The 144,179-nt window shown below is 42.3% G+C and overlaps 5 protein-coding genes across 11 annotated transcripts; 2 read left to right on the top strand and 3 right to left on the bottom strand.

Moving 5' to 3' along the window:
- Positions 1-11,580: 11,580 nt before the first annotated feature.
- MTHFS (methenyltetrahydrofolate synthetase) lies at positions 11,581-32,514 on the bottom strand (the record flags this gene model as incomplete). Its single annotated transcript, XM_080626490.1, has 3 exons — positions 11,581-11,804; positions 28,667-28,931; positions 32,374-32,514. 3 exons carry the CDS (start codon positions 32,512-32,514, stop codon positions 11,581-11,583), a joined length of 630 nt encoding a protein of 209 aa, XP_080482616.1.
- Positions 32,515-35,663: 3,149 nt separating this feature from the next.
- On the bottom strand, positions 35,664-37,681 carry BCL2A1 (BCL2 related protein A1; the record flags this gene model as incomplete). The annotated part of the gene is made up of 2 exons (XM_080626451.1): positions 35,664-35,791; positions 37,262-37,681. The coding sequence occupies 2 exons, from the start codon at positions 37,679-37,681 to the stop codon at positions 35,687-35,689; spliced, it is 525 nt and encodes a 174-aa protein (XP_080482577.1). The 3' UTR covers positions 35,664-35,686.
- Positions 37,682-65,251: 27,570 nt separating this feature from the next.
- ZFAND6 (zinc finger AN1-type containing 6) lies at positions 65,252-102,175 on the top strand. Of its 7 annotated transcripts, XM_080626736.1 has the most exons (8): positions 65,252-65,337; positions 68,226-68,319; positions 71,159-71,205; positions 90,559-90,728; positions 91,990-92,107; positions 94,171-94,271; positions 100,426-100,539; positions 101,135-102,175. In XM_080626736.1, exons 4-8 carry the CDS (start codon positions 90,578-90,580, stop codon positions 101,281-101,283), a joined length of 633 nt encoding a protein of 210 aa, XP_080482862.1. In that variant the 5' UTR covers positions 65,252-65,337; positions 68,226-68,319; positions 71,159-71,205; positions 90,559-90,577; the 3' UTR covers positions 101,284-102,175. The 7 variants fall into 7 exon arrangements, with proteins under 7 accessions (XP_080482862.1, XP_080482860.1, XP_080482859.1 ...); XM_080626734.1 differs by lacking the exon at positions 71,159-71,205 and having other exon boundaries at positions 65,253-65,271; XM_080626733.1 differs by lacking the exon at positions 71,159-71,205 and having other exon boundaries at positions 65,255-65,337.
- A 3,117-nt stretch (positions 102,176-105,292) lies between these two features.
- On the top strand, positions 105,293-121,319 carry FAH (fumarylacetoacetate hydrolase; the record flags this gene model as incomplete). Its single annotated transcript, XM_080626731.1, has 14 exons — positions 105,293-105,373; positions 107,712-107,822; positions 108,429-108,550; positions 109,586-109,635; positions 111,405-111,495; positions 112,027-112,124; positions 112,384-112,436; positions 113,971-114,070; positions 114,756-114,886; positions 115,630-115,705; positions 116,296-116,342; positions 117,150-117,251; positions 118,221-118,338; positions 121,240-121,319. 14 exons carry the CDS (start codon positions 105,293-105,295, stop codon positions 121,317-121,319), a joined length of 1,260 nt encoding a protein of 419 aa, XP_080482857.1.
- A 9,048-nt stretch (positions 121,320-130,367) lies between these two features.
- On the bottom strand, positions 130,368-130,547 carry CTXND1 (cortexin domain containing 1; the record flags this gene model as incomplete). Its single annotated transcript, XM_080626239.1, has 1 exon — positions 130,368-130,547. The coding sequence occupies one exon, from the start codon at positions 130,545-130,547 to the stop codon at positions 130,368-130,370; it is 180 nt and encodes a 59-aa protein (XP_080482365.1).
- Between the last annotated feature and the right edge of the window lie 13,632 nt (positions 130,548-144,179).

Here is a 144,179-nt window from a genome sequence, read left to right as displayed (position 1 = left end):
TAGCAATATTGGTTTTATTTGGAAAAAAGTGGAATCTGTCTTGGTGTCAGAGCCAGGCTGAGGCAGCCGTAATGTGGATGAGGGTTACACACAGGGACAAAACCTTCATGTTATGCAATGAGGACCACAAACCCATCCTTGGCTAGATGTGCTGGAGGAACATCACTAAAAGGATGCATAGGGACACATGACCTTTTAGATGAGCAAAAATAAGCAGAAGTCCTTTATAAAAAGCAGGAGGCACAAGACAAACACAGCCCCAGGCTGCCCACACCACCTTGCCAGTGACTCGGCACTGAAACTGAGCCTCTCCTAGACCAGATAGTGTAGTCTCCTGTGACTCATCCCAACCCACCCACTTCCTATAGGAAAGGGCAGCAGTGTTGGTTTGCCACTGCTGACCTAGGCTGAACCAGACCTGGGAGTGAGCAGGTCTTCATCTCTGCAGGGCATGGGCAATATGAGGCTGCTGCAATGGCCAGCCAGGGGCTCATTAGCTAATAGTAATAAGCTAATAAATAATAGTAATTGACTAATTAGCTAACAAGTAATCTAGAGCACTGCAGCCCCTGTCAGGTCCCTGGCTGCAGTGAGAGGGTATGGATCCAGATCTCTATGGATTGACAGCAATGTCCTTGATCTTTTTTGCTGTATAAATAAGCAAACAAATCACATACACACACTTTCCTTCAGAAAATGAATGGGAATTTTCCACACATGGCCAAGGACCAACCCTCTGCTCAAAGTTTCCTCCCGTGCATGTCCCTTGGACTCCTACATAATATAGGGTCCTGCTCCATCCTCTGCTTGCATTTCTGAATCTCCTCTGCCAGGCTCTGCTGCCATAAAGCAGCTGCTAGTGCTAAGTTACTTTCTGCACCAGTGGCCTTCTCATGAGCAACATGGATCTTTCTTTCCTTAGCAACTGAAGATGCAGTGTCTGACTTCAGTCAATTGATTTTGATGGGGATCATATCCACTTGCACAGCGAGGAATTGAATGTGCTGTGAGTGTCTCAGTCCCTGAATGAACAATTGTACTAACAGCAAGGATGCAGAGGCAACAGATTTCAGGCTGTTGCAGGTAGCAGTAACAGTCAATCGCCTGCATTAAATGACTGTGTTACAGTAAATCCTCTGCCCAGCCTCTTTGGAGTCAAAGCAGCAGCTCATTTCTTGATGAAACTCAGCTGGCCTTTAGTTTCCCATGGGAACGCGTTGCGTGGTAACTTGGTAATCCATGATCAAAATGAAGGAACACAACCTTGGCAAAGCAAGTGCTTTTAGTTGCAAATTCCCCCAGTGCCTGCTTGTTGTTCTGCACTTTTGTTCTGATGCATTCTAAACCCCAAACTGCTTTTGCTGGGTGTATATTTCTGTAGTGGCTTGACCTCTCAGCCAAGACCTCATTCCTGTTGCAAAGCTGCAGCACAGGAGCTATGAAGGGATTGCCTGGGCACAGCCACATCCCAGCTGATCAAGAACTTGGCTGTGAGTCTTTTACTTTGCTGTGATGGGTTTCTGGACACTTTTAACCCTAAAATCACAGTGGATGCAACCAGGAGGCTCTATGAACAGGGTATTCAGTTGGGTTCCCTCTTCTCCGTTCCTCACCAGCACTGTGGCTTTTTCCTCCCTGGTGCAGGAGGAGCAAATATATTACCCACCACGGCAAATGGCAGACAAATAAACACAAATGCTTTTCAGGCCCTGATGAGTCGGGCACGTCTCTCCCCAGAGAATAATCTCCCAGAAATTGACACATAACACTGAAAGACAAATGGGACTGAGAAGGCCTCTCAGATTTAATAGCCTCCATGAATTACACTGACTTTCATCTACATGGACTGTCACTCTTTCCATTAAAGAGTGACTGTCATCAGTAATCCATTTTAAGATTTATAGATGTGGTGATTTATAGACTCACTGTTCTTATCTGCTTTTTCCCCCCATGCACCTCCATGGGTCCCCAAAAGGTGGGATTCTATCCAAAACCTCCGCCCTGTATCTGAAAATATAAACCTGTGATGGGATGGCAGGCTTTTGAATTGGATGCCAACAAAAATAATAATGCTGATAAGGATAGCAAGGATGATAACGTCGGGGGGAAGAGGGAGGAATGATGACAAGGACAAGAAAGGATAAAAGATGAGCAGGAGAAAATAAAAGAGGGATAATCCAGGTTTTAATTTATTTTTCATAAATTCTCACTCTATAAATTTCATCATTTCCTGAAAGAAAGAAAATAATTAGGTTACCTTTCTTCTTTGGTCATTTTTTACTTAAGAGAAAAAACCCTTGCATCTTTGAAGTGAATATATTCAGATCCAGCTTTTGCATCCAGGAAGGCCACTTTACGATGCTGACAATAAAGAATATACTCAGGTGGGAGTATACTGACATTACAAAGTCTTTTCAAACACCTAGAGGAATTTTAGTATAAATGAGCCTCAAGCTACCTGCTTTGCATATTTTTATATGATTCTAGTGCAGTTGCACAGTTTGTTCTGATAGTAATTGAATACCCATATGTGGATTAATACCTCCAGCGCAAAAGAATGTGAAAATGTTCATGCTGCTTCAAACCAGTCTGTTTGCATGTGCAACTTGATACCGGGTAAAATTGCAAATACTTACGTGACTTAGAAATCAAAGTGCTATTCAAAAGCTTCTAACTCATTCCGAGGCCGATTTTGGGATGTGTATGTAAGAAACAGATCTACTTATCCTCACTCCATCATTCTGTGTATTACGCTGACAGCAGGTAGTGCTCGAGGCAACTCTACAAAGGTAGCATAGGGCAAAATTCCTTTGGTAACCTTTAAAATCTCTCTTCCTGCTAAGTACTGCTTGGTCTATTTCTACACGCTTGTCTGTAAGGGCAACGAGGACAAATCTTTTTCTTAGTTTTGTTGCTGTATTAAAGAAAGCTGCTATATTTGGTGAGCTACCAAGGAAAATGCTTTGGTACACCTGCCTATGGTGTAAATCAATGCGAGTCTGTATGTTATCCATGTATATTAAAAATAGGGCTCTCTTCCCATATGGAAATTCGCTTAAAGAATAGTGAACTGTGGGGACCGAATGTGTAATGCATTCTAATTAGCATCCTCTTAATCACAGCTATTACCACAGGCTATCGTCATATTGAAAGCTGTGCCGTGCTGATCCTTTAAAACATGCACATGTGACAGCTATCAAAGTAATTATCAGCACAAATTTAGCTTTCTATTTGTATTTTCTAGCTCCAGACACAGAGCAACTTTAGTGGTGGATTAATTTTGCTGTGCTCTTGGGGATGCTCTAGCTTTCAGTAGGATAAAGTTAATTTTCTTCCTAGTAGCTGGTACAGTGCTGTGTCTTGGTTTCGGTCTGAGGATGATGTTGACCACACACTGATCTTTTCAGTTGTTACTGAGTAGTGTTTATACTAAGCCAAGGAGTTTTCAGCTTCTCAGGCCCTGCCAGCAAGAAGGCTGGAGGGGCACAGGAATATTGGAGAGGACACAGCCAGGACAGCTGACCCCAGCTGCCCAAAGGGATATTCCATAGTGTATGATGCCATGTTCAGTGTATAAACTGGGAGGGAAGCTGGCTGGGGGCTAATGCTTGGGAACTACCTGGGCATTGGCTGGCAAGTGGTGAGAATTGCATTGTTCTTTGCTTGTTTTGTATGTTCTAATTCTTTTATCATTATTTATTATCATCATTATTATTTCCTTCCTTTTCTGTTCCATTTAAACTGCCTTTATTTCAACCCATGAGTTTTCTTGCTTTTACTCTTCCAATTCTCTCCCCCATCCCACCTGGGGGAAGGGAATGTGAGTGAACGGCTGCATGGGGCTCAGTTGCCAGCTGGGGTTAAATCATGACAAGGATTCATTTTAAATCAATCCTATTCAAGTTCTTCAGCAGATAGGGTTACGACCCATGAAGTCAAGAGCTGGCTTCCTGCACTCGTGTGTTACACAGGATGGTAACCACGAAGCCAAAGCTATTACTCTCCTCCTTGAACAAATAGTTTCCTAAATAAGTGCCTGGGCTCATTGCCTTTAATAATCCCTTGGCTCAGTGTCATTAATATGCCTGCGTTTTTCTCCCAACAGCATTGTTCTCTTGCAAAACAGTTTCTGTACTGGGTCTTTTATGTTTTGCATGTAACAACAGCTATTTGAGAAATAAAAGTCAAAGGGCAGAACCGTAAATGATGGGAGTTCCATGTGCTTACACTGCTCTTGTCCCATCTTTAAGGTGACGCTGAACAGGGGTAATTTCATGGAGTAACAGCATTGCAGAGACCCTGCAAAGAAGTGGGATGCTCAGCTGCAGTCAGATTCTTTCTCTCTGGGAAGTTCGTTGTGGTAGTTTGAGCCCCAAGGGTATGTTTGTGTTGTTCCATGGGCTGCCTAAGAAAATGGGAAAATAGTGTAGAGCTTGCTCACCCCTCCATCACTCCTCCTGCATCAGAAAGAGGGCTATCTGCAGTGGCCACCTCCTTCTCCTCTTCTCTTCCTGCTGCTTTTCCTTCTCCTTCTCTTCCTTCTCCTCCTCCTCTACCTGAAGACTGTTTGAAAGTGCACAGACTGGCAGTTAGGACATCTTCCCAAACCCACTAATCTTGCAGATCCAGGAAGAAAGGAGACATTGTACCTGGAAGCACAGAAGTCTGCAGCTGCTCCAAAGGCTCTGTCCAGGCCAGCCAGCTCCTGAATGACCTGCAACATGAGGAGCTCCCCACTGGCCACCCCATTGTGCTGGTAAGGCAGTCATACACCGTTGGTGTTCACCACTTGGATCTGCAGCAGCAGAAGAGGCTTGAGCAATACTTTGGCAAATGGCCTTTATCGTTCCCCATCTCACTTGCTCCAAATGCCCCAAATTTCCAGAGACCCAGGGGAGAGGGATGCACACAGGAGACAGCAGCCTGTATGCCCACATGAGAGCTTGCAGAAGAGCGTGTGTGATTAGTTATTAAATACATCTGCAAACAAAGCAGATGATTGCAAATGCTGTTTTGCAGCCTCCTGGCAGCAGTCGCCATGCTCATTGGGAGCAATGCAGCATCAGACAGTGGCAGAGCCCAACACTCATGTTTACACACACATCCTCCCTACTTTAGGTAGTGATTTAGAGATCAGAGGAAGGATTTGACAGTTTAATATTTAAACAATTTGTTTCATGTTTAGACTATCATGTTAATGATCTGTGTGTCACAACAATAATCAAGTGGAGTGGAAACTCGCTTGCAATTAGGCACTTCTCCTGTCACAGCAATACAGCCTATCAGGCCCATGGATTCTAATTTTAGCCAAATGCTTGCTTTAAAATCTTATTTACATTCTGTTTTCCCCCTCCCTCTTCAGTCCACAAATACTTGTGATCCCCATGGCTCTGTATATAAAGGCTCTGGATTGACAGGAGATGAGTCTGTGACGGCTCCTGATGCAGAGCCGGTCCCTTCCCTCCTCCCTGGCCATTACAGCTCCTTGTTCCACTGCACAATGCCCAGACAGCTGCAGTCCTCTCCCTGCTGTCTCAAGAGAAAACCATTTCATTTCTGTGTGCCACACTTTCATACCCCTCATGGCTTCTATCCACGCACCATACAGGATCCTACAAATGTTGAAGGAGGACTCTGTTATTCCAAAAATGTGGGTACCTATCAGGGAAAACAGGCAAAGTCATAAAATTACATCTGCAGGCTGTGTTTGAACTATTCAGGTGGTGAGAAAATAGCCTGACAGGTCCTGCTGCTACTCCACAGCCCTTATGGAAAACCAGATTTAAGCCTCTTGCACTAAAATACCCTCCTCTTGCCTCTTTATTGTCCCTCTTTAATAATCTGCATTGTGCTGGTACTAATCCCAGCCAGAGGCCTGTTGTGCTAGAGACTGTGCTTACAAAGGCAAGACCAGTGCCCTGAAGAGCTTTAAACCTCGCTTTAATTTTAGTGCAAATTATGTAAAACAAAGCGCTAGCAGCACTTCAACAAACGGGGTAATTTCTTCAGGAATTTGTTTTATGTTGAAAAATGGAGTTGGGACTCTCTTTGTTTAAACAAAAACCTCACCACCACCAGTAGCTTTTACCAACAGTAACCTGCATCATTTTTACAACAGCAGAGAGTTTTTGACTGATTGCCCTGTGTATATCAAGTCTCAGCTCTGCTGTGGTGGTGATGTGAGTAACATCCACAGCAACACACTGCCTGCACCTCTTCAACATCTTTATTAATGATGTACAGCCAAGCCCCTGCTGCTCGCTGGTGCTTAGCACCAGATTTATGGCTAACTTCCCAGGCTAGTCCCACTACTCTTAATTTATTATATACATAGTTCATACATGTGTTCATACATGAGCATTTCATGTTAGGGAGACGGCAGAGCACTCGGTAGCACTACAGCAGATGAAGTCTATCAAAGTCCTACTGGTTTAGGAAGCCAAAGTCTCGGGGAAGCAAGTCTTTCCCAGCTAACAAGCTGTGAAGTGGCTTTTTTAGCCTCTGCAAAGTGTTTATCACAGTTGTAAAAGAGCAGTTTGCATCTGGCCACTGACTCTTGCAAGGTGTCCCAAGGAGGGTGACACAAAACTGCAATGCAGTTCAAGGGAAGCTCACCCATGGGCAAGGCAACAATAGCAAAGGCCCTGCGCATTTTATCTGCAATTGCATTTTCCAGCTGTATCCAGAATGAAAAAGTCATACATATTTTAATATGGCCTAATAACAATCACTCTATGAATCTATGATTCTGTTGAATAGCAAATGATCCTTCCCAGTATCTTTTTTTCAGCCATTCTTACATAATTTCTTTATTAGTAATTTGTTGTTGAATTTGACACGGTGATAACAAAAGGCTACAGAAAAGTATCCAGCTTTATTATAGTCTACAGTACTTTTCCATAAAGGTTAATATGGACCCAACACTCCTAATAATTAAATGGCAATACCTCTGCTGAGAATATTCAAACCTTAGAGTTCTGCCCTTCCAAGAACAATCCTTTGTTTTATGTTTATGTTCTACTCCACTCTTCCGTGGTTTTTCCTGTCAACAAGCTACATTTTCAGAAATTTAGGGTTATTTTCTCTTTCTTCCCCAAGTACTGCTGGACACACTGTGGTAGAACAGAAACTAAAATCTACTGATCAAGACAGCTCTAAAGCTGTCAACATATTTTGTTCCCTAACTATTATATCCAAATAATCTCAAAAGTATTGTAGTCTTCTCTTGGAGTTGATAAGCCATTTAATGTATTATTCTGGTGACAGACAAGCTGGCGTTTGCTACAAGCATTTTTATGATTCAGTAGCTTTCAGAGAGACTAGAAAACCAAGCAGCAGATTTACACTACAACGAAATAAAAGCAGAGATCTCATCTGCCTGATGAATGACTAAAGCAGCTTTCATCTGCAGATTTTCAGCTAGTTTGCCTGAAGGTGGAGAACTTACTGTTTAGGATGTGATAATGGTACCCGCAGGCTATAATCAAGCGGAGTATGTTGAAGAATGTACATATGCAGGGGGTACTGTTAACTCTGGGATTGTTTCCATCTAAGCAAGACATACAAGGTTTAAAAGAAAAAGGGAGAGACAAGGAAAAGAGCAACGCTGTATGCATCTATTTGGGCTGACAAGCACATATGCATGGCTGGCTGCTCTGCTCAGTCAGTTGGCTCTTTGGTAAGGATGCCACAGCAGATGTGACTTCTTTCAGAAAGAAATAAAAGCAAGGACAACCGCAACTGAAACCACCTTTACATACAGAAAATCAGAGATCACACCAGCTGTCCTTCAGCAAAGGCCAAATCCAGGGGGCAACTTCGGTTGCAGACACTTAAGCCATGTTTCTTGTGGGAAGGCAAGCACATTAGGTTTCACCCATGCATTCAAAAGGACACAGCCTGCCTCTCATCCCACCTTCCACTGAGGGTTAATCAGGCTGGTTAGAGCTAAAATGCCATAGGTGGCGTGAGAACAATAGAAAATACATACCACCCCAGTATCCTCTTATTGTGCCTCTCCATCACCTCTAATCTTTCATCTCCGCCTGCCAGGACTTAATCTGTACCCTACCAAAACCCCCTCAAAAGCCAGTTCGTCCCACTACAAAACAAATGACCATGAGGATGTGAGGCACTGTCAGCTCTGGACTACAAAGTGGACAAACCCAGTGACTGCATGGACATTTTGGTGCTTTCCACATGATTTTTAACCATGAGTAATGCCAGCTTCTGAAGCTTTGTCCTGTATTTGACGCTTGCTCGCAGTCTTATACTGCTTAGCTGTGAACATGATTTTAACAAAGCCATTTCAACCTCTTAGTTAATTTGTTTCTGAGGTCTTTCTCTTTCAGAATGTGCAATTAAACTAAAAAAGCCTGGAAAAGCCCCTTATAGTAAATAATTTACAAGTTCCTCCCTGGGGACATTTTTTAATTATAACTCCACTGGTCAGATCGTAGTGAATACTTGGAGATAGCATGCTAAGATCCTGGAACATAATTAACTTACTCCTTCGGTAATGCTGTTTTTCTTTAGACTATCCATTTCTTATGCAGGGCAGGCAGATTTGTTTATAAACAAAGTAGAGATTGATAGACGCTTTGTCATGAGAACAGCACTAATGGCGTTCACTGCAGCAGACAGGGGCACGTCCATCTGAGGAGAGATGATACTATTTTGAAGCAATCGTTACAGATCCTACACTGACAACCCAGCATGGACAGATAGAAGGAAGCAGCCAGGCAGCCCCAGTGCATCTCCTTCTTGGCAGCCTGCCTTGCTTCTCAAGTGCCATTTTATGCATAGCAAACGTAAATAATCCTGATGCACCTACAAACCCCTAACCTCTGTGCTTCAGAACCACTGCTATGTGGTATCAAACTGACAGTGATTTCATGTTATGTGGCAAAGAGAAAAACCCTGAGTGACAGCAGCAAGGTTGGGGATGTCAAGTGAAAGCTGTCACTTTTATTTAGCTCCATGATTCTCAAGACAATATACATAAATACTGTCTTACTATCCCCATCAGCCAAATGTTAAGAGCTTTCTGTGTCAGCCAGGGTCCTGCAGCTCCCCCAGAATGGCCGATGAGCCTGCCATGGTCTTCTCCTGAACCAGGAGAGGATTGCAAGGAACAAAGTGCCACCTCCTCTTGTTACCAATGATACAGTACCGTAAATAGTTTCCTCATCCTTTCCCATTGCAGCTGTAGCTGAAAGGGCAGTTTGGAGTGAAAGCGAGACAGAATGGTTCCACAATGTATTGAAATGTGGTCTATGACATAGGAGGCTTGGGGACACTCATTGCCTCAAGTCCTGAAAGCCTGCAAAGCTTGCTTGCTTTTCCTATACCAATTAGTTCCAGCAACTTCAGTGAGCCCACAAGGACAAAGTTTGGTGCCTGAATGTGGCTGTGCTGGACAGGGGCCTGTATTATGCATCCAAACTCTTGCTTTTTACTTTTTCCTCCTATTTTGAACTTCCACACAATGAAACATTGACCTTGTCTCTCCCTAAGCACTTTGGTTTCGTACAGCTGTTAATGCTGGCTCTGAAGCCTCTTCATCATATCCTGGACTCTCTGTACACAGTTATTCACCTGGTTTCATCTGTAGTGAAATACGTATGAGTGAAGCTAGTGGGTAAGCTCAGGCAGCAAGATCAAAAGCTAATCCAAAGGGCTACAAAGTGTTGTGACTACGCTCGTATCTAACTGACCAAAGAAGAATAACAACAATCAAAAAACCCTCTTATACAAAGAATACCTCAGAAAAGCAAAGCCACAAGGCGCAGAGGTTTTGGATAAAAAGTTTGCTTTCATGGTAGCTATTTGATTTATGAGGCACGAGGCATGCTAATAAAACACAGTTAAAAAACCACCAGTATTTAGCTTAAAACCAAACATCATGGCTTCCCCTCAGCTTGAACAAAGCAGCAAGAGGTCATCAGCTACTTCTTATGTTGTTATGCTGACATGGCCTCTTAATTTTGTGCCTAAAGTAGAAGTGGAGCAGCGTTCATGCAGTCAGGCTTAGTGTTACATTATCCAAAAACATATAAACATGCCCCAGGATCCCAGATAAATGTCCATGGTTAAATCTTGACACCACTAAAAGCACCCACTGGTTTTGGTGGGGTGGAAGCAAGTAGCTTGTTGAATGGGGCTGGACTTAATATCTGCATTTAAAACATTTATCAGATTTAGAATCCAGGTTTCCAGTGTGAAAAATAGTGGCTTCAGTGTAGCTCTGTTGATGGCCATGGCAGGCTGTGCCATATGGCATAGTGCTGAGCCTAATGTGATAGGTGATCAACCTAGACACAGGTCTGCCACACACAAAGACTGAGATGAAGAGGTTCATATGTACTGTAGGCATAGTTTGCTCACAAAAGCACTTATTGTTGAGGAAGTCTTCAGGTCATTCTGCTCCACAGCTGGTCCTGGAGGATTCATGGATTTTTTAATGATGACACAGAGTTGTTTGGTGAAAATAAACACACTGACTTATTGATAGAAGGAGGAGTTACACATGTACGGAAAAAGTGAAATTGCATTGGAAAGGGAACACAAAATGTGACAGTTTGATTGATCCTGATTGTGAGAGATTGATCCTGAGAGTGAGCTTTTTCAGAGGAAAACTCACCATCTTCTTCCCAATTTCCAGGATAGTCTGGAGAATGCCCAACTTCCCACCCAAAAACTTACTCAATCCATAAAATGTGTTCTCTGCAATTCTTAGCATCTATTTATCCTTTAATATAGTACCCATAGTTCACACAATGTTTTGGATGTTATTAATAACCTGTGTACAAAACTAAAGAACTTAGAGTAATTTGAAATATTATTTTACAAAAAAATAGCTGTTTTTTCTCCAGACGGAGAGCTCACTGACTGCATTTTAGACTACATAGCAATCTTGTATTTGGATAAAGGAAAGAACCATACACCAAAGCAACAGACATGAACCTTTTTTCATTAACAGATACTCCTTTATTTTAAGACAACTTCTTAATACTTCTTTATTTTAAGACAGCAAGGGGCCAAGTAAGCAGTCAAAGTTATTGTCCACACTAAAATCAATTAAGGCTTTCTTCCAATCACCATTTTTTGTCCAGTTTACTATAGGACTTTTCTGGCAGTTTCTTGTTTTGCTCATGGATGCACATAAGACCTAAGTACTAAGAACTTTTACCATAGTAAGTATCTAATTCTAGACTGGATCAAGAACTGTCATTAGCAGACAGTTCACCTTTAAACTGGAATAATAAAACTGATAAGTATCGAGTAATTTGTTCCTCAAAAGTATGATGAGAAAAAATGGTCCTTACTGTAATAAACAGTCACACATTCTCATTTCTATTGATTCTAGAATAAGAATTACACCAGATACTTACTAATTAGAAGCAAATCAATGCAATTCTCACTACTATTACCACATTTACAGTTTTGTTTTGTTTTTCTTTTGCTCAGTAGCGTATTCATTGCTCCCAAAATCATCTACATGACTATTAAAAAGTAATGACTGATGGATCTGACGTCTTTCATTGGTCGGTCTGGAACTGGGTTGAAATCAAGATACATTCAACAGTGTTCATAAAGGATTTCATCTACTTGGATGTCATTTTCTGCAACAGGCACTGATTCACAAATCTGCTCCCGAAAAGCCAAGGCAATCGTGTAAGGCTTTCCACTGGGATGTTTCATACATCTTTCAAGGTAAGTGTCATAATATCCTTTCCCTCTTCCCAATCTGTTGCCTTTTTTGTCAAACCCAAGGCCCGGCATGAAGATAAGGTCAAGACCTCCTGTAGAAAAATGAAATAAACATTAGTAGAGGCACTGTGGGTTTCCTGATGGCTCGACTACATCCACATAACTTCAGACGTTTGCAAAAATGCAAGCTTTGTGTTTTGCAAAATCTCTCTTTGATCAGATGAAAAATACTAAATATTAAATCTGAATACTAAACCTGTAAATTTACATTTTTATCTATCAATTGCATACTAGATCAGCTGCAAAATAATTAGACCTTGAAAAGCTTGAAGGGAAAAAACCTACATTATAACAAATATATTTTATCATTTTAACCTCACATTTCCAAATACTAATGATTATGACTTTAAATCCAGGCAGAGACTGAACTCGGGGAAATTAAATGCAGGAAGAATCAGAAAATCAAATGAATTTCAACGTCAGACACAGAAATAGGAAAGGAAAAGAATAAAAAGAACACACATAACAGAGACCATCTTCTTGACACAACTGTAAGATGTCATGAACCTTCACCCAACCTCCCAAAACCAAAGAGCCCTGAATGCAATATATTCTGAAAGTGGATATTGGCCCTCTTGTATCAAGATCAAGATTTGAAGAATTGTCTCTTTGTGGTGTCAGGCTCTTCTTCTCCCAAAGGACTTCCTTCCTGAGCCTCCAGCAATTTTTACTGTTGCTCCAGCAGCACACACAGGCATTCTGCTTGCCTGTCCCGGATATCCCTCCTTCAGGAGGGACATATGGGTTCCCTAAGACCCTTCTGAGATTGCACTTGACTGGAACTCAAAATCAGTTAAAAAACTGAAACAAGATGCATAAACCGGTAATCATCTGGACAAAACAGACCTGACCTGCTGGCGAAACCGAAAGTCCCCACCAACCAGCTCCACATAAAAAGGTAAGATTAGCTAAGCCCTTTTTTCTTGCTTTGTTATACTCTGTGAATGGATGTGGATTAGCATCATGCCAGGTAGCCAGCTACAATTTGCGCTCAGCTGCCCACTTGTTTCAGGATTTGATTCACATCACTTCCAGGTAGGCAAAAGAAACTGGCTGCAACCACCAGGCATGGAGGCAGCCAGCCTGCAGATTCCCCCATTCCTTATGCAAGGCTTGTTCATTTAATGTGAGAAGTCTTACAAGGACATCCTCTAAACAAATGAGCTTGGCTAGCCTGGTGCTGACCCAGGAACATCTCACTTACTAGTTTCACAATGTAAAGAAAGTCTTTCATTACTTGCTGCTGTAGCAGATAGACACTTAAGGAGAGAAGGGCAGGAACGGTAGTGGAAAGCCAGTGCAGATTAAAACACAGCTGACATGAGTCTGGAAAGAAAGCAAATGCTGTGTCTCAGTCCACTGCTTCTTCCTTCTTACAGGAACAGTACTTAGCCTTGAGCCGTTTTTTATAACTAGCTTCTGCTCCTTCACCAGGGCTAAGATGTGTCAAGTGCTTCTTCACTTTTCCTACGTCCAAACCTATTCTCTCCTGCCGTTTTGGATTTGAAGAGCCACTGATGTGAACACTCATCATGACCTGTTGACTTAAACAGAACATTGATATAAAATACGCAAGGCAACATGGTGTGAAATGTTTAGAGAAGATCAGTCTTGCAAATCTGGTATCATACAGCTAAGGAACATGGCTTTTTTAAAGAGGTCAGGGGAGTAAGAAGAGCGAATTAGCCAAAGGGCAGACCACAGAATATTACTGGTTGAAATAAAAAGGAGTCTTAGTGTTTTACCACATTTTTGACTCATAGGACAGAGAAATGGCAAATGGCAAAGGGGAAAAGAGGCATGAGGACAGAAGTATGGTTTGATTTGGCAATAGATGCCATTTTTACGGTAATCACTATGTACATCATGTTGGATGCAAAATGTCACATCTCAGTTTGCAAGTAAAAAAATGTATTTGCCAATTGCCAGGCCTATGGGCTAGGAACTAGAAACTAGCATCTAGATCATATTAGCACACCATTAGCGTTAATTAGCATTAATTAGAAGGGCAAATCCTCCTCAAGTTACTCCTATGCTCAGTATTTATCCTCTCCATAATCTGCCACAATCAGTTTTGTGTAGGTAGTCAGGTGGCCCAGAAACCAGTATGTACCAAACACTTAACAAAGCACGGAAAGAAACATGTTCTGCCTTATACTTTTTATGAGCTGTTTTCGCTCCATAAGACTCATGGCAAAAACCAGGAAACATTTGCAGTCACTACTGCTGGCAGGTGAGAATGCACACAAGGGGCAAAGCTGCAGCCCAAAGGTGCCATTTCTCCGTATATTTTGTATCACAGACAGGAAAAAGACAAGTCAGGAGAAGCACTAAGAAAAGAGGGAATTTGCAGGAACTGTGGAGGGAAGAAAGATATTTTCTACACAGTTTAACTGATAGCACAGGCACACTTGAGTGAATTTAGATATATTAAAGCACTGTGTTTTCTTCTGGGTTCTCTGGAGAAACTGTATTTTAATGAGTCAGCTCCTCTATAATCATGGGGGTTTTATGCTGAGCAACTCAAACAAGCTTGTACAAATCTCACTATGAAAAATTATGCTCCAAACACTGTAATAGTTACCCTTTTATTTTTCTCCTGCTGGAGCACTGCAATAGTGACTGCCTTTGCTCTGACTCACAACACACTGTCTGATATCCATGCAACTCACACCACACAAGATTTAAGTAAAATGCCAAGCAAGACTTTCAGTAGAAAAATGACACAGCTACTCTGCAAGGAGCCCAAGGGCAGTTCAAGCATCATTAGCCCAAATCCTACCCCAGGATCAAAGAATCATAGAATGGTTAGGGTTGGGATCGGAATGAAAGATAGAGAGCTGCATGGAGAGAACTCTTTCTCGTCACATAACTTGGGGAGCAACAAAACCTCTGTGGTGCCTGCGGCAGAGCGGGGGAAGAGCTGTCACAGGATGAGAGGTGACAGACACACAGATGAGACCAAGATTGCACACGCAGATGAGACCGAGATTGCAGACACATAAAATTACGACCAGCAATGAGAGTACATCAACAGGATGGCAGGTGAGGGTAATAACATCTTATCCATTTTGGCATAGGGCCCTTATGCTCCCAGGCCCTTTCAGCCCTGCAGGACCACTGGTTGCCACTCAGGATGCCCTGCAAGCTTGCTCTGTTCTCTCATCCTGCTCCCTGTGCTCTCACAGACCGCTGTGTGAAATGACATCCTTGTGCCTCAGAGGACAGAGCAGGTACTTGGGCACCAAACACCACATCAGTTTTTACTGTCTCATAAAACATGCTGAGGGAGGTCTCACATTTGCTACTTCTATCCCTCTCCTTGTAATGTCTGCTGTCCCCCACGTCTCTGTAGTTGTTAGCTAGTGGTTCTTGTAACCCTGAGGCTCCTGTGACTACAGGAGCCCAGGAAGGCACACCCACAGTCAGGAGGTAATCTGTGCTTCTCTTGGAATACTTGCTTGCGGTCTGCAAATTGCTAAAGGCTAAAAACACTGTCTCAAGCAACAATTTATTATCCAGCTTCTATGTAGAGAATATCAATGCTTCTTACACACTTTACAGCTTCAGAACTTGCTACGTACAGGCACACTCTTCACTGAATTACGTACGTCTACATAGACATACCTTATGTTACACAGAAGTGAAATGACTTGCCCAAGGACTCAGGAAACACAAGATGCAGATGTGGAAACTGCACGTCCCCTGACTTAACCAGCAGACCAAAACATCAGCATCCCCTCTCTGGTGTTTTAAATAGGAATAGACGGTTTCGCTTCCTCTAGGCAGCTGCAGTGAACCTCCTCAGTCTGGCAGTGCATTTCTCATTACCTTCCATGATGATATCAGGTTTGATTTGTTCCCCAGGGAAGGATTTTCTCCTTGCACCTCATTACCGCTCTTCTCCTTAATCTGATGTTCCTATTTGAAATGCCAGCCGGCATTTTAAGAAGTGTTCTTGACAATGGTTAATTATAGAAGAGTCCATCAAACTGCACAGATACAGGTCATGTAAAGACTGCTGGAGACTCATCCTGCTCTCAGAAGGAGCAGACAGCATGGCCCCTGTCCTCCCAGGTTGGAAGGCACTCCACCAGCCCACTGCCACCCGCATGTGGGGTCACCCGTCTTTCCCTGCACAGCTAGACAGTCCTAATGGAAGATGAACCTGAAATACTTCGTCATGCCAGCTTCTCATCCCTCACTGCCACTTGCTTGTGACTGCCTGTGACCCATCAAAGTGGGAGCTAGGACTCTTTTGATCCTTGCCTGCCAAGCACTTACAAGAGGATGAGACAGAGGCCGAGCTGCAGCAACTCCTGTGTCCCTCTAAAGAACAGCAATGTGCTCATAAAAATCGTGCTTGCAGCACAGACACCTCCTGAGCTCAAGCCTACAAGAGGTCGACAGCAATCAGCTCTGTATGGCATTGCTGCTGCTTCTCACAGCAGCAGCAGTCTGAGCTTCTCCCTGAAGCACAGAAGTTTGTGCATCGTTTACTCCATCACCACAAGGATGACCTGATCCTTCCAGCCTGGTACCCTGGGCAAGAATGAGGTTTTCAGCAGTCAGGTTTCTTCCACACACAGCTTGCTCTGCATCTGCTTTGCTTGGATGTCAATATTACATAAGGTGCAGGACCAGAAGAACCAGGGCAAGAACAACTTTCTGTTTAAAGGAAAGGAGTGTGTATGCTGTTATGCACAACATAAACAATGACAGATAAGCCTACATGCAACTGCAGAGGTGACAAGTATTTGAAAGCTGTTCATTTACAAGGAATAGAAGCTTGCTTTGATCCTTTTCTGATCCTAGCAAGGACCACAGTGGAGAAAAAAATAAAGCCTTTTGCAGGAAAACCTTTTCAGAATGAAAAGGGTGCAGTAACCATCATCTGCATCTGCATTTGCTGCATCTCAGTAGAGAGTTAAAAAATAACTCAACCACTTGATTCTATCAGTCTTGGTGATATGCGGGGTATGAGCCAATGAGTTTAAATAACTTGGAAAGTTCTCATTAAGACAGAGTTGTTACTGTAATTTTAATTACTGTCAGCACCAGCATAGTTAGGCCTCTTGGGTAGGTGTTAACTCCTCAATATGTACTCTGTAGGGCACAGATCATCATCTTGTTCTGTATTTACGAAGCACCTAACAACTGTGGTCTGGGTTAATCACCAGATCTCAGGGAAAACAACTCCACAGAAGTAAATATTTGAATTATGCTGCAGCAAAACAAATCCTTGCCCTTTATGACTAGTGCAAAGCCTTCTCCCTGGAATGCCCTGCGTGCCCTCATGCCACTCCTGAGGTTGCTAACAGCTTGGTTTTTCCTTCCAGATAAAAATGTTCTGCCCTTTGGAAAAAACCTGCCCTTGGTTTCAAGCACAACATCTCTGCTATTACACAGTTGCCTTGGTATAAGGTCAAAAAGGCAAATGTCAGATCTGTTCACTGCAGGCCTAATCCAGACCCTGTTGAGGTGTGTGGTTCCTGGAAGGGCTGGGATTGCTTCCAGAGGAAACCAGCTCCTTATCCTGACTAAGCCCTGGGTAAGCCAGATACTGTTATATCCCAATCAAATAAGCAAGGAGACAAAAACATTACCCTTTGCTTCAATTCGTAAGCATTTGAAAAAAAGTCATTAATCCAAAACCAATTATGGAAATTCCAGTAACACCGGGGATGGCAGACATAAACAGTTACACTGCTTAACTTTACCCCAACCAGTCTGCTAAAATGTAAATGCAATCCCTTAAACAGAAAGGAAACTCTTTTAAACAAATCCCTAAACAGAAAGGAATCTGATAATTCCCATTTGCTCACACGATATGGCCTTTGAAAATCAGCATCAGAAGCTCAGCATGAATTCTCATCTCCTAGGAAACCTAAGATACAACATAAATGATCAGATCCTTAGTTACCTTAAATCAGCATTGCCCCATTGACTCCCCTCTGCACCAACCTACATGAAAAATATCCCGAGTTACTGACACAAGTTTGAGAAAAAGAAATTCTTTTATCTTGTAGATATTTGTTGGTGGTTGTTCATCAACAGCTGTCCTCTGGTGACCACTCTGTAGTCTTCTTATGATTCCAAAGAGTTACTTAGCAGTACTAAAAGCTGTGTTTCAGATTAGGTTGAAAACCCAGCTCATTTTAAACTGTAGTCAGTAGCTTTTCCTCCAGCTGTTTCCTTTTGTCCAACAGCCCTGTAAGAACAACATTAACTGTGCAGTACCACATCACTTCAGCAGGACTCACTGTTTTCTAACTATTCCTAGACAACTCCTGCTTTAGAGGGAGAGCCAGAGTGATGCTCACTTTTTACCCAGCACACACTAGCCAGGCACAGGAATGAAAAACCAAAGTATCACATCCAAATCTCACAGGCTGCATCAATGCTCTCCTGCTACAGGGCACATGGTGATGCCCTTAAGGCTAATGCTCACCTCATCCAGGGAGGAATGCTTTTAACACCTGGGGCAACCACTTGCTTTATTTTCATTCCTATCTGTGTATGGGAATTGCAGGCACCAGGAAGGTTTTGTGTCCTTTTGTCTTCTAAAAAGCTCTTTACCCACATCCATGCCCACCCATAAACCACCCATCTACCTTTTACATACATATAGATGCCAAGCAATCTTCTCTGCAGCCCCTGTGCTCAGGTAACTGGCTCACAAGCATGACTGAGACAGCTTCTGTTACTACTTCAGTAAAATATTTTGCAGAAAATAGAATCATCAGCAGAATCTACAAACAAACACTGAGCAACTCAGCGTTTATCTATCTACTCATCCATGTCAGTGCTTTGTGTCAGCATGAAACATTGGTCTCCATAGTTCACAGTTGCCCTTCTGAACTACAGCATAATAAAATATTTACACTTCCCCCGAGAAGCTACATGATAGCCATCAGCCATACAGGTTTAAAACAACCAAGTGGCAGCCACTGTCCTGCTATTAAACTGCAAAACACACTAATAAAGCCGCTTGATCATCTCCTGTGCTACTAAGCTGTGATCGAGCAAATACCCTTCTGTTTTGAATTCATTTAGAACAAAATCTTACACACTTAGCGCCAATGCATTTGAAAGGGTGAGTGCACTGCACAGCATCAGCTGCAGCATGTCAGCCCTGCATAAACGAACCTATCCCGATCCACAAACAAATATCCTTTCACATATCATCAGGGAAGCTACTTGCTGAGGCTAAGACTTGTGTTTAAATCTAGCTGGTTTCACATTGTGGGATGTGTGCGAGGAGGCTATAACCATTGCACTCATCTCCCCTGAGGTTTAAGTTAGCTGAGGTCTAGTGTCTCATTTTTAGAATTTGCCAAATGTCTCCCTAAAAGAAAATTTGAACACGTACTTTTCTATTTCACTATTATTCATCAAGTCTGTGTAAGCCCCATAAATAAACCGTAACCACTCAATGCCACCTACAAAAATGTCTGGTTTTGCAAGTTCTGGTTTTGCAAATTCAGCAGCAATTCAATTCAAAAGGAAAGAATTACTTAGAAATGTTTTAGTTATTAGTCTGAGAAAAACGACTTATCTGCTCCTGATATTCAGATGTGCGAGCAGAGTTAGAACAGTCCGATTGGGAAAACATGGGCAATGAAAAATGTCTCGTTCAAAGGCTTGCACCTAGGTTCTCCTGTGATTTTAAACCACCAAAATACTCTGAAACAAGATGTACCAAGGAGCAATTCCAAAGAGAGGACAAAGGGCATTAGAGCCACTTCACAGCACATCAACACATCTTGTTAAATCAGTAAACGCTGACTGCAAATCTGCTCCTTTAGAGAGACTCTCAAGGCATTGGTGCTTGAACTCTTTATGTTGGAATTGTCCTAACACTGTTGCAGCCTAAAATACAAGGATCCTTGTGTAACTTTCTGTGGTTTTACACTGCATCCTTTAAGATCTCACCAGCTACACTTCCCATAGTATTTATCTGAGCACTTACTTATATATTTCCACTCCATACACGTGCATGTGCACTACTTCATCTCTTCATTTCTTCTTGGTCCTCTTTTGCATGCTGCTGTCTCGATATTTTTAAACCAAAATATGACAGAAGTGAATCATTTGGGGATTTTTTCAGTAAATGCATCACTATCAGCATTTCCAATGCCCTTTGACTCACTCAGCAGATAGTTTATCGTAAGATGCACAGGATTGCTTGTGAAATATAAATGATTAAGGCATCAACTTCTTTGTCAGTGCATAAACCTGACTCCTGTAGGGAGTTACGCTGCTTGACAGGAACATTAGGCATGTTTACAGGGAGGGTTTATTGAACATGCAGAGTGAGCTGGTTTGGAGGTGAGGGCACCTTCACTGTTAGTGTCAAACATGTTAACACAACAGCTGAGAAATCCTGCTTCTTCCATCATTAGATTTTAATCTTTTTAAGCTTGCACAGCTGATAAAAACCAACTCTCCCTGCAGTTCTCCACGTCCTTCACTCCAACTGCTGATTTTTTGGAGATATTAGGCTGGAGCACTTGTTCTCCTGTGTGTGTGAGTACAATGCCTGGATGAGATTTTAACTACAGGATTAAATTACACCAATGCTCCATAGTAAATGTATGGAATACTGACACCTGCCGGCAAAGGGCTGTATGTCACTCCTGGACAGGAATTTGCCCTCCATCTACAGCCCAAAACCTGATTCCCATCTCAAATGCACAGCAGCCAAAACAGGCAGAAACTGAGTCCAGTTATGATGCCAGATATAAAGACCAAGAGCTATCCTTACATCGTGAAACAGCAGCACGAGTCTCCTGCTGCCTGAAAGCCAGTGTGAGAACCACGTTCTCAGTCAGGTCCAAGGAATTTCCCACTGTACAGAGGAAATGACAGTGTATTTTGAATCTCAGCAAAGACAGCAGGGATTAACTGTGCCAGGAAGAGAAATCTCTTGTAGCTGGAAAAGTGCTGACCTGATTTAATAGCCCACTAAGCTGGCAGAAAACCAATCCCAGGAAAAATAAAGAAAATAGTGATTTTGTGCCAGATGCATGAGCTGAATATGCTCAGCAGCGACTACTGGAGATGGCTCCGGGGTTGGGAGGATGAGGAAAGCACAGAGCTGCATACAAGCATCAGGACTGTCCCTTCTGGCACCAGCAGGGCTCATCAAACTGCACCTTCAATCCACATAACCCTACACAGGAAAAAGCTTCCTCTCGTTCTTCGAGTTGTCCAGGTTATGTGCACAAAGGCACTGGGATGACCTTGGTGCAGCTCTTCCCTTCCAAAAATGAAAATAAAGGGGGACAAAAATGTTTGCTTGGATTAATTACTGCAGCCAGAGACACTTGCACGTTTGCATTTCCCCTATATGAGCTTGTTGTACAGACTCATGCCACACTCCAGAAATTAACCCAACCTCTTGCTTTTGACAGACTCCTGTCTCTAGGAAACCGTATGAAGAAAATGACAGTGCTACTCTTCATACTCACTGTAGCAAAATTAGCCCTCTTTGAAACAAAACACTTGAGAATCACTTGCAGCAGATTTATAGTCCTTGCCTATGTCGCTCTCACTTCTCTTTAAACTTAAATTGATTACAGCAGAAGTAATCTTTTTAGTTGTTTTGCTAAGTGCAAAGGGAATGTTTTCTGCAAGAAGGCAAACATGGATGTGACACTTAAGATGATTACAAGGAAAAGCACTCTTTAAAAGCCTTAATGAACTTTACGAAAGCAAAGAGCTGTAGTGTTCCTGAGCCCTCCAGGTTCACTGCAGGATAACCTGGCACAGGCGGTATTCAAATTAAAACATGCTGTGTTCACAGTTTAGTCTGCACCAAGGTAGTTCAGGACATAAGACACTAAAGGGCATTACAAAGTGATGCCACATGAAAACATTGACTTCTGCATTTCAGAGCATTTTTTAAAAGCCTTTCAAAGAAAGAGACTCTGTGTCATCGTGCCATAGCTGCCACTGAGCAGCAGCACTGGGAGAAGCTCAGCCAAAAGCCTCTGCATTCACCTAGCAAATTGGGTGCTGATTGCTGTGAAGCTGTTTCAGAGAGTTGTGGAAGCTGGTGCAGACATCAAGGAGAAGGGCAGACACCAGCTGCAGTGGAGAACAATCCCAGTGCTGGTGATGGAGTCCTATGTCTTTCAACTGAAGGCTGGGATGCAGAAAAGCCCTGAGGGACACTTGTTGTCACAGCTGGGTCCAACACCTGAAATACTTAATTTCCAAGCAAGCATTTTCCAACTCTACCTGTTACAGAACATGCTAGGCAGAATAATGTGAAATTATTTTATGGATCTTTAACACTGGAACAGGCATTTTTGTAATGATGCATCATTAGGGGATACCTGTGTGGAAACCAGTAGAAATTACCTGCCCGGTGAGCTGATTTGAAAAGCAGTGTTATGGTATATACAGAAAGAATTAACATCTACAGTGCCACTACGTATATTTCACAGTATCTCTTTACCTGGCATAACATTTTCCCTCGGGCATCTTTTGTCCAAAACAACATCAGAGAGATTGCAAAAGAAAAGAAAAGAAAGAGCAATGGCTGGGACTACAGATCTAGAAAAGCTTCTAAAAGAGAATAAAAAACCAGACAAAGTTTGAGAGAAAAAAATACAGTAGATATAATATAGCTTTAACTGAACAATGAATAATGGAAAGAAATCAAACATCCTTATTTACTATTCATCATAGAAGAATGAGGTATCACTTGAACAGAAAGCAGCAGATTTATAATGAATACAAGGAACACACAGTATTTCACACACTGTAGGAACATAATATAATATTAACATAATTAGGAACATAATATTTCACATTGCAACTAACTAACCGGTGCAGCTCACAGCTGTCAGAAGGCAGCGGAGCCAAGGGCTCAGTACAAGTAAAATGAGATGCTTAGAGCAATGCTCAGAATGCCCGCAGGTAAAGAGAAACCAAAACCTGTCTGTAAGGAGATGAGCCAGCGACTGTAGCTGCAGAGGTGGGAAGGAATTTCAGGTATTGCTACAAGTTGTGAGATCTCCTGACTTGTAAAACACATGACACTGGGTTGCATATCCAGTGCTTTGATCCTGCACTGTGTGAGAGGAAGCATACTCTTAACAAAAAGCCTCATCACCAGGATGTCAGTGCCTCCCTTGCACTGAATTTGTTCTCCTTTGCATATCAAAATACTATGGCTCATTGTCCTCAAGCAGAAGTTCATTCCAAACTTTAAACCATTTCATTAAAAAATAAATTACATTAGGAGCTAGGCCTTGATTTTCAATTTTGTTTCATGCCATGCTCTCAGGTTTTCTTTTTTATGAACAGCGTAAAAAGATTTTAAATTATAATCTATCCCTTGACATATTTAGTGCTGTAAGTTTTAATCAAGTTTCTCAGAGGAATAGAAAACCTAATACTGCCCTCAATCACTTTACAATCTTGTTTGAGGTACTTTTGTTTTTTTTCCTAAGCAGTAATGTTTAACATCTCCACTTTTCTCACACCCATGTTTCATTACATCCAGATACATTCTGATCTGCACAGATCTCATTTAAATATTCTGTTACCCCTGAGCATTATTTACAACACGTCTTTTTTCAGAATGATTAGCATCATTCTGTATGGTCCCATTGTGCCTTCATGGACAGCTACACAACATCTAATGGAGCTGAAGCAGCATATTACAACTTCTCTGTGCTTCAAGACCCAATATTTTCTCTTCACACTGTTTTTTATTTCCAAACTCTAATGTGTCTCATTTTTCAAACCCTCCCATTTCTGGTGCATCTTTTTTTGGGCAGGTGGAGCAGGGGCAACCCATTATCTTTCTTTACATCCCACTTTATTTCACAGCTGTAAATTAAACCTATTCCTCTTAAGACTGCACTGCCACCACTTCAGTCACACTCCTAAAGAACTGTGCTAAAATTTGGAATAATGAAGACTGCTGGCATCACAAGGCCATCAGTCCTAGCAGCAAATACAGCCTCTTTGAATGTATGAATAAATAGCAGGAGTTTAAAGATGGATGAAAAAGAGCTTCTGCAGACTCAAATGTTTCTGCAGGGCAAATCCCAATGGCTAAGTTTAAAACAGGGCTAATGGTCACTTATACTACTTCACGTTGTTTCAAACTGTAGCCTAGAGGTAGCCAGCATTTTCCTTGCAAGAGGATCACACTTCCCAGCATAAATAGCCTTTATAAACCAAATACAATCTATGCAAGTAAGCTGTCCCTGCCTATTTCTGCCGTATGTTGTAATTTATGCTACAGCAAGTCTCAAAGTGTTCTGGAAGTTATAAAGGGCAGAAAGATGTAACTATCCCCAATCTTAAAAGTTAATATTCAAAAGGTTACATGAAAATGAAGCTGCAAGAGGTTGCTGCTAGACATACATTAGTATTTCCTCACTTTGTCTGAAATCCGCATCTTATTGCTAATTGTAGATGTAAAGCACAGATTATCTAGTTAATATTTCAGTAATTATCCTCAAGGTACAACACAAATATTGTGATCAGCCACCAAAGTTTCCAGTACTGAAAATGCCAGGAGTCTCCAAACTAAATTACAAGTAGAGCTCTTGATACCTGCATTTCTGGAAGCAAAAATACATTAAGCTTTAGCAGAGTAGTAGAGATTATTCAACATACCCCATTAAACTATTTAACAGTGAAGGAGCTTTTCTGCGCCAATGAAAAAGAGAAAGAAGCCAGCACAGTGGGGAAGGAAATGAGTAAATTGGGATGGGGAATCTTGCATGCCTGGAAGTGGACAAGTGAAAGAAAACGAAAGCACATGATCTCCTCCCTTTTAGCAGGGGCAAGTTATTTTTGTTGGCCACAAAATGACAGGCTAGGACTGAGAGTAGGAGGAAATGGGGAACATGGTCAGAAAGTCCACAGAAGGATACTTGGAGTGGGAGATTCAGACAGGATGGGCAAAGAGCAGAGGGATGGAAAGGGGCATGTGAGGTCAGAGAAGTTAAGCTGGGAAACAGGGTGTAGCCCAAGGATGGGGCAAGTCTGAGAAATGATCATTTCAGAGGGAACAGAGAAGAAACCATAATGTTCAGAAAAACAAGCAAAAGAGTCTGTGTTCAGTGGGAGCAGATCCTTTGCTCAACTCAGGCTGGAACCAGGATCCTGAGCCTCTGCTGCTTCTCCATCAGCAAATGCTGGTTAATATCTTTAAGTCATTGAACACTGTAGTGATGAAGAGCCCATACAGAAATGAAGAACTGTCTCAGTACCAAAGATTGAATAACGTATGGTAGTAAAGGCCTGCAGCTCTAACTTGAATAGAGGGAAAGCAAATGACTGAGCACATACTTGTTAGCAGCATTCATTAACAGCAAGCAGTATTCATCTCTTGAACCTTTGAAACAGCCTGTATCACTGCATTTGGGTTCATCTTTGAATGAGGCCAGAACTGACGGGCAAGGACTATGTAATAATGTACTTAAAGGCCAGGGCAGAATTTACACAGATAAAGAGGCTTATTTAAGTCTGTACACATAATGCCATTTGTTGCATTTCTTAGGAGAGTGGCTCACAATCCATTAGAGTAACCAGATCCAGTGCCAAAATTTCTAATAGCTCTTTATTTTTCAGCTAAGGAAAGATATCAAGGCCAAACCCCCTCTCCCCATTAGCTAGGTGAATGTTTTAAAAGTTGTCTGTAATTCACTATACACCTTCAACCACTCAGTAGTTCAGTTATGAACATTTATGTGTAATATTTGCTCAGGTCCAAGACTTCCAGCTGAAATTCTTCAGTTCAAAGTTGGCCACCAGCTGTCCCTTCGAAGAAACCACCTCCAAGAATTTTACCATATGGAAGTAACTCAATCCAGTCTGTTTTTATTGAGTCCCGGCTTTTTGCCCATAGTTCTCAGAGCAGGCTTAAGTAATAATAAATGTCATTACAAGTTAGGAAACCTATGTCCAGCCCGCTGAATCACACCGCCTCCCTAAACAACATTGAAATTAGAACTGCTCGGGAAATGTCCTTTTAAAGTTCTGTAGGAGTCATGATAAAAAGCAAACAGGGAGCATGGTTTTATCTTGTTTACTCCTTCCAAAGTTGCGCAAGGTATTTATACTCCTGTAAACAATTGCTGCAACCCACCTGAAATTCATTGAAAGTATTACCTGGGGCAAAACTTGGTACCACTGCACATTTACACTTATGATGGGCAATGATACAGATGGGAATTGGTACCTACTAAGAAAATGTACCACTGGCTTGCTCCAGAAGTTCTCTAAATCTTTCAGTAGGTGTAGCTGGAAATGAACCAAGTCATGCACCTACATACACCCCTATTCCAAACAAAATATCTGAACTTCTTCCACCTTTGCTCTTTTACTGTGTCCATTTAGCCTAATTTTCACACAAGGATTACTGTCAGCCGTGCGCAGTAGAGAAGGTAACAGACTTTCTACTACTAAAACTGCAGAGATCTTTGTTTATGCCAACAAGGTGTTGTGTGGCATACTGCCAAGATGAAAATGGGTAAACCCTGATCCGACAGAAAATGGGCTGTCTTCAAAAGGAGGGTCTATTCAAAAGGAGGGGTTCAAATCTATTAGACACTGCTTGAGCACTACCAAAGACTGGGAAACTCTATGCAAAAATTATACCTACTCTAATATTTGAGCTATTCTTCACAATAACTATGCCTGAAGTTTTAAGGACTGTGTGAATTTAAGTTTTCTGTCATGCAAAATGAATACGCTCAGAAATGACATGACTTATTTATGTACCTGCAGGGTATTTCTTGGAAATTACATAGCAACTTATGCCAGCGATGGGAACATTACTAATGTAACACCATGTTATCTCCTTATAACAATGTAAATGCCTCAGATCACCACAGTATTTGATAACATCACAGAGATAAATGTTTCATCTATGCATAATGCCAAGAATGGAGGATGGATGTAGCAGCAAGGCAATTTGCATTCCTGCAAATGTACCTAAGTTCAAAAAATATAGTAACTGACATAAAAAATACAGCAAAAGGAATGTAAAGACACACTGAGATGTAGTATGTGTTTCTGTGGGAACAAAATCTGATTATGCAATAGTGAAACAAATCTAAACTTACTCTCTAGTCTACAAAAACTGTCCTATGATAAAGAACCAAGGTCTGACTTCCAATCCAAACCGAATTATTCCTAAGTTACTGAGCACAAACTGAAAATGAGCTTCAGGAAGAACAAGTTCGATGTGGACATACACCAGTTGTTACAACTGCTGTCTTGGCATCTCTCTGTTGACTGCAGTAGCTTTTTTGGCACTGTTCTCTGCCCATAACCATATCCTGGTGCAGACAATGGAACAGCAACTCCAGGACTAGTCAGGTACCAAAGCTTGCTCTTGCCTTCCCCCATCATCTTCACTGCCTGGCACCTGGGCCATCCCCAACACATACATCTCAGTGCATTCTATACCAGGTAGTAATTTCTTCCATCATACCTAAAACTGTTGTGTGTTTATTCTGTGATCTCTGCAACAGACTTGTTTAATTCAATGAACAGCAGTGCATCAGTAGCAGAAAAGCTTGTCCCAAGTGCCTGAGCCCTGGACATTTTAAGGCTTACCTTCAAAAGCCTCTACATTCCACCAATACACACACATTTTTGACAAAAATTAGGAAAACAAGCTACAGTGCTAAATATTAAACGTAAAGAAGGACGATTGTGTGAAGCACTGAAATACCTTGCTAGCTAACATGTCAACACAGAAAGGATTCTAATATAGGAAAGAGGTATAGATTGAAAATAAAAGAGAAACAAAGGCAGTTATGTGCTCTGGGAAAAAGTACATTGGCATCCTGAAGCAAATAGAAACCCAAGTTCAACCAGCCAGAGTCATATAAATGTTATGTTCCTCTACCAAGCATTAAAAAGCTGTATGTCTGTGAGGTGTGGAAGCTGTCTGCATGGTTAATTTCCATCCAGAGAAAATTTTCCCAGACTGTTTCAAGCTCAAATTCGACATGAGTTTTCCATTAATGACATTAAACATTTCTTCAGATGTTTCAGGAAGATATTAATGTCTTCACAAAAACAATGCAAATATTGAATGCAGACACGGAAGAAACAAGTTTGTTCACAAGTTTGTAGAAGTTCGGGAATTTTAGGCTAAGAAAGAGAGAGGTTATTTTGGGACTAAAAGATACATGCCACTAGCTAGATCTAAACCAACCTTACTTTTCAACCCTATGAAGAATCCAGTGTCTGAGAAAGCATTCTAAAATCAAAATGTGAGAGAATAATGATGGGAAAGATTTGCAATATTCATCCAGGCCTACAAGAAAGTCCTTTTATTTTCAGACAAAGGTCTCAGTCTGGAGAGGTGTTCTGCATGGGCAGGCTCCATATCAGCACTGTGATTCATCCATGCAACGCAATTTTAAGGATCAAAGATTTCAGAGGATTCTCATGTCAGCCTACAGGCATCATCTGAAAAGTTCCCCACATTTCAGGCAGCGCAAACTAAAGTTCTCAGAGTGCATCCTAAAACTCTGAATCCCTGTGACTTTCACTGGCAGCCTAAGCCACTCTTGGCAAGCCCGTGTTCTTCATGAGCCTCTGTGTTACGCTTGCTGAGACTATGCTGAGTCGGACCAAGTAGCTGGATTTATCTGGAAGGTTGAGTTTTTTTCAGTTGGATCAGGTGTGCAGTCTTGTTCCTGTCCTGCTGACATATCACAGGGGTGGCACAGGATAGAGAAAAACAGGCAAGAGAAACAAGCATCTGCTTACATTGACTTAAGCACCTCTACAACATACAGAACGAAAGTGCAGCATCTCATTTCACTCCATCAGATTATTTCCTACTGGCCTCCAGGCTACTCCTGCTCAACAACCCCACAATAAGGAAGAAAACACTCACCACCAGCAAGAGCTTCCTCTCTTGCACTGTCATCATCACTAGGTTGAAGAATATTCCAGGATGTCAAAGTAAGTGATGAAATGTCTTCAGCTGATGATAACTTCAGCATGTCCATGTGATTGCTGTGAGGCTTGTAACGTGGGATGAAACACTCCTTGCCTTGCTTAAAAATGTTCTTAATGATTTCTTCTGTCTGGATTTCATCTGGCATGCTTAGGAAGATTGCAATTCTTTTGGATTCTTGGTACTTGGGATGGCAAATCACCTACATGGGAAATTGGGGCAATTCGTCATGAAAAGCTTACAAAAAGAACTCTTACTTTAATTAAACACACAATGGGAGCAAAATATACACTGAAAAGGGTAGAGATACAAACTACAGTGCATCATAAAAAGAAGAAATTTACTTTGTTTCCTACTCCAACACTTTCACTGTCAGCAAAATGAAAAGAGGTTGAGTTTTTGCACCTAGTGAATGGAACATTGTAACACAGGTTTGGGCCAGCAAAAAGCAATTTAGGAGGCAATCTCCTGATCCTTTTAATGTTTGTGCCATACAGTGCAGACATCCTTAAATGCCCAACATCCCTGGAGCAAGATACAGCAGGTCAGAGCTGCAAGCTTATGCAAGACACAAGATTTTTGCATTCCTTTTCTTCCACCCTTTTTACAAGCTGCATCTCCCATTCGGGCTCAGGTAGAATGAAAAGTGCATCAATGATAATAACTCAAAAGAAAATTAGCATCAGAGCAGATGACTGCAGAGCACAAAATCTTCCAAGGCCAGGTCCCTCCTTCTTTCTTTTAACCTGAAACGCCTTCCCTACAGCAAGTTTAAATATATGACTTCAAACATCACCAGCTTCTAATGGGGGATCTTATTACCGCACATTTTTCAGAGCTTGAAGGAAAAATGGCCTTGCCATTTTTTGATTTTCATGAGGCTCTCTGTGCTGAGCTTATAAAAGAGTGAATATGGGAAGGAAAACAAAAACCACGTATATGGTGAAAAAGTGTTAGTACACCTATACCTCATTATCTGTCTATCCCATTCCAGTGTGAATTCCACATTAAAATTTAAGAGCAGATTTCTAAACTTTTGTCTTCTCATTCTCTAGTACCATACATAGTTTGCTACTTACATCTGGTCAAAACAAATACAAATGTGTCCTTTCTCATTTAAATGTGATTTATTTTTACTCTACACACTTGCAAAAATCTGTCCAAAATATCAGATAATAGAGAAACTGTGCTTTTCTGTGGGAGAGAGAGCACCAAATCCTCTGCTCTGTGTTTGTGTAACTGCAGGGTAACTTGTTCTTGTGAGCTTTAGCCTTTGCCCTGGCCCTGGCCTGACGGATAAATAATTGCCCTTATCCAAGTTGAGATATGCTTATCACTCCTTTTTTCCCTTTCTTTCCAGCACAGCAGTGGAAAGAGCAAGCAAAACATTCAGAAGATGGATATATTTTTGTAAGGCCAAAAAACCCCCCAAACCCTACTGCAGACCAAATTATGGTAATATGTTGCTGCTTGGCCACAGAAACGTCTTCACAATTCAAACCCGTATTTTACTTGCTTTTGTAATTTGACCAACATTACACACGGATTTTTCCACATAAGTGATTAAGCTTTTAAACAACAGAATTTCCATGGTAGCTTTTGTTAGGAAGAACGACTATTTAGTCAAATTGCAGACACCAGACAGTGCCTGTGATTCAGGTTGTTGAGGGCCTCCAGAGCTGAATCTTCTCATGGTTTTGGAGAAGAGAGAATCTGAGACATGAAACTCTCCTCTTTCAAAGTGGTGCTCTGTGCTGTGGGCCCCGCACAGGTCCAATCTGCTCTGACACGTCCAGCAACACATCAACTATGCCGTATAGAAGAAAAATGAGGTTGAAGATGTCAAACCACAATGAGGATTTGAAGATGCTGAAGATGTCAAACCACACACAATTTCGGATGTTTTCAGAACTGTGAAGAAGAAGCTGCTATGACTCGGAGCATTTTCTGAGAAGGCTGAAAGACTTTCCACTAAGCCCTTTGCTTACCACCTGATGGCTATTTTTGCAGAATCAGAGCATGCAAACAGCATGACTTTAATCATAAACATTAGAAAAGAATAATCATCCAGAAGCTAATTAAATACCAGTAGCTGGGTCAGCCCATGAAACTGTTTCACTTTGAATTTAAAGATCACTTTGAGATGAGATTTTATGACTAAAAATACTGTTCAGGTGTTATAAAATAACCTGCTCACTTTTATTAGCTGCAAGCAGTGATATATGTTATAAAGCTACATTTTCAGCCTTATAGCATTCCAAATAGTATTTTAGCACTTTCAATAAATTCTTCCTGTCTGCTGTACTACCCCCCTATAGAAGAAGCTGACTACTTTCTGCCATTTGCACACCACCCCTTGGTCTCAAGCAAGCTCAGGACTTTCAATTTGTGTCAGATTATTAAAATGGCAAGATAACACCAATTTATATGTCATATTTTCTGGTGCATTCTTTTAAGCAAAACAAAAGCTGTATCTTTCAGTGTGCTCTCACAAGCAGAAACGTGCTCTGTTGCTGAGTTTAGATGAAGGCTAAGGGCTCCTAAAACCTGGTACTACATGGGCTAGGTGCTTATGAAGTTGTCAGAGGACTCTGCAGTTTTGAAGAGGATGCATGCAAGTATTTTCTCAAAAAATTGACAGATTTTAGTCTAGGATGTTTAATTACCAAAATGCAGAAAAATGATATGACATTACATATATATAGTTAAAAAAAAAGCATTCCCAACGACAAAGAAAGGGTTTCATGAACTCCTGTTAAGCTTCCTATGACCTGAAGTTTCTGTGCAGCCACATCCCAGTCATTAAGTGGCTACACATTAGTATTAAGTGAAGTCTATAAAATGATTTGTGATCCTCTGGCAGGAAAATAACAATACAAATGTAGATCATCTAGAAACACCCGCTGGTGCTGAAAAAATGTAGAAATAAGGACTGTGCTCTAGGACATGCAGTGCCTGCATAACAACATTTTATTGTGTTTATTAAAATGATAAAATACATCTATATAAAAACTTTGTGATCCAAAAGCAAACAGGGCTTTTCAAAAGAACATGCCAACACCACGCTGTGCTAGGATTCCAATTAGGTAAACTCTGCTTGGTATCTTTTAAAGTATAAGAATTACGTTAGAAATAAAACTGCATGGGAGAAATACCACAGAAAGATACAGAACGGGAACGACAGCCAGGTACACAAGATATGGTTGTTTTAAATGGAAATAGTCGCTAAATATTCATCTGTATTGCCAGGAGCTGGCCACAAAGCTACGCACCCACCGGGAACCCACAAGAACCCCGCTGCTGGGGGGTTTATGGCAGAACTCGCCCCCCGCTTTACAAACACCCCATGCTTCCACTCGGTGATGGCTGTCACCAAAGCCACCATCCCCGGGCCCCGGCGCTCATTAAGAGCGTTGAAGGGAGCAAGACGCGGCCGAGGCGGTGCTCCCCGCCTCGCACGGGCCCGGAAAGGCCGGGCAGCACTCGAGGAGCTCGGCGGGAGCCCTGAATCACCGCCTCGGTCCCTACAGCCGCCTGGAAAGTCCCAGCCGGGATTCCCCAAGCTGGGCCGGGCCCGGCACCTCGGCGCTCCCCCCGCCGCCCCCGGACCTCTCTTCCTGGAAGCCGGGCGCGCTCCCACCCACCTCGCGAGCGAGCAGGCGGGACTGGCGCTGCTTCTCCGCCGCGCCCAGCCCCCGCAGCCGCTGCCGCAGCTCCCCGCGCAGCGCCCGCTTAGCGGCCCGCAGCGCCGCCGCCATCTCGCCGCCTTCCACCGGCCGCTCCATGCGCCGAGGGAGCCCGGCCTCAGCGGCGGCCTCGCCCTCCCGGGGGCGGCCCGCTGCCAGGGCCGGGTGTCAGCCGGAGCAGGGCCGCTGCTGGGAGGCCTGGGTGGCCGCAATGTCCCGTCCCCCTGAAGGGAGTTGGAGGCCACCTTGGTGCTGCCAACCTCCTGGCGAGGCCTTTCGTCATTGTTTGGTCTGGTGAAGGTTACGAAGACTCTTCCCCCTTCGGAATTTTGCTGTAAAAAGGGAAATACGTGTTGGTGGGATATTCTACCACCATCTACCAAACGGTTTCGTTTCCCTGCTGTATTGGCCTATCCATGAGGGAGGTGGTGTGAATGAAGTGCTGTGCCTGTGGAGTTGTGTCCAGAGGGAGACACTGGAGGCCGATTTTTGGGATGTTTAGTGATCCATTTTAAGTGCAGAAAGGGATGTTTCTAGAACAGCAGTTGCTTTCATAAAACTATTCTTCATGGCATTTGGTGACATCTGAATTTAGCTCCTGTGAGCATTAAAGAAGACATCAGCTGACCCACTCTGTGGCTCTTTGACCTTACCTTCTGCTCTAGAAACAGCACTGTATTGTTCAGTACCTGACCACTGCAAGGATCACTTAAGCAGTGGTGCCCCAGGACCTGGAACATTGCTCAATGCCTCATATAGATAACTTCATGACAGTTAACAAAGTGTATCTGTACTATTTTATAAGACTTAGATAATAGCAGTGTTATTTTCAGATGTTCTGTTACGTTTAGAATCTGGGTAGTATTTCTTATTACTGCTTTTCCTGCCTTTAAATGCAGAGCAAATGGAGGTCTTGTTATGGTGAAGATAACCTGGAGCCCATCAGGCCATCAGTGATCCAGGCTTCTTTGATTTAAACCCAGGCCTTACCATGAAGGCAAGTTCTAAAAGGATTGCATCAACTGCATTTTGAAAAGGCTAGGTTAGCTTTTTATATTTAATTAAAAAATTGTACTCTCCAGTATAAAATATAGTAGCTTAGTGTAAAAGGAAGTGAATGTGGTATTAATAGACTGGTGTTAGCCACTACAGTGTATGCTTACAGTAGTGCACAGAAAGGAACTTAGTAAGAATTACTGTTCTTATCACGAAGACTTAGACTGCAAATAAATAAATATATGTCAAAGTATATTTTAAAATGTCATTCCTGACAGGAACTTCCATAGGTATTCTGGAAGTGGGCATTTTCCTTTAGCTGCCCCTTGCCCTCAGGATAATGCTGTCTTTTTTTCAACAGCAAGAAAATTCTCAGAAGTCCTGCTGAGTATCTTTCTTGTTTTCATTGGGGAGGGAGAGAGAGAGGGAAAAGGGAAGGAAAAAGGAGAGGGAGAGGGAAGAGGGAAAAGGGAAGGGAAAAGGAGAGGAAGAGGGATGGGGAGAGGGAGAGGGAAAGGAAAAGGAAGAGGGAAAGGAAAAGGGAGAGGGAGAGAGCAATACAGGTTCTGTCAAATGTTAACATCTCTTTGTGTTCTGTAGCTAAACCCTAAAGTTAGACTTTAGAATCACACAACAGCCCAGGTTTGAGGGGGTCTTGAAAGATCATCTGGTCCAACCTTTCATGGGAAAGGCAGCCTAGATTAAATTAGATGTTTATTCAGTCCCATTTTGAAAGCCTCCAGTGATGGTGATTCTGCCAAATTCCTGAGGAGTTTTTTCCATAAATGATTGTTCTTACTGTACAGAATTTCTTATGTCGAGATGAAAGATGGAGAACCCATTGCCAAGAGGATGAATGATGGAGAATCCATTACCAGAAGGATGAATGATGAAGAACTCATTACTAGAAGAAGGCTGCTTCATTCTCCTGGTACCATAAAACCTCAATTGTCTAGAGGATTTGTCTTAGAGAATAATGCTGTTGTGTGCCACAAGCAACCACTGCCTCAGTTTGGTTCATCTCCTAGCATGTCTACAAAAGGGTGTTTAGACCCAGCCTTAGTTCCCTAATATAGGAGTCACTTACAGCTAAAGAAAACCCTCCTAGAACGAATTCTTGAAGAACTACTATTTAACCTTTGAAAGCAAATGGAATTTGACTCAAAACAGTAGTTGCCCCAGACTACAAAAGCCTGGAAGTCCTGCTCCTGAATTTGCTGAGTTGCAGCAAATCCCAAAAAAACAATTGCTGTCATCAGAGCAGATCCAGTTCATTTATTTTCCTGCAAAATATCTGTTTCTTATACAAGCTCTGAGATAAATAAGTACTACAGAAAATGAACATCTTGACATCCTTGGACTTCAGGTCAAACCCATATACTACTTGGATTCTCTAGTAGTACTGTGATAGGTTTTCTAGGAGTCACCTTACTCAGGTAGATCTTTTCCCATCCTCCAATTTTTCTGGAAGAAATGAGACCAATCATAAGATTTTCAAATAGATATTTTAATGTATTTTTCAAAAATATTAGTGTATTTACATAAATTTCTCATTTAAAAATATCTTCTACTTGCCTATTTTAAAACACCTGGTTAAAAAAAGTTCAGCCAGATGATTACATTACATAGATTTGAAAGAACATTGACTGTAGATACGAGCAATTAAAAAGTACAACAAAGAAACATATGTCATTGTGTTAACACTTAGTGCACATTTTTAAGTCGCTGACTTCTACAAATTGTTCTTCCCATAAAAACTGCTTAGTCTGTGTCAGTAACTTGCACCCACTTTTACACTGGAATTTGCATTTCCTTTTTCCACACAGAATCATCCCCCCCCCCCCCTTTTGCTTATACAAAGGTTGCAATAAAATGCATTACAGTAGTATTTCATTTACAAAGCAAATGACATTAAAACTTGTTTCTTAACCCATTGGATTGTATTTTAGTAAAACAATGTCCTTTCATGGAGGTGCAGCAGAGATTCCAAGAGCTGTTTGGATATGGAAAATGATCTCTCTTTCGAAGCAGTCCTGCCTGGAAAGGTTGAGTTGAATTGCTGCATGATGCTGTGTCAATTCCTCTTTGGAAGGATCTCATCCTCAAGTTTGGCAATTAGGATAGTATGTTAAACATTGTATTTAGTAAAAATAAATACAAATAAGTTAATAAAGTAGGGCAGAAAATTATATTCTTATTGATATTGCTTGGAGGAAAGCTTAGCAATGAAGCTTGTGGCAATATCTAGATTACACGATTGATAGGTCAGTTTGTTTCAGTAGTACTCTCTGAACAAGGTAAAAACAGCTATGAACATGGCTGTAATTTTGGAGAAAGACAGTCGTGATCTTCTTTCAAACTTCATTAGGAAGCCATTTTCCTATGGAAAGGAACATGCAGACTTAGGGATAGCTTAACAACAACATTAAGCTAGGAAAAACACACCACTCTACTGATACCAGGTGCACAGAGTGCAACACCATTCTGCATAGAGGGACAGGTTTTCAGAGCTCTACCTCCAAAAGATGAATAGGGCTTTAAAAACAGTAGCTGAAAATAGCTGCACCTTGCTGAATGTTTGTTTTATTTCCAAGTCAAGACTGTGCCCTGCCTGTGTAAATAGAAAATGAATGTGAACTGCATCATCTAGGCCCACATCTTCAAGGGAGATAGAAGTACTATGTTTCTGATGTAGTAATATACTTGTAAGTATCTTCCTTTAAGACTCCTTATTCTACTGTGATGAGACAGTATAATATTATGGAATGTTTCCAGGAGCTGATACTTCTCTTAAATAAAATTGACTCTATTTCAAAGAGATGCAGAGAGAAGCCTTTACAGTAAATCTGATGCATCAGGGGTCCACTATCACCTTTTTTTTAATACTGCTACCAAACAGAGAAGGGTCAAAACAAGCAAAAAGAAAAAAGGAAAAGCAAGACACTAGAAAATAAATGAGGGGAAAAGTAATAACAGATAAGAATTGAAAGAGAAGTGGGACGAGAGGGGGTGGAAAGAGAAAGTGACATTTACGTATAGAGAAAGGAAAAAAGTACCAGGGAAATAACTGATAATGATGTCACTGATTCTCAGCTTCCCCTAACTTCAAATGAAAACAAAATATTGGCGTGATGAAACTCAGCAAAGCAAAAGGGACCTCTCCTCCACTGCCAGAAGGGAATTTCAGCAGCTTGGCAAAATAATCCACATATTGACAAATGCTTTCCTCAGCACTAACTGTTGGTAAATGGAAGATGTGGGATTATCTCAGTCCGGACAGAAAAGATTCAACCTTGATTGCACTTACCTGTAAATTTGTGTAAGGAAAACTTTTTTTGGGGATTAAATAATGGCTTTACAAAAGTACTGAGTTCACCTGTGAGGATCACACATGTATTCTTCCCTTACCTTGAACTCCAGTAGTTTTGGAGCAGCTCCTCTATGGAAGAAGAGCTGCTGCACTAACCTTAGGGTACCACTTAAGTTTAGATTTAGTAATGGAAATTTTCATGCCATGCAGGCATTAACCTGCTTTGAGCAGGAGGCTGGATCAGATGATTTCCTAAGGTCCCTTTCAACCCGAGTTACCATATGAGTCAAGACTAACTAGGATTTTGCTGTTACAGGTACAGAATGTGCCATTTTAAAAAGAAAGTTGCCTTTTAGCATTGTTCTGTTTAAAGCAGAAGCAAAGCTTTAACTGTATGTCTCAGGAAGACATTCCAGTCATCAAATGTTAAAATCACCAAATAAAACCTTAAAAATGGTTTTGATGGTGTCTGTAACAGTAGTTTCCCTTAATGAAACAAAATCTCCTAATATAGATTTTAGTGGAAAATGAGAAACCTACCCAGCCACCGTTTGCATCTATCCATTCGGCTTTATTGTTTATTATGTACTCTGTGATGAAATAAGAAATCTGCTCCTTTTCCTCTCCAGTCAGCTGAACTCCATGCTCTTGAAGCTTCTTAGTGAGAAGACCTCCAAATGTAAATATGGTCATAATTCGTCCCCAGTTAGTATTTCCATCAGCAAATTTTTCTTCCATGACACCATTGAATATTCTCTTGGCAACAGCTACAGAGGTAATGTCAATTCTGTCCAGGAATGGTCTGAGAGCCTCCTCGGTTTGATCTTGCAGTGAAGATGCAATGTTTCGCAAGACATGAGCAACTCTGGTTTGGGCTGGTCCAAGATGTGACTCCTGAAGCACATATTGCAGATAATCTTGAGCTAAGTAATAAACGTAGTAGAAGTCAGCAGTTTCCATTTAGAAAGAAATGCAGAGGGCAGTGCACCAGTCTTGATCAGGGTCAGCAATGAGCATCCACAAGACATGCACACAGCTTTGTATCATCTGGTTTTGATGGAGTTTTTATTTGACTTAACAGTAGTGTGGGTTGTGGAATATGTCACAGAGGAAATGAAAGAAAAAGTGTGTGCTCAAGGGGAGGAACATGTCTTCCTGATAGATTTATTAGTTCTCTAAATAGATCGGCTTTTACCATATTCTTTAGCAACATAAATTGGCATTTCCTAGGGACTTTTGCTATGCAACACTAGCAAAAGTTCGGCATTTAGCATACAGAATTCTGAGAATGGTGTATGTTAGCAAAGGTTTGCCATTTGGCTTGAAAAAACATACTTAAAAAGTGTATGCTGTAGGAGCATGCTGCCCCCCTGCCCCCCATCCCTATCTTCTCTTACCCATATCTCTTCATTGCCAGGGGTTAAAGCTGCAATCTGTATTGCAGTTTAATGGGTTATTTCTGGTTCACAACTTTTTGAAGATACTGGTAGATATTTCCAATAGCATGGAAGAATGGATAAACTTTCTTCAGCATTCAGGGAGCTTTATATAACTTCAAAAAGTGATACAAATATGGATGGAAAAAAGGGGAAAGCCAGCTTTATAGCATTATCTCCTGTTCCAGACTTTCCCACACTCTCTCAGCGAGTACTCTTCAAGATTTGAATGGGTAGCTTTGAAGATTACCCCCCCACCCTCAGGAGTTCTGCTGTAAAAAACAGTTATGAAAGACAATGCTAATGCAGTCAGCTTGTCAGAACATGAGCTGGAAAATATGGGGCCAAGGTAGTGATGTGTGATACCATTTGAGTCTTTCTTGGCAGGTAACAAGTATGATACCTACAACAACTGCTCTTCAATTAACATTTTCAAGCAGTTATTTTGGAGGGAAGGGGCAGAGGTATCCAGCCCACTTTTTCCTTACAGATTTCTCCTGAGGCAGCCTGATGTTGCTAAAGGGTCAGGATGTATCTGTAGAGGACCTCAACCCACTGCAAAGGGTTGCTTAGAGCAAGCTGATATGCTTTGCTCATGCTGGTGTCAGTATGGTGTTAACCCTAGCTAGCCCCCCCGCCCCATGCCCCAAAAGGGTATGCTGCTGCTCTAACATCACAGTTTTGCAGAAAACCCTTGAACAGACCAGGGTAGTTTCCAGTTCCTTCTCAGGGGTTTTCGGTGTGTGGTGAGTGACTCAATGACACAGGAGTCTTCCATGCACAGTGGGGTTTGAAACCTCAAGCTGTCACCAGCATAGCACAGACATCAATCACTTCAGCAATGCTGGAAACTGCTTCCTTCACTTTGTCTTGGAAGCAAAGAAAGAGGTTGCTTGGTGCTGTGTTCACCTTTGGGTTTAGGAGGGCAGTGTGAGCTGGAAAAACTCATCTTAGATGGTATCTTCAGGAGAGAATGCGATGCTAGGACTGGGAATGGGCTCTCCCCTCCTCCATACACATGCACATTCTCCCCAAGCTTGTTTTCAGAGTTCAGAGGTGTCCTCTGTCCAACACCTGCAGCTGCTGCTTTGGCAGAGCTGAGGCTGGCTTTGCCTTTGTTATGTTCAGTGATTTCAGCAAACTGCCAACTTTTTATGGGGAATGCAAATGAAAAAATAAAATAAGGATGTGATAGTCTTTAACTCTTTCCAACTCAGCTAAATCTGGGCTGAAATTTCTAGGGCAGAAGGAAGGCATCGTTCTACCGAGACCCCTTCCCTCCTGTCAGATGCCTGCTGCAAACAGAGCTGAGAAAGGTACTTGAGGAAATAAATCACAAGCATCCTTTTTCTGTGTAGCACAGCCTGTGAAGTTACAGATCACACCTGACTTAATAATTGATTAATGAAAAACTTTTGTATTCTTTGTGAATATAATAGTTGAATATGAGAACAGTGAACAGTACGTAAGGAGACAAGTTTTGCTTCTTTCACAATCAACCAAGGTAGAGCACAGGAAGAAGCAGGTATTTCTTCATTGGTGGAGCATTTTGGATTCTGAGAAGGGTGATGAAATAAGCCTATGAATATATCACCATTATTGAAAGAAATCAGTGTTGGCAATTTTGGTGCAAATGCTGTCGCTTACAGTCTCTTGATCTCTGTAAGGTGAAGCTCAGTGCTCAGCTCCCAGAAGGGGGTGTCAGCTCTGAGCAGACATCTCAAGCAGCAAAATGTGACACTGGTGACCAGAGCTCAGGATGTGGCTGTTGAAGTTGCCCTAGGCCTATCTCCTTCAATGTCAGACACATTTGCTTTTCAATAGCATGTAGTGGAGGGTGCAATTCCAAGTGTTGTATGCTGATGTTTAGAGGTGTGTAAAGGTTGGAACAGATAGATGATGTTTGGGATCCATTCCAATCTGGTATTTTATGATTCTATGAGTAGCAGTGGCAGTTTATCTATCTATATATGCACATAAAGACTTGGACCAGAGTGTGTAGCCCAGTCTTCCCAAGCTCTAACGGTCAACTCTGAGCACTGTAAGAAATGGCCTTTAGGATCTTTTCCCTGTATTGTGCCACTGTAACGCTCTGATGCTCATTTTCTGTATTAGGCAGTGCTTTCCTTTCTCTTACCAGAATTTGTGTTTTGTAGCTGTAAGTGAATACCTTCAACATAATGAATCTCTACTTATCTTCCTACCTGCTCTATCTCCCCAGTGCTGCATGGACTGCAGTCTCATACACTGTGTTGCTTCTTCCCTATTTTCTTCTTTCCTGCATACACTTTGTCTTTTATAAATGATAAGTGCTAATAAAAGGTTTGAAACAGAAACCAGCTTGACATAAAAACTCAAATGCAAACCCTCCCTTAACTACCTGGCAATAGTAAGGGGCTTCCAGTGCTTTAATTTAAATCTGTGCTCTGTGGATTTGATTCTACATCATACCCTAACCTGAAAAAGCTTATTTTCCAGAACAGATGGGAACTCAGTTGACAGATCCTCATAAAATTGACTTGTGAGAGACAATGTAATCTCATCATTTTTGAGGCAAAACTAAGCCAAAATGACAAAAACTTTGTTGAGCTATTGGTTCTGCCTTGCCAGAGTTGTTCCAGTTCCAGGTGAATGTGGGCGTTGTGAGCCTTGTCTGGAGGACCAGACTGAGGCATTGAGAAAATTATCACAGATTTTTTTCTGCTTTTCTTCCCTTTTTGATGTCCAAACCAGGATGACTTTTGTGTGGTTTGGTTGGATTTCATTGCAAAAGAATGGCTCTGTTCACTTGTAGCTTCCCAGCTGTCCTGCACAGCCCTGATACAAGGCTTCCGGAGGCTTTGTTGACTTTTTATTTGCCCTCTATTTTCCTATAAATCAGAATATGCAAGCTGGCTTTTCTGTGAGCTGGGATGGTTGGTTGGTACTGAATCCAGAGGCTTGGTTGCTCAGTGGAGTGCTGCCACCTAGTCGCAGCCGGCCTGGATGCACGCAGAGAAACCCGTTACCTCCGATACAGGTTCAAGTCTGTGCTTTGGGGTTCTGTATGCATCAAAGAACTAAAATACAGCAGGATTGAGACTCATTCCTGGTAATAATCTAAATTGGTACATGATACGTTGGTTTCCCAAAGAATTCTGTCAGCTGGGAAGCACCAGCCTCCTGTCCAAAGGTTTCCAATAAAAAGTTTTCCTTCTTGAAGAAAGGTTTCCTTCTTATGAAGAAGGGTTTCTCCATAAGTTTTATGAGCAGTTTATTCTAAATCACTTCAGTCCATCTCCTAATGTTTATAGGATGTAGGCTGAATAGCAGGATCCTGGATCTCAAATTCTGGCAACTGAAACAGACAATTAGAGCATCTAATATTCTGTGTGTCTCAGACATGCACAGAAGACAAGCTCCAGGGATAGGAGGATGTGGCTGGTTTTGCATCTTCTGGGCCAATTGAGATATTCTAGGCTAATAGGAGAGCAAAAGTGGTCCCCAGTGTAAACGAAAGCAAATAGCTACTCCATCGTGGCACTGAGCTGAGGTGCAGTCCAGAATGAGGGCTGAGCAATATGGCATAAGCAATTTTCTGCTCCCAGAAATACCACGCAGCAAAGTCTGGGAGGACGGATCATATGAAGATGCGCACTCCATTGTCTCAAGCATGAGAAGAATTATCTGCTCCCCTTATGACTCCTCTGTAGCACTCCAGTGACAAAAGGGGAGCATAGAAAGGGCCCAGTCAGGCTATGTTACTCAGGGTTCAGCTGCTGCCTTGTCACTTCCTCTGATAACTCATCACAACTCAAAACCTGGCAGCTTCTGGATCCCAGCTCCTCTCATCGTCATGAGTCAAGGGAGCAGCCAAACACACCGGCCCACTATGCATGTGCCGTATATCATCATATGCTTGGGTGTTCTACACACGTTCTACATTCTTACAAGCCTTTCCAAGTGTTTATCTGGGATTAGGAGAATTTGGACCAGTAGTCATACCTGTCAGCAGTGAGCCACAGAAACGCAAGGCTCCCTGAGCTTCCCAGGCAATGGAGCATGAACAAGTAAAGTCTTGGTAGCAAGATCTTGCTAAGCAGAAACACTGTCTGCTGAAGCCAGCTTCGTTGCTGAAAATACTTGATCCCAGAAGGAAAAAACCTAAAGGTCTGCTTGCGAGTATTCATGAAATAAGAAGTCAGGAGATGATGTCTCCATATGATAACCAAAACTATGTGTCTCCCTCAGAACCACAAGTCAGGGGTGGTCTTCACTGTTGGTTCATTCTGCTATAGCAGGCACAATGCTAACACGTACAAAGTCCATTTTTACATTGATCTGCAGCTTTGGTTCAGATCTGCATCTCCCAAAGGCATAATGCCATCAGGAGAGACAGGCATTTAGCATCAGCTGCACCAGTGTTTTAAAGCTACTTTAAAAGGTGGTGATATGTGGTGAGACAGCATTTCAGTGACATCTGAGCCTTACTTAGCATATAGTGAGTCCCACTGGATGAGAGTTTCAAAATATGCTCAAGAATCAGGTAACAAGTTTCCACTGAGCATGAATGGAATATAGATGCCCAGTTCCTTTAGGTGCCTTCAAAAAAACCTGCAGCTATTCAGTAAGGCTACCAACAGTTTAAAGTTGGTTATCCTTTTAAATTCTTTGCTATTTGATTTTACAGGTGAAGCTTCTGTATGTCATGGGTTTAAAATAAATCACGTCAGAATTCAAGCTCACTTCACCAGGTACAATTTACCTGGATGCCTTAGAGGTTTGCAGACATCTACATTAGCCCTCCCAGGAGCGAGCTTGCTTCTGTGCTCACCCCTCATTTAAATCAAGCCTATGTCTGCTCCTGTTATTACTAGAAACCTTTGCACTGGGTCAAGTGTTAGTGATTCACAGATTAAATATCTTTCCTTTAGAAGATAATGTATTCTTTTAATAAATCGTTTTACCCTCCTTTTATGATATCCTTTCTGTTGATGACCCTATAGAAAAGGTTTATAACAACACTAGTATTTCTACTATAAAACACTCTTCATGAGGGTTCATAACTCATCTTTTGTTTTATATGCAGGGTTCCCATCTAGGGGCACATTCGTTTTTATTCCCTTTTCAAATTATTTTGAGTTATTTTAAGCTATTAAAAAAGGACAAAAATACAAATGTAGTGTACAGATGTTTTTCTCTTTTATAATAAACCCAGATCTTTGAATAGAAATTCTGCTTAAGGAAATTAATGTGTAATGTGATTTCAGTAATTTTCATAGAATCATAGAACAGTTTGGGTTGGAAAGGACCTTCAAAGCTCATCTAATCCAACCCTCTTCAATGAGCAGGGACATCTTCAACTAGATCAGGTTGCCCAGAACCACATGCAGCCTGGTCTTGAATATCTCCAGGGATGTCACATCTCCCACCTCTCTGGGCTACCTGTGCCAGTGTTTCACCACCCTCACTGTAAACAATTTCTTCCTCACATCCATCTTGAATCTCCCCTCTTTTAGTTTAAAACCATCACTCTTCATCCTGTTGCAGCAGGCTCTGCTAAAAAGTCTCCTCATCTTTCTTACAGGCCACTTTTAAGAACTGAAAGGTCTCCCTGAAGCCTTCGCTTCTCCAGGCTGAACAACCCCAACTCTCTCAGCTTTTCTTACAGGAAAGGTGTTCCATTCTGTTATCATTTCTACGTCCCTCCTCTGGATCCACTCTGACAGGTCAATGTCTTTCCTGTGCTGAGGACTCCAGAGCTGGACACAGTACTGTAGGGGGGGTCTCACCAGAGCAGAGTGACTGGAAATAAATATGTATATTAAAACACATTTCTGAACCTTAATTCAGTAATTTTGCTAAAATTTTATTACCTTCTCGAACGTAATGTCTGTTTGCATCAAAATGTGGTGCTAGCGCCTACTGTTTACAGCCTTTATTAAAACAAACAAACAAATAGCCCTGCATCTAACACATGAGGAAGACAAAGACTGCAGTGCTATTTGGTAGGACTTTTCTGAAGTCTAAAAGCAGTTGCTATGAAACTCGTTCATCCACCTAAGAAATTGTATTACTTATGATAGAATAAAATCTGCATAACTCAAGTCAACTGCAAGGAAGAACTGGTGAAGGTAATATCCCCAACAATCCTTCTGGAGGGGTTACTTGTAATCCAAACTGCATTTCTCATCCTTCTGATGTACCCCATTTCAGCAGTCACTCTGCTATTGGCACAGTGCAGTATTTTCAAACCTACAATGATCACGTGTAAATTGCTGCAAATTATAGCACGAAATTAGCTGTAACTCCCATGGTACATTTTTGTCCTTGTGTTTATTATGATTTTCTGATCCTTCAAAAAAGCACGCTGAGATGGCATTTCTGTGCTCCTAGGAGAAGGCTGTGAGCAGAAATAGCTAACTCATCTGTCTCCCCAGGTATTTATACCACATTCATCACTGTGCTGTCTGAACATTTAATACTAGCCCCTCAATCTTTCTACGTGAAATGATGTCCCATTAAAGAAGTGTGAAGGAAGCTGATGCTACCATGACTAGTTATCCAAACCTGCCGCCATTCTTTAACTAAAGCAGAAAGAAACTTGCTTTGAGGTCATTTTTTAATCATATACCTTTATAGTACTCTCTGCTTTGAATTGTGTTTGCGCATCACTTAATTGCTGTGGCTGTGTATAGAGCCCCTGGTTAATCTAGGGAATCAAGCCTGTAAGTGTTGTAGTAATGATGCTAATACTGGTGCCTGCTCAGGCCCTAAAGTGCTCTGTCTTTCAGAAAGTTGAATTCTTTTAGACCCTTTCAAATTATCTCAATGCAAAGTGTTTACTTATTTGTGCCAACAGTTACAGGCAATAAAGCAACACCTAAATGCCCAAGTTGGGAGCAGGGATTCTCTTGTGCTGGGTGTTTCACCCATTAAAGCCAGGAGTTTTCTGCCCCAGCTCACTGCGTGTGGGGAGAAATGCCGAACCAACACAAATCCCCCTGGCTTCACGAAACAGCAGGAGTGGGAGCATAATGGTCTTTCATTAGGCAACAGTGAGGATGATTGTATTTAATCTGAGGCATTTTCATGGCTATCGGTAGCAACAGCAACCAAACTCCATACCAGCACTTCAGTGGATGTAATTTTGAGTTTTTACAATGAAACCCCAGAATACCCATTCATCCTTGGCAGACTTGCCTTTGTATCAATTTGGGACTAGATTCTTGGCATGCCAGGGAATTATGCATCATAATGACTTAATCAAGGGCTTTCATAGTGTATTCTAGAGCTGAGAAACCTTTCTAAACCCAAATGCAGATGGAAGCTTGGACCCAGCATCGAGTGCTTTACTCATGAAGTCAGAGGAGCTCTGCACAGACTGACCCCCTGTGCCTCAGCAAAGCTCTATTGATTTTGGTAACTTCATCTGTGCAGGGATGTGAATCTATCTACAGGGAACTAAATGAAGCCTAAAGTTATTGATTTTCAAGAGAAAAGAACTTTAAAGATCTCTTATGTTTTCTTAATTATTCCTGATTTTGAAACATGACATCACAGCAATGATATTAAAGAGGGACAATAAATAAAACAGCCAGTTTCGCATGATTTAATGAAGCAAGACCAGAGAGAAGGGGATTGACCGAGTTAGACAAGTTTTTTATTTGCTCTTTGTGCTGGATAACTGTTAATCATTCAATGAGAAACACATTTCCAATGGCCAGTTCTCAAGCAACATAAATAATAGCAACATCCTTGTTTCTCCTTTGCCCTTAATTTCCTTTTGGAGGCTTGGCAATAAACAGCCATTCCCAATGTATTTTGCAACTTAGAACCCAGACCCAAAAAGGCCCCATCAAATGTAATCACTTTGCTTTACACCCCTCCTTTGTATTCCTGAGCTAACAAACAGCCACTGCATTTTTCTGGCTGCCTACAGGGGATTGAGAGTTGTCACACAAGTACAACTCAGTCATTAGCTGAGTGTATTGGCAGGGATCAGTGCTCTCTACAAAAGGTGGCAAGCCACAAAATTTAGAGTCCTTATATGCAGTATAAAACTTGGTGTTCCTATGGCCTGGCAGTCTCCTTCAGGTCACTGAGCTTTGGTTTTCCCATCTATTGAATGGGCTTCTCCAAAGGATTTGCTGATTAAGCAAATATGACTTGATTTTTTACTTCTACCACAGATTTCCTCTATGACCTTGAGAAAACTCCTGGTCTCCCTTTGACTCAGTTCCTCACTTCTAAAATAGAGGAAATTAGAGAATTACACTCAGGTGTAATTACTTTTGCCTATATTTAGCAGTCTTCCCAAGGAAGCATGTTAAGGGGAGTTGATGTGTGTGCTTCAGCTGGTCTGTGGTATGCTGGGATGTTTTAGTCTAGGCTGTTGATGACAGTAACTCTGTGGCCGCAAGCCAAACAGAGCTGAAGCAGGTAAGAGCTGACTCAAAGGCAAGTAACTCCGGTCATTTACCATCTGTGTGTGAGTCAGAGCCCTAATATTTGTGTTCTTCTCTCCTTTGTTGGCAGTCAGTGGAGCTGTTTATTTGTACAGCAGTTAGCACATTGGGACCTTGATCTCAGTCAGGCCTAGGTGCTAGTTTTAATACATAGCCTAATGTAGCATGTTATAGCGTGAGATGCTGATTTTGTCATTTACATATGTATGTGTGTATGTCTCTTGGATCCCATTTTTCTCTCATGTGGCACTGTGGCTAGTAGATAGATCTGCCTTAGAGATGCCAAAGGTGTAGAACTCGTAATTCTTTGGACATATGTTTTGGTTAAGTCACCAAAGCCTGGGTGCTTGTGAGGCAATTTGAAAAACAGCTTTATCAAGTTTATCTCTTCCAATCATTTTTCTTCACAGTATGCTTTGCTAGCTTATTCTAAGCTGTGTTACCACACTCTGAGGCAGTTTGTTTTCTTCTGCATTGATCTTTGATCTGAGGTACTTGTTCCTGAAAACATTTTTCCTTTTTAACCACTTAGAAGCTAGTTTTGTATAATCTAGAAATTGATGTAGAACAACATTTCTTTTGTACTCTGTCCTTTATTTGCTAATCACTTTTCCTAGATAGTCAATTTGTGAGTGGATTCCTATTCAGTCACTGTCAGATATGTTGGTGTTTAATGTACTAAATTAATTTGTTGTGTAGCTTTCCAAAATAGCTTAAAATTATAGATTTCATAAAAGGATAAAAATCTCATTTTAAAATGAAGCAATAGCTTTGTCAGTATGTAATGTTTTGCAAATGGAAAATTGGAAATAATTGTAATAACAGTAAAGTACATTTATAGTTAATTAACTTGTAATCTAATGGAAAACTAATCTCCCTTAGAAGGTAAAGGCATGATGTAGTCAGGTTTTTTGTTTGTGGTGTCCAGTTGGATACCCAACAAAGAAATAAATGGGATTTTATTGTAGCAATTGCTTGCCAAGTTAACACTGTTAGCCATGGCCTTTTGTGAAATCGGGAGGCATTTTAGGTGCACTGGGGCTCTCTAGCTCTTGTGTCTCTTTGAGACATTGTTTTTATCTTAAAACATGCATGCAATCCAACCCTCCTCTTCCTTTCTGTGGGTTTAAAGCCCTGCAGCCTCACATACACATACATAAGTTTTACTGATGGCGCATCCTCCTCCATGGAGGGAGGTTGCATGCAGCTGTAGGATCCAACCTGTAAAGCTACCATCTCATTTCTAAGGAGTTATGAACACTTGTGTCATCTTCTGAGGAAGCAGGACTTGATAACAAGTGCGGTCCAGAAGCTCACACTCTGCAGTAGGGCTCAGTTTTAGCAAACATATTCCTTGATTGCTGGTGATTACTGACAAGATAAGAGTGCTAGAGACAAACATTTACAACCCCAATAATGCATTGGCAGTGATGTTCTGCTGTGAAAAGTGACTCAGTAAAAGTGTTACTTCCAAGCTGCAGAATTACTGGCTCTCACTGAGTCCAGACAAAATGTGCTCAATTTACAAGCAACAATATAATACCTGTTTCTTAGCTGCCAGCCATAAAAAGGGGTTATGCTCTAGGTTGGTTGCCCTATAGCCTGTGTAGTTTCCTCAGGTAGGTATTGCATTCATGACTTGGTAGTGGTTTATATTTACACTAGCCAGGTTGCAAATAGATGTGGGTAAGATTAGAATAGGTTACTTCCTTCTGATAAATGTAGGGCTATTTGAATGAGATCATCTATAGTCTACCCTCTTTGGTAACACAAACCATAGAATTTCAGTTAGTTCCTTCTTGTGTGCAGCTCATAACTCTGAGCTAAGACAGGCTCTGCAAGCTAGAGGAATTCTCACAGCTTTATCCCTTCATTCCCTTTAATAGTTTTGCAGAGATCTAACAATCCAGAACGAGTGCTCTGATTCACACATGCTGATGACTTGCCTTCCAACAGCTGTGATTCCTTCTCCTAGAAGTCATTCCCTCCCACCTTCCACTCCTTCTGCCCTGTCCCTCCTGCAAAGACAGCTTGGCTATTCATCAAGCAGGATCTGAACTGCTGCAACCTGGAACTCAGCAGGTCAAGGTGGACAAACACCAATTTCACTTGTCCTTAATGCCCTGGGTCGCAGTTTATAGCAATGCAGTAGCTGTGATGGAGAGCTGAGCCATCCTTATGGCAGAGGCAAACCTCTCTTGCTGCCTTACTGTAAATCAATCCCACTCATCCATCAGAGCTTTCAGTAGGCGATTCTTGTGTGTGACTCTGGAGCTGTTTGAATGGTGGTGCAGTAATGTTGTAAACCATCTCTCTTCTCTGAGGCACTTGTATAATATTCAGTGAAAGTTTGTTCTGTACCATTGGTATGTTTTGCAGTGGGTTCAGTGGTTAAACAACCAAATGATAGTTAAGAAATTCACTGTTAGAGCTAAATACCTTCACTGGTGGCATCTTTCTGACTGTGTTCCTATATGTCCCTGTACTTATTTGAATTAGGATATAGTGACAAGATATCCTTTCATCATTGATGCTACACGAACTAATGCTGATGCCTCTCTTCCCCATCCTCCCTTTTATTAACGTTTGGGATTTTGGTACCTTCTGGCATATTTAAATTGGGAAGAATGCAGACTTAGCACAGGCTGTCCCTTGTGATTGTGCATAAATGATTGCATCAGGCAGTGTTGACTCCAAAGGAATTTGTAGAAATTTATTTCCAGAGAGCAGTTGAGTTACCAGCCTACAAAGGACTGATCAATAGCAATTGGTTTCAGCTATCACAGTGCTTTTAATTTAGTGCATTGTCCGTTTGTCATGCAACATCGAAGGATTCTTCTGGCTTGAGGAACCTGAAGAAAGCGAATATTGACTTTTGAGTGCTTAAAATCTGGGATGCTTTACTTTCAGTTTGTCTACAGCATCTCCGAATAGATAGAACAAACTGTTGAAGTTAGAAAGATTATTAAGGCAATGCTGTGCAGGGACATTTTAGTGCAGCAATTTAGTCATGTACGTCTGGTCATATTAATGGGAATCCTACTGCTGCATCCCTGTGCACCCTGATAAATAATTTGCCTAATGATTTCAGTTAAGCATGGAAAACAAGCAGCATCTGAAACTGTTTGCTTGACGTACTATGCTTGATGCATGGAAGCTGGAGAGAAAATACAGTGCTGCAATGTGAGTACCTCAGTTCCCTGTACTGTAAGTGAGGCAGGAGACTGTTATTAAAATAAAGATGTCCTGGGACATCAGTGCTTATTGTAATGGATGCAAAGCCTATACCATGAGTCCAGCTTGTATCCTGCTGCTAGGAGTGCACCTTTCTGACCGTAGGTCTCAAAAGTCCAGTTGGGCAACTCTTGACCGATTTGGCCTCCTGGCTTCAAATAATTTGCAAAGAATTTGGCATTAGGTTAAATTTGGACACAAAGTGCTACTTCTATAGTGAATTTTTCTCATGTCTTCCCTTTAAGTGAGATTGCAGCTTTGGTGTATGCAGTTTTGGTACTTCCCACCTGCTTTTGGAAGACATTTTTAAAGGTAGAGTCTGATCTGTTGCCTTCCCTTGTGGTACAGTTCCATTCATATAATAATAGGTTACACAGCAGATAGTTCCTGACAGACTGTCCACATCATATTGCCTGTTTCAGATAATAACTAATTCCTTCTGTTATTATATATAGCAACACATTGAATTATTAAAAAAGACATAATAGAAGACTTTCTTACCTTCCCCATATTCAACTGATCTTCCTATTCTTCAAGTATTTGTGGCAGAGCCAGCCGCAAAGCAGAAGTTAGAGCAGACTGTGGGAATGCACTAATGATGCATCTCTAAGTCCAGTAGAATGATGAATATCCTCCTACCATATCTAGGAAAGGTTCACTGTTAAATAGTGTGGTATTAATTGTGTTACGACTCAGACATCAGCAAAGCTCCTACACATCCCTGGCTGAAAGCTGCCTGTCATGTACCTTCCCACGTGTATTGTGTTTGGGTTGTAGTGAATAAAGCTGTGTATGCTCAAGTGTTCAGCAAAGGGGAGCTTCACGAGTCACTGGACTGCTTAGGAAATACTTCAGAGAAAGTCATGTGCTGCTAGAAATGAAGTTTCAGTGCCCAAGTCACAGTCCTGTCCCTGAGCTCAGTTGGAAATACTGTGCTGAGTGTAATGACAGAGAACCTAATGCTGAAGTGCCATCACACACAAGTGATGAAACAACTCCAAAATACTTTGGGACATATTTTTACAAGCAGCAGCATATCAGCTCTTATGTGCTTATCAAATTCAAAATCAAGTAATTAGCTTGCAATTTCAAATGGCAGTGTTATTGTTTGCCTCATTACCTACTGCACTTGCTAATGCTGTTTGTGCAGGATGGTCACTATTTCTCCAGTTTAGCAGCAGGTATGTTTTAGCGATGAGGAAAAAGAGCAATTATCAGCCTCCACAGCACTTTGATTCTCTTCAGGATGAATGGTGCAATACAAATGTAGAGGATTGTTTAAAAACCCATTGCAAACACTTCTAGCATATTAGCCATAATAATAGCCTGACTGTTTGAACAGGCAATAATCCAATTCCTTCGTCAAGGTGCACTACCTGGTGCATGTGTTCATAGACCAACTGACTGGCTCATAAAATAGCAGGATGGCAAAAGCATCAGGAAAAACAATGATGTGTGTTTATGTTGCTGTAAGTTATGGATGTGTAATAAACAGGGGACGGGAAGTTCCTGAGCCAGTAAGGATAAAGGTGAGGGTTTTACAACAGCTATAAATTCTGAAGTGTGTGTTTAAGACTGGATGATCTTTAGCTGCTTAGCCTGATTTTTGTGTACCGGACTAATGATAGTAAATGTAAACTAGGTAATTTACAAATTGGAAAGTGTAGCAAAGCAATGTTTTGAGTTCACAGAGCAAAGGAAGATGATGTGGAATGTTTCAAATCCAAAGTAAAAATACAAGGGCCTCCATAACAGCACAAATGAGGCATTGGTCTGAATTCATTTTACATTAGTTTGTTTGAAATCTGAGGTGATATCAAGAGAAAAGTTCACTTGTATTATTGTGGATATGTTGTTTAAATATAATTATAACAGAGGTAGTTTATATGAGATTTAGTTTTTAATCTAGTGCTTACTAACACATCTGCAGCCATTCTACAAAGCATGTATCCAAGGGGAGATGGAAGCGTGGCACAGTGCTGGCATTGACAACAGCAGATATGTCATCTAATTAGCATCTCTGATATATATATATGTTGATGTTGATAATACTCATTGGTATTACCCAGATAACTTCCTGAACAAATGATGTCTGGGAATCTATGCAACTTGTTGAATGTTTAAACTTTATTTTTCAATCCAACACTTGTGTAACATTAAAAAACTCCCTGGAAGGATTGTTAGTGATTACTGACAAGTTTGGGTGTTGGTACGCTGTATGCGCTCAAGGCTGGCAGAACTTCTACAAATGTGGTTTATATTGGGCTACAAAACTCAGCTCAGTTTTGGAGCAGAGCATCTTAGACTTAAGTGCAAAACTTTATAAAGCATCTCCATAAAGGTACTGTGAATTCTTTATCCTCTCTGTTGCTGATTCAGAGTTAAGCGTAGAAGAAGGGCTAGGTGGTTCTCCATCACCTTGCCAGCTACTTGGGTGGGCTTGACAGCTGAGCAAGTCTCAACTCCCAAATTTTCCTCAGTTTCTGCTCCTTTGTTCCTAAAGGAAAGCTTGGAGAGAATCAGATCAGTAACTGATCCTGATATCTACATCTGATTAAGAGATGTATCAGGCATAAACCTAATCAGGTAAGCCTTAAAGCACCTCTGTGCTGAGGATGCTTCTTATCTTTCAGTCTGTACAGGGGGCTCAGTCATTCACTTTCTATGAACTATAGAGTTTCTTCCTTTACAAATAGTGTCACTGGAGAAGAAAGTGTTACTCAACATGAGTAAATGTGACAGCAGCTGGGTCTAAAGCTAAGTCTAATCTGCTCTGAAGTGGGAACTGAAGTAGGCCTAACCCTGCTGGATGAGTCAGTGGTAGAATCAAGGCAAGAACAAGAATCCCTTAGTACCAGCTCTGCGATATAAACACATGCCTTCCCTCGCTGGCTTCCCAACCATCCATTAACACAGCGGTAGCAGTTAGATTCAGTTCATTTTTTTTCCTTGGGATCAACTTTCACCTGTTTTTGAGGTAGGCAGGAATCCTTCCTCCACTCACTCCTCATCAGCTTTATCTGCTCCCATAAAGCACTAGGAGTATCAGGCTCCTCGTGTTTGCCAGCATTAAACAAAACTTGCTGGCAGATACAAAACACTTCATGTTTGCTTGGTTGCCCCATACCTGTCAACTGGGTACAGCTCTTACAGTTCATTCTTCATGGGACACTGCAGCCCCATAAAAGCTGTGAGTCAGGCCTCCAAGAAAAGTCATGCATGACTTAAAATCACGAGGATGATCAAAAACAATAAAATGCATATTTTCAGCTTGCCTTTGGGTTTTCTAAGGCTGTGAGGCACACCCATTTCAGGTCTTCATGCTCTTCTTTGCAACCATTAAGGCTGGAAATTCAGGGCATTCAATTTTCATGAGCTACACACAATTTCCTGTTTTCAGAAAAACAGGGAATATTGCGAGACCTAATGGACAGAACTGTCAGCACTGGTGCTATCGCTGAACGTACTTGGTGAAACTAAATGTGTGATTTCTTTCCTTTTCCATCCAGAATGAGGGTTTTGCTTTTCCCATCAGCACAATGACAGTGTTTGGATATGTCAATCTATTTGAGAAAGCATAGATTACTCTTGCTGAGAATTATTAAAAGTTGTACCACTGGCTTGGTGTTGGATGAAAGTCACAGAGGGGTGGACTGTCCCCTGAGATGGCATTTTCAGCCTACTGTCACCAATTTGTCTTGGGCTTGGTGTATTCATTTAATCTCTTTACCTTCACACAGCTTGGTGCAGTTTGACTGAATATCATTCTGAATTTTCTTCTCTTTATTTCTCTTCTCAAAGCAAATTCTGAGTGTAACAGCTCAAGGCTGGACTGGGTGTACCCCATCATCTGGACCTTCAGACCAGGCACTTCCCTGGCAGCAGTATCCCTTGGGTAAATGGGGTTCTGCAAAATGACAGTGCAGCTTGTGTGGGCAGGGACAGGCCACGTCCCAAAGTAATTGATTCCCTCAGGGCCTCATGGCTGTCATAAACATCACCATCTTCTGCTTCCTGTGCTAGATGCAATTCCTAGAGCTTGTGTTCTTGGATACAAAGGGAGCACTAATACTACCTGCCAAGACATGCAGTCCTTCCCTTGGAAAAAAAAAAAAGGACGAGAAAACAAACTACATATGATAGATATTAGTCATGTTGCTTATTGCACTGTTGGCATAATCTCCCCCTGGGGCTCCTATACTCACATCCAGGATTTGGGGATGAGTCAGGCGTACTGCATATGTACTTATGGATCATCTGAGCATACACAGAATATAATGGGAATTTCATGATGTCCCAACTTGCTTTTGCTTCCCTCTGTGCCACAGGATGTCTGTAAATCCTAGACAGAGTCCTTCTCTGAGACAAGGTTGCTGGATGGAAAAACACAGTATACCTCCAGGGAACTGCATGTGTGGGAGCATCAGTTAGTTTGCTATAATTGAATAGACTAATGATGCTAAATCTTATGACATTACTTCTGGCCATGTGGCTTTGATGGTGATTTCCTGAAATCTCTAGATTCTGGAGTCATGTTAACACTCAAGGATCTCTATTAAGCAAAGATTTCAGTCTCCACATTTGTAAGATAAAGTTATTTCCTGTGATTCCCCAGCATACCAAAAAGTGAAGGCAAGTAAGAACGCACTGAACCTGTATTTTGAAAACCAGAAGTCTTTAAACCCTTGGCTTTGGGGGACCTGAACATTTATTTCTGAACAGCTTGCTGTGTCAACATGATAATTTTCCTTTAATAGTTATGTCTGTGCTTGTGCAGCTTGGCTTCCTACACTTTCTGTAGTAAACTATCAATGTTTTGTGTATATTGAACTGCTTTATTTTTACTTAGAGTTCCTGAAGTCACTAACAGGCGAGATAGTGTTGTATGCAAGGCAGTTATTCAGGCATTACAAGATTAAAACACAGAATATATTTCCTTGGGAAATAAAGGTTTCAGACAGTTTTTTCTATGTATAGAACAGGGATAAAAGCTTAAATGCTGCCTGTTCTGGCTCCCTGCTTCTAGCAAAAGAAAGGTTGGGGTTTTTCTTTCTTTCTTGAAAGCGGAAAGATGGTTTAAAAACAAGGATCCAAAACTGGAAGGATAAAAAAGGCATGGAGCTAATGTAATGGAGGACGTTTCTTAGGCCTTAGTGGTAGTATCTCGCTTCCATGAGGCAGGAAAAATACAACAACATAGCAATGAATAAAGTATTAAATGCTGCTGAGACTTTTATGAGGACATTTTTATAGTTCTTCCAGGTGCAGTGGCATTCTTTTAATTACCTGGACATGACAAAAAATGCGGCAATGCCGAAATGCTGATTCTCTGGTATACATAAGGCAATAAAAGTAACAGCCAGGGAAGGGAACTCAGCAGCAGGTAGAATATTCTTGTCCATGCACAGAAATGGTGAACGTTGTTTGTTCTGATCTTTCCGTAGTTATTACACTGCTAACAGGTGGAAATAACTTTAAAGGGTATAAAACCCACTCATACAAATGCCACTTGATTTAGCCATTGAATGAATTTGAAGTACTGGTGTCTTCCCAGATGATGGTGCTCTCCAGTGTTTCCCATTGTGTGTTATTCAATTTAATATACCTAATGCTGTAAGGAGTAACATGACCAGCCGTCATGGTTGCCTGCCCCTGTCTTTCTCTATCTTTGTCACTATGTACTTAGACTCTTCACCACCAAGGGCCCCTATGCTGGTGCAGCCCCTCCACATCTGATAACTACTCTGCTTTGCTGAACAAGAAAAGTTTATCACCCCATTTTTCACAGGACCTGACCCATTAGAAATTGTACTCAAACTTTTCCCAAGACCTTGCCAGGAGCTCATTCCTTGGGAGAAGAAGCAGTCCTACACTGAAGTATCTTCTACAAGTGTTGTCAGTGGGAAATCAAACAACATTTTTTGGTTTTTGCAATTAAACAATTTGTCTACTGAGCATTAGGAGTATAAATACTTGCCTCTACACTAAACCTGCTCCCTGTATGCTGGTTAGAGACTGAACCTGGGGATGCCTGATCTCTGCCATGCCCTCAGCTCCCACTGATTCCAAGGACAACTGAACTCATCCGATCTTTATATGCCTTTTGCAGGTCCTATCCCTTCTTCAAAACCTGATATAATCCTATCTAATAAATATTCTCACACTCAGCAACTTGCAAAATGAACTATTATAAGGGAAGTATTATCTAACACCCTAGCAGAGATAAGCTATGCATCTTGCCCAAGATCATGCAGAAAATCTGCTGTAGCACTGGAGGAGAAAACCCTTGATAAGTAACTTGTGTTAGATATGGACTAATACATAACTCTCTAATGTTTATGATTTCCCCTGTTTTACTTATTGCTTTAATTTCTCTGATTTACTCAAGACTTAATGTTGATTTTTAGCTACACTGGGATGTTTTGTTAGTAAAAACTTCTGTTCTATGGTTTTTACTTCTCCCAGTTTCTCCCTTCCAAGGGCAAGGGCTCTGGCAGGCAGCTCCAGCACGTTCAGTGGCAGTTTTGTAAATGATCAGTGCTCCTCCCAGTATGTTCTACTGGATGTTATTGACACTAGCATGAAAGTAGCCTGAAAGGTTGTGTGTCTGTATTATAGTTCATAATCCAACATTTCAGCACCAACACATCTCCACCACTCCTTTAAGCTGTAAAATGAGCCATACGAATTATAAGCTAGGTTACCATCCCTTTCTTGCACCTTGACCACAAAGGTGGAAACTTCTCATGGAGAACATGAATGCAGACAGAGAGGATGATGAAACCTTGTGCTTCTGTGGCTAAGCTCATCTGCCACCACTGGAACTCAAGGCTGTGATCACTGCTGTGTAGGTAGAAATACTGGGCAAGGTCTTATTGCCAGTAGTACTGTAGTAGTTAAAACCAGAGTTTGGTACAGGCTAGTGACTGTAAGTCAATAAATATTACTCTGATTGGTTTTGCAGTCCACGTGGCTTAGCAATGGCCTCTACACTGGTTAGCAGTGTCTTAGCTTCATTTTAAAGTGGTTTGGGTACATCTGTATTACATTAACTGCCACTTCAATGCTTGTCATGTAGACATAACTTAATGCTGACATATTCAACTATATAATTAGGTATGCCAGCAAATTAACAGCAGTATACTAAGTACTATTCTTCGTGAGAGCTAGTGGGCTTGGTGTGGGGTGTGTAAATATTATTCTGGCCCAGTAAGGACAAGAAATTAGGTAAAATTCATATTCCCAAGCAGATTGTAGAAAATGCTACATACAAGAGCAAAGCACAATGTAGGTTTTATAAGACAGTGTTTTGCAAGAACCTGAATTACTTCTACACCCCAACTTTCTCATGGCTGAAGCACACAGGAACCCATTGTACCTTCACATCTGGGATGTTATACTCTAGGAGGTGTGACTTTCAGAAATACCAGAGTTTTGCTAAGTTTCACTTAGCAAATTAGATAAATTTGCTAGATAATAATATAGATAAATAATATAGATAATTATCGATAATAATATAGATAAAAATTAGATAAATTCAGCTGCAGTTTGGAGCTGTGAACTCGGGTGTGATGCTGTCCTTCTGCAGAACTTGTTTTTTGTGGCAACTCTGATTATTAGCAATTTCCAAAAGGAGGGAAAACTTTGCAAGCCTGTAAGATGTCAGAATACTGTCAAATGGCCATTACTGTGAAAATAGAAGACTGTATCATGCTTTCATTCTTAAGATTGAAAACTGAGGGGGCATAAATTTATTATCATGATTCTAGAATGTTTAAAGACAAGGATAAAATCACCTCCTACAAGAGGACTGACTGGGAGCAGAGAGATTGGAAGATGATGCTTCCTTCTAACATCACAATTTTCCTCTTTTCCTTTAGGAGATCAGTAGAAAAGGAAGAAAGAAGCAGAGAAAAGAACACTGGGAGGGAGGTGTGATTTATTGCTCTGATGTCATAATTTCCTAGTTTATCAGCTATGTCATAACCCCCCTACTCAGGGGTACTTCAGAGGGCAGCAGAAGAGAGGAATGTGAAGAGCAGAGAGGGAGAAGGATGAAGAGGGGAAGGAATCGTAGGGAAGAAAGGAGGAATTGTAAACCTCTGAAGTTCCAAGTCAACTGATATGCATTAAGAAACATTAGCTAAGCATTTACAGCAGGAACAGAAACATTCCTGTGACTGTAATATTAAGAAAAAACCTCTCTTCAACCATAGACCTGTCAGTTATCCAAATCTTCAACCTTGTTCTACGTGTACATTTGCTCAGGAAGTTCACCAGGCATTTGCTGTGTTTAACTCTGGTAAGTTGCTAATATGTCTTTTTAATAGGTCTTGGATAGTGCATAGGACATTAAAAGATAGTATAGGGAGTCGGACACCAGACTTTCTTCAGGTTAAGTTAAATTAAATTAAATAATATCTGATTTTATAAAATGTAGCAGTGATGTAGTGGGAATGTGGATGGATAGGCCTCTGCTGTCCCTGATTCCTTATGTCACTGTGGTCCTCACACAGGCTATGTCTGCATAGGAGCTGCTCACATGTGATGATACCCAAACGATTTCGATCTGTTACAGGAGAACAGGAAGATGATACCTCTTTCTCTGGGCCTTTCTTCTCCCTATGTAGAGAGTGCAGGGAGTATAATCTGTAACCTATGTTCACTGGCAATTCCTTGGGAAACTGCCAGCATGGACGTGAGAGATGGATAGACTGTCCCTCCTGATGCGATACAACAGTGAGTAAAGTACACTTCAGAAAGGCAGTAAGGATGTTTCATACTTCTGGCTAGAAGGACTTAGGGATTTCTGTGATAGCTGTAGGATCCCTGAATGGAAGTTACTACCCAAAAGCAGATAGAGCTATCAATCTTCCAACAGGCTTCTTTCCTAATGTAGAATACCACGACAAGAGTCATCCCACTTCAGCTTCATGTCCCCCACCAAAGTTTATGACAGAGCTCAAAGCTGATCGTGACACAATAGTTGCATATTATGGGATAAAAATCTGTGCTCTAGGTATACTAAAAATCTAAGCTCCAAGTTTCCAAAAGAAAGCACACCAAATCTCAAATGCATTATGAACATCTGTGAAGCTATAGAAATGTCTTGGTTTATTACTTTCTCCACTAAAATGCTTTATTGTTTTTAAATCCACCAAAATCTGATGACATTTTGACAGCGCAGATTAATTGTCTCACTTAAGGAAACACTGATCAGATCTGCTTTGCTGTAAAACTTTTTATTGGCTGCGAATTTCAAGCCATTCCAGTACCTGAGACTGCTTTAGAAAAAGACTTGAGGCATTATAATTTTACAAGAAGTGAGTAACTGCATGGAGATTTTTGCAAAACAAATGCTTGCTTCTAAGCAATCAAAATGATGTTTTAGCTTCTCTAATGACGTAGTTCCCTCAAGGAGCTGGAGAACACTGACACCAGATATTCCCTCCGTTGTTGCAGCAGATTTCTCTGGCATTGACAAACGGCCTATCTGAACTAGCAAGGTCAGCTGGACAGTAACAGAACAAACAAGAGCATCAAACCCATAATAATCCAGTGCTCTTGGCATTCCTAAGCAGGAAGGTAGACAGATGAACAGACATTTTTGTCATTTGGAACATTTATATCTAGATCCTTGACAGATGCTTCGAGCAAACTGCTTGCTTTCTAGGCACCAGGATGTGCTCGGGCACCAAGATTATTTACACAAACAGCCCTCTAAATCCAAGGATCCAGGGACACAGTGTTATCCAAGAGCTTTGCTACATGCAGAAGAGGGAATAGAAAGTCGCAAAAGCAAAAACTGGCCCAGAGCACCCTCAGGGATGCACCAAATTCTGCTGGCTTTTAAAGGCCTCCAAAGGAGTGCTGCTGAAAGTCCCTGTTTACAAGGGCATGTGGTGATAGGACAAGGGGGAATGGATTTAAACTGAAAGAGGGTTGATTTAGATTAGACATTAAGAAGAAATTCTTTACTGTGAGGATGCTGAGGAGCTGGCACAGGTTGCCCAGAGCAGCTGTGGTTGCCTCATCCCTGGCAGTGTTCAAGGCCAGGTTGAACTGGGCTTTGAGCAACCTGGTCTTAGTGGAAGGTGTCCCTGCCTGCGGCAGGGGCTTGGAACTACATGACCTTTAAGGTCCTTTCCAACCCTAAACATTGTATGATTCTATGATTAATGGATCACCAAGCAGTGCTGCTCTGACAACAGGGTCTTTACTTCCCTTAGATTGCAAGGACCAGAACACAGATAGGGCCGGCTTTCTTGTGTGGACGGAGACTTTTCAGTGGATGAAGTTGTCATGTTAGAGCATATCTGGTCCCTTTATACTCACAATTTAGTACCTAGTTGCCAGAACCGTTGGTCGCCTCTGGACTTTCAGTACAGTGACCTATTTCACAGAATCAGAATTTGTGGAGGGTTCATGCAAGCATGGTATATGGATGCTTCAATTTGACAGAATTTAGGACTCCAGATTTTAGTTGTAAATAGTAATGCTAAAACCCTATTTCTGCAGTAGGGTGAAAGGCAAGCATATACAGAAGCCACCATGTGTAAAGATACTACTGTTATGGGTAGGACTGAGGAGCACAGAGAGGCTCTCAGTAAGACTGGAGTTCACTGTGTTGATGACTAGACATGCATAGCATGAGCCACTCCTTGGCTGAAAGACTTTACTATCTACATAGACAAAGCAGATGCAGAAGAAAAGGCACAGAGGTACAAGATAATTTCTTTGCCTAAAGTTACTCATGGGGTGACAATAGCAACACTGTTCTGAATACCAGGCCATGCTCAATGAATGATTTAACATGGGTATTAAAAGCTTAACCAGGGAGTCGTTAAGGCTTTAAAAGGCCCCAGCCCAGATTTCTAAAAGCTATCTAGAGGGAAGCTCCCAGATTTGTAACCGCTTGGCAAAACAATCTGCCTCATTTTGAAAGATGCTGAGCAGCCCAGTAGCTCCAACTAGAACCACACTAGAGCTCTGCTCTGTGGAGTACCTCCATCCTATGCTGCTGTCTGCTCAAGACAGACACTGAGCAGGCACTTTGCTCTTAGGTCTGTTTCGCAGCTCCAAGAGTATCAGTGAGCTGCTGGCTCTGAAGCAGGTGCTGTCACTCTGGGCAGGGCAGCACTGACCTGGCTCCACTGGCTGCTCAGATGCTTTTGTGCATCCATGCTGTGCCTGGCATCCACCTACCTGTTTTTACAGAATGATCCATTCATTCTCAGCCTTTATCTGTGTTTTTACCTGTTGGCCCTGGTGATCACTCAGCTCTCCCCAGATCTCCTCTTCTCCCACCCCCTGAGAAGCAGAAGGACATTATTTTTAGGCAAAGACTCGTGTCTCTGGCTGGGAAACCAATATAGAGAAAATAAATGCAGAGGACTGAACTTTTTTTACATTATCAGGCTTTTTTATTCTGACCATTTTCACAACAGACTTGATAAGTAAGACTGCAGGATGCCATACATAAATAGCAAAATCTTGATTTTCATTTCTACATTTTTTGATGAGAAATAGTCCCTGGGTTGTTTTGGAAAATGAATGCTGGAAGCTGGAAATCCTAATGGTAATCAGTGTTTTTTCATTTCCATATGTGCATCTTTCTTGCAAACTATGTGGCATTGGCACAGTAAATATCCTTTATGTAATTTAAAAGTAAAATGCATCATGAAGCAAGCTCTTAGTTCTCAATGATAACACCAGATAAACAAACATGAGGGAATCTTGAAATTTCCTGGGCCAATTTCTGCTCTTGGCTAAATCCTACAACCCCCTTGAAGTCAGTGGTGTTCTGGGCTTGCAGATACAAGCAGAATTTGGACTCTAATTCTACAGATGTCTGAGTGTGGGTATTGCAATAGAGAGCTGGCATTGCTGCTCTTGAAGGGCCACTGCCAAATGACTGCTGGGCCCAGTTTCCACTAGGCCTGGGTAACTGAAACTCCAGCTCATCCTGTTAGGATAATACATAGAACAGAGATCAGAGTGGCTGTGGAAAAAATCTGGTGAGATTAAGGATAAAATCAGATCAAGTTTTAGACTCAGTTGTTCAAGAAAGTCTTGTGCTTATTTCTTTTGGATTTCTATAGGCTGTCTCTCAGGAAGTAGGGGCTGATTCTGCTCTCATTAGAGCCTCTGGTGGAAATCTCAGCAGTCTCAGGGGATGCATGCTGGGCCCAAACAACTAGATGAGGAGAACTGAAATGATGTTAGCACTAAACACCTGATCCAGAGCCCACTGAAGTAAAGAAGAGTCTTTCTATTTACGAGCTCTGAAGATAAATCTACCTTAAAATGAATACATGACTAAGATTCCTCAAGTGGTCTCTGAAGCTTTAGCAAAAGAAATAACAAGCTGCTATAGCAGAAGCAAACATGAAAGGAAACAGAGAAAAATGTCCTCTGCATTTGTGTGTGTTAGGAGATAGCTTAAATGGATTTGGGAGAAGGGAATAAAAATTAGAAGAAACTAATTTCAGAAAAATTTTGCCAACAGCTTTTAAAGGGTATATGAATAGATGGCACTTAAGAACATGAGAATAAGTTGTGCTGAGATACCAAGGTGTTGGGAGCCTTAAATTATGACAGGCAGATCTAAATAACGCAGGTCAAGGAGAATAAACACTGTTTCAGTTGTAACATTATAAATGAGGACGTACTGTTCCCTGATTGTTCCATTTTGCCATGCAGCATCAAATAGCCAGCATAGCTGCGAAACCTTTCACCACCCTCATGGCTGTTTCAGCTTGTACAGAGATCCCTACTTAATTGTTTGGAGCTTTTTCTGGATGGCTCTGTTCAAGCAAAATCCTGCCTGGTAGAATGAAGTTGTTCCATGAAGATGAACACCCCACTGCATATCAGCCTCCACATGCTTCTAGCTCATGCTGAGCATTAGTCTACTCTTAGAATTCAAAACTATTCCTATCAACGAACTCCTTCTCTGCAGTGGTTTACAGAAAACAGGCCGCTGTTTTCATCCGCTGGATCAGGGTTATTTTTGACTTTCCATCTTCTTTAGCTGATTTCTGACCTTCTCTCAGAGTCAAGGATGCCCTTCTCTGGGTGGTTAACAGCTTAGTCATTTCTCTGATTATAAGCTTCTCGTTTCCTTATCCTACTGGAGCTCAGCAAGGTTTTTTAGCATATCAGTCTTGAGGTCCTCAAATGAGAAAATTGAACACTATTTCTTTAATATTATGTCTTCTATTCACAGTGTATCAAGATGTACGTTTAATTTTTAACTGCATTCTTTATGCTACCCCATCTTGTATATTAATTTTTTCTCCCTCAGGGACAGTTTGACTACTGGTTCTTTTTCTGCAGATGACATAAACCTCTGTGTTCCCTATTTCCCAGTTGTTTGCCCCTTTTGAGCTGTGACAACTTCTGACCATACCAAACATACAGATTCTGAATGCTTCAAGAAATCTACTTACTCCAGAATTATTATAACTGAGTTTCCTCTTTTGAGCACATCAGAAAACTGATGGGCTTCATTCACAACTTGAGAAAGATCACGTCAGAACATTCGGCTGCTCCGCCTTGACATTTGCTGCCATAACTTAACATTTGTTCCACCATGTGTTGCTGGTCAATAACTCCTGGCAGGAGCTGTCTGTCTTGTTTACTGTTTTCATTTCCCTTTTTATTCCCACTGCTGCCACTGCCAGCTGTTGTGCTGGTTGCTCACAACTGCAAAAGAATCTGTTGGCCTGTCTAAACAGGCACTGTCAATGTTCCACCCTACTCTTCTGCATCTCCATTTCTAATGGTGAGAGGAAACCTGCCACAAAGAAAGCAGCCTGAGATGAACCAAAGGGAATTTGAGGTTTTTAAAAAATTATATAAAAAAAGAGATGATCATGGAGAGGCTTGGAGGAATGTGATCATCCCCCCCACAGCTCCTTATGATTACTCCCAACACCATGAAAGCGCTCCAAATAATGTTGTGGGGAATGCTGTGATACCCACATGCAATGCAGGTCATCTTCTGTTCATACAGCCTGGCATTTGGAAGACTTATTGCATCAGCAAAGACAGCCAAGTGTGAATAATCTCTACCAAAATAGGTGTAAAGCTATGTTAGCGCTTCCATGCTGGTTGCACCAGCATTTTCTGGTGTTGATCCAAGCTCAGCTATTCAAAAAAAGGAATTAAGGGCCTTCTTCCCTTTAAGTTCTTTTGCCAGGTTTACGGTTCTACCTACTAGGCTCACACTATTGGTGACTGATCTTGCCCAGGGAAGATCACTGCTTGGACTTTATCTTTGCTGAAATCCTTGTGTATCCTGTTGCAATGCCTGCCTTAGGATAATCTCGAGTTCCTTTGCACAAGAAAGACCAAAACTTTTCAAATCTGTTCGCTGTTCCCCATGAGAATGGAAACGTTTTACCCATCTTCAGCTTCTCTGGCATCCTTTGAGCTTCACAATAGCTCACTTTTTTCTCCTCCTCCACAACTCAGTGCAAACTTAGCTCACCTCCTGGCAGCTCCCGAAGCCTTGGCCTGCTCCAATGTGCTCTCCACAGATAAAATTCCTCTTTCATTTCGCTTGTTTCATCTCTCTGGAATCCTGTCCTCCCTTCCTATCTGCTTTGAGCCTCCAAGTCTTTCAACATCCTTGAATCCTACCTTCAAAACCTTCCTTTATGGTTTAGCTTACAGCTGCCTGTGACATCAGACTGGGTATAGCGCGTGTGACATGAAAACGTTCTGTATAAAAATAAGCTGTGGTGTAATTGCCTCAGAGCCCCACAGTGGAAAAAAAAAAGAGATGAAAACAGAAGCAAATCATGCAAAGTATTGTAAATAACAAACTCCACAGCTGACTGTGCAGGGCAGGAGAAGTGGTGACCAGCATGTACAGACCCTACACAAGAGAAAGCCGTTGACAGGAAACCTTCTCCTCCACGGATTTGGAACTCCCCCATGGCAGAGGGGGTGGCAGCAGGCAGCTACACAGGATTTTTATAGCAAGATGAATTTATTTGTGAGGGAAGAGTGTTGACGAGGGATGTGAGGTATGACAGGGCGTGGTGTGAGGGGGGTGATCTCCTCACGGGCTACCCTAGGCCCATGGGTGGTCTCCCCTCTACCCAGGGCACCAGCCGGGTCCCCTGCCCCTCTTAGAGCTCGCCCGCTCAGCCCGTCCGGTACCGTTGGCAGCCGCCCGCCCGCCCGCTCCCGGCCCTCCGTTCGCCTCAGGTCATTCTCGGTATGTGCGGGGTAGAACGGATGACAGGCCGCTGTCCCTTTAAATAGCATTCAGTGGTTCACGTCGCCGCCGTCGCCTTGTAATAATTAGTCGCGGGCCGTAGCTCCGCCCCTCCGCGGCCTCCCTTCCTGCGCTCCGCCAATCAGCGCCCGACCGCGTCACTCTGAGGGCAGCGAAACACGGAGAAAAGGAAAAAAAAGTTTGGTGAGGAGCGATCGGGGCCCGGTGGAGCGGGCGGGCGGTGGCGGGACGCGGCGGGCCCGGAGGCAGGTGAGAGGAGAGCGGCCAGGTTGGGGGTCGGCGGGTGGAGCGGCTGCGGGCCGGCGGCCCCGCTCTGCGGCGGGGCAGGTGGGGCGGTGGCCGCCTGCTCGCCCATGGGGAGCGGCGGGGGATGAGGGCTGAGGCAAGGGCTCTCCTCGCACCCCTGTCTCACTCCGCTGACTCGTTCACCCGGCGGGCTCCTCGCTGCGGGGCGGCGGTGAGGCCGGGCCGGGCGCAGGGCCCTGGGGCTCCTTTTCTGCCTTTTTTGGTCGTTCCTTCCTCCTCCCCACACCCCCCCGCCGCGCAGCTCCTCGCTGCGTGCGCAGGAGCCATCCCAGGGCAGAGGTGTTTGTACTCGTGTCCTTGGGGGGAAGGCGAGAGGCGGCCGGGCGGCCCGCGGCGCGCCGCCAGCCCTGCGCCCGGCCCCGCCGCGCTCCCCTCCCGCCCCGGCACCGAGGTAATTTTAGCGTGGCCGGTGGGGAGCCGGCGGCGAGGCCTCCTTGGCCGGTGGGTTCCTGAGCTGCTGCGAGGGATCGCACTTGAACTGGTAGCGGTGCCCTGCAAGTGGCGGAGTCTTCCCCCCGGCTCTTGCTGGGGCCTTCTCCCCGGATTGCGGCTGTTGGAGGCTGCAGTCGGGGTATATGTTTCTGCTCCTCGGATAAGTTCAGTGAAGCGGTTTTGGCCGGGTTGGGGACATGATTATTTAGGCAGCAACATACAGTTTATGTTGTGGCAGGCACCCTTCCATTTAAACCAAGGGTTTAAGCCTACAACAGGCTGTCATCTTTTTGAGTGTTATTGTACGAAAAGTTTCTGTTGTTCCTGTGTTCACCCCTGTGGAAGTGTAGCCGAACTTCTAGGCTCTACAAAAAAGCTTGGAGTGATAGATAAGGGGCGTGAGTATCCACTCCTGTTTCCACAGGATGTTAGGATGGTGGATCTTAAAAAAGAAAACTAATTATTTTTCTTCCAGTGACAACAGCAAAATACAGAAGCTTCCACCAAATGTGCTGATGGAATGTGGAGGCATTTGGCAAAACTGATAGTAGTTACTTCTACTCCTATGTGGACTGACTTAAAGTGCACCGTTGTGTTCTGAAGTCCATTCCCTGGATGTTTGTCCAGGCTTGTCCTGTAATAGGTGTCATTGCTTAAGTGTTAGGGGAAGTAAAGAGCATGTAGGTTTTCCTTCATTCTTGTATGGATCTTATGGGCACGTCTTAACTGTGCCAAACTATGCTGAAGAGAGCAGGGTGCAGCTTAGTAAACTGCTCTATGGACTTTGTGGGGGTGTGGAAATCAAGAAGAAACTGTTTTCTTCCTCTTTCTTTCAAGCAAATGATTTTGTTTGTCTGATGTCACCTTAAATAATTTCTTTCATAGAGTGCTAATCCTGTTCTGAACTGTGGATGGTAACTCAACAATTGAGGAAACAAATATGTCAATTCATTCCTTAGTCTCTTCCCTATCTCTCCTTTAACTTTTATAGCTTTGCTCTTTGAATTCTGCCTGAGGTACTTACACCTGTTCTTTAAATTAATCACCTCACACAGAACAAGGGCACTGGGTCTTCTCTGATTTGCCATATATTCAGGCCAAAATGAGTGTGTGTTAGGATGATTTCTGTTGCTTATGATGCGGAATATCAAAGTGTGTGATATATCAGTGGCACAATTCCTTGGGTTTACTACTTTTCAGATAGAGCAGAACAAATTCCTCACTTCTGAAGAAACCATCTCCTGTGTATTTCATAGGATACCTCTTAAAATACTTTTTTGTCTTACAAAACTATGAATCATGTTAAAATAATAACAGATTAAAATAAATTTACTCCTTGACTAATCATGAATTTATGGCAGAAATGAACAACATTGTATGTTGCATAATACACTTGTGAGAGTGTGATCTGAGAATGCAAGTTTGCATTTCAACTCCTTATTACTTTATGGCCTCAGATGGCACATTCAAAACCTTATACAAATAGCTTGAAGGAGATAGTGGCAAGTTATCAGAGGGAGAGTAGCATTAAGGCAAACTACTGAAAAGTTGCTATGGTTACAGATAAAGGTAATCCCTGTTCCTGTGAAAGTGTCCTTTTGTAGCAGCTATATTAATCAGTCTGATTTCTGAGAGAGTTGTAAGTATGCAAACTTCTGGCTCCATTTTCTTGGCAGCTAATAGCTATGCAGCTATTCTTCTTATGTTTTCTAAATGGTGAATGGGTTATGACTTGCATTCAAGATACTTGATTTAAGGTACAAAGAGTATAGATTACACGTAAATGTAGTTGGACCATGCTAAATTCAATGAAAACTTTAGTATGCTTTTTTTTTTTTTTCCTTCCACTTGAGGTATCTGATTTCAAGGCAAAGTCTTTTAAAATGCCTAGACACCTTCTCAAGGACTCTGAAGCAAGTGATGTGGCCATCTATTACTGGAGGCCTTGGTGGTGTAGCTGTATAAGATATAATTACATGTCCTGATTTAAAAACGCCTCAAACATAACAACAGATGAAATAATTGAACACCCGCCCCAAACAAAAAAAACACTACCAAAAACCCAATCTTGAAACCAAACCAACATGGCAACTGTTGAGAGCGATTGAGACCTGTTATGGAGGTGCAGCTTTATAAGCCAGGAGGTAACAGAGAAGGGGGGAAGGGAATGATTCTCTTACTGGCTTATTCCCTATATTAAAGGACGCAGTTGGAATTTAACATGTGGATGAACTTTCAAGTTCCTGGGGTGGCTAAGCTTTGGGTGGTTTGAAGGAACTGCTAAGACTTACAGGGGAGTGTGTTCGTCTGATTCATCTGTACTGCTGTCCAGACAACTAGCCAGGCCCCTCTGATGAAGACGCAGTATTTACCGCATGCACATCTTTTGTTGTTTCCAGATTTAATTATTGCAGTACAGCGGCATATCTTGGATTGAAAGCAGCAAGAGGAAATCTCCAAGGTCTTCAAGACTACTGGAATCTCATCTGTCTGGTATGTTGTTCTCTCTAGACTCCTGGAATAGCAAGCTGAATTCTTTGTATGCAAGGGCCTCCTTAGTTACTTCTAAGAAGTCTGAAGTGTCTAGGATCTTGGCTTTTTATCAGCAACTTCATTCTTGGGAATGAATGTGCTATGTATTGATGGGGTTGTGTATAAGATTGATTTTGGTAATAGTGTTTGTAGTGTCACAGTGAATGTGTCAGCTCTGGAACCTTCAGTGGACATATGCTCTGACTTGTTTTCATCTTGCTGATCCAGCCTGAAAATCCCAGGTACTTTTGCAGACTTTAAAAACTACAGTCAAGTTGGAAAGTCAATTGCTAATTGACTTTCTAGAGACTGCCCACTGGTATATTGAAGATACATGAAAATGAATGTTTCTTCCCTCACACAGGGAATTTTCTCCTGCTGTCCTTAAGTAAACATGGCCCTCATGAAGTCTGTGTTGTTTAGCTTTGTTTAAAAAATGATTACTAATGTCTCAGTCATTTCTGAAATGCCCAAGTTCTGAAATTGTTACATATATAATACAGCAAGTTTGAGAACTAGTGTTTATAAACAGGATTGCAGCATCTGAGGGTATGAAAGGAATGGGAAGCTAAACATTATTTTTAAGGCTGTCTCTAATAATAAAAAAGCTGAAAGAGCTGTAATTGTTTGAAAATAATAAAAGCTTCATTACGTGCTGTGTTGCTGACATAACTGACAACCAGAGGGTAAAGTCCTTTTGTACGATGCAAGTTCAGTATGTGTGTGCAGCAGTTCAGTTGCTTTGCTACTTATTAACGTGTACAGAATCCAGGAGGTGCAGTGTATTTTAAGACTGTGAAAAACAGGTGCAGAATGTGAGGAAAGCTGTTGTGCTTTACACTGATCTGTTGGGAACCGGGCAGCGAGTAACCATTTCTTCATCTAATCCCTGAGCAGCCGTCACATGTACCTTTTGATCACTACTATTCTGGTCTCTGAAGTGGTGACTTGAAGATAAAAGGCTCTGTTCTTGATCTCTTGAGCTGTTGAGTCCTCCAAACTTGCTGTCTTCTCTATGTGTAAAATTGCAGAACAAATGGCCTTTTAGCTGTTCCATGATTACAGCAGTCAAATGAGAGTCAGGTGCTTTCTCTTGTTACTGTCAGTGCAAAGTTTGGTGGTAGCAAACTAAAGCTTTACAATGCTGCTGTCAAAACCTCCCTGCTTAATGGACTTGCAGCTGCAATCTGCTGTTTTGGGGTGTTTTTCTGCATTGTTACAGATGTAAGAACAGCAAAGCCATAACTGGACTTTAAAGTGGTGCCTCTGCATTTTCTTCAAAATGTGTATTCACAGGGAAAACAGGCTGGTTATGTACAGAAACTGAGCTTATAAGTTAGGCTTCTAAATATCTAGTTTCACTAGGCCCTCTTCAGCATGGGATAATACCTTGAATAGCAATTTTTTGTCTGGATTTCCAACATCTACAGATGTGTTTACCCGTGATTTGTAGTGCAGTGAGGCGGGTTCAGCTGTGAACCTCATTTGCATGTCCCACTTCACAGATTTTTATTAGTCTTTACTTATGTGAGGATAGCAAATTAGTCTTGTGGCATTCTTAGTATGATAATTTTGTGTTGTGTGTGGTTTGTTTTGGTTTGGGTTTTTGTTTTGCTTTAAATGAGATGAGGTAAGCAAATCTAGGAGGTCAGTGTTGGATAGAGGAGAACCTGCTTTGCCATTCCCCTTACGCTCTGGGTAAACCCTGCTCTTTCTTATCAGAAGCTGGCCAAACTTCTGCCAGAGCAGTGACTCTGAGGCAGATGGAAGGATCTGATGAGCACCGGAGTTGGCCAGACTGTGTGACTGGGGCGGGGGGAGGCAGGCAGAATTAGGTGAGAAAAAGGAGTAAAACTTCTCACTTGTAGTGATAAGGAGCTGCTAGTTGCCTGTGTAGCAGAAGCATGAGCTGAAATGTGGTGTGGTTGGTGATAAACATTACTTTTCATCACTGTTGCAGTTGCGAGGTGGCTTGGATGTCTGTGGTAGCATACAGAGCTGGAGAGTTTTGGGATAATGTGCCTGGTTTGGGTTTCTATTCTTCCTCCCCTTTTGAAAGTACTTAAACAATAACACTGACTTTAGGCTTGTCATGGCCTCTTTTAGCACTAGGTGGTTTGATTGATAGAGACTTGTGACTTATGCTCTTGTTTTTATGGGCCTAAATTTGATGTGTTCTAAACTTGAAGCTTTCCAAGATCGATTACTGAAATGCTTAAAGGATGTATATCTGGTATAACTGGTATGTTTTATTTGCATGAACTGTTTTCTTGGGTTTGATTGCTTAGATAATGTTTGGTCAAAAAATGTGACATGTAAGTATGGCCTCAGGGTTATCCTCAGGGGACTCGATTAACTTCTAGTCTGACTCATGCAGGGCACTGAAGTCAGGTGTAAAGGTTCAGGTCTGTTTCTCTCAGCTTATATTTTAGGTTCTGTAGGGGAAGTTATGCAAATCTTGGTAATTCCATTTGTGTAGTGTTTACTACTTAGTAACTTAAAACTGTATGAGCTGCTGCTTTTCACTCCTGTTCGGATTTGTGATGTGATAGATTGCTCTTGAAATAGAAGGTAACACTAAATGTGCTGTTTGACTGTTTTAGAGGAATTAAATGTCCTTCCAGAAGGTGTGTTTTATGCTCTGTTGGTGCATGCATCGCAGCTCAGGGGGGGAGTACTTGGCTGTAAATATTTTCCCTGATGCTGGGTGGTATTAGCAGTAAAGCAGATTTGCTAAATGTCTTGGGCTTGATCAGTCTGCATTAGGAAAGTTACAACAGATACTCATTTTGTGGAACAGGCAGAAGGTGAAGTAAGGGAAGGCGGGCTGCTCCAGCACTGGAAGAGGTAAGTGAGAACTAAAATGGGGGAGTTTACCCCTTCTGCCCCTGCACAGTACAAACTGAACCCAAATGTGCTTACACCGAGTGCTGCATCTTCCTCTAGCTTTACATCTTTAATTATTTTACAGTAAACATGTGACAATGTTTTATACAGGGCAGCCTTGCTGTGCAGATAAGTGATGTGTAACCATGATGATACTTGTGGGCGCAGGGGAAGCACTGGCGGTGTTTTGGCTCTTCCCCAGCTTGCTTGCTTGGAATGGGACGAGGTGTCGTATCTGCACCTGTGAAATATTGATTAAGCCTTGTTTTGGTTTTACTCTTCTTGCATGTTCCAAGACTTTTCACTTGATAGATGGGTGGAGAATTGCATCAGTGTTTATGTTGTGGAAAAAGAAACACTTTTCACCTAAACAACAGGTTTTTGTGTAGTGCTGAGAGGAAGTTATGCTGTGAGAAACGCTCTGGATTGTGAGAATCTGAACAGGGTCTTGCAAATGTGTTCAGTCAAGTGAAGCCTGAATAAGCACAAAAAGTTTCTGGCAGAGTCATAGTACCTTGTGAGATGGAGACGGTCGCTTCCTGCGGAGCTCCTCTTGTGCTGACTCACGCTTTCAGTTGAAACAAGCCTTGGGAACGGGCATCCCCACGTATTTTTAGCCAGGGTTACTAATTGATGTAGTGTGCCCGGCTTCGCGGCGTAACTCCAGCCACTCTCTAAGAGTGGATGGGCTCAAACCCCACGTCTAATTTTACCCTGTAAGTAGAGCAAGCCGCAGTTGTGTAACTGCAGCGGGTGAAGCATTTCCACCTCGCTCGCCTGCTCTCCTCACCCCAACCCAGCCGGCCTGAGAGCAGCGTGCAGGGTAGGGGTGGGTGCCCGCAGGGACCGGTGCTGCCGCTCGCAGGGGCACTCTCCGGAGCTGGCTCGGGGCGACGCGTCGCCAGCGGTTGTAGTTTGTCACAGCCCGGAGCGGGGTCCTGTCCCTTTAAGAACCCGCTCGCCCAGGGTGTTCTAACCCGCCCAGCCTAACCTGCTAGCAAGGAAAAGTTCTTTAAATAATGGATACGCCGCTCTGCCAATCGGGGAGCGGAGCCTGGCTGGTGGGGCGGGGCTTTCTCTCCTCGGCCAATCGTGGCGGGGAGGCGGGGCTGAGCGTCCAGGCTAGGTTGCGCCGAAGTGCAGCTCCAAGTGAAGTTAATCTGGGGTGAAGCAAACAGCAAATTGAGGCGATTTCGTGGGTAGGAATTTTTCGGTTCTAATCGTGTCGTGTGGTGTTATTTCGCCCTCCGGGGCAGCGAAGTTCATGTGCGTGGGGCTTTTTCTCCATTGTTTCGCTTTCTAATGATGGCAGGATATTAACATTTATGCAGGGAAGCAGAACAAAAGGGCTCTTTAGACAGGAAATAAGGTGTTGAGAGGTTCGAACTTGACCGAGTTTTCTTTTTTCATCTGTTGGCTTACACCGGGTGTTTACGCATGGAAGGATCGAGTCCTTCCAGCTTATCTTATGGAGAAATGTTAATTCTAAAATAGGGAGGATAATGCTGCCGGTTTGGAGTTACACAATGTTACAGGAAGAAAGCTCGGTTTTAACTCTAACTTCTCTGATTCTGATGAGATTTCGGCTAACTAATGATGACAGCTGCCACGAGATTATTCAGTGATAGCATTTGCTCCAAGTCATTTGTCTTAAATTGTCTTTTGTTGTATCACTGAGGACGGCTGTGCTGTTGTCTGTCTGTTTGTTCTTGATGAGATGAATGTCTCGAAGGTCTTTAGCATTTAGAACAAAGATCTGTAAAAACTATGTAGAACACTGCATTTTTTCTCTTTTTAATCAGTTTTGTAGAGTATCTGGGTCTCTCAGAGCTCTGATTACAACCACAGGCAGGAGAATTAAGTGTTACTGCTCTATGTTGCAGCTACAGCCCTTCCAGCAAGGGAAAAAAAGAGGGGGAGGAGATTATTTTCCTTTGGAATTGGTCAGAATCTCTTTTGAATCCTGTATTGCCCGTTGCTAGCAGGTGTTTTCTTTGAGGGAAGATTTATTTTCAGTTTCTGTACCACGTTTATCGTAAATGATATTTTTTTTTTTTTAGTGACACTTTCTGCATCTGAAGGGTCTCCAGGAACAGGAAAAGTACGATTTGCCACGGGTGGCATGGGATAGAGTGAGAGGGAGGAGAGCAGGAAGTGGTGAGTCAGGAAGCAGGGGGATTTAATGAGAATGGAGACTTTCTTTTAATTGTCATCCTTTCTGTATCTTTGACAAATATGTTAGATGAGGCCATGTACAGAACGGTGCTTTCAGAATGGGAAATGTATTTTCTTCCATAAATACTTTTTTTTTTATAGAAAACACTTGTGTCTATATACAGCTGCTCCTGGGAATTGGAAAGAAATACTGATGGGCCTGATACTTGTTGAGTCTGAGGAGTTTGATGGGTTTTCTATCATTTTTCAAGAGAATAGAAGAATGGATGTGAAAACTGAGCAACAGTCTTCCAAATGACAGTGGAGAGCAATTGCTTAGACCTTCACTGGATGTAAACAAGTGTGATTATTAATGTATACCTCTTTCTTTCAGTTTCACATTGAGCCATTTTGCTTTCTCCCAACATGCTGGGTATGGATTACTTTTCTATATGTCAGTGTCTTGACATGCTGGCATTTTGCCAAGCTTCAGTGGCTCATAGGTCTGAATTACTAATTCACTCTTGCTGGTTTTATCTGTTTATAGCATTTTTTAATGTTCTAGATTGTATTTAAACCCTGGAAATACTACTTCAGCATGAGCAGTGACTGTATATGGTGTTTTAGCTGAGAGGTAGTCCAAATCTTGTGTACCAGGGAAGATATTTAAGACTGGGGTATGTAAGTGTTTAAGTCCCTGGACTCTGATTAATTTCTTAATATGCAAGTGCTGCTAGGCCTCGACTGAGTGGCTAGGGCAGATGTCTGAGGTGAGGACAAGAAGAATAATATAGTTTGGTGTAATTTCTGTAGACATATTATGAACATGTGTATTAGACTCACTTAAAAGGAAGCAAATTTCAGTATTTGTATGCTATTAAATACTACATTTAGCCAAAAGCTGGTTTTGTTTAGAACAGGAAAACAACTGAATACATGAGGCAACTTGGTTCCTACAGCTTGATGATTGAGCAGCCATTCTTCTTGGGTCCCCTCTGCCCTGCAACTTAGTTAGAAAAGGTGTATTATCTGGGACCAATTTTCCTGATTTATTCAACACGGAAGTGCAGTGTCCAGCAATCTCAGCACATGTATACAAACAGGCTGTTTGTAGAAAGCAGATCTGCCCTAAAGGATAAACACACCACTTTGCTGGCACAGCTGTACAACTTCTGTATTCAGGCTACAGCAAATGTTTCTTGCCTGCATTCAGAGCTGTCGCTGGCAGGACCTGTGTTGTCCCCGCATGATGATTGGTTGTTCCAGCAGTTCTTGTTCATAAAACCTTCTCCTGCACATGCTCCATCTGCAGATCTTAAACACTGTGAATGTGTTGTGTGCTGTGGGATTTATGTGTCTGCTTGTTGTGCCAGAATAGAATATACATCTCTGTGAATAAGAGATTCTTAGAAGGCGTTGTAAACCTGTGTACAAAATGCAGAACCAAATTTGATCTCCCTTGTTTATGAGGCAGTGGGAATCTGTGATCCCCTGGCTGTTGGTGGCGCTTTCTAGAGTCATGAAGTGGGGTGGCACACCATGTGCTTGGTTCACAACCCTGTGCTTTGGTGCTGTTTAATACTACTTGGAGAAGGCTGCATGCCTCTCCCATGGAATGATCTCTGTGAAACATGCCTGGAGCCTTAGGGAGGGCATGCAGGCATCCATCCTGTGAGCTGTGACATTGGCTGCAGCTCTCTGCTTGCTGAGAATCCTCTGCTACACACAGGGGCCTCCTGCCACTCTTCCTGCAGAGTGGGTCGTGTGAGCACTGGAGTCAAAGCCAATAGGCTGGCTTAAATAATTTTAATTAGTGGCTCTGGCCAACCCAACTGGCTCTTTTCTTCTTCTCTTCCTCCCCATATTCCCCAAGTGGTTTAGTGATCATTTCTGCTAATTGCTGTGTGCCCAAGGCAGAAGGAAGTGGGGGAGAGGAGTAATGTCATGTTGGAGAGTTTCAGCTATATCCAAAAAGGGACATCTGTCCATAGTTGTAGATGTGGGGTTAGGCCCATTAAGTACTTTGCTTGCAGTTTCTAGGAAAGCTGTAGTGAAAGGGTGAGCTCAGGAGCTGCTGATCATCACAGCTTGTTGCAGGGAAGGTTGGTACTGCAGGGATAGCCCTCTCCTGAAGATACAAGGGCTCCTGGAAGAGATAGTTGGCCTCCTGTGGTGTGAAGCTCAGCCTGGGTGGGGCAGATGATCTGGCCAGTGATGTTTACACTGTAATAAGGTTTTGTGAAAATAAGCAGTTAATTACACATGACCTACAAAGGAATAAAAATAGCTTGGATCTCTTCTTGCTTTAAAATCCCTTTAACAGAGGCATGAAACACTTGGGATTTTTAAACCTGCTTATTTTTTTTTTTTTTTACCTTTAGAAATATCAGGAACAGTAAGTCTTCCTTCCCTGTTCTTGGTAGATGTCTCACATGTGCCATAAGCTTCTCAGCCCTTAATTGAAGGGGTGGGGTGATGTATTTTTAACAGATCCCTTCTCCAACTGTGTTTATAGGCCTTTTGAGCTAAACAGATTAGCAAAAACAAAGCTTCGACAGTGCAAAAATATTCTTCTTAATCAAGTTGTGTTTTCTTGCTCATTCTCCAGTTGTTGACAGAAACTGAGTTTTTCATTTGAAAATAGCTTTTTTGGCTATTAAATCACGTATTAAGACATAAACTGAATTAAATCCTGACTTAATCCATCTTCTGCTCCATTTATATCAACTTAACTCAATCTTCTGAGTATTACTTAGACAAATGAGCACTCGTTTTTTGAGTATTTCCTAAAAATAGCTCCTTTTTAAGCAGCAGTTTTACTAAACTCGCAGCTCTTCCTTTAATGTAATCTTGCAGAAGCCAGAACTGCCTCCATGCTAAAGACCACCCCTGATCAGCCATTCTGCCCTGTCAGGGTGTATATTTATATCACAGGACTCTAACCTTCAGGATATGGTATTTGTCAGTCTGAAACATAATAATGCTGTATCTGGAGAACTAAACTATAAACAGTGTGGCTGACTTGGCAGGTCCTGGCTACCACCTGAGCAGTGTAACTAGCCCAGGATTTAAGACAACACTACACTGGTGTGTCCTGTGGTTCATGATGCTAATGCATTTTTAGCTATGTGAAAGATTAGGAAAACAAATACAAACATAATAATCAAATTGGAGGGGGAGCTTAATAGCAGTATTTTTGAGGATAGAAGTGAAGTGCTTTCAGCTTGTTTAAACGTTTTGCATTGGATGTGCTGTTTTTAAACAAGGACTGAAGATTTCACCATTAGCTTGAGCAAGGCAGGTAGTTTGTGTGTGTGCGCCACTGAACCTAATTGATCTGATGAAAGCAGAATATTGCATAGGGAATGCAGATATGTTCCACTTAAAGTTTTGAATTGTATTTGCAGGTAAGAGGCAAGAGAGACCTGATTCTGCAGGCAAAAATATAAAATTTCAGTACCTAATTTGGACGTATTTGTGCCTTTTTATATACAAAAGGCTGTCTTTGAGTTAGATTTCAGAAGAAAACATTCAATGGGTTGTTGATAGTACTGTTTTGAGGATGGGGTGGCAAGGGAGATAGGAGACTGCCGAGGACGGTTAAATTGTTTCCCTATTATCCCCTGAATGAATTTAACATGTTTTTTCTAAAGTCATATCTAGAATCAAGGCCTTAATGCAGTGTTATGTTACTACATAGCGGAATGTTTTCTGTGACAGCAGAATGACCTTGTATTGGAATCTGCACCATTATCAAGGTAGGGGGAAAAGAAGTGGCTGTATTTGAGTGTTAAATTGAAACCTTTGGAGATGGTTCTTCCTGCCTAGCTCCTTCAGAATTGGGTAAGAAGCTTGGGGTAGCTTTTGTTGCCGGTACATGAATATTTTCTAAGTGTACTTCACCAGACTTATGTTGGGATTGTGCTATCCAGGTGGTATGCTAGTATGATGTACTAGTGGATGTTGGTGTGAAGTCCTTGAATGAAGTGATTTTGTAGGTCTTAATTAGAATTAGTTATCAAACAAATGCTTTTGTTCTGGTGAAAGTAACTATAAAAGTAATTATTTTAGTGTTTACTGATATCAAAACAATTTATTTTTTTCTTTTTAGTAGATTAGTAATAATGTGGCAATATGGAAGGACTTACTGGGAACATTTTTTAGGGATGAGACTATAGAATTGCTCCATAGGGTTGTTTTGAATATCAGTGTATTTTCATGGGGTTTGTTTAAAGTATCCTGGGGGAGGAGGAAGGCAGCATTAGTAACAACAGGTCAAGGTAGGTGTATTATTACTTACATAACAAATTGTCAGCAGAGTGTGACAAGCTGTGCAGGGCTGAGATCAAGGAGTGTTTGATTTGCTGTGGACTGGCTTGGCAGCCATGCATGGGGAGTATTTTTGCTTTCCAAATAGGTCTGGTCATACTGGACTTAATGTTATGAGTGAGATTCAAAATTCTTAAGCATAGCAGTGAAGTAATTGTCTGGCTTTAAAACATCTTTTGTTAAAAACAACAAAAAAATTAGATTTCACACTCTGGTCACTTAACTGATGGTGTTGTCTTCTTGCATTTGCTTTTTCTTTTGGTGTCAATGAAACTTTTGACTGTTACCTAATGGTCTCTCTTATTGCAAGAATTAGATTGTTATTCTGCAAAGTCATCATGTGACTGATCTGTGGTCTTAAGTTTATACCTAGTCATTCTTTATATAAATAAATCCTGATTAGTTGCTATCCACTTATCCTTGTTTCATCCCCCACTGCACAATCAGAATGCTTGAAATGCCTGTCTGCTCTGAGGAGTACCTCTGTCCTTGCTGCAGCTCTGACACCTGAATTTCTCAGACTGTCTAGGCCTGAGATGAAGACTTTATTGACTCTTCTTTGTATGTCCTGATAGCTTTTTCTGGTGAACTTAGGCAGGGTGGCATATAGAGAGTAAAATACATGTTGCAGTGTTGCTGGGTTTGCTTAGGCAGCATTGAGTTAGTTGTTTAAAATGGGAAAGTCCCCTCTTGAAACCTGAGGTTATGCATTAAAATTAGTGATTTTAACATAAGGGATACAGGTACTGTTCAACAGTAGTGTGAGGCTTTTTGTCCTAACAAAAGAGTATGAGACAGGAGAGATATCTGTGAGACAGTGTTAGGGCATTGGGCTTTTGTTTTTCAAGCCATACCAAGGACATGGTACTTGTGGAATTAACCTAGTATAGTGCAGCAGCTAGATGCTTGTGAATGCATCTTTAGGTCAAGCTGAAGGGCACTGGTCTTGCAGATCTCCCCCTTGTTTCTGACCTTATTCCATAATAAAAGGGAATATATTGTGCTCTTTTTCTCGTTTCCTGGTAGAAGCCCTGTTGGCCAGTGTTTGTGAGTGGAATGAGCATTGTGATAGAAAGCCACACCTTGCTGACAGCTGAGGCGCAATATTTTATTAGCAGGTTTTGTTCCCTCTTCATCCATTCTGAAGTGGGATATAGGCTTTTATATGCCAAGCACAATAATTGAAGAGAGATCTGGCTTGAATTTTCTGTGTTCGTCTACTTCTCCTTCTATATAATGAATTTTCCTTTATCTAGAAAGTGCTGTTACTCTGTCATGTGTCAATCTGTTCTCAGGCAGAATACAGTCACTATGGCAAGAGGATAAAAAGAGAAGTCAGATCTACTTAAAGAGTTATTATTCAAAAGGCTTCTAAAAATGCAAATTTCTGTTTATGTGGCTTGAGGAACAAGGGGGAAGTCCCATGGCACTACTTAACAGCTTGGCCTTTTTAGATACAAGTCCTGCCTTAAAGACATTTATGGCTGTAGTTTTCTATGTAAAATTGTAGAAAACTCTGTACAGAGGTACCATTGTAATAAATGGGGAGACAGTGGCATCCAGCCATGCTATTTTTAGGCTATTGTGCTCTTAACTTGCTGATTTAAGTGTTCTGGACAGTAAGTAGGGGAGACATTCTACTAAAAATGCATGCTCACATAGCTGAAACTTGTCTGAAAACAGAATGAATAGTAAACCTGATTGTCAGAAAAGCAGTTTGCAGAATTGTACCTGGAGTATTAGTAGGTAAAAGGGATGCTCTGGTGATTAAAGCACAGTGTTTGCAATGCAGGCTCTTACTTGAAAGCTGTCAGCTCTGTCTTGTCAGTTGAGAAATTGAAATACAGGCAGTCTGTTCTGTATGGGCTTGGGAAAGAAGGATAAAAAAAATTCTGTTCCATGATGGCATTTTTTTCCCCCCACTGCCAGTTGTCCTTAATCAAGTTCTTCCAATAGTTTTTAAGCTTTTCCTTCCATCAAACAGTGTAATGACCTCTCCATCTGAGCAAGTGGTGTAGTTTAGGAAAACAGAAGAGTGTCTCACAGTGCAAATTTCTGATTGTTCCTTAGCCCCTTATATATTAATCAGGCACTGTCTTGGCTAGTTAATGCTGCACAAGACATCTCTTAATTTTCACTCTCTGACCTCTTGGTGATGTGAGCCTTAGAGCTCAGTTCTGACACTACCTGAGTACTTTCACCTTCCTCCTGCAGCAGAGCTGTAGAGCTGCACCATAAACCAGATACAAGAACCAATCCAAGCTTTTGAAGAATGAAGCCTTCAAGGTAGGTGAGTTCCTGGCCCAGCAACACTGTGGCAGAAGTATCTAAAGCCATGAGTTACCTGCATCATGAAATCATTGCATAAGTTGCATATAAATACATATTGGATGCATGTATATTGGTTGCACTTGCACATTTACACATTGCAGTGTTTCAGGCAGTGTAACGTGACAGCTGAGAGAAAACAAAGATGCAAAACTTCATAGTGTGACCAGTTGGTATATTCATATCTTTAGTGAGACTTGACAGTATATTAAAGTGATGGGTAAATACCAGTTGCCCAGCATGGTAGTTGCTGATCAACTGCATAATACTTTCCTATGCTCTGTGCAGTGTCATAGGTTTTAGTATTTAGACATCCAGTAAATTGTTTGGCATCATGTAACCTGGCTTCCCCAGTGACTGAAATAATAATTAAGGAAAAAAAGCCCAACCAACCCAACAATGAAAAACCTTAGAATAGCATTAGGGTTAAAGCAAAGTAGCACCTTTGAGTCCCTTGACTAAATTTAAATGCATTGCAAAAGATGAGGAATGCAGCTTCACCACAGGGAACTTCATACTTATACCTCTTCAGCATAAAACTTGTCCTTAAATACACTCTTCGTTTGGTCAGGCGTTAGCTTTAGGTTGAGTTCCCCATCAAACCACAGTATGGGTATTGTATAATTTTGAACACTTAAATTAGACATAGTGCATAATCCTAAATAGAGCAACACATCATGCATGATAATCACAATGTTCTTGGAAGTTAAGTTGAATTCAAGATGCCCCAGCCAGAAGTGATGACGATGATCACCTCATTTATTAACAGCCAGAAACCCTCATATTAAAGCAGGACCTCCCTTAGCATTAGGCCCATGTAGAGCTGTAGCATTATAAGCTAATTAAAATTCTACATAGTGCTGTTTATAAAAACAAATTATAATGTGTTTTGTGCTTACTGTCAGTTCTCAGCAACAGGTGTTTTGTTAACAAGAAACTGTCTATTTTGGGGACTTGTGTTAAAGCGGATTTTATCTCTTCTGAATTTGATATACTTAAAATAAGTGAAACTTATGCTGTATTGAGAGAAGACTAGTTATTCACTGACGGTCAAAAGAAGCAATTACTGAATCTATTTCTATTCTTTCAGTAATCATATGGGTAATCTTGTGTTTGGATCCTTCTTACAGGTTACTTTTTACCAGTTTGTAAAGCCAAACCTGTTTTAAAACACAGCATCAGAGGTAATCTATGGATTTGCCCTCCTGCATGCCTTAAACTTTGGTCTGGTATCTTAAGGGAATATAGAGAATTCTAGGATCTCCTGATTCTAATTTTACTCAACCTCTGATTTCTGGAATGTCCGACTTCAATATGTGATGCCAAAGAAAGTGGAATGTAGCCTTGTCTTGTCTGTTTCAGAGAAGCTTTCTTAGCTTTTATAGAGCATTTTAAGAGAAGGCATTTCTGTAATCTGACAAATTTCAAGTAAGCTCTAAATTTATAGGGCTGTGTAGAAATCTGGAGAGCAAATTGATGGTTCCTGTAGGCTTTGGCTTAGGCACCTTAATGCCAAAGTACAGGGAAGAGATAGCACAAACTCGAGAGGAAAGGGCTTCTTGAGCAGTATCTGCAACTAGTGCAGCATGACAGTGGTCCAGGTACATGTGGTGGAGACTGTGGTTTGTGTGAGTTGATGTAGCAGGCTGCTGACAAGCAAGTACTGAGATAGTTTAGTTATTGTAATGGGTGTATCTCCTGAGTTTTTATTCTTCTTGAGAGAGATGCCAGAGCAAGTGCTACCTAAAAGTATGCTCTTTTAGTAGTAGTTGCATGTTCTATTACAAGTGTAACTTCATGTAAGGTTTCTGTGGCAGTTTCATCATAGAGACAGCCGTCTTCCAAAAATAGACCTGCTGAGCCTGTCTGCCTCTAGCTTTAAAGCTGGGGTGATCTGGGTGCACTAAACTGAGTAAGTGCAGCTTCATATTTTGGGAGAAAAACACTTTGGTCTCTCTTCTAGCTTGTTTATGGACATAGAGTGCTTTGGGTAGGACAGCATGACCAGTGAGGCAGCTGGCCAGTGTCCTCTCTGCATTCCTTGGATATGCTGCTTAAACTGTTCTCACCATGACCATCTCTGATACCAGTACAAAAACAGCTTCCCAAAACATGACATGTTCTTTTCTCATGTTCACTTTTTGTGGTCTGTAATTCACTAAGAAATCATCTTCATACAGAACAACTATAGTTGCAGTGTCACTCTCAGTGCTTTTACTGTTTACCTTTATCGAAGGACCCTATCGTGTCTTGCTGTAAACAAGCTTGTCTACCTCCAAGGCTTCTTTGCTGCTTTTTCTCTTGAACCAAGAAGTGACTTTTGTGATGTGTGTGAGTTTGGTTTTGGTTTTTGTTCACTTGCGTTCAGGTTGACCTCTCCAAAAAGGCAGTTTTGTCAGCTTAGATTTTCTGATAAGTCATCACTGAAGAGACAGAAACTTAGAACACGTGAGTGGTGCTCTTTGTGAAAGCATCTCTGTACTTCTCCTCACTAGAGTTTCTTGGATTAACTGGGGTTGCCTGCACATGTGTTGTGCTGCTGGGGAATAAGAAGTAAATAGGCTATTAAGTTTCCTAAGAGGAAAAAATGTTTCTTTGAATACCACAAAGTTTGGGTACTGGCATATGCATGGGCTGAATTGTAGTGGTGCTGCCGTTAATCTCGAACAATTAAGAAGTTCAAATGTACGTGCTTAAATGTACTACTAGTGATAGTTCTTGACATCTTGAGTTGTATTTTGCTGCTTTAGGCTCTGTGTTAATTCTCCAACGTTAAAAATAAGAGGAAAATCCTTGAAGGCTGTATACAGAGTCTGCATTTACTCTTTTGAGTGCTGCAGCAGTTACCATATGCTCCAGCATGAAGTAGTGGGGATTTCTGCAGAAACCACACCATCATGTAGTGAAAAGCCGGTAGCTCTGTGTGGCAGCTTTCAGTAATTCCAACACTTAGACAAAAGTATGTTTCTCTCTACTCTGCTTCTTTGAAATCCCATGTAAACAAAATGTGATTCCTCCTACTAGTCAATAAAATATACCTGTTGCATCACTAGGGTTTTTTTAGGGTTAATCTTCAGTAGAGTAGTAAACTTCATGGAATTGCCCCCTTATTTGGTATGGTGACTACACTAAAAAGTTTGGAAATTAAATAAGAAATGTGCTTATACTTCTGGGTTTTGGTTGTACACTTTAAGTGGTCACTGAAAGTAATTTGATGCATTTACATGAGGTGAATGAGAGTTTCTGAGGTACCCTGTTTTACAGCAGTTGATCTTTGGTTTTAGTAATCTATACTTTGCAAAGGCTGATCATGGCCACAAGTAGTAATTACAGTTTCAAAGTCACATCTATTAATAGTGTATGCAGACAAGCATAGAAAGCTGAATCTTTGTTATTGGTGATCTCCTTGATACCAGTATAGTATCTGTGTCTTTGTTCTTGCCTAGTAAGACTGAAGAGGTTGTATTGAAATGTTCTCTTGTTCCTCATGTGACCTTGAGTATAAGAGCAGACAGCTGTAGTTGGCAATATACATGCTTTAACACTAGGGGCTTTGTCTGTACCAAGTTAAGTGTTCCTGGGTTGTGTAATGATGTAACATTGGTAGCATGATACTCTGGCTGGGATTAGTTACGAAAGTTGCTGATGTTCCTTCCCTTCCTAATGCCTAAACTCTTTTCTGTCCGTCTGCCACTTCTGAGATTGCGCTTTCTCTCATATGCATGGCTCTTTTCCACCAGTGTGGTTCTTTCAGTCTTTCCGCCATCTTAAATCAGGGATTTGCGCAGTACAGAGAATGTACCTTTCTTGAGGGTCCAAGTTTTAGTTATATTAATTCTTGCACTGAAGGTTTTAAATTTGCTGACTACTTAGAAATGAAGAAAAAGCTTCTGTAACTCTTTCCATCTTTTTGTAAAGTTTCTGCTGGGAGTGTCTAATGTAAGTGCTTGATTGAAGCCTAAAATAAGTCTATGCATGAAACAAAAATAAAAAGCTGCTCAACAGGAATAGACTGGAACATAAGTAGATATTGAATGACTTAAGTGAATTGAGAAAACATCTTATGTAAGTCTTTGGTCACTAGTGTGAATATTTTGGTTTTAATATTATGTCATTGTATAAATTCTACCTTAGTAATTCAAATTGCAACTTAAAATTGTGTTTAGTCATAAGCAGGAAGAAAACTCGAGGCCTACTGGAATGAATTGGAAGCTTTAAAATGCAGGGGTTCTCTTAGTGCTGAGGAAGTTGGATAACTCCTGTGTTTTGAAAAATGCAGCAGCTGTGTGTTCTGCTGCTGCAGGAACAAAGAGGTCACTGCCCTTACAGATCTGATTGCATAGTTGGTCCTTAACCATATTCACTTTTTTTAACTCAAAGCATTCTGATGAAACTGGGTCAGTGTAACCACACATGTAGCTACGCTGGCAAATCTGAACCAGCTGGAGTTTTTAGCCAGGGTGAGCTGCAGATGAAATGACATGTCTGACTGCAACGAGCACGCTGGCCTGAACTGTAATGACTGAGGCCCCCTATTCAAATCTGCCAGTTCTTCTTGGCTCCATAGCAAGTTCCTGGGACATGCTAATGCTTTAAAGCAGCTACAAATGACTGCTCAGTGAATGTAAATTGGGGACTTTTGGGAGAGAGAAATGGCTTAAAAAGAAAACAAGGTCATTCTATGAGTCCAGTGTTTTATACCCTGAGTAGTGTCCTGAAAGCAGGACACCTGAGGAGCTGTGTATCTGCAAATTCTGCTGCGAAGCGGCATCCTCAAACACAGCCAGTGCTTTGATAACTTCAGCAAGATTCAGCGGGACTCTGCTCCTCAGCCTTTATTTGCCATTTGTTTTGATAAGCCTGTAGAGGAATGTATTTTCTATTTACTGTTTTTTGTACCAACATGCCTTTTCATCTGGTGATACAGGTGATGGATATCTGTACCAGTGCATGCTCTAAAATGAAATGTATTTTTGTCTGCACAACTTCATCTCTTGCTTTTATATGTCCTTGGGATAAAACTTTATATATTTAAATGGCACAAATTACAATTTTTGCAGTTTCTTCCTTGCTCTGTTAGCACAAAGAAAATGACCATTAGTACTGCTGCTTCTTATTGTGCTGAACTGTTTCATTATAAAGGTGATCGTGATAGAAATGGGAATATTTTAATCACTTGTTAAAATTGGATTCATCCTTCAGGGTAAGTGTCAGCTGAAATCTGTCAGTGCGTTGATCTTAGACAGTGAAGAGAGCAGCTTATGCTAAATGCTCTGCTTTCTCTTCCAGAAGCATTTTCAAAGCTGGCATCAGTATGGTTCAGTTTCACTGGTGAAGGAGAATGCTGTTTGGGTGGTCTCTTCTGCTTCAGTGTTAGCAGCTGGGAGGGATCCTTCCCATACCAGTCACAGATTTTAGGAGTGTTTGCAGAACACGAGAGTGTATTTGAGCTGGGGTAGCGGATATGAGGATCTGCTCGCTTTCTCTACCACAGCTTGAAGTATGAGGCCAACTGGAATTTGTGAGATCTTTGAGGAAGATGAGGAGAAGGCTGGCTTTTGTGCAGGAGTTCTTGTTTTCTGGTTGAGGCGAGGGGGAAGGGAAAGAGATTATTCTGAAACCTCATGTTTAATCCTGCTAAATACTGTGCTCTGATCTTACTGATTAACATTTGAAGGCTATGAAGCTAGGGTATCAGTGATTTGAAACTAGTAGCATATAAGCATTTTAATTAATAGGAAAAGAAGGAGGTGGAAAAAAGACTAGTATTGTGGTGCCTGCTTTGTGGGGAAGGGATGTACACAAATATTTTGTTACTTGCTCTGCAGAGTATTGGAGGAAGGTGTGTCTCTCCCTACAGAACCTGATGTCCAAAAGATTCGGACTGCTTTAGTGTTTCTACAGCTTCAGCTCTATACACTTTATAATCGGGAATGTCTTTTATATGGTTGATTGTGAGTTTTGCTTGATACAGAGAATAATTTACTCTCTGAGAATGTGCACTGGTGAGTGGGGAATGGTAGGACCTGTAGCAGCAGCAGTAAGCAGGCCTTACAGATGCATGAAGTTGTTGGTATGACGGGAGTAAGAGGAATGGGTACACTCGAACCACCAAATTTGTAGGAAAAGAGGACTTAGCACACAGCTCTGCAGGCTGCTGTGCTTCTAGTGGCAATAAATGGTTTTGAGAAGAAAATTCTAGAGATTTGGTTTAAGCTTAGCAAACTTTAGCTAATACAAAAGTCTCTTCATGGAGTTATCTTCAACAAAGTGAATGTTCTGGGTTTGTGGTGTTTAAGGCTTTTGTACTCCCTCTGGTTTGCTTCCTACTTATTAGTGCTTGTACAACTGGTTATACGACTACTGTAAAGCAAAACAGAAAATATGCTTAAAATATTGTTAAGAGTTGGGTTGTATTTTTTTTTTAATGAATCAATTCTGTGTTCAGGGTGACCCTGTGAATGCTGTGCATGCACAGCTTGAGGGGAGTGGGCAGAGCCCAGAGGTACTTGCAGTATTTACAAGCTCCATGTTTGTCTTGTGATACCTCAAACCAAGTGGGACATACATGTAGCCATGATGATCCCAGGGCATTGCTGTCACTTCAGCTATGAAGTTGCTTTCAGTTTTGTACTGCAGGCAAGCTAGGAAACCGGTTTGAAACTACAGGTGGGGTATGCACTTGCAATATATTTTACAGTGATGCTCAGCAAGGGTAAGCCCATGTAAAGGGTCGTCCTATCTTTAGCCTTGTCACTTCCTTTTGCTCTGTATGTCAGTTGTCTAGAGTTGATCTCTGTCGGCTCAGCAAGCTCTCCAGTCCACCAGAATAAATACTCCCATTTTTTCCGTCAGATGGATGAACTGATCTGACTCAAGGGCGGGGGTGCGCAGCAGGGAATGGGGCTGTGGGAGCAGGCTCACCCCTTTCACAGTGCTGCTAAGGCTGCAATTTCAGTGTCAGCCCACCATTACTGGCTTATGTGATGGTCTGGCTCTGCAATACTAAAGATCTTCCTGTGTGAGGAATTATGGACGGTTTTGAAACAAAAATCATCTGAATCTGAGCCAAGAACTGGGGTGAGGGGAGGTCTTCCCTCCCCCCAAAACATCTGTTCAGTGACCTCTTGCTGTGCATGTTTGCTGAGATAGGAACAGAGTCAGGCTGCTCTGCTTGTAGCTGTTTGACTCCTGCCTGAGCAGTGAGGAAGGAAAGTCCCTGAGGCATAGAGCTGTGTCATCTTGGCCTTTGCCCACGTGCAGTATGGGTCTGTACAGGAGAGGCATGTCTGAAGTGCAGTGGCAGGAACCGCCAGCACTTGGATCTCCTCCCTTATATTTTCAGTGCCTGTTTTAAGCTAGGCTAATGCTTTAAGCCTGCTCTGCTGCTGAAACAAGTGGTTCCACACGTGTCTTCGGCTAGACCTTCTCTCATGCCCATACAGCACGTGTGACAAACACAAGCTCGAAAAGCAGTCTGTGTTAAAACTAACTGGCAGAAGATGGAGTGGTTGGTTTTCTAAGTGTGATCACTTCCTTGATTCATTTTGGTGCATGTGAGTAGTGAGAGGGAGGGAACAGCATGGGAGACAGAGGGAGAAGCTGGGGAGCAAAAGCTGCTTATACTGGTTTGGCTTTCTGTGGTTTTAGGGTTCGAATAGATCAGTTCAACCATCTCAGCAGCTGCCAAAATGCGTGTTGTCCTTCCCCTCTGTCATGTGTCATGTGTCATCTGTCATCCCTTGCATCAGTACCAGTTTTCCCCCTGTGTATTACGCTTTTTTCTTTCCTTTTTTTGCTTCTCTGTGTGTGAACTGACTGAGCTCAGTGAACTGTTGGAAAACTTTCTATGGTGGTGATGGCCCTTTTCTTCCTAGTGGGGTTTTTTTGGTGGCTCAGGGGATTAGTTGGGTGGGTAAAGGTACGGATTATGCTGGAGCTGGTGTGGGGGACTGTATGCGATTGCCCTCTTCTGAGTGCAGCACACCATTGTGTTTGTGTTCAACTTGTTTCTCATTTGACTTCATAACGTTGCATCAGTTTGATCCTATCTCTTGTCCATTTTATTCCCCCAATATTAGCAACCAATGAAGGATCTTCCACTTCCTGTGGCTTTTATTAAAGCTCTTCAGAAGAATCCCTGGCACTTCCCCTTGGAGATTTAAGTATTCTGGAGCCTCATGCCAGTGGCTTGTGCTTTGGCTGGTGGCAGGATCCACTGGTTAATGAACTCAGGAACTGGCTTAGCTGGAACTCAGTCCAGCTTTTCTTGTTTTTCTTCTGGGCATCTTTGTGCACCTTTCACAATTTGTTTATTGAATCAGAGCAGAACTTTTTTTACATCCATGTTAGAAATTGTTATGCTGTGATTGCATTAGCACCTGGTCCTTCAGCAGTGGTTGTGTCAGGGAGTAACAAAATTAGCAGTAACTGATGCTGTTACTGAGTTCCTGTGTGCTGCTTGACCAGAAAGGCCATCAGGTTTAATTTTGAAAGTTTGTGTGGTAAGGCTCTTTTATTGTGCTGCTGCTTGAAATTAAAAGGGTTAATACTTGTATTGTGCCACTGAATCTGTTAGCCCTTATGAGATGTTCTGTCCAATGTTTTTAAATTAGTCTTTCAATCTTAAACATTCTGTGCCAGGAGTGACTTGTGTAAGGCTTAATCTTTAAATGGGTTTGAGTTACCAAAGCACAGAAAACTCATGTTCATTTACACTCTTCTGAATTTTCTCCTGCTTAATGTTGGGCCCAGCATAAGAATTGAATTCCCACTCGTGTTACTTGCAGTTGAATTCTAAAGGGCTGTCTGGAGAAAGGCCGGAATGAAAGTGCTCTTTCAGCTGCAAGTACAGTACTTCAGCAAAATCAAATTTAGCTGTCGTTTGAGGTCAATGGGGGCTTTGTATGTGGAAAGCAAATGCTTCTATATTGGGATGGGGGAGTGCAGTCAAACAGCTGAAATAAGCTTAATTGCAGGTTGAAGCTGAATGAGATACTATCAGGGATTTTTATTTTGTCTTCCTGCCTGTACATCTTCCTTGTATCTTGAATGCTTTCTCATCCTGAGAGTACCTTATTGCTGTGAATAGAGGACTTGACTGTCATTTCTGTTGTTAGCTTTGCAACCCAGGGGTTTGCTTTTGAGGTATCCATTGCATTACTTTGGGGAAATAAAAACAAAATGCAATGCATGTGGGTGTGAGAAGAGAGGAGGATATTTGTATAAAACCAAAATAATGGAAAACTTGTTTGTATTTGGCTTCAAAAACATCTTATGTAAAAGGAAATCTTTTTACTCTGTACTTCTTACTGTAGTTTAATTCTGTAACTTTGTAGCTGATGAATTTTTCAAACATCTTGAAACCCCTTCATCTCTGGCTTTGCTTTTTAAATTTTTTTTTGTATTGATGTTACTTGAAAGATTTATTATTTTATTATTATTATTGTTTTGTAATATTGTTTCGCTTTGGTTTGACTGGCAAGAACTAAAATAATCCATGCTTCAGCCTAACTTTTAATCAGGAAGTATAAAATGGTAGGCCTAAACTGGTCTTGACTGAAAGAATTGATACCGTGAGATGCTTGGGTTTCTTAATGAGAAGGGTTGGGATTATTTTTTTTTTTTTTTTTTTTTTACTTTCAAAACTGATACAAAAAGGGGTAAGATTGGGGGGGTAGGTAATGGAAAAATAATTTGTATCTCACTGAGTGACATGTCAGTAACTCGTGTACAGGTGAGACCATTTGAGAACATTTGGGGGCTCAGAATACTGTTGCATACGGCAATTTTTTGTCGTTTTCTTGTATTAAGGAGGTTTAGAGATCTTTTACAAAGAAAACTAAATCTAGGGATGTTAGGAGTTGCCTTGATATTTATCTCTTATTTCTATTTTCACACAAAACTGGTACATGTGCATAGTGTAGTATTTTTGACTGAAGAGGTGATTTTTTTTTTATGTGAAAAATCATAATTCAGATTTTGTGGTAAGTAGTTATTGTTCTTCACTAATGATGTGGTGACTAAACAGTAACTTGTGAATTCATGTGACTGTTGTTAATAACTATTATGCAGTAAGCATGTGGTACTATGCTTGTCTTTTCATTCTACAGTACTCATTCACAGTATCAGGTGTTCATGGTTCAAGAAGGATTTGACATAAGTGTCCCACTCCCCTACCTTCCCTTAACTTACTGCTAAAAGCAATACTATTTCCATTATTATTTCCTAAAATTATTTTTCTTTGCAAGCTCTATGTTGACCACAAAATGGGGCTGGAAGGGTCCGTATGTATGGGGTCATGTAAATCATATATATGGCTGTGTCTGTATTATTGAGCAGACCTTGTAGATTTTTATTAGGAAAAGGCATTGAGTTATCCACAAGGCTTGTTCTATAGATGATCTTTTTGCTGAACTACAGGAAACTGGATATTCAAATGCCAACTGTAAAAGAAGGGTTTTCTCAGGTTGCTAAATACTGGGTTGTATGTTTCAATTTCAGGTTTGTAGAAGAAGGGAAAATGGCTCAAGAAACTAACCGTAGCCAAGTGCCTATGCTTTGTTCCACTGGTTGCGGATTTTATGGGAATCCTCGTACAAATGGCATGTGTTCAGTGTGCTACAAAGAACACCTTCAAAGGCAGAACAGTAATGGTAGAATTAGCCCTCCTGGTAAGTAATGCTAACATACAGCTGTTTGAAGAACTCCAAATGATACAGTAGATGGCAACTTGCTTCCTGATCATGTCCAAATACTAAAAATATAGGATCATTAGTGCAAACCATTTTATTCTAACATGGAATGAGCTTGGATGAAGTGCTCATGATATAATTGTGCTGTGATTAACCTGCTCAGAAGTAGACTCTTGGAAATACTCAGATTAATACGGAAGGTGTTAGCAATTTAAAGATATAAAAATGTTATACCAACATATTTTTCCTGAAATCACTGACAGCAGAGATAACATTTAGCTTGGGGAATGTTTGTGAAAAGCATTTAAAATACAGGTATTTAATTCCTGCAGTCTGATGCTGAAGGATTAACCTGTAGATGCTTTTTAAGAATAGTTGCCCTTAACTTAAGGGAGAGATCCTTTTTGTTCCTTTTTGCCCAGTGTTCCATCTGCTTGCGGTCTTTCGTACAGAGGAGATTTCCCATGGAAATAAGTGCTGTCCTCCTACAGTTACTCTGTGGAAAAAGCTGGAGGGTTCTTCCCCCTTTAGTGGTAGTGTCCTCAAAGAGGAAACCTTTCTCTGCTCTGTTCACTCCAATGTTTTCAACTTGATGTTCTTCTGGGGATAAGAGGGTTAGGGAGTGCTTCGCTGGAGCTGCTAAAATGTCTCTTCTGGCTTGGCTGAATACTGACAGCAAGGAGTCTCAGGGTGCACTTGGAGTATCACAGAATCATGGAATGGTTTGGGTTGGAAAGGACTTTAGCATCATCAAGTTCCAACCCCATGCTATGGGCAGGGATGCCTCACGCTAAACCGTGTTGCCCAAGGCTCTGTCCAGCCTAGCCTGGAACACTGCCAGGGATGGACCATTTGAAGCAATAGCTTCCATTGAGATACGGGGATCTAGGTTCTACAACTTCAGAATGGATTCTAAGTTGTCATTAGGGTGCTACACTACTGTTTCTCACAGATCCATCTTTGTTTTCCAGCCAGAACCCAAGTTTATGTCAGAATACTGCAGTTCATGCTGAGAAAGCTGTTGCTCGATGCTTTGATTAGCACAAAATAGTAACTATTTGAAAGCTCCACCTTCAGAATTGTGTTGTGTAACTTCTGTGGACATGAGGCTGGAACATGATCAAAATATAGTCAAACATAATTACTTTGGTGTCATGGGGGTCAAAGAATAATTGCATAGTATAACTTCTGTAATCCCAGGAAGTAGTTTAACACATTTACATTAGTGTCTTCCTTCCAGCACCCTCTGTCAGTAGTATAACTGAGTCCCTACCAGTTCAGTGCACAGAAGGCAGTGCCCAGGAAACTCAGTCAACTTTAGAATCTACATCAACTCCATCGACATCTATGCAGCCAAGGTAAGCTGTTTCTCTGTTCTGGGCTTTGAAGTAAATATCAGGGTGATTAAATGAAGTGTACTGATACTGCATAATTAAATAGTAGGACCTGGATTAGGAAAATGTGTAAGATTTAACTGCTAACTCTGAAGTGTGGGATCTCACAGTAAATAGTAGCTGATCTGTTAGCTACATCTTGCTATACATTCAAATGCAAATTCGTCTTCAGAGTTTAGCCTCAAATAGGAGCCATGCCAGCTTCGGGCTGTTCTACAGAGGCTTGTCTGGCTGGTCTTCTGACTCCACAACATGCAGTTGGCTGTACCTTTACCAAAGGAGAGCTCTTTCCATCTTAGAAATGTGAGGATTTTGTAAAATGGCAGAAAGCTGTTTTCCAGAGCTCTCATAAATCAATGTATGATATACAGTATGCTAAACTAGTTGCTTTGCAAAAAGTGGTGTGTACTAGAAGAGGGATAAGAGATATCTAAATCTTACTCTAAGTTGTGTAATGGAACTGATTTCTGATGAAACATGCAATTTCCAACTGGATTATTCAAGGAGACATAATGTCTTCTTGTAAATCACTCAGACTTACTAAGTGCTTTTCACTATATTTGTTTATATTTAGTGGCTGCATTTCAGTTTTGGAAATTGGGCGGAAAATATTAGCTTCCATACTATATCACACTAACTTGCAGTAATACTCATTCTGACTTTCCTTTAGAAATCACAATGTAGTAAAGCACAGGCTGAGGGTGATTTCATCAGTTATCGTTGGCCAATTCTTTTCAGACTGTTTTCTGCTCCTTAGCTTTTTATAGGAGGTGTTATCTCATGCTTGGGTCCTGCATATGAACTGAGAGCTAGGTGCCATGCTTGATGCTATTTTTGGTCTTGCCATTCTGGGATTTCTGACTGGGGTAGAAAATAGATATCTTACCCTGATACAACTCTTCTGGTATGTGTAAAAAAACAAAACAAAATGATCCATCTCGATGCACAGAGTGAACCATTTACAGTGCCTTGGGTTCTTCTCACACAATCTTTAATAGCATGAAAGTGGAAAAAAGGTATCTCTTTGATCACTGGCTTGATTACTGGTTACAGGAGAAATGAGTGGATGGTTGCTCTTGCACTGATTCTTTTGAAGTGTGAGTTTCACTTCTTTTTTCCAACATAAAAGCAGGGATTCAACTTCAGTCTCTGGTAATACCTCAGTTATGATATGCTGAGAAAATATCTAGTGAATTGACAATGCCCTTTCGTAGGTGACCAGACTTGCAGTTCGAGATCCACATGCTGTTCTTGGCAATTAGTATTTCAACTCCAATGCCTTGGTTGTGTCACAGATTACTGGTAGGGCTTTGGTTCATGGGCTGCTGGATAATCCAATTTCTTGGATTTGGAATGAATCTCTAAGTGGAAAGGGGGAGTACTGCGTCTCGCTTGGGACTTCAGTTCTCTCTTGTTCCATAGTAGAGCTGCTGGGTGAACAGTTTGTCTGTGAGTGACTGCTAATACTGAACTTCTCCCCCAGAACCATCCAAGGTATTCATCTGTGAGTCTCCAGCCATGCTGTGATTTTTAGCAGTATTGCTGACAGGATTGGGAAGTTTGGCCAGCACCACTTTAAACTGTGAAAACCTAAGGAGTTCTGTGTACAGCTGCAGATGCTTTATTACTGGAAACATTGACATGCTGCAATTTTCTTGTTCATATCGCTAGAACACCAAAAGTAGCTCCTCTACAATTATCTTGCTGACTTATGTTATAAAAGTCCTTGCATACTGAATGTTGCATTGTTGCTTCTGTGTATGCTTCAGACTACCCCAAAATATTTATTCCCATTTTGTAGTTGAACTGGTTTATTGCATTCAATATTAACACAAAGCATTAAACTTTTTCATCAATTCAGGTTCTCTAGTACTCTTGGACACTGTGGCATTTTTAAATGGTGACAGAAGCAACTTCAGCATGAAAAGCTTTGGCATGCTTTCATTAAGAAAGACTCTATAATGTGTTTCTTTCTGGAATACCTGGCATACCTCAAAAATCATGACTTTTTTTCTTTTACCCTCCAGCCCTGTGTCAAGTCAGTCACTCTTAACAGAATCTGTAGCATCATCCCAACCAGATAGTACGGCTGCGGACAAAACAGTACCTGAGACAGAAGATTTGCAAGGTTAGTGCCTAGTTTTCAGAGACAGAATGGATGAATGATGTTTTTAAAGTCTGACTCTTCTAATATATGTCTGTTCAAGAGATGGCTTAGTCTCAAACCCAAATATTCTGTGAAATCAACACAAGTAAGGATAAACCTTAAAAGGCAAGTCTTAAACTGAAAACTTCTATGTTTAACTGATGATTTCAGGGTCTTCCATAAGTGTGTTGATTAGGGCTAGAAATGCACATCATAAATCAGTCTAATGTTCTGTCTTTTATGCCTCAGCTATTACATGCAAGTAGGGTTTTGAGTATCTGTCTTCTCAGACTAGTCATTTGCAGCAAATATCACAAGTTTATAACTCTGTGATACAGGGTATTAGGACATAGCTATTATAAGAACAGTGTTAGTATCTTGTATAAGCATGAAATACCTGTAGAAGAACCTTTCACCTATGAAACTGTAGTGGTGTAATAATTTGGCACACTGACATTCAGTTTAGGAAATGACCAAACCACAAACTGATTGTGTGAAGGAAAATGGCTGAGTGGGTGATTTTAACTATATTGGCCTAACATCCTTATTGCTGGTACACTGGGTTTTGTTTTTTTTTTCCCCCCTCTTTTTTCCTTTTTATGTGCAGGCTTGCAGAGCTTAAAATGCATGAGTTTTAAAAAGTGTTTCTTAAGAAAAGGCAAAAATGTTCAGACTTGAAATCCACAGACATTATAAAAGATATTTAAAAGTAAGTCAGCAAGTATATTCTGCCTTTACTTCTGCTGACACAGCTAAGGCTTTAGTGGGTAGAGTTATGTTTCTGTAGACTAGTCTAAACATAGGAGTTTGGGTTTTCCACAGATAAAACATATAATTCCACTTTAAAGATGCTAAATATACATTCTTTTATTGTACCTCTGGTATCAAAGTTTTGTTTTTGGATACCTTTCTAAACCTGAGCTCACCCTTCTTTTAGATGGAAGGGAAGTTATTCAGCTGTTGTGCTGGATAAGGCCACCTCTGTCACCCAAACAACAGCTTTAAAACTTGGAGAAAATGCTTTAATGCTACTGCCATTTTGTACTAGCCTTTGAGATGTCAATTACTGAAAGATGCTTACTCTTAAAAGGTATATTCTAGATGTAAGTTCTCATACCTGCAAGTTTTCTTTCTGAAGCTGAGAGCTCTTGTTGTCTCAGTTTTGACAATGAATGTGAGACATGCTCTTAATATCGATCAATGATGTCTGGCCTTGCCCAGCTTGAGAGAATAGCAAGTGCTGGAAACGCTTATGCTTCTGAAGCTCTATAGATTAGCACAGCAGAGGTAGGTTTGCAAGCTAGATTATCAGTTGGTATACTTCTGAGTAATTCAGATAAGGCTCTACTGTCATCCCTGTTCTGCAGTAGAGGGAACCTGGGATGTGCTGGATGCCTCATGCAGCAACCCTGCTCCCATGCAGGCGTATCTCTTCCTGGGAACCTCTGAGAAGTAGAACACCTCAGTCAGACATGTGAATATTGCACTGTAGGTTTACATTGGAATGGATGGGTATATATTGGAGAACATAAAGGCAGCTTCTGTAAGATGATCTTCCTACTACCCTGCCTTTGTTAGTCTCATGATTCTTAGTCTTCCCTCCAGTCCCTGAGTTAGTCTCTCTGATTACATATGTATCTTGGCTTAGCCGAAAGTCGAAACTCTAGGCTTGCAGGATCTGCTGTCTTTGCGCTGGGAGATGGGGAGAATGCTTTATTTTAAAATCTTTTTTGATGCTTTGAGGTGGCTTGGGCCTGTGAAAAGACTTTTCCCAGCAAGTTTTCTGAGGAGTGTCTTTTATCCATTTGCATAAGTCTGTGTTCCTTCTAATTCTCACCTCTTAAGCTAATTCTTGTAAGAAGAAAAGATGGTTTTCTGAACTCAAAGCTTTGATTTCAGGGGCGTATTCACATTTTACAGTATGTATTTCAAGGCTCAATCTATATCAGGTGTTCAGACTACTCAGCTGTGTCATTTTCTTTGTACCATAGTGATTTCTAAACTAAGAACACCACCACCATGTAATTGCAGTTCTAAATTACAATCCCTATTTATAACTCACTGTGGCAGGGTCAGCCTTGTTTCCTGAAGTATTGCTTCTGTGCTATTCCTTAACTGAAAATCAGTGTTTTGCTTTGAAAGTGTAAATTTGGAAAGGAAAGCTGCTTATGATGGATGCTAAGTGGATTTCACTGAATTGTTGTCACAATTTTGCAGCTTCTTTTTTTTTTCCCACCCCACATCATTCAGAATTCAGTTTTCTTCTATTCTAAGCATCTCTCAAACTCATTTTTACATTGCCTCATGGGCTGTTGTACCTTTTACTCAACTTTAGGGCCATGTTAGGATTAGCCAGGCAGTTTTCCTTATTTGTTAGCCAGGAGATTAACAGGGTCTCCAAGCAGGAGAAGAGAGAGGCTCTTCACTTCTCTAGCATTAATGAGTTTAAAACCATCCAGGTTGGGATTCATGCTTTATTTCAGGGATGTTTAAAAAAGTTACATGAGACTTGCCATGGAAGGCAGGAACAATCCATCACATACTTTATGGAGCTCTTCCAAATGAGGAATTTAGGGCTAAAAGTATAAATTGTATTAATAGGGGGGTTCTTGGCACTTTTGAACGCTTCTGGGAGCCAAATCAGCTGCTTTGATTTTTTTTTTTTAACTCCTTGAGAATCAGAGAGGTCAAAATATGAGCATTGCAAAATGCAATCAGTCTTGTAATATGATGCGCTTACTAATTTGAAAAATCAAAATACAAACTAAGATTTGAATAACTAGTTAAAAGGTACATGGCTGATGTGAACAAAGCCGTCTGTTTCTGTGCTCAGCTGGGTTTTTAGTGAGGTAAAACAATTCAGTCATTGCTGACTAAGCTTAAAAAGCCTTCGTATTAAAACAATTAAATAGCTACAGAATTCTGTGGAGCTAACCTGGACCTAAGATGAATGCTGTTGAACTAAGGGCATCAACTTCAGTGGATCTTACCAAGGCTAGCTTAGTGGACAGGATTAGAAAGGAAGTGATGGATACTCCACATTTTTGTGATAGTACCAGGGGCTTGGAGGTAGAGTATGATTATGATAGCCTAGATTATTTTCTGTGTTTCTATCTTGATTTAGTAGATGAATGCTTCAGGGAAAAAGGGAAAAATTAATGAAACAGATTTAAAACTAAATGCTGTAGGTAGGTGTGCTCTTACATATTTTGCCTCTTCCCAACACTGGGATGCTGTATTTTAGGCGTAATTTTAACACTAAGCTGAAGTAATGTTAAGAAGTAGTGACGATCTTAACCTTAAGTTCACATTTCATTCTTCTGAATGAGTGGGTATTCTTCTTCATAGGTCTGGGCAGATTCACTTAAGAGGTGAATGTAGCTGTTCATTCTCTTCCTGTGCAAATGAAGAACCTTTTTCTTTGAGAAGCTCTGCCTAGTAATGCAAGAGTGACAAATGTAAAACATCCAGAGCAGGGAGAGGAGAGAATCTTGCAGCAAATGCCTGCAGGGATGCAAAGACTGGATGGAGTGTGCTTTGTCTTGTGCATGCTGTTTTTATGGCCAGAGTATACTGAAGTTCAAGTAGGGCTGACCCAAGCAAAGCAGTAGCAAAAGCTTCTGCCTTTAGGAGGAAGTCCAGGCTCTGCTTGTTTTGATCAGCTAAGACCATAGTCTGTAAACAGGGAACTTCTAGTAGCCAGCCCAACTTGTCAGCTCCAGAAAAATGTGTCTCATGCTTTATTCCTTTTTGGTTAGTTGGCAGCTTGTACTGGTGCTGCTAGTGCTTCTGTTCTCCAGCTGAAGGCAGAGCTGGGGCTGGGGAAGGGAGGGAATTGATTCAAGCAAAGCAGGCAGCAGTATCCTGGAATCCAGAAATCCAGACAAAGTACAGCAGCTGGGAGTGGCTGCAACGTGTTACCTGCAAGATCCAAACTGGGTGGTACTGCATTTTACCTGGCTTTTTTTCTATTTCATTCATCACAGTTGTAGCACTAAACACTGGTCCTTCATCATCTAAAGATGCCTTAATGGTGGGATACTTACAATTTTATCATAGAGGATTTTGATTCAAAATCTTCTATGCAAAACCAAATTGAGATCTAAAATTTATGGTTACTGTAAGATCCAAAGTGACTCATGGCAGCAATAGAAGAATCTCTGCACTCAGTTCTACAGTGAGCAGCAGCTCTTAAATACTTCTAAACACTTTTTAATGTGAGAGCCATATGCACAAAGAAAATGTGTGTATGTGTTAAAGCCTTGTTATGCAGGGAAGGGTGCCAGTTTTTCCTAAATTTGGCTAGTTACAGAGGCTTTTAGTAAAACTTACACTGAGGTAACTGGATTTTGCTACAACAGGAAATGCAAACTTGACAATGTTAACTGCTAAATTTATGGCATGAAGCTTTCTTAATGAATTAATGAACACTGCAATGTCTGTTCCATATATAACACTACAAGGGTTCATTTGAGTGAGTCTTGCTACTTCTGATACATATCTCACATCTTTTAGTCTTTACTGCTTTTGATTCTTGCTTTGCAGACCTTGGATATTATCTGTCCACTCAGAAATGCGCCCTTTAACAGCCATTTAAAGCCACTGAACCTTTTTTTCTTGCCAACTATCAATTCTTAGAAATTTCAAGATGAAGTAAAGCTCTGCTTGTAACATAGATGGGTGATTTTATTTTTTAAAAGGATTTAATGAACCATGTATAACAGTTTTTGCTAGATTAACCCTTGGAATAAACTGTCCAGTCTGGTGAAGTCTTTGCTGGTGGTCAGGTATTTTGCTACCTCTTGATGTTGCTTGGTACAGACTACTATGTTTTGGGTTTTTTCCTTTTTTTTTGCATTGCAAAAATGGAAGGTGCCCTTTTCTCTTAAAAACAAAATCACCAGAGTAGAAGCACTGAAAAAAAGATACCGCAGCAGAATTGTCATGCAGAATAGCAGTCAACTGGTGTAGAACTAGCACATTATTGCATCTGACAGTTTTCCGCCTAACAAAAGTCCTGCTGCACCAGATGCCTGCAGCCTTTTCCCTGCAGCCTTTTCCCTTGTATTTCCTCCTTTACAGTATTGATTCTAGCTCAGCTTCCATTGATGCTCTTCCTAGCTGGAGCTTGTTCTCATTCTTTGACTCTTTGCTGCAAGTATTCCTGGCTTCTGTGTCCCTTACTTGCTGGAGACTGATCCTGCTATGATCTAGCTATGATTGGTAGGCAGAGATTGGCTCTTTGCCCTTCTTGAAATGAAGTTGGGTTTTTTGGTTTCTATTTCTGTTTTGCAATGTAAGGAATGTGCAAATACTTGAGGAAAACCTGCCAACTTCTATTTATACCTGGGTCATGCAAATACTACCGTGACTTGTTTATATTCTCCCACACAGCCTATAACCTGTCTCCTTCAGATGTGAGTGAATATTAAAGTAGGTTAAAAGCTATCTTTAGCTGAAGTGTCTTTAAAAAAAGGTTTCTACCTGCTCCCTTCTGGGTTTCAGGATAGTGCTTCCTCCCTATAAGCTTGTGTATCTTGAGCTGAAGGTACCTTTTCCCAGGCAATGTGAGTAGCCCCTCTGTAGGCTTTTTCCAAGTGTGCAAGAGCAGCAGTGACAGAGTGGCAGAGTTCTGAAACCTTGCATTTTGTGTGGGCCTCAGGAGTGCAGCCTTCAGCAAAAATAATGTTGATTCAATATTTGAAACAGAGTGTTTTACTCAACTGATCCTAATAAATACAGTGCTGCTTACAAGCAGATTTTAGGAACTGGACTAGTAACATTGGTGGGGAAACATTTGGGAGTTGGATTCTCTTCCCAAATCTAACAGCACTTGAGTCTTACTCTTAAACCTGATTCTTTATTATTCTGTTTCATTATGCTATTTTCGTATTGTGAACTTTGAGTATTTAATGAATTCTTTCCTTAAATTTTATTGAAGGTGTTGAAGGAGGAAGTTCATGTACCTGTGCTGAGATTCCAGTACACTTAAGGCATGGAAGCTACAGCAAAATGGTTCACCCCAGAACCTAAACTTATAAGAGGGGCTTTAGATTATCGTGCAATTTAAACAGAGGAAGGGGAGAGACAGACATCTTTTTTTCTGTTGTTCTTACTGACTTTTGTTTAATGTTAGCTTCAGTGTCAGGAAACACAGAGCCTACACCTGAAGAACAAGACAAGTCACTTGACAAACCAAAACAGAAAAAGAATCGTTGCTTCATGTGCAGGAAGAAGGTTGGACTCACTGGTAAGAACTGTGAATTCTACTCTTCTTACACTTGTTTAGGCTTTGGACCTTTGAAAGGTTTTCCTAAAGGGCAAATGGGGCATGGTTGTCTTGATGGTGATTTGAAATAAAACTCGGCCAAAGGTGCTCTCAGCTGGCTCTTACTAGATTTAGTCATGTATGATTTTGTTTTGCAACTTCTGTCTTGAATGTGAAGTTCATAATTCCAAATACTTCCCTTTATAAGTCTGCTTAGCTGAGGAATTGGATGATAGCTTGCTGCCATCCACTAACCAGCTTTGCAGTGGTTCAGTGAAAGGGCCTAAGAAAACTTGAATTCTGTGGGGTGAAGGTTCATAAAGAAGGCAAGCAGGAGGTCTCTAGGAATGTTTTGTGCTAGTGTCATGTGATAGGAAGGAATGAGCAAATAAAATCTTACTGTGATCGCTTCAAAATATATTATTTGTGATTCTTATGCTTTCTGCAGCAGAGGCTCTTTGGCTGATTGACACTGGGGACTGAGATTTATTGCTAGTGAGTGAACACATTCAGGATTTAAAACAAACTGGTGTAATTAAGACTGTTGAAATGTCTAAGCTAATGTTTCTGTCCACAGGGTTCGAGTGTCGGTGTGGGAACGTTTACTGTGGTATGCACCGTTATTCAGACGTACACAGTTGCTCTTACAATTACAAAGCCGATGCTGCTGAGAAAATCAGAAAAGAGAATCCTGTAGTTGTTGGGGAAAAGATTCAGAAGATCTGAACTGCTGCTTGTGCTGGAATACAAAAATCCTCTGACCATCTGCAGATTAAATTGACTTGAGCTTTTTTCCTTAGTCATCAGGAACGTAGAGCAGTGTATCTTGCCTAGACCTTTTAATCATGCATGTCATCAGATGAATAGATTTTTTGGGTTTGGTTTTTTTTTTCTTCCTGTTTTGAAAATGACTCTGAACATTTATTTTCATTGCAGTTTTCTGTGGCTGAAGACTTAAGTAAACTTTACAAGTATTATCCTTTAAGATCATTTTAATTTTAGCTGAGTGCAGAGGGCTTTTATAACAAACATGGAGAGAACATTTGGAGGGCTGTGCTTTTCCAGGGTAAAACATGCATGCGTTAACTTTGCAGTTTATTTTCTTGTTGTATATAGCTTTTCTCTGCAGCACAATTTCCTTTTTTTTTGATAATGCCTTGTATGGCACAACTAGTTATCAGTAACTGAATGTATTTTAATCATTATGGCTGCTTCTGGTTTTTTTTTTCCCCCATTAACGAGAGGTTATACATGTTCGCATATTAGCTTGTTTGCACCCTCTACCTATTTATGTATGAATCATTTGTAATGAGTGTGTGCTGAGATTGTGGGGGGGGGTTGGTTTTTCTTTTGTGGGTTTGTTTTGTTTTTGTTTTTGTTTTGTTGTTGTTGTTGTTTGATTTTTTTTAAATCGGGTTTTGTTTGTGTGTGTGTGTGGGGGGAAGGCTGTATGCACTTCACCGACTGCAGGTTTCATTGGGATTACATCCATCAGTCTGTCTGTACACAAATATGAAGAATGATCTGAAGTACCTGTGCTGTATTTATGTTTATCCACGTCTTAACTTTGATTAAATAAAATTTAAGAAAATTGGAGCCCTCGTGGCTGTCACTGGCATATGTAACCTGGATGTCTCTTGCTTTATTTTCATGAGGACCTTCCGTTGGTGGTTCCTTTACTTAGCGTATTTATTCACAGAGACAATGTATATCCAATGCCAGAAAACTTCTGATTACTTTTTCTGCCTGTAACATATCAGAGAGACCACAGTTTCCAGGAGCTTTCTACCTTGTGCATTGATACACTTGGCCCAGGGCATTCTCTGTACATTGTGTCACTTGTGTGCAGATGAAGGGGTCATTTGTGACAGTGTACTAAAATTGGGGGCATATCTACAGGTAAAACAGATGTGGCCTCTTACTGGGCTTTTAGATCCATGCGCATGATTCTTGTTCTAGGAAATACAGCTGTGGGGTTTGTTATCAGCTGTTAGTGCTGCATAAATCTCCTTGAAGTTAGGTGAGAGAATGGTTCTTCAGATGGCTTCTCCCGTGAGATGTCCCTACTTTTGAGGTTTGCAATCCATGGAATTCAGTGCTTTGATACTGCCACAACTGCCCTCTGCTTGCTTCTTGGTGGATCTACAGGCTTCAAAGTGATCCCCGTTTGGGGGTAGGAGGAATTGTTCTTCTACCCTCTTGTTAAGGTGTATTCAGTGAGTTTCTTCCTTCCCGACTGCCTGTTTGGTCAGATGAGTCTGAGCCTCAACTGTGCAACACCCTGGTCATCTGTATAACTCAAAGGTTGAGTGGTTTTATAGTGCCAACCGGTGTTGCTTATCACCATGTGTAATGGTACACTAAAGTAGAGCTAATTCCTCTCCATATGGTACTGATCTGCAGCTGAAATTTCACTTGGTGACTTGCTGCTGCTTTAAAGCATTTGTGAAATAAATGAGATTGCATAGCTTTATTTAAAACATTTAATTTTTAATCAAAGCTGGCTCCATCCTTTAAAATTCTGAATGCTTTTGAAAAGCTATGGCTGCCAATTAGTAGATAAAGCACCACATTTAGCATGTAAATACACTGCAGTAGAAGGGGCTTTCTCTGTCAGCCAGCTATAGAATGTAATCTGCAAGACCCAGTAATAAATGAAGTATCTTGTGCTTGCAAAAGTGGCTTAACCACAAACTATGAAGCACATGGGTTTATAGTAAAGAAGGGAATAAATAGCTCTTTCCATCAATTTTCCGTAATGGTCTGCCTCTTCATGGGTCAAAGATCCTGTATTTTCTCAGCATTTGCTGAACTTCCTCTTACACAGCACAGAGCATGGACGAGCAGCAGCATTGTCTTTCATGGGTGTTTCTTGGTTCACTTCCCTCTTTGCTGCTACTTCCCTCTTCTCTACTCCTCAGTTTGACTCCTTCCTCTTCCCTATTTCTGGTCTCTTTTTTTTCCTGAGTGTACTTTTCTCTCCCCTGCAAGCCCTACCCTCCAGTCTGCCTTTCATCTGGCAGCGGTACTTCTGGGCCAAGCAGAGAGAGGAGGCACTGTAGGTTTTACAGTGGGGGGAAACCCATCGTCATGTTTGTATTTTCTTGGTATCTGAGGGATTGAAAGGAGGAAAAGGACAAGAACAGCACTGCCTTTGGAATTCAGATACTCCAGCTCATGAAGCAGTAACTTTTTGGGCCTTGATTATATAGTAGGAAGCAAAACTGCACAGAGTTAAGAGGAAACTTGTCTTGCACTGCCTTCGCAGTCCCAACAGTGAGGCAGATCACCACTCAGGCAGTTCTCCTTCCAGACCTGTCACTCTCAAAGCAATCTGATAAACCTCCTTTGGCCTTGTGCACATTTCTGAGTTCAGAATACTGAAAGAGTATGTGATCCTCATATAGAAGCTTGCATGTAGAAGAGGAAATGCACCTTTCCCTGACTTAAGAATTGCGTGTCACCTTTATTTGCTTTGGCATTGGCTCTGGGTTATCGTGGTGGTTGATCTGCTGCTCAGCCTTGGTAGCTGGTGAAGCTTTGTATTTTGTGGCATCAGCCTGAAGCTAGCAGATGAATATTTTCATTAATACCAGCACGTTTACAGCACTACAAAGCACTTGAGGAAATCTGTCTTCTCGAGATGCACACTGTGCATCTGAAACATGCTTTCAAGATGATTTTGGTTTGGTTTTTGGAATAAACACATCTTCACTGTGTTACAAACGCTTCCAACAGTCAGTGGAATGGAGTAGGTACAGAAGTTTGTGCAAGGCATTGTGTTTTTTACATAAGACCCTCTTTCAAACAGCACCACATGAGCTTGTGTCTCCACAAGTGAAGAGCTGTCACAGATGGGCTGTCATTGATGCTGTTGTGTCATCTTATACTGAGTATTTGCCTGTACAGCTTGCTGCATTTCTTCTAACAAGACTTCTAACATTTCTTTGAACAGAGTCTTCTCTGCCAAAAGAAGTTGAGCAGGAAACCAGTTCTTTGGCTTGGCAGTCACAGGCATCTAACTATTTTTATTGAAAAGGGGTGTTTTTCACTATTTAGTTCTAATTTCAAAGATATACCCTCACTGGCTTCCATTTTTCCTAAATATGGGTGAATTTTACCCTGCAGCTGGGAGAAAGCCAGGGCTGAGAGGAGACCAGCCTCCCTGCTCTTTGGGGTTGCATGGATACACCTGGGTTTGAGCTACCTGGAGCAAATGGAAGGACTCGGGTGCAGTATTTCAAAACCAAAAGTACCCAAAGTGCATTTTCAGGTGCAAGTTGTGCAACTTCCCAAGGGTTGCTGAGCTGCTAGTGGAAGAGCTTCTCCACATGGGCAAAATCACCATCGTTCTGGCACATTAGCGACCACTTAGAGGGTGAATGAGCAGAGATACCTGTGGCTTTAGAGCTGTCTGCTTTCAGGTACCTGGTAAAAGAAAGCCTGAGCATCGTGTGCAGGTTTTTCAAGAAGGAAGAGGCTGTTTCTCCCCTGGTCTCTACCTTGCTGGGAACAGTTAATGGCTGTTGACTCAGGAAAGCCTCTGGCACTGATTAACCGCTGCTAGAGGGAGCAGGCAGAGGGGTGGGATGGAGGCAGATCAGGGATTGGTTTGGGGCTGAGGATGGAGGGTGGGGTTTGGTGCTTCATGTTGCAACATCTGGAGAGGATCTTCCTCCTAGGAAAGCGTGAGGTGGGGATCTCCTGCGCGAGCAGGGGCCGCTCAGTGGTCAGCATGTCTTTCATCCAGATAGACAAGGACTCGGATTTTCCTCTCCAAAATCTCCCCTATGGCGTTTTCTCCACCAGGGAGGAGGTGAGTAGCAGCAGACTTTGTCCTTGGGGTGTTGTGATTGTTCCGAGGCTGTGACTAGGAGCAGCCAGTGGGAAAGAAGAACTTTCCAGCCTGAGATGCTTGCATGGGCTTCTGGACTTGACAGCAAAACTTCTGTTTTAATGTGGTTGGTTTGATCAAGCGTCTTTAAAATTGCATAAAAGAAACTGTTAATACTTAGGAGGAATATTTTGACTAGTACGTACAGTAGTTCTGGGTGGTTTCGGCTTGTGAAACCTTTCAGTCTCTGCTACATCCATTCACTAAGTGGATGCGCAGCACAGTTTGCGTGGACTTTTTTGTAACTGAACCGCTCATTTTCTTCCTGACTGCGTGTAATCACACCATCACCCTAAAAAAGACACATTAAGTGTTTAATTTATTGTTAGTTCTGTAGCACCCTATCCCTCTTACACAACATGGACAGACATGAGTCTTAGTTGAAAACACCGCAAGTGAATGTTGTCTTCTGATCTTGTCCCCAGCTCTGGGTGAGTTTGGTGCCTGCAAAAGCATTAATCCAAGGAATAAAATCAGTGTTTCAATTCTGTCTTTGCAGCTGACCCATTATATTTTATTGGCAGACGTTTATGCAGTGATGCATTAAACATGTAAAAGTGTGTTGCATTGAAAGCTGTGCCCAAAGGCTATGGGTTGAGCCAGCTTCAGGGTTTATATTTTATGATCGCATAAGAAAACACGGTTCAACCTTTCTTCCAATTCCCATTTTCATGAGAACTGAGGCCAGCTGAACCTCACACCTCTGAGTCCCCGCTGGGATGGAGCCCTGGCAATGTGTCCTGGAGAAAGAGAAAAAAGCCAAGAGCCACGTCTTGGAAGGAAAAAGTGGAGAATTTATTTATCGTTGCTCAAGGAAGCTTCATGATTATCTCCTGGTTTCTGCTGTCTCGGCTTATCCGTGCAGGTTTAAAAACAAGAATTTAAACTGGAAGATTGTGGGTTTTGATGTGGCATTTTCCAAAGATAAGCCCGAGATGGTTCTTTTAATCTCCTCCTAGGGGTATGTGTTGTTATCTAGTGAGTTTGGATTATTTTTCTGCCTTCTCCAGTAGCTGTCCTCTGAAGAAAACATCTTCACTCGAGCTTCATGCAAAGACAGGCAAGGACTTATGGAAATGATTTGGGAAAATAGTGTTCTAAAAGTAGCCCAATATCTTAATGATTTCAAGCCAAAGCAGTTCATGTAATTCCTGACTATCCCAGTTACAAATTAACCTGACATGACCTTTAAGTTTTTCTGCAGGAATGTTTGCTGAATAAATACTTACTATCACATTTGGAATCTTGCTTTGAAATTAAAGGTTGAAAAAATGGGTTTAATAGCATGGATATTCATAGATGGTTATTCCCTTTATTTGCCTTTGTTTGCCTAAGGCCACAAATAATTGCAACTGGTCTCTGAATGCAGCGGCATCTTTATAGCCACATACAGCTGGGGCAGAGCTGCAGTGGGACCATCCGTGCTTCTCCCGCATTGTCACCACTGGCTCCACATGCGCTTGGCACCGACCCTGGCAGAGCTGCAGTGGATGAACGGGATCTTTGTGTCTTAGGTTGCATCTGTGGTGAATGCAACATGCACGTGGGAAGCTGTTCCTGCAGCGAGATCTAGACTAGGTCTGCATGCGGGTCATGGGCTCCTCGAATGGCGTGGGATGAGGTTCGACAGAGCAGCATCATTTGGTGTGGTACAGAAGTCGTATGGCTGAGCAAGATGTGCTGCGTTCCTGGTATTGCAGTGGAGTCTGGGTCACTCTTCATCTTTTGGGGAGGAACTGCAGTGCAGAAATGCCTCTTTCTCTAATTACCTGGTTATAGGGATGAGATCAGTTCTGCCCACAGTGTGTCTGTGCTTCACTTCCCTGCCTGTAGAAGGAGGAATAGCATTTTCCTACTTCACAGGGTATTTCAGGTGTATGGGCTTATTATTAATTATTATTAATTATTATTAATGCTCATTAATGAGGGGTGGGCAAATACTTCTGGGGGAAAGGGAGCAGGGAGAGAAACCTCTGCTGGTTGTCCTGGCCTTCCCCCAAAAAGTGGGGATAAGGAGAGAGCTTTTCCCCACCCATTTGCAGGGAGTCTGCAGTGATGCTCTGCTTCTAAGTCTTAATGCTTTTCAGCAGCCAGTCTCATCAGCTAGCTTTTAATGGTCAATCGCTGTGATATCAGACCCTTGTCCCTGATGGATTAAACTTTCTGTGGTCACTGTCTTCCCCCATGCCCTCTTTGGAGGTTTTGTGGGTTCAAGCACAAACTCTTCTTCTCTTCACCCGCTCTTCTCACTGGTTTTCAGCCTAGGCACAGGCTCGGGGTAGCGATTGGAGACCAGATTTTGGATCTCAGCGTCATTAAACATCTGTTCAATGGACCAGCTCTTGCCAAACACCAGCATGTCTTTGACCAGGTATTTATCAGTCTGTTGTTCTAATTTCCAACTTGTGGTGTTAGCAGCTTGTGGTGAGATGATCAACATGAACTGGAAATGTGTCATCAGGGCTCTGCTGCAGGGAAAACTCATCACATTGTGACAAGTGAGGACAGCAGAGGCATTGGGGATCCAAAGAATGTTTCTTCTGAAAGTCATCATTCTTCGGCAGTGCGGGGGTCTGACACAAAGCCTAACCATCACTTCAATCCTTGTGCCTTCAACCTTTCATGGCAAGGTGTCAGAGGGGATTTTAATGACAGGGAGGTTGGTTAGGGGTAAAGTTAAATACAGATGAGCTCTTGTTGCAGCTAGATGAGATAGCAAAGCTGCTGAGGTCTGATGTAGTGTTAGGAGGGGTTATGATGCAGACATGCAGCAGATCCTGCTTCAGAGGACTGGTGATGGGAGGAGGGCAGCGCAGGTGGTTATGAACAGGGAGGATGGGCAATCTGGGCAACCACCACCACATAACCCAGCCCACAGGCATCCAACCCCTGGATGAAAGCACAGGACATCACCTCCTGTGCGTGTGAAGGTTAAGCAGAATGTGGTCCCTTATGCACCACCTCTCTTGCCTGTCAGCCGACCCTGAACGCCTTCATGGGGCTGGGCCGTGCGGCGTGGATGGAGGCGAGGGCTTTCCTCCAGAGGCTGCTGTCGGCCGGAGAGCCGGTCCTGAGGGACAACGTGGAGCTGCGGAGGAGGTGAGGGAGCAGAGGGTCCTGCGGGGCACGGTGACCTGTCAGCTCTGCCCTGTGTCGCCCAGAGCACGGAGTGATCCAAGGCACCAACATCCAAGGTCTGAATGTGGTCACCTGCCGCCTACATGGGGATTAACTGAGGTCTGAGCACGCTGAGAGCTTCCCCTTTGTAATTGCATCTGTGATTAATGCTTCAAGTGCCCACAGATCTGGGTGTCACCCGGCAGGGGTGGGGACAGGCTGGCTCCCTGACCACATCCCTTCCACCATGGCCTTTGAGGACGACATAGCTGCAAAGGGTCTCCCTTCCACCTCTCCCACCTTCTCCAGCACTGATCCACCTGGAGCATCATCTGGCATGGGAAGACACCTCAGTTGCTCCTCAGAAACCTCCTGACTTTGCTAAAACCAAATCTGTTGTCACAGATTGGCCTCAAATATGGGGCAGTGCGCTGGTGTAGGAGTGGGAGTGGAGGGCTGTGCTCTGCTCTGTGCTGTGCTGATGGGAGACGTGTGTGTGTCCATTGGTCACACACCTTGTTTGTCTGGAGTGATGCTCTGAGCACTGCAAGCACTCACCTAGCAACAAGCAGGAGTGGTTCCTCCCTATCTTGCTGGGGCAATGTGGGCATTCATGCAGGAGAGGGGTAAATCCTCTGCTTGATGCAGGGATCTTCCCTGAGCAGACCCAGCAGTTTGAATCAGGCACCTGAGAGCCATGTCCCATGAAGTCATCCTTTCCATGCCGCAGTGACCTGCTCAGCTGTGTGCATGGCGTTTGTCCCCGCACCCCTTGGGATGCCAGCCAGATTGCCCCAAGCATGCCTCCCTGCCCATTTGTACCCTGATGGATGCTCCTTGGGTCACAACCATCCCAGTAACAGCAGCTTTTCTGCAGGTTTGTTTTTGCTGCAAGACTTTGCAAACTCAATTAAGGAAAGAGTGAGGAGAAAGAGCAGCCTCTTACACACTCATAAGCCTCATACAGGTGGGAGCTGCAGGTTTTCTGAGAGCTGAAATCATTGCTTTCCATTTCAGAGCGTTTGTACCTCAAGCTTCTGCGATAATGCATCTGCCAGCCCACATTGGTGAGTCTCTACTGCTCAGTGCTGCCCTTTGCTCCCACCTAGAGAACCTGCTTTATTTCCAGCTTGCTCAGACAGACAGATCATTGCTGTGACAGGGAATGGGCCTTGCAGGAGCCAGAAGTATATTATTGTGTGTAATGAAAGGTAGGTACTGTCTGTGGCAGAAGAATAAAAGCCTGGGGAAGCTCAATAGCAACGCGAAAATTCTTGGATGCAATTTTCACTAAATCAGAGTTGCCTGGTGCTCCATAACTCTTGTCACCAGAGTGGCATCACCAAAGGAGGGAGGAAACACTTGTTCAGTTTCCAATATTTTCGCCATTTGCCATTAGAAAAGTAACCCAGATTTCCAAAGCTTTGCAAGGCTCTGGAATAGCTTCATAGGCAAACATGAGTCTCCACTCCCAGACTATTACTCTGCATCTCATGTCATACCTCCATTCCCATGAGACCATGGATGCTGTGGAGTTAGTGTATCCATACAGCTATGGAAACATTTTCCTGTTTTTAACAGAAATTCATGTTTGGGCCCAAACCAACTTGATCAAAATCACTCGAGGGCTGTGACCTTCACAGGAGCAGGGATGTGAACTTGCCCATTTCCCAGCCCAGCTCTGTTCCCACTGGGCTTTCTGGGGCACAGCTCTGGTCTGGGACAAAGTCCACTCAGGCCCAAAGGAACTGTGGTGGGTTTCCACAGACATGATGGCTTCCTAAAAACAATCTCAGGGCAAATATATCTTGTCAAACCATGGCTGACTCCTTGCACTTGTGAGCACTGTGAATGAGAGCACTGGCAGCTCTGGCAGCGTGGCATCGGCTGGGTCATGCAGCCAGAAGTTACTTACAGCAGCCTTCCAATACCTAAAGAGGCCTACAAGAAATCTGGGGAGGGACTTTTTATAAGAGCACGTAGTGACAGGACAAGGGGAAATGGCTTTAAACTGACAGAGGGAAGACTGAAATGAGGTAGTAGGAAGAAGCTCTTTAGGTGCTCAGGGTGGTGAGACACTGGCACAGGGTGCCCAGAGAAGCTGTGGCTGCCCCATCCCTGGCAGTGTTTAGGGCCAGGCGGGACGAGGCTTGGAGCAACCTGCTGTAGTGGAAGGTGTCCCTGCCCATGGCAGGGGGTTGGAACTGGATGAGCTTTAAGGTCCTTTCCAACCCAAACTATTCTATGATTTAGATTTCCACTACATTTACATTCAGCCCTGTGCTGTGCATGATTCGTGCTTGTCCTGCAGGCGCTGGCTGTAACCTCTGCAGGGGCTGCAGGATAACTTAATAATCTTGCAAAACAGCCTAACGTCATGTAAATGCCCCCTCGCAAGCGGAGTTTTCCCCAAAGCCGCTGTATCCCGTTGGCCTGCGGTGGGACGCTGTTTGCCGCGATGGCGGCAGAGGGCAGCAGATGTCCTGAGAACGAGCCGGTTCCCTCCCGGGTATCGCTGGCAGAGAGTCCTGGGGCCGGTTCCCTCTGGAAAGGGTCTGGTGCCTGATGCCCTTGCGCTGTTCCCCCTTGTCTCTGCTGGCAACGTCAACAAAAAGGCCAGCTTTGTGTTCAGAGTCTATAGGTGAGCTATTAATGACCTCCTTTATGCTATTCATTACATCCCTCTGCTAGTAATATTAAATATTGCTCCACTCTTAGTGCTCTCGCTCTCTCCTTTTCTCCTCTCATTGCCAGCAGTGTACAATGTGCTTTAGCCCCACCAGATGAGGGGCTTTCCTACCATTGATCCCTATTTCATGGGTTTCTTTTCATGCAGGAGATTACACTGACTTCTATTCTTCACGCCAACATGCCACAAACGTTGGGATCATGTTCAGGGGGAAGGAGAATGCTTTGATGCCTAACTGGTGGGTCCTTCAGGTTTTCCTCTGGTGCAGCATTATTTTGCATGCTTATTTGTACGTATATAGGATTTTTTAAAGATCTGAGTAGTCTTTCAGGAAAATACTGGTTTCAGTTCATAGCAGATGAGAATCTGTGCTGCCAGGAGTTTGATGCTAGACCTAAAAACCACATTTCCCCAGGCTTAGCTGAGTCTGCACTGCATTTCATTGCAGCAGCTACACCAATTACGATGCAGCTCTCTGGTTCAAAGGCAGATTTACCCAAGAAATTGGTTTTACTGAGTGACAAGAAAGCTGGGTTTAAGCTCAAAGGAATTAAGTGGAGCAGTGGCACAGAAGTGCACTAAGACAGCTACATGGCTTTGGCTTATAGTTCTCTCGCGTCTTTATATCAGAGCAAGTAAGGTGCAAATGTCTGTGCCCGTCTATGCAGAGCTCTCTCCTTGCACCTCGATGGTGCTTCCACCCCAAATTGCTGCTGTTGGTGGCAATGGTTACACAGCTGACCCATGCTCTGTGATGCTCTTTCACAAGGCTGCACTTACCTGTTGGTTATCACGGCCGGGCATCATCCGTTGTGGTGTCTGGGACGCCCATCCGGAGACCTGTGGGACAAATGAGACCTGACAACGGTGAGTCCATGAGAGGCTCTTAATGGGCTTCTTATTATTTTATCTTTTATTTTAACTCCACATCACAGAGTGGTGGAGAGGAAGGGCCTGGGGTGCCTTGTCTAAAGCCCATCCTGGAGTCAGGACAAGGGAAAGCCCTGAGTTAAGTCCATCTTGTCATTGCACACCAGGCAGCACTAGCAGCTCTGTTTCTTTCGGCTGATACTTTTATTTCCTTACCTACCTCCCTGTCTCAAAGTACTTTTTCTCCTACCTACAGATAAACCTCCAGTGTTTGGTGCGTGTAAGCGTCTGGATATCGAGTTAGAAATGGTAAGATGGGGTATTTCTGTACCATTGGTTTTCCGTAGCATTGAAAAACATTAAGGTAGAAACAGAGAAGAAAAGGAAGGTTTAGTTTTCTCTGAAATTGATGTCACATAAGGTCCATTCCTGTGTTTCCCTTTGAGCATCCTGTGCAGCAGGTAATAAAAGATTTCTCTGGGGGAAACTTTCCCTTCTGATGAGTTGCAGGGTGCATTAGCTCACTAACACTGCTTTTGGGCTGGAAACAGCTCATCTGGCCAAATCTGAGCACTACTGCAGCAGTCTGGAAGCAGGCAGGAGTAATTCTTTTTATCAGGCACCACAGCCTGTTACATGGTTATCTGCTACCTCGACACTGCAGCCAGGATCTTTTAATGGACGCGGGGGTTTTTGGGAGTGCAGGCTGTCTGCGCCTTGAGTCCAGAGCAGAGGAAGCTGAGAGTTCTTGGGAGTGTGATTCAAATTCCTCATCCTTCTGCATGGAAAGATGAAACCTGTGTGGTAACAAAGAATCCTTGGAAGGTGCCTTCTTGTGTCTTAGTCTGGTCCAGAAGGAGTTCTATAGGACTGTTCGTTGTGATTTATATGATTTATATAATTTTATATGATTTATTGCTCATGTCTCCCTTAAAAAAAAAATGGAAGAAGTCTAATATTAGGGGAAATGATACTAAAAATGAAGTGAAAGCCTTTAATGCTGTATGCTTTGCAGATCAATGCTAGAAAGGGGGAGGCAGTCCCATCAAGTCGGGTACATGAGATGCTTCCATACTTTTGCTTTGCAGCCTGAGTTTTACCACTGGCTGCTGTGAGAGGTGATTTAGATTGATGGAAGTTTTGGAATCAAAAGCTTCCATATGGTTGGCAGAAAGAGACAGCTGAGATTCCCTGCAGAATTCTCTGCCACAAGCTCAGGCTGTACCTTTTCTAAGGGAGCAAGTACAGACACCCAGTTCATGACCTGTTGTGCTCAGTGGGTACATTTCCTTACCTGCCTCCTTTTTCCCACTGTCATGACAAACCCGAGCATATTCAGCATGCCCTCAGATGACTCTAATCTTTCCTGTTCAATGTCTGCAGCAAACAGAGTAATTTCAGTGGGCAAACCTGTTCTGCATCCGGATTGTAATTAGGAGGGACCATTTTTGCTCCTGCACTTTGACAGTGTTGTGACCTTGTATAATGACTATCTCTTAGCAACACAGTGCTCTTAGTGTTTCAAGCCCGCCAGCTGCATGGAGGGAAAGAAAAAGAGTTTTTATATTATCATAGAATGGTTTGGGTTGGAAGGGACCTCAAAGCTCATCCAGTTCCAACCCCCTGCCATGGACGGGGACACCTTCCCGTAGACCAGGCTGCTCCAAGCCCTTTCAGCCTGGCCTTGGACACTGTCAGGGATGGGGCTGCCACAACTAATTGTGTATGGTAAATGATGCCTTTACCCGTCTTGCCTCTGTTGCTTGTGCCTGTAACCCTCTGTGCAGTAAAAAGTTTTAGCTTCAAAACCTTCCTTAATCAATATTTTGCTTTTCAATTTCAGGCGTTCTTTGTAGGTCCTGGAAACAAGTTTGGGGAGCCGATTCCGATCAGCAGAGCCCAGGAGCACATCTTTGGGATGGTCCTTATGAATGACTGGAGTGGTAAGCAGTGCTGCGGGAGTCTGCCTGGAGAGGGGGTTACAGCGTCACGGGAAAACTTAGATTGGGATGAATGATGTATTTTAGCAGTAGAATAGTGATCATTGAAAACACTGGGTACAGCTGAAAGGGGTGAGCATGAAATGCTGTCTGCATGTTTCAGGCTCAGTCTCAATCCATCTTCGATCAATCAGTAGAACTAGAAAATGCTGCCTAATGAAGATTTATTTACTTATGAAAGAGCTAACACCAGTCTAGTTTCTTCTGGGCAGGGATGGATCGGCCCTAAGCATGGTGATTCCAACAGAAGATTGATTCCAGTGTCAGGAGTAGGAAAAGGATTTGGCAATTGCAAATCCCTTGGTCTCTGCATAGATTTAACCAGTTGAAATTAGCCCTGTGACTGGCACGGACCATTAGCTGGGTGTAAAAGCGTTAACCAAACTGGGGATGAAACTACTGGCTATATGGGGATGGCCTGACTCATTTTAATTATTGCTAATCTAGCTGGTCTATGAAAATTGTTTAGAGTGTCTGAAAGGGGTGGATATAAACCACGATTTGGGCCCAATGGCTAGAAAAGGGTGGCGATAACATTTGCGATCCATGTTACTTTTTCAGAGGTGGTGATTTCTGTGTAACTCCTAGGATATGTTTAACAGCATTGCTTTGAATTTTCTCCTCCCAGCTCGTGACATCCAGAAATGGGAATACGTTCCTCTGGGTCCATTCCTGGGCAAGAGCTTTGGCACCACCATCTCCCCTTGGGTTGTTACCATGGAAGCTCTCATGCCATTCGTCTTGCCAAACCCTGTCCAGGTTAGCAAAATAAAGGGTTGAAATAAAGGAAAAGCAGTACTAGAAAAATCTCTGCACAACTGATAGGTCCCATCAAGAGAAATCACTGAACTGTATCAATGCCAAGCACTTTCTTCATAGAGTTTACAAGTGTGACCCTGCTTCCAGACATACAAAGGCATGCTGAGCCCTTCAGTTCAAATGCTCATTGATGTCACAGGTGCTGGCACAGGGTGCCCTGAGCTGTCATCCTGCCTGCTTGAGCAGGGCAGAAAAATCATCTCCTTTAAAACACCTGAAAATAAACTGATCTGAAAGCTTCTTGTTAGCGTTCGGTAGCACTTTAGCATCCAGCAAGCAGTGGAGAGAGTGAACTCAAGCCAAAACACTTTGTTCAAGGATTTCCAGATGTCTGCATTATGTAGATGTTTAGTTAAGATTGAAAAAGATAATGAAGTCTTGCAGAGAGCTCACTATCTTCTCTGTGCAGGCACTGTGTTTGTTTCGGATTAGCATCCATGCCATAATGATGGAGAAGGCTTTTGGAGGCAAAGTGCAGAAAAAGGAATTGGATTCAATAGAATCCATCTGTTCAGAAAGGTCTTTAAAAGTGTGTGCATGAAACCAAAAATCTGAGCAGTAACAATGGTGAAGTAAATGCGGTGTGCAACACAGTCTGGTTAAACAAAAAGTCATTGGGATGACTTATGGAATTTTTCCTTTCTGTTTGCTTAGACTGTGATAACCTTTTTATTTGCTTTTAGGATCCCAAGCCACTGCCCTACCTTCAAGATAAAGAGCCCTACACTTTCAACATCAAGCTCTTTGTTGCTATTAAAGGTATGGCAATGGCGAGTGGGTTATGAAGGTGAAATTGCCATTTAAGGGTTGCTGAACCACCATGTATTTCAGACAATTTGCTCTTGGCTCTGTAGTTTTCTGTTTCCATCTGTGCCCAGATTGCCTCTGTCAGAGAAAGAGGCAAAGCTCTCCTCCCTATTGGCAATGAAGCAATGTGCTGAGAAGGGAATCATAGAATGCCTCCCAGGTGATCAGCTCATGATGAGGAGTGTCCCTGTGGGCTTTGCCTGCATGGGCAGGGGTAAGCAGGGCATGGGAAGAGCAGAGGTGTGTGGGATTCAGATGTTTACCCATCTCATGGCCCTGCTGACCAGTAGGTCCATGTATTGCTCCTGTGGAGGAATTGCAGAGGAGGAAATGGGCAGCTTGGTGCTACCCCAGTACCATCTGCACATTTGTTTTCTATGAAATGCTAGCCTTCCTATCAATAGAAAACGTCATTACTTGTTTCTTGCTAGGAATCACAACCATAAAAGAAGTCTCCATCCATCTGTAAAATAAAGACTCCAACATCATTCACCCAACACAAACAAATTGTTTCTCTGTTCCTTATTTTGTATTTTCTGCAGCAGAAGGAATGAGCACACCAGCTACTATATGCAGATCCAATTTCAAGGTAAGACTCCAGCATCTTTTATTTGCTTGAAATCTTGCTGATGCCATCAGCTCCAGCCTTAGGCAATTTCCGACACTGATTTTCGCATTAGCTGAAGATCACACCTGGTGCATGTGTGCATAGGGGATGGAGGAAGAAGAGTGGAGGGTGATGATAGTTCACCCCTGCTGAGATGGAAACACCTGAGTGGGCAGCTCTTTCTGCTGCTTGTTTTATGGTGCTCAGAGCATCCAAAGTTGCATGCTCATACAGCAGGGAGAGCTGAAAGTGAAGGACTGGTAGGCAAAGGGAGTGTGGGGGGTCTGCCTTTACAGTCTGATTGAAGCCAGGAGGTATACGTACCAGCTTCAGGATTTCTCAGTCAATTTTATATTCACATTTGGTTCTTTGCATAGCAATTACCTTAATCAGTAAATCAGTAGTCAGCAAATCGGTAATAAGGAGATTTTTCTATACAGCCATTAAAATACTGGATTTAATAATGGATCCTGGGTCAGTAGTGCTGGCCTTAAAGAGAAAGAATAGGAGGAGAAATGACATCCAATTGGAAGAAAAGAATTTTTAAGGGACCAGATTGCATGTTAAAATATGTGGTTTGTATGCACGTAGCAGCTCCTGATTATCATTTAGAAAGCAATCAGCCAGGGTACAGTAACTACTGAGAGTTCCTGATTAAATAAGAGAACTCTTCTGTAGGGACAGTCTTACCAGCATCATCCTGAGAATGCAATGTGTTCTGCACAGCCTAATGGCATGGCAGAGAGGTTTGTCCTTCCCTGTTCAGCCTCCTCTTCCTCCTTCCTCCAGCACATGTACTGGACTATGAAGCAGCAGCTGGTTCATCATTCAATCAATGGGTGCAACCTCAGACCTGGAGATCTTCTGGCCTCTGGCACAATCAGTGGACCCGTGAGTGTTTAAATAATGACAGTCACTGAGAGAACTGGTCAGCAGCCCAAAACAGACTGAGTGAGGTTTGGGTCTGAGTCCTGTTTGATGAAAATCTCTGCAGTTCTTTCCCAGGCTGCTGCTTTAGTAACCCCAAAGTCACACTGGAAAGTGATGGGTCTTCCGTTGTTTTGGGGTCTTAATCTTTCCTGCACTCCTTTCCCTTAGAATTATTTTGCTACAGATGCAAATTAATTTCTGTGCACAAGCATCCACATGGTCCATTTGCACTCTGTGAAATGCAGCTTTTTGATTTCTGAGAAGGCAAAAGGTGCATGGATGTAACTTCTAGTTTCTCTAGACGTAACTTCACTAGCTGTAATTCCCTTTGAACTGCCATGGGGACAGTTGTTGTTGCAGTATGTGGGTAACTTGCACTTTCTGAAACATCAACTATAAATCCTGCTTGTGCTGTCTGAAAGACATCCTCAGGTAAGTTGTTTCTAAGCTGGGATACCTGCACTTCCATTTTGAGCATTTCTGAAGTGCTTTTTGCTTCCTTTAAACTATTGACATTACAATTGACTTTATTTACAACTAAAGTATTGACAATACAGATTGACATTAAAGACTTGAAAACACTCACCAAATTTGAAGAACAAATGTAATTAAAAATCCAAAACATGACTACATAAAAGCACTGGATTTGTAGAAGAGCCCTCATTTTGTTTCCATTTGTTTCTGCAGCAGACCCAAACTACTTCACAGGGTTTAGCACTATGTTAAACACAGAGCTGTAAGTATGACAGCTTATAGCGAGCAAGCAGTTAAAATGCAACAGTAGGAAAACAAGCCTACGTATCCATGAATTAAACCAACAGCAAAACTCTGGTCTATAGAGCTAATGTGTGCCTCCTTCCCACAGCAAGTAGCTTAACAGCAGGACAGACACTAAAAAGTTGTTTGTTTGTTTCTGAACTCTTGCTGCAGGAGCCAGAGAGCTTTGGCTCCATGCTGGAGCTGTCCTGGAATGGAACAAAAGAAATCCCCCTTGGCAGTGGGCAGTCCCGTAAATTCCTGCAGGACGGAGATGAAATCATTCTGACAGGTAACGGCTGAACAACTGCTCTCACACTGCACCAAGGACACGTTCCCATAGATTAATGCCAGTAGTGTAAGTGTCTGGTGGGGAGATGGGCTGTTCTGTATATACCTGCCACACAGGCACAGTTGTTCCTAACTCCTTTCCTGTCAGGAGCAACCTGTCAGGAGACAAAATCAGGTGGATAGCAATTGCCCTGCTATAAATGCTGACTGAACTAGATTATTTGCTTTGCTAAGTACTTAAGGATCTTGCTATGCCTGTGTGTGAGTGCTAAGGGGATGATGGAGGTACATTTGCCATTATGGGCAAGAATATCCTGGGACTAGAAGTAGTTGATGTGCTGTTGCCATTACAGTCCAAGTTTGCATGTGGAACGTGTCTGGCAGCCTATGCGACAGCTTTGAAAATCATGTTTCTGGCATGGTGCTGCCAGTTTTTCAGAGGAAGATGCTGAGACAGCTGGAGATTGAGATGTGCTGGAGAGAGCTACAGAGGATGAAACTGAGGAGTCCCCAACACCTCTAACATCCTTTAGCATCCCTACCTACTGAGTGACTACTCATGCTGCAACAAGTAGGCACCTGATGCTGCTCTCCATAGGCTCCTTGTATATTCATTGCAGAGACACTCCTACAGCAACTCAGAGTACCACATGCCCTCCAGAGCTACAGATCTCTCCCCAGTAACTATGCCAGGAGCCTCAAATTAGTGTACAGTTAGGTATTATGATCGTTCTGTTGGAGTTACATGCTGACATCCTTATTGGCAATGAGCACCTAGCAGTTTGGGAGCTGCTTGCACAAGGTGGCCAACCGAGAGTCAAATGGGACTAGACCATGACCCATGTTGTTCTTTGTGTCCGGAACAAGCTATGCTACTTAAATAAATACTTTAAATCCTGAATGTCTTTAATCTTTAAAGATAGCATGATGGTGGGGTTGTTAACGTGGATGAAGGCACCATTGCCCCAGTGGGACAATCTCGTGTTCATAGAATCACACAACAGTTAGGGTCAGTTTGCTGTGCTATTTTACACTAGCAGCAGTTTATGATTGTAGTGATCAGGGCATCGGGCTATTCACAAAAGCAAGGTGCTGCTGGGGCTGTCTGATGGGACAGTTTGGGATCTGCTCCTATTTGGTGATGTATGGCAGGTCCAGTGCCTTAAAGCACCCCTGAGGCAGGGCCAGTGCTATTGCATCCCCTCCTGGGGCAGCACCATTATCACGTTCCAAATGCCCAACCCATAATTTCTAGTCTCCTATTTCAACTTTGTGTTCTTGTTCCCCTTGTGGGAGCTATTTCAGAGCCCTAACTCATAAAATAAGAGAAATATATTTTTCCCAAGAAGTGAATCTCAGAAGGGAGCTTTGGGAGGGAAAGGTTGCTGATGATCTGCTGCAGCCGGCTGCAAACATCTCTCTGTAGCTCCTTGGCACTCTGCTGTGCTGGCAGCACCGGGCTTGCTTTGTTAAATGTGCTGCTCCTTGGTACTGCTCTAAATCGCAGTTGACAGCAAGGATAACTAAACTGGGCTGAAATAATAAGCTGGCGCTCAAAGGAAAGCTGACGCTCAAAGGAAAGCTGGCAATGAAGCCTAATGAAACAAATGGAAATTGAGCTGAGCCTTAAAGAAAGTGTCTTGCTCCAGTATTGCTTACAAATGGGGATTACCCGGCAGATACTGAGGTGGTGTCTGTGGGCTGTTACTCAAGCACTTAGAGACACTGCTGTCCTTGGAAACACTTCATTTCAGCCTGGCTGTGAGAGCTGCGTGGTTGGTTAGTGCTGGCAGGGTCTGTCCTCATGCTGCAATAACTTTGGCTGCTCTGTGGCCTGAGCCACCCATCCTCCTCTTCCTTGGAGGAGGTTTCCACTGATCGGTGCTAAGGATGGGAATTGAAGTTAAGGTCTGCTCTGTTCAGCTCCCTCTTGGCTTCTCAAAGGCAGCTGTTCTTTATCACATACAGGGATGATGATGTATTCCATTATTTCAGGAAAGTCCATCTCTTAACTATGAAAATCAGTCCTTAAAATACAGCATATTCCACTTGTGTCCTTTCTCTGATCTGATATTGTGGTGGAGAGCTACAGTAGGTCTCCTCAACTGTTTCTTCCCAGAAGAGTCTTCCCAGATGGGTCAGAAGCCCCTGGCTTTGCCACCTCCTGTCCTTCACCTGAGGCTTTACTAGTGGATGCTGTTTCTGGAGCAGCTCAGCTGGCCCATGGCAACAAGAGGCACTGCAGCATCTCCATCCAAATGTCATCAGTCCTATCACACAGGGGTAGGGAGAGATTGAATCATCCTGTAGTTAGAGATGTTGTCACAGTCTGGTAAGTTCAGCAGCAGTCAGCAGATCTTCAGTGCCTGTTTATGTAATAGAGGATAAATGAATATTTTGAGACAGATGCTGAGTTTCTCATGGAACTAAACTACTTGTTTTTAGCAAGCGAAACAGGTTCTGTAAGGGCAGGTCCTGCTATTTGTGGGGGTTTAATGATCATCTTTCTGGCCATAAGCATCTTGATCTCCCGGGAGCAGTCTTAATGCTGCAGAAAGAGAATCCAGATTTACTTGATTAATTGCAAGGCTGGGGCAGGCAGCAAATCAGCTTGCCAGTTAGACTGATGAAGCTGCAAGTTAGGTTTGAAAACAGGAATGTTGCACATCTTGTTTGCTCTTTGATCAATTCACTGAACTCACTCTTGCCATGTTTTATGTTTTGTGCTTCTTTTCCATTTTTTATATATTCCTGGGCTACCTGAACTCTTATTTTTACCCCTCATTGCATTTCTGAAATGTTTCCACTTGTTTTTGGTCTCTCTATGCCTTTATTCACTTTTATTCCTGGTAAAATCCTACTCTCCTTACAGAACAAGCTGTCTGTTGTTTTCTGGCCCTAGGTTACTGCCAGGGCAACGGCTTCCGCGTGGGATTTGGCCAGTGCTTGGGAAAAATCCTTCCAGCCCTGTCAGATCCATGATGACTGGAGTAATGTGACATCTGAGGAGGAGGATCTCTCCCTCCGTCTCTAACAGTCATGCAGGTTTATTCAGATTTATTATTTTTATAGGAGTAATTAGAATCTTGTTGTTTTCAATTATCAATAAATACCTTTAAGATAAATGTGGTTCTCTGGTGTGATAAGAAAAGTATTTCAATGGTAGCTTTAAACTGTTGAAATAAAATGATTGAAAAGTGAGATTCTTAATTCTTCTACTACATTAATTTTTTTTTTGTATAATTGTAAAAGGAAGCTTTCAAGTAAACTTAAATATTCAGAGTACTGGGTTGATGATAACAGCTGGGATTGCATGCTGACTTCCTTTTGTTGCAGTATTAATATGCTGGAGGTAAAATCTTGAAGCCAAGTTGCATACGAATGCTAAAAACTTATAGAGCATCTTGAGTAAAAGAGAGTTACATGACTATGCTCTACATTAATTTGTAACAAAGCAATTTGCACACATGATAATATAACTGAAAGCACGGAAGCAAAACAAAAAAAATAGTGGACAAACCAACAACCTTTGAAAATAGTGAAAGCAGAAATTGTATGGTACCAAAAACCCAAACAACCCACCTATAAATGACTAACGATGACCAAGAAGGCTCAGCACTAAACTCCTGCATCTTGGAAAGAAAATCTATGCAGGCTTTGGAGTTCAGCCATTGCACTGCAGCACTGATGGGTTCCTGGAACTAAACCCCAGCAGGCTGCAGCCTCCCCTTGCTCTGGGAGCAGGTGGGTTGTCCAGGTGGTTGTCCTTACTCCTCCTGCCCTTACTCAAGCAGAGGCAACTCCCCATACCCCAGAACAAAGATCAATGCCAGCCCTGAGAGGGGAGTGCTGAGAGTGTTGGAGCACTCCTCAGTAGAGGGCGAGGAGATAGCTCATGCATCTTACCCTAGTTTTAGAGAAGGGAATTCCTCATTTCTCCCACCATGTGCACCAGCTTCCCCAGAATCAAGGAGGGACGGTGAGCCTCATGGCTGGAGTGATACCCAAGCAGTCACACCTTGTCACCTAACAGCGGCTGTGATCAGAGGACACCAAGGGGGCAGACCTGCTTCTTGCACTCCTAAAAAGCACCTCTTGCCATGGCATCCCCTTGCAGCAGGCGGTAAACAAAGCCACATGCCACTTTTCTCAAGTGTAAAGGGCATCTGCCATCTCCTGCTGGTCTACAAATCAATTTGACTATGGCCAAGTGCCAAATCACATCAATTAGAGGATATTACTGACTGGAGGAGCTCAGGAGACTGGATAATGAACTCTGGTGCAGTGCAAGGGGAACTTGTTAAATATTTGCTTGGTCCTCAAACTGAAGAGCCTGATGAGGCTGCCGGCTTCGTGCAGCGACAGCAGTATGAGCGCAGCTGCTGCTTTCTTATTGCTCTTCCCAAGGTTTGCCGGGTAGTTTTGCTGCTGTGGGCCATGGGGGTGTTTGATGTAATCCTGGGGAGCACCTGGTGCCAGTCGGGAATGTGAACTTCTTGGCCATGCAGGAGAGAAAAATGAATTTGAAATGAAGATTAATGAAAAAATGTGGCAGTGCAGATAAATCACTGCTAATGGGGAATGTTTGCTGAAACAGGCTCTCTTCCAGTGCGCAATAACAATAGTCCCTTTAAAGAACGATACTTGGAGGATTGTCCCTAAATCAATTTAAATTTTAAAGCAAAGACATTCCACTATCACCAGGAGGGATGACCTGGCCAGGAAAACAGTGGCTCACGGTTGTTTATCAAGGAAAAGCTATTTCCCCTTCAGGCTCTTGTGGAAACTTGGAGATGAGCAAATAGGCAGATATTTACTTAATGTACTCTGACTCTACTGTCAATTTATAGGATGCTTTGTGCTATCTTTTATCTCAAAGGACGACTACAAGTTGATACTTTCCCTCTCTGATTTAGAAATAACTCATGCAGTTGCTCTGAGCACAGCCTGGCTTTACTCCTGGCAGCAGCAGGAGGATGCAGAAAGCATTTATCCAGTGGAGAGATTTCTTTGCAGAAGCACCATCCGTGTTGCACCTTGCTGTATCTGATGTGTTGGAAATGCAGTGCCTGAGGAGGAGGGTGCACCCACAGAGAGCCAGGGGCTGATGTGAGAGCAGTGTGTCATTAGTCCTGGGTTTTGACCTTGATGCAAGATATTTTGCAGCCAGGAAGGACTGTGGTGTCAGTGCTTTCTGGGTGTGGGAATACTTACAGAAACTATTAAATCCATAGGGCTCTTCCCTAGCTTTGTGCAAGGTAAAGGTGAGTGCTGTACACGGGCAATGAGTTCCTCTCCCAAAGAGCCAACTGATGCTGTATTGCTGCCAACAAGCAGAAATCGGGCTGCTTGCTCAGACAGGCAGGAAGGTCAGTGGTGCTGAGCCCTGCTGCAAACCAAACCTGGCAGGATGGAGGCACCCAGACACACCCTCAGGCTGGCTCCTAACCCTCAGGAGGGAGGAGGGTGGCTCTGCATCTGTGGTGGCCACACTTCCCATTCTGGGACCACAACCCCCAGTGCATGGCCAAGCATCCCGGCACCATGCTGGGGATGGTGGGAGGTGGTAAGGTGACAGAGCTGAGCTCCTCTAGTCTGGAAACATCTGGAGAAGTCTCGGGTTCCCAGAAGATGGAGGTTTTCTGGAAAGGAGCTCAGATACATCCCTAAGAGCAGGTTTCTGAGGTGAGCTGGAGAAAGGCCAAAACCTTGTTCAGGACAGAGCGCAGAGACATCTGCTGCATGGATGAGGGCCAAAAAGCCAAGAGATGCTAAAAAAAGAGATAAATGTTAGTTTTATGCCCAAGGCCACTTTCTTTTCATCCCCAGAAGAAGGTTGTAGGCTTCATGTGGACAACAGGGAGAAGGAGGGGTCATAGCTGGGCTGCCCTTGCCCAACACAGCAAGGCTGGAGCCACCAGCACTACTGATGCTTATCCCTATGTCAAGGAGCACACAAAGGCTCTATCTATGCTGCAATGTGCAGCACTGCCCTTCAAATAGCTTTGCTCTTGCCCAGGGCTAGCAGCACTGCAGCCTCCAGCACACGACTGGGGAAGCACTCAGGTGCTCTGGGTCCCTCCTGCTCATTCCACCTTATCTGGGGCAGCTGCCTCCACTTTGCACCTTTGGCCTTTGAATTGAAGGTTATGGAGCTCTCTTCTGGTTTTGGGTAAGGTGTTTACAGAGGAAGGGTAGAGCTGAATAGAGATGTAAAAGGGAAGCTCTTGGATCAGGAGGGTGCTTCAGTTTGGGGTCTCTCAGCTCAGCATGTAGACCTGGTGCTTAGGAAAGCTTACTTTTGAAGTGCCATTTCAACTGAGTTGACCCTCTCTACAAGAGATTCCCCTCTACTTCTGGAAGCTTTTGCTGCAGTTAGATTTGAGCATGGCTGTCTCTGCTTCTAGAGGTTATGAAGTTCAATTTGATTTAAATCTGTTTTCCTCAGTTTGCTCATAGCCTGGCTCCCAGCAAAAATGAGAAAGAAAAAAGTAAAATCAAATCTGGAGCTCCTTTTCCTCTACACCTGGGTTTGTGACGTGGGTATAGGAGAAGAAATTCCTCCTTGGAATTCTTCCTGTGTGCAGCAAAAATAACACCTTTCTGCCGTGTCAGCTCCCTGGGGGGCCTCATTCAGAGTCACACAACATTGGGTGGGAAGAAAGATCCTGTTTCCTGACCAGGGGAATTGCAAATATGCATCAAGATGGAAACCACAGCTCTTATGCTTGCCTGGAGATCCCTTCTTGTTTCATGCTCAACAGAAGTCAGCAGTGACCTGTGTTGGAGTGCAGCGATCCTGGCTGTGAGTAACACTGAGATGTTGGATGGAAGGTCTGGGAGGGATGGAGGAGGTGCTCCTGTGTTGTACTGCCTTGTCACAGGGTGGCTGTAGATGCATTGGATCATGCTGCCTGATGCTTCATCTGGTTTTGTTATTTTGCTGGTAAGAAAACTAAGGGCAGCCTCTAATACTGTTTGGGGTGTGTTTTCTTATAGATCAAAGCATTATCTGGTTGGTGTGTAATGAAAAAGCTGGGTATAATTTGTAATAGTGTATAATTAAGTGTCAAAAGAAAAGCATGGAAAAAACGCGCTAAAACACATTTCAGAATTTAAAGGAAACAATGGATTTTCTGTCTGAAATGCTGATACTCTTCAGCAAAAATAGTTTTCTGTAGAAACTCTAATTAGAAAAAGGAGGCGATATCATGGAAAAAGAATCAGTTTTGATGAAAACATTTGGGTCAGCAATATTCATAATTCCTTCATTACCCAGGCAGTAATAACTCAAGGTGAAATGCTCTTTCCTTAGCTATTGAGGGTCGAGGTAGTGACTTTAAGGACAGAGCTCTTAGGGGATATTCACATTGGTTTTGCCTTTAAGCAGTAATGCAGGAGGCCATTCCTCAGGCTTGATTGCTGGTTCTGTTCAGGGTGCCTACACAGTTGCTGCTTTAGTGAGAAAGGAGACCATTTTTGGGATTTTAAAATTGATTGAAGGCTTTGCAAGTATGTGAGGGATGTGCTGAGGTACTGACACCATGCTGCCCCATACAGATCTGCTGTGTCCCCTCATTCCCAAGAACATCTTCACCTCAGTCTTGCTCCATGGAAGTTTAAATTGGGGCTGTCTTGGAATTTCCTGCCTTCATTTCTCATACAGTCACTCTGTTTTCTGGAGCACTGGCTTCTAAAGTGAATCAGTTAAATATCTGAGTTCTGCTGTACTCACCACCCTCCCTATGTGTGCCTTCCTATGTGGAAATTGCTGGAGTCTGAGAACAGCATTTTCCTTATCCAGTCCTGTGTTGACTTGACTTCTGAGTTCTAGTAATGTGAATTGAAATTACCGGTTGAGACTTGTAATGACCCAGCAAGCTGGGGACACCTTTGGACAGTGCAGGCTGCAGCAGCATCACTCGTGCAGTTCCCTGGCTAGCATCAGTCCCTGTTTCTTTCAGAAGTAACCTTTCTGTTTGCAGTTCTCCAGGGTGTCTGTGCAAATTCAGCCACTACTGGCTTCAGTTCAGGTGTGCTCTTACATTAGCCATAGCAGCTGCTCTGAAAACAGCATAAAGAATCCAGCCTCTACTTCTGACTAGGACAGAGTTAACAATTTATCAGTGGGGTTTTGTCTTTGTGGCAAACTGGGTTTCAGGCACAAAGGTCCTTCTGCCAGAGGACTCACTGCAGGGACAAGCAGATATATGAAGCCCCCAGCTTTCAGGCAACAGAGTCCTTTTACAAGATGAAAGAATTAGCTATTTATCTCTTCATCTTTTTCAAGAGGAGGAGTACCCTGGGGTGCTTTTTACTCAGCATATACCATATTCTGTGGCTTCTTCAAAGGGACCCCACAGATGCTCCATGCTCTTCATTTTCAGTTGCTAGCAGGAGGGGTTTCGGTCTCAGTGGCCCTATTTCTTTTGGTATGCAATTTGTTACTGATAATGAATTGCTGAAACACAGCATGGTGCAGCTCCCCACTGAACTGAACCTCAGCTCAGTGCTCTTCCTGACCAAGGGAGTAGTCTAAAATAGCCACTGTGGAGGGGCTGATATACCCGGAGCTCTGTTCTGAGCTCCTGACAGCCTGTTGTGGTGTTGCTACACAGGGAGCAGTTCTCTGCTCTCACCCTCCAAGGAGGGCTGTCAGTAATGTACATCTTCATTGAAAATCATATTGTTGTGTTGTGGGTGTATTTTACAACAGAGACAAGAAGATCGCTTTCCATTTAGAGCTGTTTATTGTCTTAGATAAATACATTTGCAACAAGTTTGAATTATTTCCTCTGAGTGCAGTTGCTGGTAGTGTGGCAATAATTAAAAAAGAACCAAAACTAGCAGAGGCACTTGTTGCATGCAGCTGAAATTACTACCAAGCCTGGTGATGCAGCCCCTGCTAAAACAGGCCTTCCACTGGCTGTGGGTGCAGCTTTGCTGGATGGGCTTGTGGGGTTGGTATCAGGTAGGAGCTGCTATGATGCACCTCAGATGGGCAAGTCTCAGCTCCAAACGCAAGGAGGACAGAATTTCTGCTTTCAGCATGATGATTAGTATTGCTTTTGGTTGAAGAGTGGTGAGGTTGTGTGATTGTAACCCTTGGAGGAAGGCAGATATTAGAATGCATTTACTTTACCTGTATAAAAACAATTGCATTGATATTTACACAGTCATGTGAAAAGATTGGACATGAATCAGTAGATGTTTATGGAGAACCTTTTTTGTCCACAGAAGGATGGACTTGATGGGCTGTGCCAGGAAGACAAATGCCTTTTGATTAGAAAACAGTTACCCATAGGGGTCTTCCGGTTAGGACTTTCAGGAGAATCCATAAAATGGTTTGTACAGCTGGACAGAGTATAAGGAAGTGTCAAACCTGTTAATTTGCTTCCCCAGCATCTGTAACCCTTTGTTCTCACACAGTTTTTGCCTCCACAAGGACTGTGCGTTGCTGCCCCTGCCCCTCCAAACACACTGCATGTGATTGACCCTGGTTCCTGGGTAGTCAGGCAGCCTGCTGAGGGACTTAAACTTAAGCACATGTGTAAGTCCTTGGCTGAACAGGGGCTTATCAGTGATGTCAGACAAAGCCAAAGAGTTCTGCATGCAGATAAACACTGAGTGGAGGATAGCCTTTGGAGGTGTGATAACAAGCTCTCTGCTTGTTCTGCATCCGCTGTGAATACGGCCAGATGACCTGCAAACCGAAAGTGTCTCTAGCCTGGAAATACATTTGTTTTGTTTATTCTGTAAGTAGCCCCACAGTACCCTGGTGGGATACAAGGCTTAATGACAACTACTGGGTTCCAAACTTTAGCCCAGGGAACAGAAGCAGTCTTCTTTAAGCAAGGGCATCCATTCCTATAGATTCTGGATAGACACACTTATGACTAAGAGAGACCAATGTGTTTGCTCAAAGTATGGTGAACATTAACACTGATGCCTGAAAAGAATCCTCAGTTTTACTGGTGATTAACTGGCTAGCAGACACTGAGGCTGAATAACTGCCTGATGAGCAATCTGCAGTGGGTAATGGAGGCAGTAGAGGTCTCTTGCTAGAGAATAGCAGGATTAAAGCCAGGATCAAAGCTCCTGCCTCCTGAATGGGATCTCCTACAACAGAGATTAGCAAAAATCGTGCAGTGCAACTGTTGTTTTGGGATATCTGTAATCACAGTGCTGAGCACCTTAAATCCAGACTGTCCTCTGAAATCAGTGGAATATGTAACTAAACCAGCTGCCATGTAGCTTGACTCAAATGCTGTAATCTTAATGAGAGAGTAAATGGAGGTGTGGAGAGGTCCTCTTCTCAGGGTGAATTTCCCTTGCTGTATACAAAACTCAGAACTTTCACCAGCAGGAGTTGTAAATCAATACCTTATTTCTGTGTCCCTAAGGATCTCCAAGTGCTTTCTGGCATCATGAGACAGACAAAACAAGGTGAGACAAGCTGGTATTGTTGTACCCATTTCACCTATCAGTAGGCTGAGGTATATGAAGAAGTGACTTTTGTAATTGTCAAAGAAATATGTTAGAGCTGAGAACAGAAACCTGTGAAGTCTACATCCTGATTCCTTGCCACAACCTGTTTTTTTCCACCTTTCTCATCCGCTGTGCATCGTCTTATGGCAAGAACCTAGAGGTCAAGCAGGATGGTAAGGAGGAGGAGAAACAGTGAATGCCCTTCTTGCAGATTTGTGCTTTCAAGTCTTGTCTGCTCATGATGCTGTTGTGGTTGCAGTACCTACTCTGTGTTGCTTCAGCAACTCCTTACAATACTGTAAGCCAAACCTGTAGCCACTAATAAAGGCAGCTGTGAGCAAACTTTAGAATTTGGGGAATAGAGGACATAAGAATTCCTCAATTCCCACTCTTTGTAAGGTAAATACTAATTTTCCAAAGCTCCCATGTTCACTTATGTCTTCTTGCATAATAGATGTCTTAATGAATAGCGAGGAGGAAATGTACATCTATTCACCTTATAGTTTTGTGGGAATATTCTTCTTTTGAAGGTGCTGAGTTTCTCCGAGGTAGAATGCGTATTGGTGTGTATTACTGTAACTGTTATGCTGAGGAGTCTGTCTGAGTGCCAAAGCTAGGAGCAATGTCCCTTTGCTTATTGTCTTTGTCATTCTATTCATGTCTCATCCACGGAAGTGCACCTCAAACAAAAGATGGATGGAGTTGCATGTGGAATCTCTCTTTGAAAATCATAGCAATTTCTGTGTAGTTGAAACCAGCAGTATCCAAGCTCTACTCCATGGACTTCTGGTGGCTACCAAGCTCATAGTAAGTGGTCTGACACATCTGGGTAATCCATGGACCCAGGGCAAATGATATGCTTAGTTTTTGCATGAATAGGAGAATGAGGTGGTGCTACATGGTCAGCAGTAGACCATGACCCCTTTGGGATCTGTAGTCCAAGTGTTTCTGTATCCTGATCACCAGAAATAAAGCAGCAGTGAGGTAAAGAGTGTACATGCAGAACCAAATGAACTGAGAATAAATCTGCCTGTATAACCCTCTTTAACCAGACATGCTTTAGAGCTTCTAACTTAGCGATGCTCTGGGATACAAAATTATAAAATCTGGACCTTTTTTGAAACACAAAAATAATGATTGAGGAAGATTCTTGAAGCAATCTACTTCCAAAGAAGACACAATGTTCTTGTTGCTTTTCCAAATTCTGATGGTTATCCTGGATTTGTGGGAGATGCTGAGAGGAGGACAAACTGTGCTAGACTAAGAGATATGTTAGGAAAAATCTGAAGAGTCTTGTGCTACTTGAGTTACAATGATAACTGTTTTCAGTAAAATAAGGATTGCTGCATAGTATTAAACTGTGCTGTCAGAATGGCTTGCTGATATCCTGATCTGTTGAGCAAGAATCATTTACACTATGTGCTCTTAGAGATATTGCTGTTGCCCTGCATATCTGAAAACGGCTGTTTGTGTGTTAGCCTTCCCAAAGGGAAAAGGCCTCCTGGATAGCAGCATTTCATGGCTCTGTGTAGTGAAGTCCTTTCAGTCATCTAGATGCTGCTCCTCCCATGTAGATGTAGGGATGGCACTGTAAGGGTCCATGATGACTTTTGCACAGCGAATAATCATCACAATCAAGAAGAGGCAGAGGAAAACGAAACATGCCAATGTCAGTCCCTTGTCCACATCAACGTACACAGGCTCTGGGGTTGGTCCATCCATTTCTTATGCCACTCTTCATCTGGGTTTGTATTTACTTCTAACATCATCGGCCACCTGCAAAACAAACACTGTGTCAGACAGAAGGGATGGCTGCTCCTGAATATGGGGAAACCTGGGGGCAGAACTAGAAACAGAAAATCTGTGTGATCTATCCTTGTAGGGAAATAGACCTGCTGGAAATGTCATGGCTCAGGAAACAGAGAGCTGTGAACAGGAGAAATCTTATCTCCACTTTAATTTAGCCCGTGAATGCTTCTTGCTAAAATATTAGACAATAAAAAGAGATGTTAACAAAGAGAAGAGAAGCAGTGGTGAATAAACACTATCCACTTGAAATATCATCTCTTGAAAGAGGTATAGATGCTCTTCTTGTCTCAGCATTTCCTAATCATAAAAATATTTTCACTTCTCTGCTAGTGTGAAAGAGCAGACAAATGGCAGAGCAGACTGTTTCTATCCCAAGTTTTCTCTCTGTCCAAACATTCCCTGTCTCTCACTGGCACAAAGCAAAGTGAAAATTATGCATACTTATTTTCCATAACATTTAATCTTTGGTACTCACAGGTTCTTCAGGCAATAGAATGTTTCTAGGAGCAGTATCTTTAAGTGTATGTTTTAACACCCAGGGAGATACAGGTGATTATGTGATTAGTTCAAGAATCATCTTATTCGATACAGATGTCTGCATAGCTGAAGGTCTCTTCTGACCTCATTATCTGAATCCGTAACCAAAATGGCTCCAGCAGAGATTGACTCCCTTCTGCCTCTTACAAGGTTGCCTCTGCCAAGTTCATTAACTGCTAACACAAACTGCTTTGTATGATGATGTTGAAGGAGCAGAACTAACCTGACTCATGGAATTGTGTCACTGCCCAAGGATGGGAGAAACTTTTCCTGACATTCTCCTTTGGTCAAGGTGGGAGGTACAAGTGTTGAGGGTTGTTACTGTTAAAGAGCAGGAATATGGAATGCCTCTTTAAAACAAACAACAAAAATATTACATTAAATGCAGTAATCAATCTCAGAACTGATCCCTCCTTCATTTGGAGAAGAGAGATGAGAAAGAAAAAAATATTGAACCATAGGGAGAACTGGGTGAAACTTGGGTGCCAAATGGTCCAGTTGCTGTCTGTAACTCCATTAATGAAGTGGCGAAATCCAAGGTTCTGGTTTTATCTAGAGAGCCAAATTTTCTTCATTACATTTTCAGTGAGCTGATGCTGCTGGCAGGACTATTGCAGTAGTGGTTCACATCTGGCTAGATCATCATGCTCTTGCAGCATCGTGCTGTGCCAGCTGTGAGTGGGTGTCCCAGTGGCTCCTGAACTCTTGTGCCCTGTCAATTGTATTTTCAAAAGCTCACAATTCCTCTCTGTCTCATAATTTACTGTTTTCCAGGTTGTTCTCCAATCTCAGTGCCTCCTAGATGCTGCAGGGCAGGTATCAATCAGCTGGGCTCTGGTCTATTTTAAGCACAAGGACAGCAGGTTTTTTCAATTTCCTAAAAGCACAGAAATTACCGTGACAGCCAGTCCTGCAGCGGGGAGATGAAAGAGAAGCTGGTGACACAAAGCGAATAAAACCAAGCAGACATCGCATGTATTTACCAGTCACATCCATAGGATGGACCAGCAAGCATGGGCTTCTATAGAAATCAGTGAGGAGTAATGCTTGTAATGCTCACCTGACCTGATCAGAGGTCTGTTATTCCCAGAAGATGCTATTACCACTCTATTTCACCAGCCAACAGATCTTACAGTTTCTAATTTGAAGACTGAAGTCAGGACTGCCAGCAAGGCTGAGTATGAAGTGTGGATGCTTTTTCTTTTTGTGGAGCAAAGGGAAAAAAAGTTATCAAAACTCCTACTGTAGCCCAGTCCTTCCTGAAGTAACTCTTGTGAGGGTCCAACAAGGGTGGATTTGATTTTTTTCCCTCCTGATGTTCTGCCTATTGTACCTTGTTATTTCACACTGAATTACCTCCTGAAGAATATCAGAACTCCCTGGTAATTTCCATCAGTACTGATTTTTGATGAAAACTTGCTTTTTCAATCCAAGGTACTTCCCTCTAAAACATGAATCATTTGCTGAGAAAATGCTCAGAGGTTTCAAGCAAAGATCCATCCCTTGGAGACATTTCTTTTCCTAAATGTCATCACAGTCTCACAGGAGCTGTGGTTCAAGTGCTGCATACTTCTGTTTCCCTCTGCCCCCAGGATGTTTCCTGTAAAACACCCAAGGTGTCATGCAGCCACCTCTCCTACAGGAAGGGAAAAGCATGTTATGGCAAGGATATGCCAAGCAGAAAGCTTTACCCAAAAAGCAGAGCGAAAGTGTATGTCATCTGAGCTGTAGCTTGCACAGGAAATTGCAGTCACAGCTTGAATCTAATGATTTCATGTTTAAGTTAATCTGTTTTACTAAAAAGTTAGCATTTTCAGTGGGAATATAAATAAGTTTTTCCAAAAAGCTGTATGTATGAGGTGGTACAAATCACATCTTCCCTTTTCCTACTCTCCCAGTAAACTCTGTGACATTTCTATGCTGCCTGCTATCCTGCATTAAGTCATTACTGATAGAGAACCTGTCACTTGGATCTGACTAGAAGGGTCTGGCTTTCCACATTCTCTCCTTGCTCATGGCTTGACTGCTCATTTGAATCTGTTTGTGCACCAGCACTGTCAGAGGGGAAACTCCTCTGCAGGTCCAGCCTGTCAGAGCCGCACCAACATAATGCTCGCCCTCACCTGAGCAGCACGGTGGATTAGGTGTCAGAATGCATTTGGTGGTGTTCTGTACAGTTAGTTACTGCAGTTATCCAGTTTCATTGGGCTTGATAGTGTACAGACAGTTACTGGCACTGAACTAGGTGGTGGAATGGGGTTGTGTCTGAGGCAGTTGTCTCCAAATTCATTTGTTGTTGCTGGAATGCAACACTGTTCTAGATCAGGCATCTGGGGAACAGCAAGAGGTGGTCCCCAAATGTGAAAGGAGTTATTTGCATGTATTCACTAGGACTGGTTCCTCTTGAGAAAGTCTAGCTCTCTGGTTTTATCATGAACATGCTGATTGAGTATTATTTCCTAAAAACCCATTAGCACCACTGCAGAGAGGGATCTGCCTGCAGATACCCCAGTGCACAGGGAAGGAAACAAGCTTGTTCCCATGTGAATATCCAATATGTCTTGCGTCTCCCAGCACAGACAGCTGGGGCTTCTGCATGGCAATGACGTGCCACCATACGTGAGTGAGGGAGAGTAGAGCAGCTACATGCTGCTCCCCACTGTCTGTAGGGTATTTGTGGTCTTCCATCTCTGTAACAACTGAACAACTTTCTCTGCTTGTTTTCCGTTTCCTTGGCCAGTCTCAACCTCCCGTTTCATTTTCTTGGTGCCCAGTGGTACAGTCACTCTTGGAACGCGGTGTGCAAGTGTCTTACACGTTGAAGCAGAGTTGGTCTGTGCTGGAGGAGGCTCTGCCTGCACATCCTACCATCTGTCTCAGCCATGGGGGGATGTGCTGTGTACGTTAGCAGAATGGATCTGCAGATAATAGTCTAGCTTGTGAAATCCATCAATGCTATTGCAAATAATTCTCACCCTGGCTACAGACTGGTTGGCTGGATGCTTTGCTCTTATTTACTAGCACAGCTGATGATGACAGCATATATATGCAGGGGGGAAAAAAGGTTAGCAGGAACAATTATAAAGTTTCACACTTGAATGATCAACTTTTCTCTGAATAGCTGAATTGCAGAAAATTACTTCCCCCCCCCCCCCCCCAGCTTGTCACTACCAAACTGTATAATTGTATTTTTCTTTCAATTTCTTCAGATTTGTTGAAAATATAATGTGGTTTAAACAAAGCCAACAGATGAAGAAGGGTAATCCCTGGTTCAAACTACTAGTTAGTTTAGCGGTCCTGAGTAAATCTTCTGTAAATCCTGACTGTTTCAATAGAGTCTCTCCCCCTTTAACTCCTGTGACAACAGATGGGTGCTGCAGGCACACTCACCATCCAAGGGATGAAGCCGTGCTGGCTAGTGGTGGGCAGTGTAATTCGGTACCAAAAGTGACTTTGTGCCCTTGGCTCCTTGTGGATCACAGAGGGTCAGGACCAGGTAGCAGCTGTATCTCTTCAGGGGGGTCAGCATCACCTAGTTCTGATGCCCTGGTTCCCCCGACTTCTTCTTGTCTGGCCATTCTTGCAGTCAGGAAAACCCTGCAGCCTGGCAGTTGTATGCAAGAACAGTCAGGGACCATGGACTTGGGATAAAGAACTCAGGTACCTCAATGAATAATCTCTCCTGAGCATTTGGTCTTTGCTCTGCTGTTTGTTTTGTGTTTCCCAGACCTCTTTTCATGAGAGATTACCAAAGAAGAGAGGATATATTCTCTTTTTTCATGACCCTATGTGCACAAGCAGACAGAGAGATGTTGGCATCCCCTTTAGTATACCAGCTCTGTTATAGACTCTATGTAACGCTTGTGCTCATTGGTGTGGCTGAATTTTGCAATCATTCTTACCTATTCAAAATACTGTAAAAGACATGGGGTTTATTTCCAGACCTGGCAATCTTGGCACTGTCACTTTAAATATAAGGTAATAATGTACCACATATAGCGCAGAGAGCTGGTCTAAACCATACCAGTTTCTTTGCTGGTTAGTTATGTTTCCACTCATCCTAACCCATAGGATATATTTCAAAACATTTTCTTCCATACTGCTTTTCCCAAACAACATATATGCAGGGAGGGGAGGGAAGGGAAACTGTGAGATTTCATATATGCAAGCAGATCCCTACCTTCCAGAGCTGGGTAGGAAGCCTGTCACATTCCAGCATAGCAGCATTGTGGAGTTAAAATCCTTACTGTAGTCATAATTTAGAAGTTTGGATAGTTAGTGTGGCTTTAACAGCATCCAAGTTCCCCTCAGGTTCACGTCCACCCAGACCTGGAAGCAGTTCTCCTCACCAGTGTGTTCTGGAAACAGAAAAGTCACAATTGCTCATCATGCAGGATGTGGGCGTTACGGATTATTCATTAAGCAGTTGGAATTGCTCCAGTGGCAGCCTGAGGCAATCGGATGCAGTCATACACAAGATGGATTTGTCAGACATTCCCCACAAGAACATTTATGATACAAAGAGTGATGCTTGAGGTTAAAGTTATCATACCTTTATTTCTTCTTAAACAAGCAAAACCCCCATTTTAAATTCATAGTGAAATATCAACCAGGTCTGAATTGATACTGCTTAGGAATCTGCATCTGTAGTTATCTTTTGGATTTTTTTAACCTGTCTGAGGAAGGTGGCCAGAATTGAAAGCTGTTGATCTGAACTGATATTCTGGAACTTAGAATCATAGAATCATAGAATAGTTAGGGTTGGAAAGGACCTTAAGATCATCCAGTTCCAACCCTCCTGCCATGGGCAGGGACACCTCACATTAAACCATGCCACCCAAGGCTCTGTCCAACCTGGCCTTGAACACCGCCAGGGATGGAGCATTCACAGCTTCCTCAGGCAAACCGTTCCAGTGCCTCACCACCCTTAACATTTAATTATCTGGATATTTTCAGTCTGATTTAGGATTCTTTTTTACGTGCACGCAAAATAATCTCAACCAGGCAAACTCTTAAAACTTGCTGGATGACAAACCCATTTCCCCACTTGATTTTGTTAACACTGAAATTTCTTGTGGCCCAGAGTCCAGAACTCCTTCTAAGCAGCACCAGTCATCAACTCACAGAACAATTTCTCAGAACCTTCCTTTTATTCATTGCTATACGGTCATTAGGACGTTGCCATGGACCATATCCACCATGCTGAGGTCTTCATGAGCCATAGGCCAAAATGACCACAACTGTTCTAGGAACTTAACTTAGAGTTTAAGTGCGAAGACAAGACAATATCTGGCCTGGAGAGCACATGGTGAGGCAGGTAATGTCTGGGGATCCAATGCCAGGCACCCAGCACCTTGACTTACCAGCAGGACAGTGAGGTTTACTTTGCAGACAGCCTCTGCAGGACTCCTCTCCCATCTTTGAAGAGGATTTGGGTGCTGATCCAAGTGACAGGCGCTGGGGAAAGACATTTATCAAAGCCAGAGGAGAGGAGCTTGTAGTAATTCATGCTGTGGTATAGTAAGAAACTGCCTAGTTGCTTTCAGGATGCCTGAAACTCTCTAATGCTGGTATGAAAGGAGTTTTAAGATGTAGCATGTGAAGACTGAAGAGAAGAACAAGGTAAAGATGACCCCAAATCCCAGTAGGACAGGATGTTGCTCAGGCAAAGGAGTGGCCGAGAAGGAATGTGAAGTGCTGCTCCAGGTATGTGCTGTGTGTGTCAAATGTACTCACCTTCACTTTGAAGTTCAAATCCATAAAAGAGTAGTCCGGACACCTAATCATACTCTAATGTTCTTAACCATCTAGTTTTGATTAAAATTTCACTGCCTCTGAACACAGAGTCAAATGCTGCAGATAGATATAGACAGATGAGCTTCTTTCTATATCCAGAGAGCGATAATATGACCGTTACCTTCATTGAAAAATTAATTGTCCTTTTATACTTACAGTTCTTTCAGCAGAAAATCTATTCTTTATTTCAGTAACTCCGGCTTCCTATGGGCATGATTTCTCTTCTGGGCCTGTAGCACACAGGCAGATTTAATCTTTATTTTTTTATCTACTGTCTAGCTTTTTGGTTTGTTTTGGGTTTTGGGGAGAGGAAGATGATTTTGGTTTTGCAGCTTTGGGGTTTTTTTTTTTTTTGTTTGATATTTGGTTGTATGGGGGTTTTGTTGGGTTTTTTTGGGTTTTGTTTTTTCTTTTTAATTTATTTTCTGTATTGATTTCAGATCTTTAAGCTGAGCTTAGTTTCTGCAAACTCATTTATTCAATCTTGGTCACTCAGTTATGGTCAAGAGACAAATAATCTTCCCTCAACACACTTGCTTTTAGCCAGTCATAAATTACTTGACTTCAGTATTCCCTCAGAAGTCTAAAGACATCATTTATGGGTGACCAGAAAGTTGAAAACAAACTCATAAATCAATCTGGGGAAAGTGTTAAAAATTGCAGTTGCACAAATGTTTCCTTCTTACATAGCCCCATGGCAAGAATAACATTAATCTTCATTGAGAAAAAGATGCAACATACACTATTTAAATTAACTGTGGGCTGCTTATCATTTGAGAGAGTCCTAAATCAAATAACTACTTCTCAGTCATTTGAGGAGCATGCGGTATTACTTGTTAACAAAAGATTAAAAACTACATGGCTGTGCAAGTCACTGTTTAGAGCTGTTGAGCGAGCTGATGGACTGTTCTGTTCTAAGAAGCACTTCCAATCTCCCAAAGTTTAACTTGTGTGGATAATCCTGGATCAAACGTTGCTGAAGTGAGAGCCTAAGAACATCTAGGACCCTCTATCAGAGACTAGAAATGGTAGTTCAGTTGTAAAAAAGTGGGGTAAATCAGTGATGGGCATTATGAGCTTCTAGCTACTGGGCACGAGGGTGAAAAGTGCTAGGAATTAAACAGAAGTTCAGGTTAGCTATAAGGAAGTTCTTTACGGTGAGGGTGGTAAGGCCCTTGAATGGGTTGCCCAAGGTAAACGCTCCATCCCTGGCAGCGTTCAAGGCCAGGTTGGACAGGGCCTTGGGTGACAGCGTCTAGTGTAAGGCATCCCTGCCTATGGCAAGGGGTTGGAACTTAATGATCTTAAAGGTCCTTTCCAACTCGAACCATTCCATGTTTCTATGACTTATACTAGCAACATATACTAGCTAAACAAGGACAGGTAAGCCCAGACTGAGGCTGGAATGTTGTCTTTGTATCAACTGCTTTACAACATATAGGGGAGCAAAAGAAAGGACAACCAGTGCTCCTTCAGACACGCTCACTTTTTTCTTGCTGCATCTCCCTAGTACTGTTCTCAGCTGGCCTGGCCCTGAGCGGTGTGTGTGAGCCAAAAGCCCAGCTCAGTCTGGGAAAAGGAGATCCATGTCTCCTGTGCAAGCTGCAGGGATGTGTTGTTGGATCCCTATTTGTATTTCTGCTGTGGGTGTGAGAGCTGCAGTCACTTCATAACATGGTTCAATCCATTCAACCCATGTGGTACCCAGCTTCCATCTGCTGGGCTGTTGGAAACATTGATTCATCAGGTACTGAAATTCTTTAATAGACGATTTATAGAAGGGAAATGCAAAGCAACACCTATGATATGTAAAATTAAATGGGCTTGAAAAGGAATGTCTGTCTTCAGCAGGAGCACCCTCCATCCAGTAAGTATTTTGGTAAGGGGTCTGAAACTGCTTTTCTTATCACTCAGTGCTAATGATGCACAATGTGTTTCATCATAGTGAGAGGCAAACATAAAGGAGTCTTAGAGAAACAAATGGATTTGGCTTTTAAACCAAGGGTTGTAAGGCCTGAATAGATATGATATGAACTCATTCTCATGGAGTATTTGCTGTTTAAACTCTCTGCTGTTTAAATCCTATGGAAGGAGACAAAGATGCCTGTTGGTCCTGCCAGTTATTTTATAAATTAAGCTGTGGCTGTTAGCCAGCAGAACTATAAGCCAAGCTACGTAGAAGCTTTTCACTGCAGCAAAGCTGACAGGGAGAAAAACTCAAAAGCATACTTGTTTTTTCCACTTCTGCTCTGAAGATTTTAACTTTTTTGGTGGTGGTGTTTTTTACAGAAACATAGGGCACACTTTGAGGTAGAACAGCAGCTCCTTTTTACATATCTACTTTTACAATATCTGCTTGGTGGTGGTGATGTCCAGTGTTCTCTAACTTGCAGGATACTTCTCAGAGATACATCTTTTGCCTTTTCCTGTTGAAAAACTGCACTTGCCTGCATCAGATTGAGGCTGTATCAATATTTTGATATTTGGGAAAAAGTATTGTGGATGTGTGCTTACCAAACTAGCTGGGTTACGCCTGTAGCACTGCCACAAACCTTGGCATGAAGAAATCACATAGCCTTGCTTCATTTCTGAATAGCTTATTTAAGATGAAAAGTTAGTTTGTCACTATTGAAGGGAAATCCTAGTCAAGAAAGTATTAATTTCATAATTCAAAGACAAAGCAGCATAAAGAAGAAAAAGTTACAGGTAGCTTTGCTATAGTGAAAGATGTAGGTGTTGTGTATGCAAGTACTCATAAATCCATCCTGATAACTAATTCATAAGCTTTTTAAATACAGGCTTTCCCTGGACACTTCAGAACTTAGTGAGGAAAGGGATTTGACCAAGTAAATGTTAGCAAAAATAAAGTCCAAAGTCCAGAGTGTGTCTTGGTTCAAAACAAAGCAACACAAGTTTTATGTAGGGCTCCCATCAAAGGCACTTCTTGTGCCTGTTCCTTTTCAGAACTGCTTTAGTCTATGCAGATCGTAAGGAAGGAAGTTTGTAGCTTGTGTTCATGCGTGTAATTTACTGCGCTACTTCTCTGTTTCTTTGTGGTGACCTAATCAGAGGTGTGATGGCTGAATGAATAAGCCATGGGATGTAGAGATGTCCATGTGTGGGAATATGGATTTGACTGCAAAGCAGGACATGTTGTTATGTACTGTTATATACTGTTCAACATCCATTGCCAGATCACTGGGCAAAAATGGATCTGCAGAAGGAGCAGCCTCAAAGCCCAGAAATGTTGTTGGGTAAGGATGAAAGACCCTTAGAAAACACTGGCAAAACCAACCCTACTTACAAAGATTTATCCCTTTTCACTGGTATGAAAAATTAGAGGAAAAACTAATTGAAGATCTGAAATGAAAAGCTAGGGGCTCCACGTGATCCAAAATGAGCTTGGGTTAGGGTTGTTTCAGGGAGCAGCGCTTTGTGCTATGTGAGACATCCAAAGTAGCTCACTGCTTGTCACTCTCTCCAGCTGGAAAGGCAGAGATGTTGCAGCATGTTAGCTAATTTTGATTGTAATTCGCCAACAAGAGTAGAAATATCTCTAGTTTTCCCCTGTTTTCTAAAGAGCACAGTTTTTCTCTTGCTACTATAAGAACTGGGAGAATGAAAACTGGCCCATTTTCAGAGACACTGAGCGCCTGGAGCACCATCTGGAATCTGTGCAACCAGCCAAACAATTCAACATCACAGAAAATCTTCCCATTTCCAAAACCCCCCCTTTCTGAACAGCTCTGCACATGAATTCTGCACAAAAGCCTCTTTCTGATGAGGATCCAGTTGGCATCCAGATTAACTATATTTTCAACCATCTCCCAGTGGGGATGGATTGCATTTTCCTTCAGAGAGAGGCCAAATGATTTTTATTACAAATGAACCAAAATCTTGAGTCAGGACATGCATTATATTTCCATGACAGCACTGGCAGGAGTGAAGGATCCTGATAAGAATTTAAGGATAATTGAGCTCTAGTCTCCAGCTCTGCAGGTAGACAGCAAGTATAGCAGCCTCCAAATTCTCTATGTCACTGAGCAAGGCTGGGTGAAAGGATAAATGGCCTATTGCTCAGAAGAACGAAGATCAGTCAGGATCTTAAGTCCCAGGTGTTCATGGTCTCTGTCTCTTGCTCTTCACAGGCATGTAGTCTATCAAATAAAATCAAAGTAAAGTAAAAATCAAAGTAAATCAAATGTGTCCAAGACTATTTTTTGGCATTGAAGCTGGTTGGCAAAGAGCAGCCAATGCAAATACTGTTAAACTTGCTTGACCTCTGTGACAGGTCATTAGGCTATAATGTGATTATATAGAGGGATGACAAAATAAACTTGTAAACTTTAAGTATATTTCAGTTGCAGAGAAGTGCCAGTAGGATGGGTGTAAAATACAGTTATGTTTAATCAAAGACAAAGAGCAGTCAAAAATTTTCTCTGAGGATGGTAAAGCAATGGACCACTTTCTGAATGGATCTTGGTGGCATGAGGTGGGCAGAATACTGATTTAGTGACCACCAGCACAGCCTGACATGGAAGACTGTCTAAGTGGTGAAAAGCCACCCGATGACTCTCACTTTGGTTGTCATTCCCATTTCTGTGGCATGCTCCCTGGATCACCTCCAAGTCTGCAGTTCGTAAGCACCCAAGTCCTGGGGAACTGCTGCAAGCTGGGCTATAATGCAGCATCCCTCAAGGAGCTCTGATCTGTGATAGTGATGGCTTTGGCCATAGCTTTGTTTATGAGTGGCATCTAGGGAGTGATTAATGATTTTTTGTTTCCTCTTTCCCTCTTATGCCAGTGTGCATTGATGGTATTACCAAGTACAGCCCATGGCCTGAGCTCTACCTGTGTTTCTACATTGTTTTTTCCCAATCGCGCCCCAAGTACACGTGCAGCCATTTCATCATATCAAGAAAGATCCTTTCCTCAACTGGAAAGCTCATCGACTATTCTGTAAAACTCATAGTCAGAGCCAGTCTTTAATTAAGGCTGTACTGAAAGGAGCTTTGATTCCAGCCATGTATTACAGCCTGATGTTGTTTTCTGTCACTGCAGCAGATTATTGGAAATGTAGTCCTTGATTAAAAAGATTGTGTGCAATTACATTCCATCTCAACATCTTCAGCTAGATCAGTAGCTTGTCAGTGGGTCATTGGGAATCAGACTGCCAGAACCTTTGTACATGTTCAATTTATAAAAGGCTGTTTCTGGCACAGTATCCAACAGTCCTGTGCAGCCAATACCTTATTAATGCGCCATTAGCCACAGGGAACTTTTGTAAGTGAATCTAATGTACAGGGAGTGACGAGGGCTTGCCTGAACTGACTCAGCAGTTTGGAAGTCTTTTCTCCCCTTGCAGGGATCACACTAACTTCTGAATGCGCTTGAATGTCCCGAGCCTAAATGCTGGTTTTCCCCTTAAAGTCAGCTTTATTATTTTGGTTTCTGGTGGACTAGGTTCACTGTACTTTGAAAGCAGGTCTGTACGCTGAGGGTAGGTAACTTCTGTTAGGGAGCTGTCTTCAGAACAACTAAGATGACGAAAGGGATGATTAGTTGCTTTATAAGTGTCTGAAGAAGATGGGACTCTTCAGTTTGGGAAAAGGGTGGCTGAGAAAGAGTATGTTTGAGCTATACAGAGTCACAGATCAGGTGGCTGGAAAAATTCTTTCCTCATAATTAAAAATAAATTCACCAGTTTCCAAAATAGGGAAACTTGGGGGCTTTCAATGGAACTGGTACGAAATCAGCTTGAAACAGATAAAAGTACTTTATTCAGCAGGTAGTGACTTTCTGAAACTTGCTGCCACAAGAGAATGGAGGCACTGACCAGCAGGCTCAAAAGGGGTGGGATGAGTTATGGACAACACATCTGTATAAATTCACTGAAAGCACTAAGCAGAGGTCTTCCCTATAACTTCCCTAACACAATAGTTGTGGATGTTGAGGATGGCCCGGAAAATGTGTCCAGGCTTACACAATAACCCTAATGAGCATCTCCCCTTGACACTACCAGCGACAGAGCACTGTGCTGGATGGACCACTGGTCTGACCAAGCATCTGCTTTCTTTTGGTCTTATTTCTTTGACTGCTAATGCTTTCAGGCTGACTCCTAGAAACTCCCCATTAAAATTCAGAAAATGTTAAAGGTCTGGTCCAATTCCAGCTTCAATCTCTCTTTATATCTGTAAATAATAAAACTCTAATACTTCTAAACCCAGGCACTGATCTTTGCTTCTAGTTTAACTCTGTCTCCTGGTATTTACAAATTCAGTACAATAATGAGATTACTCAAAAGCATTTCATGCTTGAAAGGAAACTAAGCTCGAACAGCTCAGCCCTATGAATACTAAGGTGAGATGTGTCCCAGTGGGTCTCTGCCTGCCCCCTGCCTGGTATTTGTTTACTGTCAGAGGTTTGTTTAATGTCTGTGCTCTTGGAGGTTTAATTAATTGCAAATGCAGGCAGGGGAGGTTGGTTGTCTTGCAGAACACTTGACTTTGGGCCAGAAACAAGCATAGATCTAACAGATAGAAATCACATTCTCAAATCTGTGTGTCCTGGAAAAGATAGAATTGCCTTAGAGCAGCATCTCTGCAGACACAGAACTCAGTACAAGAGCATACAAGCAATGATCTTTAAAGCTGTGCAGGGAAGAAGGTATGATGATGCCATTAGGATTTACTAATTTTTCCTTCATTGTGCGGTGTACTTCTATATGAAGATTCATGTTAGGTCAGGAACTAACTGGACTGCAGTCATACCTCATTACAGAACTAGACTTTCCTGAGGTGAATTTTTATGTATGTGCAAATGCAGATCTGAAACTGCTTTGTTGTTTGTTTTCTTTTTTTTGGACTAAGTGTTCTTTCCGTCCCCTTGGATTCTTTTCCCTGCATGGTCTTCTAGAGGTTCCTAGTGCTGTGTGCTATGGTAAGGAATGATTCCAGATCTCCTACAGGTTCAACGTGCTACATCTGAGCCTGGGAGCATCTGGAAGGTCAGGACATTCAGCTCAAAAACAGCACTTGCTTTTCTGTTGCTCAGCTGCAGTTCTGCCCGGTGCTATTCCACCAGTGCTGCGTCCAGAAGCTCTAGCTCCTGTGCCAGCAACAGCGAGGTGTCTTAAAGCAGGGTTTCGATTGAGGAGAGGAAGAGTGAAGTGGCACAAAGAGCCTTGATAGACTCCATCACGGTTCAGCATAG

Source organism: Psittacula echo (genome assembly GCF_963264785.1).
Source record: "Psittacula echo genome assembly, chromosome: 10".
Taxonomy (NCBI): domain Eukaryota; kingdom Metazoa; phylum Chordata; class Aves; order Psittaciformes; family Psittacidae; genus Psittacula; species Psittacula echo.
Note: the sequence above shows the minus strand (reverse complement) of the source record. Positions and strands in the feature narration are given on the sequence as shown.

Bases quoted from the DNA above. Each gene is read 5' to 3' on its own strand.
- ZFAND6 (XM_080626732.1), top strand. The intron at 92,108-94,170 runs GTAAGCTGTTTC...TTTACCCTCCAG, and splicing joins TCGACATCTATGCAGCCAAG to CCCTGTGTCAAGTCAGTCAC. The intron at 94,272-100,425 runs GTTAGTGCCTAG...GTTTAATGTTAG, and splicing joins TGAGACAGAAGATTTGCAAG to CTTCAGTGTCAGGAAACACA.